The sequence below is a fragment of the Populus nigra genome, chromosome 3, assembly GCF_951802175.1.
Source record: "Populus nigra chromosome 3, ddPopNigr1.1, whole genome shotgun sequence".
Classification (NCBI taxonomy): Eukaryota; Viridiplantae; Streptophyta; class Magnoliopsida; order Malpighiales; family Salicaceae; genus Populus; species Populus nigra.
In genome coordinates this window covers 11,584,032-11,728,210 of record NC_084854.1, presented here as the reverse complement: position 1 = coordinate 11,728,210, position 144,179 = coordinate 11,584,032, and the positions used below count along the sequence as shown (strand labels likewise).

Sequence of the window (144,179 nt, the reverse complement as noted above, 5' to 3'; positions counted from 1 at the left end):
ACTTTCAGGTGATATAATGACCGTTATTCGTGAGGTAACAACTGTTGAGTACGGACTCGAATCTGAATCCTTGCAAATGACCGAGGGAGACTGCCCTAGACCAAATGCCGATGGGACACCGCTACTCAAAGATGTCAGGTGCATAATAAATGACACTAGCCGATTGTTTTCATTCACTAAGTATCAGATAGATGAAGCAAAATTTGTTATGAAGTATGGGAGGATTTTGCACCTATTGAATGTGTCAGTTTTGCCATCAGCTATAAAAGCCATGATATATTTTTGGGATCCCGATTACCGTCGTTTCACTTTCCGAAATGTCGACATGACACCTACCATTGAAGAGTACGGTGTGTTGACTGAGTTCCTCGAAGATGCCTACAAAGTGTACTTCCGTCAAAGAATTGCCGACACCATGGATGAGCTTGCCAAACTGCTAGGGATCCCTCAGCTAATACCGTATAGAGAGAAAGATAACTCTGGGGGTCTTAGATTTAACCGACTAGAGGAGTTGTTAATTGGTAAAAAAGTTAACCCAGGTGCTAAATTAGAGAAACATAGAATATTGGCTTTGGGAATATTTGGTTTAGTTCTATGTACCTCTACTACGGGAATTATCAGTTTGGAAGCTGCTAATTTGTTTGTGGAATATGAAAAGACAAAGATCAACCCGTGTGCCGCGATTTTGGTTGAAACCTTCCTATTAAGCATTTTTAACTGGAAAGCTCTTTGGATGAGGAATATGACAAGCTTGATGAGTTGTGGAGAAAAGCCTTGGGTACCATTAATTGGAGTAACGGGATACGTCAGTTACGCACTTGCTTTAGTTGCAAGGTAGCTTGGGGGCATACAATGTGTTCCTAGGACAATTGACATAGCTCAATTTACTGGTGTCTATAAATAGGCTGCCATGGAAATGTTAGAAAGCATTAAGCAGGATTGGAACACTTTGTTGCTGATAAAGAAGGAGAATTGATCAAGGAATCCCACAGTTAGTGAAAAATATCCCGAATGGTGTGACAAAAGAGTTTTCGACATGGTAAAAATTTTAGAATCCGTGGGCACCCGAAGAAAGAGGGTGTGTTGTGAAGAAGAACTGAGAGAGCAAGTAAAACGATTGCAAGCCGACCTTAAAACAAAGGAGGATTTGAGACTATCATTAGAGCATCAATTAGCCGAAGAAAAATCTATGAGGAATTGGCTGAGGAAGAAAGAAACTCGGTGGGTCGAGATCGGATGAATGCAATGAACGACTTAGAATCCCTAAAAGTCATCAATGAGGAGAAGACGCTTCAGGTGGAGAAGGCCCAGTATTGGGAGAAATTGGCCGTCAAAACTCAAGCTGTGTTAAGCAAGTGTTTAACAGATATAAAAGAACTCAAAAGCCAGTTAAAAGATGTTGAATTGGAGTTGGTTAAAACCAAGAAGATAGTCAAAGCCACTCAGAATGTGAGAACTGAACTCAATAGTGTTAAAATTGAAGCAAAAGCATTGAGGACAAAGTTGGCAAAGGGAGAAGCAAAGACCGAACAATTGCTAGAAAGTCAGAAAATGATGGAGAGTCACATTCAAATATTAGATACTGCTAATAATTCTCTATCCAGAAACAACTTGATCCATACTAAAAGAATAAGGGAATTTCAAGAGCAAATTGACCGAGCTGCGGCCAAGGCTCATTGGCTAAGAGTGGAGGCTCATCAGGTTGGAGGGGACATCGCGAAGTATCAAAGGAGCATGAATAACACCGATATGTTTCTAAAAGCTATAGCTAATAGAGGCAGTGCCTTTCCCCCTGTAATAGATTAAGATGAATCATTTGTTGTAATGAAAGTTTTTATGGGTTAAATAAAAAAAGGCGGAGACCTTTATTTATTATTCAAAATGTATATACAAGGCTGAAAGCTTAGATTGTAAAAGGTTAAACAGATCTCCTCTCGGCATTGCAATAAGTATCAGATGTAGATCTAACCACACATCCAAAGAATAACGGTTGTTATGTCACCCTCCCATGAAATAATCCATGCCCAATATGTTGCATTCACATTCATGCATTTTTGAAAATACACTTATGAACTGTCATAATGCTACACATCAGGTGAAATATAGGTCCCCTGTTAAAACATACTCATTGTTTGGTTGCGGGAAAAAATGGAAAATGAAGAAAGAACTCAATTGGATGCTCAACACTAAAAAGAGTTGAACGGTCTGAAGGAAGATGTCGCCAGGCTTACTATCTTACTCGAACAAGCCCTGAGATCTAAGTCAGGAGAAGGGACATCCTCCCAACCAACATTTACCACTCAGATACCACCGACGCCTCCGACATTCTTCAACCTACCAAACATGGAGGCAAGTGGATCTTCACATTAGCCCCAATATGCTACGCATTTCCTAGCTCAGCCTATCTACCCGATGAGGATTCCTCATGCTGATGAGTTAAACTTGGAGGGGTCTCATAAGAACAAAATGATAGGAGCTGAAGGTTTGGAGAAGTGGGCTGCCCTAGAGAAGAGGGTGAGGGCAGTTGAGGGAAATCATTCGTATGACTCGGTGAAAGCCGCCGAGATGTGTTTGGTACCTAACGTAGTCATTCCTAAGAAGTTTAGGGTACCAGAATTCATCAAATACACTGGAACTCAATGTCCAATAACCCACCTTAAGTCATATTGTAATAAGATGGCCGAAGTAGTGCAAGATGAGAAGTTGTTAATCCATTTCTTCCAGGATAGTTTGAGTGATGTCGCTCTCACTTGGTACATGCGTTTGGATAACACCAAGATAAGGGGATGGAAAGATCTAGTCGATGCCTTTATTAAGTAATATAAGTTCAATATAGACATAGCCCCTGATAGATCAAGCTTGCATTCATTGGAGAAAGGTCATAAAGAATCTGTAAGGGAGTATGCACAAAGGTGGCGCGAAACGGCAGCACAGGTTAATCCGCCATTATTGGAGAAAGAAATGATAGGTTTGTTCTCCAATACTTTTAAAGCACCATACTTTGAGTACTTGGTTGGAAGTTCTGCACAAAGCTTCTCTGATTTGGTTGTTATAGCTGAACGAATCGAACAAGTCATTCGAATGGGTAGGATCACAGACCCTAGTGAAAAAGGGGGTTTTGTTGGACGCAAGAGGAGGCTGACGTCCACAACGTCGAAGGTGAAGGTAAGGGAAGAAAGCATAATTTCAGGCCACTCATGACCATTCCTTCCACATTGACACGACCAAAAGATTGATGTCTTTCCCCAAGTGTAGGAGTGTCAAAGTAATAAATAACCCGGCAAGACCGGGGTCGAACCACAGGGAGGTTAATTGTATAAATTATAAACAACAATAATACAACAACAATAGTAACAACAATGACAATGACAATAATAATAGTAGTAGTAGTAGTAGTAGTAGTAGTAGTAGTAGTAGCAATAGTAGTAGTAGTAGTAATAGTAATACCAATAATACTATTAATAATGATAATAATAAAGATGATGAAGAAGAAGTTGATGAGAACTTTGAGATGGAAGATTAACGTAATGATTAAACAATGATAACAACGTTAGAGGATTCACTAATGGTATTTCAAACAAGTATAGTATAAACTTTTACTATTCAATTAGAAACCACACACAAGGAGATTCCAATCAGATTATAAATTGTTAACATGATTACATTAGCTACTTTATTCGAATAATGCTAATACTTGTAAATGTTGTCAGGCATTCATGATTATAATTTATGTTAACAACAAATCAAGTTCCTTTCATAGCTCAGGTGTCGGTTATACCATATAGTATGAGCTATGAAAGTGCCAAGTATTTGTTGTACCAAGTATAACAACATAAATCTAGATTAACCATTTAACAAGCAAAGTATTAAAAGTGAACAAGATAACAAATACAAAGCATATTAGTATCCAACATTAAGGTCCATGTTAAGTTTATATTATACTTATTCTTACACCATTAGTGTACCCTTTTCACCTTGAAATAATTAACTTAGCTACACAATGGAAAAAAAAAAACATAAACAAACAAGATAAGAACATAAATGAGAAAGAAGTTAACTAAGTAAAGAAAAGGAAATGAAAGCCATAAACAAGAGATTAATATAAATAAAACTTAAGTATTACAAAAGAGAGAGCAAGAGCATGATCTTGATCTGAACAACAAGATGCCTAAATACATGGCAAATGCCTCCTTTTATAGGCCAAAATTCAAAACTATTGATTTGTTGACTAATTGATGAATGGGTGGCCACATCTTGACTTCGTGACAATTCTTATCTTCTTGTCTGCCAAAAACGTCATTGATAACGTCATAATTTGAACAGACTTCAACCATGAAAGTTCTAGGAAATTGTCTCATCTTTCCAGGGTAAAAAATTGAGATCATTTGGGCTTGGGGAAAGATTCTAAAGCTGAGATCCTTAGCATGGCCGAAGATGAAGTACATCATAGGAGATGGAATGACAACCTCTCTATGGTTTGACAATTGGCATCCTCACAGCCCACTCGCGGATTCTTACGGGGAAAGATTCATCTATGATTCAGGTATGGCCAAGAACGCGAAGGTGAATGTGCTAATTCATAACTCAGAATGGAAAACTCCTACCACCCAAGCTATTGGCTGGCACCCCATTATAGAAGCTATTCCTTCCAATTCTAATCCTAAAATGGGGCAAAAGGATGAGATAGTTTGGTTGGATTCACCAAATCATAGATTCTCGATCAAAGTAGCTTGGGAACAACTAAGACGTCATCGTTAGATGGTTGAATGGCATGACATTGTGTGGTTCAAGAATGCTGTTCCAAGACATTCATTTCTTCTATGGATGGCTGTCCAACAGAAACTCACAACTCAAGATAAACTTCATCGGTTTGGTATACATGGTCCCAATAGATGCTCGCTCTGTCTCCGCAACAATGAGGATCACAACCACTTGTTCTTTGAATGCTCCTATACTAAAGCGATCTGGTGGGATGTTTGTGACAGATGCGACATTCCAAGAATGACAAAAGGCTGGGATGAATGGATTCGATGGGCCACTGTCTCTTGGCATGGCAAGAGTTTCGTCAATTTTTCTCGTAAACTGAGTTTTGCAGCTACAGTGTATCATGTATGGCAAGAACGGAATGCAAGGATCTTTGCTGGAATGTCTAGAACTTCGAATTTGGTCTTTAATCAAATCGAATGTATCATTCGTGATAAGCTTGATTTGATGAGGAATGTCGCACCAACAAATGAAAACAAAAGGATCCAACGAGCTTGGAGGGTGAATACCATAGATTCTTAATTTGTTAGTTAGCTGGTTGTATTGGTTTCCCTAACGAATCCAGTGAGGTTTCAGTGTTATGGTCGGTGGCTAGCTTGTAGCCATCTGTTGTTTTATGTTTCTGTTATCATTGTAAATCTGGGGTATGCCCCTTATAATGTTTGTATCTTCTTCTTTTAATACATACGTCAACTTACCAAAAAAAAAAAAAATTGAGATCATTTGGACTTCTAGAACTCGAGATATGGGCTGAACAATGTCTGGGCTACAGGACAGATTCGGACTTCTTCGTTGTTGCTACAATTTGGACTTGAAAACGGCCTTGTTAAATTTTGGGCTCCAATGAAAGTTGTAGGCCTATGTCTTACCTTTTCATCCATATAAAGTAGACTTAAATCCGAGATCTACAGCTCTAGATATGACCCGATTACCGAACAATGTTCCAGTTTGGACTTCACCAACATCTCTTTTCTAAGTTTGGCGATCTCTTTGTCCTTTCAATTTCAGTACTTCAACTCATCAATCAATTCTTTCATTTATGTGATAGGCCTGCATTTAAGATGAACATTTACCATAAATTAAAGGTATCTTATATTATTAGTATGTTATTATAAAACATGCTTTAGTTAAGGAGTTATTGATACTTCAAGGGCAAAATGATGATATAGAACCTTGATAAAAATGCACTTTTAAGTACTAATCACACATCCAACATAAATTTCACTTCACCTTATCTAAAAAACCAAACAAATACCCAAAATATCTCGTACTGTCAAAAAACAACATATTTCACCTACGCAGAAGCTTCCCTGCAAACCAAGAAGAACTGCCCCCACTTCCCATGCCTCTTAGTGAAATGTATCAAAGATTGTTTGGCATTGGCCAAGTAACACCTGTTCATTTAACACATTTACAACCACCTTTTCCTCAATGGTACCAACCAGACTAGAAATGTGAGTACCATGCTGGTATCACCGGCCATAATATTGACGGTTGTTTAGCTTTCAAAAGGAGAATCCTCCAACTCATCAAAGCGAGTTGGATCCTTTGCAACTTACCAAAAAAAAAAGGGTTGGATCCTTTGATGATTTTCCAAACATAAAATCCAACTCGTTACCGCACCATGCATCTGGGAGTGGAGGGGTGAATGCTTTGGAAGAAGAAGAGAGGGGTACTAATGTCTTAAGGTTGTCAATGAAAAGTTTGTACAAAATGTTGGAGCAAACGGGGTACCTCAAAACACCCATCAAAAAGCAAGCCATTGAGAATATTGTGAGTATCACTAGCATATGGGACATCATATAAACTCTTGTGAAGAGTTTTGGGTGAAAGTAGAAGACATGATGACATTGGGAGTATTGAGGATAGGGGTGTCCGAGGAAAACCTAGTAGGAACCATGACTGGTTTCGGCAAAAAAACTTGAAGTCTATAGATATCAATCAACGGAGGGAGGACCCCCACGAATGATTTTGGCTAGACCTACAAGCACAGTTAGTGGGAATTATAATACCATACCTTATAATTATGGTTATTTTTTTCATACCACGAGACCAGCTCCTACTTTTCATGCTAAAATTAGGGGGTTAACCAGAAGTGGAAGGTGCCATACTCCTGAAGAGCTAGAAGACCAAAGGAGGGCAAAAGGGAAGAATGTGGTAGAATTGGCCAAGATGGATGAGGTCAACAAACTAGTGAGTGATGAGGAGGCTAACGAGTTCTTGAAGCTAATGAAGCATAGTGAATATAGTGTGGTGGACCAATTGAAAAAGACCACCGCTAGGATCTCTCTATTGTCATTTGTTTTGAGTTCAGAGTTGCATAAGAACACTCTCCAGAAGATCCTTAACGAAGCATATGTTCCTCAAGATATCACACAGGATTCTATAGAACATTTGGTGGGAAGGATTCAAGCTACTAACTATCTCACAGACGATGAACTGGATCATGAAGGAACTGGTCACAATAAGCCATTATATATCACTGTGAAATGCAAGGATTGTGTGATCGCCAAGGTGCTGATAGATAATGGTTCCGCTTTGAATGTGTTGCCAAGACATGTGCTTGATAAAATGCCAGTTGATGTCTCTCATATGAAGCCAAGTACAATGATAGTTAGACATATGATGGTTCGCCAAGGCCGATTATGGGAAATATTGATGTTGAGCTTGTAATTGGCCCCCAACCATTCCAAGTAACTTTACAAGTGATGGATATTCATCCCACATATAGCATGTTGTTAGGAAGACCTTGGATCCACGCAGCACGAGCCGTCGCATCCTCATTACACCAACAGGTTAAGTTTATCATCAATGGGAACTTGGTGACAGTAAGGGTTGAAGAGGCTTTACCATGGTAAGAAACGTGTTGATTCCTTATATAGAGGCTGAAGAGAGTAAGGACGGAAACCTACATGCATTTAAGGTAGTAAATGGTGAATGGGTACCTGAGAATACAGTGCGAAGGAAACCAAAGGTTTCTCAGGCTGCAAGGATGGCTGCTAAATATTTTCTGAAGCACGGACTGCCATTCCAGTATAACCCTATCACAGGAATGCCCGAGAGGATCAACGTAATAAAGATGAAATGCGTTGATCAGAGGTTTGGTTTAGGTTTTAAACCTAGAAAGGAAGATTTCAAAAGAGCGGCCGAGTTTAAAAGAGAAAGGAGGTTGGCTCGAATCAAAGGAAGGGAACCTAATAAAGGCCGAATCCAGATCCCTCCAATCAACGTAACCTTCCCACGACCCGCACAAGTGATAAATGCTAGAGGTGAAATTGAGAGGATGAACAAAGAATTTAGCGGTGCTACCATCCACTATCTAGAAGAGATCAACAAACAAGAACCCCAAGGGGGTTTTGAAGACGAAGAAAGCCCCTATGAAGAGTTATCCCAACTGACTGTGAGTGCTCTAGAGGATGGTCTACCTGAGTTTGTGAGAAGATTAGTTGAAGGGGAAGAGTTGAACAATTGGGAAATTCAAAAAGTCCCCATTATCTTGAAAAAGTAAACATTTGTTGGTTGCTTGCTTTTTATTATTGCTGCATTTTGTTTGAATAAATTTGTGTTGCCAGTAATCGTGGCTCAAGATAGTGGCAACAAGATTTTGTTTTGAGCCCTTCCATCATTTCAAGTTTTAATGAGATCATGCTTTGTTTTTCCCTTCAGCATGCCTTCTAGTTTCACCTTTTCCATTATACACTCATAACAAAGGCACTTTCCGCTTTTAGGGAATCTGAAAGCAGGACAACGATAAACTTACAAACCCATTGCAATGAGAATAATTGGCCTAATTTTGATAAAACTATAACTTCAATGGATGAGGAAGAAGATGGTGAAGATGACATTGAGGAGTTCAAGAAGCTTATAAAACAATCCAAACATGTATGGGAGCCGGCAAAAGAGGAATTAGAATTAATAAACGTAATTACCGAGCAAGACAAAAAGGAGTTGAAAATAGGGATGTTGATCACTACAGATATGAGGAGTGAGTTGATCGCCCTCTTGCGGGAGTATGTGGATATTTTGCTTGGTTATATGCTGACATGCCCGGTTTGGATACTGAAATAGTAGTGCATAGGTTACCTTTGATTGAGGGTTGCCGATCAGTCAAACAGAAGCTAAGAAGGACAAGACCTGATGTATTGCTCAAGGTAAAAGAAAAGATAACAATACAGTGGGATGCAGGTTTCTTGGAGGTAGTAGAATATTCTGAATGGGTGTCAAACATTGTGGCGGTTCCCAAGAAAGACAACAAAATCAAGGTGTGCATGGATTTTCAGGATTTGAATAGAGCAAGCCCAAATGATGACTTCCCGTTACCTCATCATATAGACGTGTTGGTGGACAATGCTGCTAAGAGTTTGATTTACTCTTTCATGGATGGTTTCTCCGGTTATAATCATATTAAAATTGTTGAAGCAGATAAGAGAAAAACGACATTTATCACCCCATGGTGTACTTACTGTTATAAAGTAATGCCGTTCGGATTGAAGAATGCTGGAGCAAGATACCAAAGGGCAATGGTAGCACTTTTTCATGATATGATGCACAGGAAATTGAGGTCTACGTGGATGACATGATCGCAAAGTCCAAAGATGAAGAAAGCCATATCCCAGCTCTGAGGAAATTGTTCGAGAGGTTGAGAAAATATCAGTTGAAATTGAATCTTGCAATGTGTACATTCGGGGTGAAATCAGGCAAATTATTAGGATTTGTGGTAAGTAATAAAGGCATAGAAGTGGACCCCGAGAAAGTAAAAGCCATACAAGAAATGCCTGCTCCAAAGACCAAAAGAGAAGTTCGTGGCTTTTTAGGGCGTTTGTTTTATCTCACAACTTACAGTCACATGTGAACCGATTTTCTGATTACTCCGAAAGAAGAATCCTGGGACATGAGATGAAAATTGCCAAAAAGCTTTCGATAAGACCAAGTAGTACTTACAAAAACCACCATTGTTGGTACCACCCGTGCACGGAAGGCCACTCATCTTGTATTTAACTGTGACTGAATCAGCTATGGTTTGTGTGTTGGGGCAATAGAATGAGTCAGGAAGAAAGGAGCAAGCCATTTACTATTTAAGTAAGAAGTTCATCGAGTGTAAATCCCATTACAGTATGGTAGAGAAGTTATGTTGTAGTCTGGTGTGGAGTGCGAAGAGGTTGCGACAATATATGTTATACTACACTACCTAGATGATCTCAAGAAGTTCACCGAGTGTGAATCCCATTATAGTATGGTAGAGAAGTTATGTTGTAGTCTGGTGTGGAGTGCGAAGAGGTTGCGACAATATATGTTATACTACACTACCTGGTTGATCTTAAGAATGGACCCACTAAAGTATATCTTTGAAAAGCCATACATGTTGAGTAGAATAGCCAGATGGCAAGTACTGCTGGCTGAGTATGACATCATCTACATGACAAGAAAATCAGTAAAAGGAAGCGCAATTGCTGATCATTTAGCCGATAATGCTATTGAGGATTATGAGCCATTGAACTTTGACTTTCCTGATGAATATGTGCTAGTAACGGAAAAGGAAGAGAAGAGTGGTTGGCGGGCCATGTATTTTGATGGCGTAGTAAATGTATCGGGTAACGGGGCAGGTGCTGTGATAATTTCCCCAGAAGGAAAGCAATATCCTATCTCAGTAAAGCTGCACTTTAGTTGTACAAACAACACAGTTGAGTATAAAGCTTGCATCCATGGATTGGAAGCTGCATTAGAGATGAAAGTAGGGAAATTAGAAGTATATGGAGACTCAATGCTAATAATCTGTCAGGTAAAAGGTGAATGGCAGACAAAGGATGAAAAGTTGAGACCATACTAGGAATACCTCTCCAAATTGGCTGAAAGCTTTGATGAAATAGAATTTACTCATTTAGGGAGAGACAAAAATCAGTTTGCCGATGCGTTAGCTACCTTAGCTTCTATGGCTATAATTGATTGTGGTGCCAAAATTCAACCTGTAAGCATCGAGATCAGAAATTCTCCCTCTCATTATTGTTCAATAGAAGAAGAAACGGACAACGCCCCATGGTACACGGATATAAAAAGATTCATCCAGCATCAAGAGTTCCCGTCGGGAGCCTCGAAGATAGATAAAAAGACCTTGAGAAGAATGGCTATGGAATACTACATAGATGGGGAGATTTTGTATAAAAGGTCATTTGATGGGACTTTGCTGAGATGTCTGGGTGATCTGGAAGCCACAAGGCCCTACAAGAAGTGCATGGTGGAATTTGTGCTACCTATGCAAACGGACACACGATTGCTAGGCAATTGCAAAGAGCAGGTTAATTTTAGCTGACCATGGAGAAAGATTGAATAAATTTTATTCGAAGGTGCTATAAATGTCAAGTTTATAGCGACAAAATCAATGCGCCTCCTGCACCGTTATTTAACTTGGTGTCTCCTTGGCCCTTTGCAATGTGGGGAATAGATGTGATTGGGCCTACTAATCCAAAAGCCAGTAACGGACATCATTTTATCCTTGTAGCGATTGATTACTTTACCAAATGGGTAGAGGCCTGCTCATATGCCCATGTAACTCAGAAAGTGGTCAAACGGTTCATCGAGAAAGATCTAATATGTAGATACGGTGTATCCGAGAGAGTAGTGATTGATAATGCTCAAAACTTCAATAGAAAGATGATAGCGGAGTTATGCACAAAGTGGAAGATCAAGCATTCCAACTCGTCCCTTTACAGACCTAAGATGAACAGCGTTGTAGAAGCTGCTAATAAAAATATAAAGATGATTGTTCAGAAAATGGTGATTACTTACAAAGATTGGCATGAATGGCTTCCTTATGCTCTCCATACGTATCGAATAGCAGTGAGGACATCAACCGGGGCTACACCATACTCTTTAGTATATGGAATGGAGGCAGTGGTACCATTGGAAGTAGAAATTCCCTCTTTAAGGGTCCTCATGGAATCTGGACTCGAGGAGACTGATGGGGTCAAGATACGATACGAGCAGCTAAATATGATCAGCGAGAGAAGGTTAGCAGCAATTTGTCACCACCAGTTGTATCAAATAAGAATGACCAAGGCATATGATCGAAAAGTTCAGTCAAGGGAGTTCAAAGAAGGAGATTTAGTATTGAGGAAAGTTTTGTCACTACCAGGAGAAGATCGCAGTACATAGTGAAGAAGGCATTGATGCTAACCAGAATGGATGGGGAAGAAGTAGTTAGGCCTGTGAACTCTGATTCTGTAAAGAAATATTATCCATGATGTATAAGTCTTTATCAAATCAATAAATAAGATTAGGCCAATGATTTCTCTTTGCATATTTTTCATAAAAAGTGTCTGCAAAAAAAAAAAAAAAACCAAAGAACCCAAAAAAATATACCCTTACAATCTCGCATGATCTTATAGACACAATTCATCTCTTTTACCAAAATCAGTTTCCCTATTGGAATTTTGAAAATTTGATCTGGCGTTTTGATTTCAAAAATAAATTGATGTTCATTCAAAAATGATATTTTTGACATTCTACTTGTAGAATGACATGTGAATCAAGCAACTTCATCATTGAGGTGACCAAGAATAAACGCCCTTACCTTATGACTCTTGAATCATGTGTTTTTAAATGTATGAATAATGGTACGTAGTGAACTCGTTGCTCATGATTCATGAAATGCATCTTTGCAAAGACCAAAACATCATACTGGATGAGGTCAAAGTTTATTGATCTTAACTGCTTGTGCTTGAAATGAGGAAATACCATCTTTGTTATTCCTTTCACATTCTAAAATAAGTACATCCTTTGCTATCCTTTTTTGAGCCTGAATAATTTTTCTTTCATGAAAAAAAAATCCCGACTAGGATCACACCCCACATTGGGGGACAAGAGAAAATTTCAATGAAAAAGGAGAAAAAGCTGCAAGAAAGCCAAAAAAAGGCATAAAGAGCCCAAGAAACTCAAATGCTAGGGGGCATGCCCAAATCACAAGAGAAAGTGATAGCCAAAACAATGACAAAGGGCAAATCAAAGAAGAGCGGCAAAAGAAAATGTGAATGACGTCAAGAGACAAACTGTTGATAGTGATCCTCGGTCTTTGAAACCCTGAAACACTCTTTGAGCCTTATGAATCCTTTTCTTTCATAACCAAGAACCACAGCCTACGTTACGTCCCTATAGAAGTCCTTTCTAATCAAGCAAGCAAGCAACCTAGAACAATAAACAATGCTCTCAAAATGCAAAGAATACTTTTTCATAAGATTCATGACATCAAGAATAAGCAACCTAGAACAATAAACTAGAATAATTCATGCTGATAAAAATAAATGTTTAAAAAGAGACAAATTTTTCTCATACAAAACCTTGAGCTTTTTCTCGAGCCCTTCACTTTGAAACAAAAGGTCATCTCATGACGTATTTCTATCGAAGATCTCATTGCCAAACACAAGAGCAAATAATCTATTTTACAAAAAGAAAATAACCAAGGAGTTGCAAGATTTCAAAAGCAAATTATTTTAGACTCGCATGGAAACAATTTTTGTTTTCAAAATGCAAGATCAAGATTTCAAGATTTATTCTGGACCTATATTCCTTTACCAAAATGAACAAAAGAGAAATGAGATAATGGTCTTTTAAAACCATTATTTGTCTAAGTCGCTGGCAAAACACATTTGGGGGCAATGACCAGTACAAGAGGGCAACATTGTATTTTCTCTTCAAGAAAAAGAGAGGAATATTTCCTACAACAAGACATGGGGGCATTTTGGTTTATGAAAGACAATTTGATCCTTTCAGCAAGTGACACCGAATGTTTTTAGCAGTGAGATGAGGAGTAATGAATGATCCTCTCAAATTATTTGACGAGACAGAAAATCTCTAGTAAGCAAGTGGGTCACGATGGGCATCACAAAGGCTGAGTTGTGCAAACAAATCTAGAAATAGACTTACATGGGCCAACTCAAGTGAGCTAGAAACCAAGCGACAAAGAGACCTTTATTTCAAAACAGGTAAAGATACATGCATATCACAAAAACTTTGAGACATTGGACAATGAGTTTTGCAAATTTCATATGAGAAAAATTCCAACGGAATCCATCAAGTGGACGACCAACTTGAAATGGCCAAAGATCGAAATAGCTGTTGAAAATTTTTTATTTTAGAGAATTTATCAACCTGGGCAGGCCGCTCATGAGAAATAGGCAATCTGAAAAATCTATGTGTTTTTCCACCTCCTTTAAATGTGCCTTCGAGCCTTTGATCATCATTTTTAGGACGCTTTCAAGCCCTTATCTCCTTTTTAGGGTGCTTTCAAACCCTTATCTTTTCGAGCGCCTTTGAGCCCTTGCTTTCCTTTCGAGCGCGCCTTTGAGCCCTCGTTTCTCTTCGAGTATCTTTGAGCACTCGCTTTTCTCTTCGAGTGCCTTTGAGCCCTCGCTTTCCCCTTCAAGCACCTTTGAGCACTCGCTTTCCTCTTTGAGTGCCTTTGAGCCCTCGCTTCTCTTTGAGCGCCTTTGGGCACTCGCTTTCCTCTTTGAGCGCCTTTGAGCCCTCGCTTTCCTCTTTGAGCCCCTTTAAGCCCTTGCTTTCCTCTTCGAGCGCCTTTGAGCACTCGCTTTCCTCTTTGAGGGCCTTTGAGTGAAAATAGCCATTGTTTATCTCCACATGGTGTCGTTTTGAAGACGTTGTTCATCTTCTTCTCCTTTAAGCCAGTGACCATTTCTGCAGTAATGGAGGGAGGAACATTGCAACAGTAATCGTCGTCTGTTGGCTTCAGTTACGGGCGCCTAAATGGTGGCCGACCCTCAGCCTACCGCTCGTTATCAACCCACCGAGCCCTATATGAACCGAGCAACACTGAAGAGGAGGGGGGTTAGAGGGAGAGGAAAGAAAAAAAAGAAACCAGCAAGAAGAGAAACACAAGCAAAGCACGGAACTTCTAGGTTCATCTCCAAAACTCAAATAGGCTTCCCTCACCAATTCTGACTTAAGAAAAACAAGAGAGAAAATCAGCCGAGCGAGAGTTGAGACGGTGTGCTGAAAATAGAGTAAAGAAACGAAAAAAAAACAAGTTTAAATAAAGACTCAGGAAAGGAATGCAACGTGAGATACAAGCATAAGGAGTAAAAGGCAATTCAAAAACAGAAGCGTCATCTTCGGCAACCTCACGCAAATTCTCTGCAAAAGAACCAGGTAAGTCTTCTGCTCTGTTTTCCCCTGCGTTTCGTTAATTCATTTCCGCCGCCTGTTTTGAATTAATTAGCAAAGGCCAGGCACGCGTGATTTGGATCACGCGTGCCTCATGTGGCCCAGCCGGGTCATTGGCTTGGGCCACTGACCAGGCTGGGCTGGCTGGGTCGAGCCCAGCCCATGTGGGGTGAGCTGGCCCAGCCCTAAAAACATAAATAGAAAAATAAAAAAATAAAAAAATAGGAAAATACAAAAAATACAAAAAATACAAAAATCATAAAATATGTGTATGCATGAATAAGAATAATATAAATTTATGAGTTTATTTACCAACGCCAGAGTCGGGAATAAAATACTGGTTTAAATTTATATTAGTTTTATTCATTATATTTTATTTTATTTAGCAAAAAAATATATTTGCATGTATGAAAAATAAAATTTATTTATTTATTTATTTTATTGATTTATTCACTAACGCCAGAGTCGGGAATAAAAACACTGATTTAATTTATTATTATTATTATTTATCTATATAGAAAAATATGTGAATGCGTAATAAAATGAATTTAGTCTATTTGTTTATTCACTAGCATTAGAGTCAGGAATAAAAAATATTGATGTAAATTAATTTTATAGCTACGTAATAGTTACAAACGCCAGAGTTGGAATTATCCGTAGTTGAATATTCATTGATGCCAGAGTCAGGAATATTGTGAATAAACCATTAGAGCGTAAACAAGTAAAATTTAGCAATTTAAGACAAAAACAACAATGCAGTTTGCTTTAAGCAAAACGTTTAAGGGGTGCTAATATCTTCCCTTTTACGTAACCAGTCTCGAACCGTAGAATCTTTGTTGACCAGTTAGGGTTCTTAGTTACCATAATACTAGGTGGCGACTCCTCAAACAAGATATTTTTTCTTAAAGAACAAGATGCCAGAAATCTGTTCTTTTTCCATAAAGCAAGAATTATTTTTAGGGTCGCCGTGATATCGGGTGCGACAGGGACCACAAGGGATATAATCTTTAGAAAGTGAAGGGATAACAAAAATGACCTTTTCTCATTTCAAGCAAGGTCAGTTAGAACCGATAAATTTTGACCTCGTCCAGTGTAATGATTTTGACTTGTAAGAATCATGATTCACGAGTCCATAACTACCGAATCCACTACATGTCATTATGCATACTGTTAAAGTTTAGCTATATGATGTGTGGTTTGGTTTCATATGTGAGTTCAAAATTGTTTTGGTCACCTCATGTCATTTTCAAGCATCGAGTCATTTCTGCAATCAAAACTTTTAATCTTCAGGATTGATTAATTTTAATCACATGTTGGAGCTTGATCAAAATTATTTTGTCAAAATAACTTTTGAAAGAAACATCTCATGATTTCATAACAATAAAGAGACAAAGAAAAGACGTGTTTCATTAACAGATGAGATGTGATCCCAAAGCAAAATGCAAAATGGCAAAAATCCATAACAAAAATGATTGACAGTTTAACCCCTTCTTTGATCCGCTTCTCTGGCAATATCTGTGTTTTGCCAAGCAATTCCGATCAGTCGTCATTCTAAGGATGTTTTGGCGACAAAATGATTGATGACATCATCTTTCACACACTCAGCTCGATTCTTGAAACTCTTGAATCTGTTCAACTAAAATGGCTCCAGAACCCACCATGATATACATCTCTTGTTTGGATTGAACCACCTAGAAAACGGTGGTTGCATGGGATTTGTCGGAGTCAGGCAAAATTCTGGAATCTGGCAGATGCTGGTCGACAAACTTAAGTGGCAGAGGGATGTCAATCTTGGCAAAAATATTTAAGCAGTTGGTGTTATGGCAAGACCTGACTAGGCAAAATAACTGAGGTTTCTCAATTAAGAGTCATCTTCTTATTCAACTCTCTTCACAGTTCTGGAATCCACGGTAGAGCCTTCAATCTTTCCCATCTTGATAGCTAGCTCAATTCTTTTGGCAATCCACACAACTTCATGTAAATATTCCAATGTTGTTGTTGGTTGAGGGTTGTTGGAAACCTTTCAACAACTTGGTAATCTTGGCAGCGCCCAGAAACATGTAGCATCGCCATTACCGACGTGTGGAATCACACATTTTCAAAACTGGAAGAGAACCTGATGAATCTAAAACTCTTTGGCCTCATCTTCGATGGCTCACAAGCAGTGCAACAAACAAAAACCTTTAGAGGGAGTTCTGCTCTGTTGAAGTTTCAGTATTTTCATGTTTTTCAGCTCAGGTCTGTCTCTTCTCCCAACTTTTGCGTTTCAATGCCGACACTGGTGGGAGAAAATTGTAGATGATCTAAAACTACTGCATCCCTTCTTGGATTCCCCACTTGTAGAGCCACAAACAGATCTGCTATGTTGAAGTCCAATGTAAAGTCATGTTTTTCAAACCAGGATCCTGTGTTGCTGGACTGGAATGGAGTTCATAGCAGATGTGGCTAGAAAGAAGGCCTCTGCTCATGGCGTGAAAGGTTGATAGCTATTGGGTGCCGAAAGGTTGATAGCTATTGGGTGCCATTGAAAGATGTGGAGGCTATGTACAACTAATAGTGCAACTAACTAAGAACAAAAGTTGTCATTAGTTGATGACTGAAGGCATTGCTGTTGTTGTTTATGACTGAAAAGGGAGAGGTATAGCTTCAATTGGATGTGGATAAACAGTGTTCCCACAGAAGACTGTGCAAACATTCCCTTTCCATTTGATGCTCAACACTTGTTCAAGCATATCTGAGTCTAGCTACTTCACCTTTGATGCTCTCAACTCCCTTTTGACAATGAGCCTCTCTCTGACCCCTTTCTTTATTATCCATCCTTTTCAGTCCAGTGTAGTAAACCTCAGATGAGGGAACCTATTTTTCATCCCGGTACATGCATGATAAATGATGACATGTAATCTATATGATAAACTTGCCATTCGAGAAATGACATATGACCATAACTCTTGCATGATGAAACAAGAATTTTTATTCTTGCTCAAACTCTACAATAAAAATTTCTTGAGTGATGACCATTATATCCCCTGTAAGTCCTGAATTCAAGATGCTTCAAGAAAGGCTTGCTCAAATGCAAAACAATGCGTACGGAGCATACATCCTAAAGGCAGGTTCTAATCTTTTTATGTGAGACAAAGGGTAGGTTTACTACTTGGTCTCTAAAAAAGGTCTCTTGTTGTCCCAGTGATCACCTTCGTAAAGGCAATGTAGGGGCTCAGCAGATACTAGGATGGCACGTATACCACTTACTAACAGTCTAAGCACTTAACAAAGAGTCGGGGTTTACACAAACTTAAACAATGACTAAAAGTTGTAAGGTAAGCTGCTAGTCCCCTACCTAACCTGAAGCTTGTGTGTGCTTTCAAAAATTAAAACATGTGATGCATGAGACAATTCTATACAATGCATGAATAAAACAAAAATAAAACAAGACAAAAAGCAAAAAATTTAAACACATCCAAAATACAAAGCTTAGTCCAATAAAGTTGAAGACTAATTCCCTAGTGGAGTCGCCATTCTGTCGCACATCACCCGCGCGGCGATTCATGGTGATTTTCGTTTGTTTCATTTGCTTGATTTGGGAGTCGCCACCTAGTATTTCATTAAGGGTTACTAGGAAACTTGGATTTACTGGTCGTTGTCAGAGATTCGAAGGTAAGGAACTGGTTGTGGCTAGGAAAGGTATTAGCATCACTAGTGCACCCTACTTGAGATAAGCTGCTTTGCGATTTGATGTGATTTGAAAATTTGAAATATTAATGAAATTCTAAGGTTTTAATAAATCAATTATTAAATCCTAGAATATATGTAGAAACATGTTCTTACATTTTCATGGAAAATATAACATGATTTTATTTGTTCTTAAGATATTTAACCATATTCAAATTAAACACTTAATTCCTTATTTGTCTTTTTAATTTTTATAATTCAATAACATAAATAAAATAAATAAACACACACACTAACATTACTTTTTTACTATGCTCAACTCACACATCACTTTTACATATTACAAAATATCAAAAGTTCAAAATAAATCAAATACTAGTAATCTAAATATACACAAAACATTTGAAAATTACAAAATGCTTCGGGAACAGTGCTAGAAGGTTTCTGGGCATGAGAACAGTGGCGGTGCGTCTTCTCCACATCCACTACAACTGGCGGCGCCTGAACCCACGCGCCGCCGTGAAATCCATAGAGCGAGGGGAGATCTTCACCTTCCTGTTGGCTGTGAGCAACGTCGTTACCTGTAAATTACCACAAACGCAACAAACAAGTCTGTTTTAGTTTTATTTTCAGATTGGCTTCTCTTCCATCCCCTTTTTCAGATCTGCTTCTCTTTCTCTTCCTTCAAATCTGGAGCTGGGCGTTGCACACGCCACCAACAGTCCAGGCGTGTGGATGGCTGGATTAACAACTTCCCTCATCCTCCTTCATTTCTACACCGGCGATGTCGTCCACTACTCCATGGTTGGGAGACCGGCACCGTTGAAGTCTCAGTTTTCTGCTCCCTTCTACTGTTCTTTGGCCTCCCTTCTCATTTCCTCATCGTCTTTGTAATGAGCTGCTGGAGAAGGGATGCTGATGTTGGCCGGTTGATGGTGGTTGGCCTCAGTGATACTGGAGCTGACGGTGGCGTTGGGGTGTTGCTGTGGTGCTGTTGGCGCGGTGGGTCTAAGAGAAGACCAGGAAGAAAACAACGGGGGCTGTCGCCATGTTCGATTTGAGATGAGAGGAGCAACGGCCAGCCTCTGTCGGGTGGAGTTGGAGACCATGAGAAGGAAATGGGAGGCTTCTGTGCAGAGGGCAGGTCTTGGCTGCCACTGTTGGAGGTTGATGTGGGTGTGGCCTTGGTTGGTTTTTAGAGTTGAAGGCAAACCTGAGAAGGGAAGGGGTTTTGGCTTGTTGGGCCTTAAAGGAGAGTGGCGGCTTCGGAGAAAACAATTTAGGTTCAGGGTTTATTTCTCCGCCCCAAAATGTTCTCTCCCCCTTTTGGATTTCTCTGGTTTGCTTTTCAAAGATATAGGGGGAACTGGGGCGGCCTGTTGGTTTTGGGAGCAAAAAAAATCAAAGAAGATGGGGGCGGTGGCTCTTTGTAGATGAGTTTAGGTTAGGTTTTTTCTTTTGTTTCCCCACCATATTTTCTCCACCTCTCCCCCCCATAACTTTTCCTCCCCCCCCCCTAACTATTTCACTGTAGCATGGTATTTATAGAAGAAGTATTCCTAGGTTTCCAAACTAGTCCCTCAACTTTTCCTTTTCTTTTCTTTTCTCTTTTTTTTTTGTAATTTTGATTTTTCTTATTTTTTTTTGTATTTTTTAAAGTGAGCAATATCAACGTCAACTGAAAAAATCAGTGATTGTAAAATTAACGCGTTAAAAGTTGAACGCGTTCAAAATACCTTTGAAAATTTAAATTCTTCTAAGATGACGTTGAAAATGCTAAAAATGATACAAATAATCAAAATGCATTTTTTGGGGGTTTTTGTTTTTTTTTTTGCTATTTTTAATTTTTTCTGAAAATTTATCAAAAACATCGGTCAAAAATTGGGTAGCAACAAGGGGATTGCCATGTTTGGACTAACATATATTTAGTGTATGTTAGGATCCCAGATAAAGGGATCAATTATGTATTGGCTAACATACATTTAGTGTATATTAGGATCCCAGGTAAGGGGATCAAGATATATTGACTAGCATACAATTAGTGTATGCTAGGATCCTGGATAAGGGGATCAATCATGTATTGGCTAGGATCCCGGGTAAAGGGATCACCATGTATTGACTCGTATACATTTAGTGTATGTTAGGATCCCAGGTAAGTTACCAAAAAAAAAAAGGCTGCTGAAATTTTGGTTACACGAGTTTAAATAGTTCATGATAAATTAACCCTAATGAACCCCTTAGACTTATATGAGGTTCACTCAAAACTAACCCAAAACCCCAAACTAAAAAACCCATAACTTAATTCATATAAGCCTTGGATCCTAGTTGAAAACAAAGTACTAATTAAGCCCAAATAAGTCTTGTGTTGTAGCTAACAAAACAAAATAAAACCGTTAATATTAAATCCTTATTCTGTCATGAGAAGAAGAGAAGGAAGTAAAACATTACAAAACTGGTTCAATGCTTATTTATTGATGCGAACCTCGTGATCACATGGTCACGCAACCCACACACAAAGACACCAATTCCCAGAAAGAAAATGATGAGCCGCTACAACGAGAATTAATTTCTAGGATTGTTTTTCATGTTCTATAGGGAAATCCTATTCCTACAAGGAAAGAAGACTTTAACAATTAAATTCCTATTCCTATCAGATTTCATAGCAGCTGAAGGACTTTAAAAGTTGGCTAAGCAATCCTAGAGTATCTAGGAAGGTGAATCTCAGCCAAGGGTAATTTAAGGTAGGGAATTAAGATAATTTATCATTTTTTTTCTTTCTATTATATGCGGCACAAATAAGTTACTTCTAAGACTTCTTTTTTTTCATTATTATTTCTATATTTTTTTTTGGTAAGTTGACGTATGTATTAAAAGAAGAAGATACAAACATTATAAGGGGCATACCCCAGATTTACAATGATAACAGAGACATAAAACAACATATGGCTACAGGCTAGCCACCGACCATAAAACTGAAACCTCACTAGATTCGTTAGGGAAACCAATACAACCAGCTTACTAACAAATTAAGAATCTATGGTATTCACCCTCCAAGCTCGTTGGATCCTTTTGTTTTCATTTGTTGGTGCGACATTCCTCATCAAATCAAGCTTATCACGAATGATACATTCGATTTGATTAAAGACCAAATTCGAAGTTCTAGACATTCCAGCAAAGATCCTTGCATTCCGTTCTTGCCATACATGATACACTGTAGCTGCAAAACTCAGTTTACGAGAAAAATTAACGAAACTCTTGCCATGCCAAGAGCCAGTGGCCCATCGAACCCATTCATCCCAGCCTTTTGTCATTCTTGGAATGTCGCATCTGTCACAAACATCCCACCAGATCGCTTTAGTATAGGAGCATTCAAAGAACAAATGGTTGTGATCCTCATTGTTGCGGAGAAAGAGTGAGCATCTATTGGGACCATGTATACCAAACCGATGAAGTTTATCTTAAGTTGTGAGTTTCTGTTGGACAGCCATCCATAGAAGAAATGAATGTCTTGGAACAGCATTCTTGAACCACACAATGTCATGCCATTCAACCATCTGACGATGACGTCTTAGTTGTTCCCAAGCTACTTTGACCGAGAATTTATGATTTGGTGAATCCAACCAAACTATCTCATCCTGTTGCCCCATCTGAGGATTAGAATTGGAAGGAATAACTTCTATAATGGGGTGTCAGCCAATAGCTTGGGTGGTAGGAGTTTTCCATTCTGAGTTATGAATTAGCACATTCACCTTCGTGTTCTTGGCCATACCTGAATCATAGATGAATCTTTCCCCGTAAGAATCCGCGAGTGGGCTGTGAGGATGCTAATTGTCAAACCATAGAAAGGTTGTCATTCCATCTCCTATGATGTACTTCATCTTCGGCCATGCTAAGGATCTGAGCTTTAGAATCTTTCCCCAAGCCCAGGAGCAATTCTGTGGCGTCTTGATTGTCCAGAAATTCCTACCTCGCAACAGATTGGATCTGATCCAAGTAGACCATATTGAGCCATCTGAGTCATTGCACAGGTTCCAAATGTGTTTCAACAAAGCAATCTTGTTCCATTCTGTTATCCTTTTTATTCCTAGCCCCCCCTCCTTTTTTGGAAGACATACCTGATCCCAAGCCACTTTAGCCCCAATAGTTCTCATATCTGAACCCGACCAAAGAAAGGATTTCATAATTTGCTCCATATTTTTAATTACTTGCCCAGGTAAGAGAAAGAGAGATGCCCAATAGACTTGTATGGAAAATAAAACTGAATTAATTAGTTGTATCCGTCCTGCGTACGAGAGTGTTCTACAAGTCCAATGTCGAACTTTAGAGGTGATTCGATCCACGACGCCCTTACAATAAACAGCCTTTAGTCTAGACGAGAGAAGAGGTACTCCCAAATATTTCGTAGGGAGCTCCCCCTCTCTAAACCCAAGAATATGAATAATTTGATCCCTCTCAGCATTTAACACACCGCTCAAGAAGATGTCACTTTTGTTTGGATTTGGATACAGACCTGATAGGTCTTGAAACTTTGTGAGCACAGTTCTGATCATACGAATTGAGTTTACATCCCCGTTGCTAAAAATCATCAAGTCGTCAGCAAAACAAAGATGAGAAATTTTGTCCTTCTTGCATCTCCAGTGGAACTTGAATTCTTGGTTGGCACTCATCTTGCAGAATAGCCCCGAAAGGATTTCCATACATAGGACAAACAAATATGGGGACAATGGATCCCCTTGTCTCAGCCCTCTTCCCCCTTGAAAGTAACCTGCAAGCTCACCATTGACGTTGATAGAGAATTGACATGATGTAACACAAACCATGATCCAATCAATGACTGTTCTAGGGAATCCCATTTTTATTAACATAGCGTCAACAAAATCCCACCGGACCAAGTCATAGGCCTTCATCAGATCAACTTTCATAACACAACGAGCAGGTCCCGTAGATTTATGATAGCCTTTCATTAGTTCCTGAGACAAAAGAATGTTATCACTGATTCTCCGTCCTGAGATAAAAGCAGTCTGATATGGACCAACTAAGGATGGCGAAACAACTTTGATTCTCCCAGCTAGAATCTTAGCGATGCATTTGTACACTGTATTGCAGCAAGATATAGGACGAAAATCTGTCAACCTTGTAGGATTAGCAACTTTAGGAATAAGGGAAATGGATGTAGCATTCATTTCTTTAAGCATTCTACGAGTCCAAAAGAAGGATCTAACAGCGTTGATTACATCTTCCCCAACTATGTGCCACATTCTTTTGAAGAAACCTGCATTAAAGCCATCCGGACCAGGGGCTTTGTTGTTCTTCAAACTAAACATAGCATGCTTAATCTCCTCCCTTGTTACATCTTGTGCGAGTAGATGCTGTTGCGTTGAAGACAGTTTCAAGTTAATTGTCGATTCCATCACTTCCTCGTTCAGAACCCTAGGCATCTGATCCACTCCCAACACACGATGGAAGTATGCAATTACTTCTGATTTGACTGCCTCGTGTCCTTCGACAACCTCTCCATCCTCCCTTGTAAGTGATAGAAGCTTATTTCTATTCTGTCTTCCATTTACTGATTTGTGAAAGTAGCTAGTATTCTGATCCCCCAAGCTAAGCCATTGTATCCTTGCCTTCTGTTTGAAAAAACTCTCTTCAGCCCTGACGGTAGAAGCGTATTTACGAACAACATCCCTTTCTCGCATGCACAAAATTGGATTGTCATGCGCTGTATGCAGAGCCTGTTGAGCCTGATCCATTTCGTTTTTTGCATCTTTAACTCTATCTGAAATGTTGGAGAAGTGAGCCATATTGAAAAGTTTCAATTCCTGCTTTAGCTTTCTTAGTTTGCAACACAGCTGATACATTGGACAACCCCCCGAATTCTGATCCCATACCTTCTTCACCAAGGGCATGAACTCGTCATGATCCATCCACTTATCAAAGAATCTGAATGGTTTCTTTATGTTCTGATCATTGCCAATAACCTTTACCACCATAGGAGAATGGTCTGACATACCCGAAGGCAAAAATCTCGCTTCCGATAATGGAAAGTTCAGATTCCACTTCTCATTGACAAGCACTCTATCTAGTTTCCGCATAATTAGATTCTCAGGACATTAGTTCGACCAAGTATAATGCATACCTGAATACCGAAGATCATCTACTTTCGCTTCTCGAATACATGTATCCAATCTGTCCATAGTACCAGCCCACGTAGTAGACCCTCCTAACCTGTCCGACTGGTTGCGGATAGCATTAAAGTCACCCATAAGAATCCACGGAGTTGACTCCCATCCATCACTACGACTCACTATATCATACCATAATGCCTCACGTAAGGAAGCATTATTGTCTCCATAAATAATTGAAGTATTGAAACTGATATTGGTAGCTAAGATAGTGACAGAAACATGAATAGCCTGGTCTGACATTCCAACAACATCCACCTTCACCATATCAGCATTCCAACAAACTCAAATACGACCACGACAAGAGAAATCATAATTATACAAGAAGGACCAAGAACGCAGAAGAAGTTTAGAAACATTATCTTTATTCTTGTCTTTAACTCGAGTTTCAACCAAACCAAAAAAAGCTATCCTCTCTTGATGGATGAGTCGACGTAATTCTGAATGCTTTATAGGATCATTCAAACCTCTAATATTCCAACATCCAATAATCATAGGAAAATAGAGAGGAGTACAAACAGCAACACAAAGATTACCTTGACGTGCCTCCTGGAGAGGAGCCAGATTTCTGATTCTTCTTTGAAGAGGCTTTTGAACCCCTTTTCTTTTTCTCTAGAGAGTCTCTAGCCTTAATAGCTAACTGATTAACAGTTTCCCTTTCGGTGGAATTCAGGGTTTGAGGGGTTGTCAGGATCGTTGACGTTAACTCCTTATCGGTTTGTTCCCCATCTGTATCACCTCCCATTGCGTCCATATCTTGATCTAAAGCAGTACTTGCAGCCCCTTGCTCCTGTTTCATGTCTTCTCGTAAACTCTTCAAGACAAGAGGAGAGGAAGGATTGTCATCTTCATGACAACCAGCATTGCACACATCTAATGTCGCATGATCATTCATATTACAATCAGGCATATGTATACCAGATGTTGAACAACCATTCTCATTACAATTACCCACTTTAGATGCCAAGGGAGCATTCTCCCCACTCACAGAACCCTTGTTTCGTTTACCAACTACCTGCCACTGAAACTGATTCGGCTTGTTATCCGCAGATTTAGAGTTCATAGCTCCTAGATTCCTCTTACCCTCTGCCACCACTTTAAGATTATCAATGTTATTAGTAGCACATAGCGCTGTGGTGTGTCCAAAGACATTGCAATTACTGCACTTCAACGGTATCCATTCGTATTCAGTTGAAATTGTTATGAATAACCCATTTGGACAGCGAAGATCATATTCCTTAACCAACGTCTTCGAAGCATCTATCTCAACGCAAACTCTTGCGTAACTAAGCCTTTTACGCAACAATGTCGTATGATCCGCATGAAGGGGGACTCCAATAGCACTCGCTACACAGCTCAACCCCTTAATAGTCCAATACTCGAGAGGGATATTATACAGCCTAACCCATACCGGAACTCTTGCCAAATCATCTTTCAAAAATTGCATGTTCGGCTGCCAACGTTTAAGCACCAAAGGCTTGTTTGCCATGTGCCATGGGGCTCTTTCCAGCACATTAGTGGAATGATCCACAGAATCAAAGGTGAAGATGAAGAAACCATTATCCGAAGACAAAACTTCTGATAGACCGTAGGAGCTCCATATTCTTTTGGCAATAGAATTAACCACCGGATACGGTAATTTCTGCCCCACAAAATGACCAACTAGGGTGGATTTCCAAAATTCGCAGCCATCTTCAAACACATCAAGTGGAGGAGCTACTGTCACACGACCATCAGTCATAGTAGGGGGAGCAAAGTGCAGATTACGGACTGAACTAATGCCAAGGGTCTTGCTACCCTCATTGTCATCAACATCAGAACCCTTCAAAGCATTTAAAAAATTCAATTTGGGTCTAAGTTTTAGTTGTTCTTGTTGATGAGACCCTACCTTCACCTTATCAACTTTAGAACCCAACACATGGTTCATTTCTGGAACAACATTAGAAGCTTGGACAATAGAGTGTTTCTCTATACTAGCATCAGAATCAGCTTGAAACTGAGAAATCCTCATCCCATGGCTATTCAACATATCTTGCAGTTCTAATCTTAATGTATGTCCTGACTTAACTTGATTGTGTTGTTCAATGTTAGAGCTGACCATTGAAACATTTTCCACAGAAGAACATAGAGACATTATGGTAGCATACAAATACTAGAGAGAGCAAAATTCTAATAAGATAACCTGAGGCCAAGAAGCAACCTAAGCTCAGAAATAACAGCAACCTAACTCATAAACAACAAGATGCAGATTAGTTCATGAAGGAAGAAGAGAATTACAGAATTACGAGGCCAATATCTCCCAGCACACTGATTGTAACAATAATCCGTTCGGTCAAGATTTAGAGTAGGTTTTGAAGAACAACATACTCAAAAATGGTAACGATCCAACGATGAACAAAGGAGATCAAGCTACGACAAACCACTCTGAAACTAGCAAGAAAAATGAAACTTTTCCAAAGAACTATGATTTAATCTTCACATATGGCAAAGGCCTTCATGTCTATGACAGCCATAAGAGAAATCATAAAGAAAATCCATTCACTATGCTGCAACTTCACCACTTCTCCATAGTTCCAGAACTGAAAATGCAGAATAGTAGAAATATTGCGAGATCAATATCTCTTACCTCGTTGATTGGATAACAAATCTGTTCGGTCAATGTTGAGAGAAGGTTGGAAGGAACAACATAGTCAGAAATGAGAACAATCCAACGGTGGACGGAGTAGATGTAGCTCCGACAGCACCACACTCTCTCTCTTTCTCTCTTCTCTTTCTCTCTCTCTCTAGGGTTTGTAAGCCTTTTGTTGTTGATTTCTTTATGTTCTGATCTTAAACTTAACCCTCTTATTATTTCTATATTTGAGCTCAGTTAATACTTCTATATTTCTTTCTATTATATGCGACAATTCTATATTTGATGCATTTCTTATCGCAGACTTGTTCTTCAGGGAGATTGTATGTTTGCATGGCATTACGTGTTCCAAATGGTCCAATGATTCAGTCCAAGACAAAGGTATTGAATGCATTGGTTTTGAAGGTTTCGACCTAGTCAAAATTCAAAGGTCCATTGGAGTACCAAGAGGAGGCTCTAGTACATCTTATTAATGTGCAACAGGGGCTCAATACAACCTTATTTGGGCCATGAGGTGAGGACAACAAAGGAAACAAAAGAATCCTACTACAACTTGGAAACAACATGGGTGGTTATCTTTTCCTTTTATTTCTAGGATTAATGGGCTGCATGGAAGGCTATAAATAAGCCTTGAATCAATTTGTAATTGATGTGCCGTGATTGATTCGAAAATCGGCAACAATGAATCTGACGAAAATGGATGAAGAATGGGTCTGGTTGTGTTGTCTTTCTTTTGGTGTTTAAGCTGGATTATAGTGATTTCAAGGTAAATAAGATGGAGGATAAACTAGAATGATACTTTGATAAGTCGATCTGGACGCCACAAAGATCAATCTAGGATTTCGACGCCACACTCTTTGTGATTGAAGAGTGATAAGTCAGGTAAGGTTCTTCACAAAACCAATTTGGAAGAACAACTCTTAATTCTGTGAATTAAGTTTCAAATCTTGGCAAAAGTCCTTTATTACATATTCTGATACTATATTTATAATTGGAACATCCCTTCAAAGTTAGGAAAAATTCAACATGGCAGAAGTCAAGCCCAAAAATTAGACTTTGACAAACTAACCTAGACAAATTAACTAGGACACGTTTTTTTACCTTTCTAACATAAACAGACCAAATTTAAAACAACTATACCTTCTTACACAAAAGTCCAATGCAATCATGGTTAGACAATCTAGAAAGAACACGTTCTGAACTTGAAATCCACCTAGATTAGTCTTGTTTTCACATGCAATGGATGACTTCAAATTCGAGTTCAAATTCATTTGGTGTTCTGACCATAAACAACATCAATTCCTTCATTATTTGCATATCAACCCAAATTCAAGTAGCCCAGCATCAAAAGAACCATTAAGGGCTTTTCCCATCTCCAAATTCCAATTGTAAGCAAATAAACATCCTTGAACCAATTTCAAACTGATTGTTAATTTTTAACTCCGATGCAGCTTCAATCATTCCAATTTGACTCGTCAAGGCCCTTTGTAGTTGTTTCGCTCTCACTCTTGTCATTGGACCATCTGAATCCTCTTGCATATTAGATTTAGCTTTACAAGATGGATTATAATTCCCATGATGCACATCAGTAATATTTTATTCCTTCTCTTCTTTTTATGGTAGAATATGGATTTAATATTATGGGCTTTATTTTATTTTGTTAGCTACAACCTAAAGCTTGTTTAGGCTTAATCAATACTTTGTTTTCAGCTAGGATCCAACGGTTTTTTGAATCAAGTTATGGGCTTTTCAGTTTAGGGTTTTTTGGTCAGTTTCGAGTGGACCTCATATAAGTCTACATAAGTGGTCCATTAGGGTTAATTTTTCAAGAATTATTTAAACTCACGTAACCAAAATTTCGGCAGCCATTAATAAATATTACTTCTGAATTTTTCAGTTTTAACGTGTGAGAGTGATTCTTACAGTCTTCAGTTCTTGAACAAATTGAATCTGACTTATCGAAGATTAATTGGCTTCGTGGTGTCATTCTACTCATTCCAATAGTGTTGGGGCAGGTTTTTCATTGTGTCACACTCCTATCAAAACTATTTCAGCTTTTCGGGATTAGATTTCAATCTTGTGGGTTGCGTGACTACGTGATTACGAGGTATGCTTAAATATATGTTTGGGCCGCATAGGATTTAAAGTTGGTTGGACTAATTAAAATGTTGGGATCCTTTTCTTATAAGGATTATGAAAATATGCTCCTAAAATTGAAAGGGAAATTGGTTCATTATTGTCCCTACTATTTAGGAGAATATTTAAGAAACAAAGGATAAAGTTTCCTAGTCATGCAAGGAAACTAAATGCCCCTGTCAGATATGAATCTTAGACTTTGAAGTATTATTTAATGCTAAAGGTTTGATTCTCCTAGTCAAGGAAAGAAAATGATGAGCGGCTACAACGATAATTAATTTCTAGGATTGTTTTTCATGTTCTATAGGGAAATCCTAGTCCTACAAGGAAAGAAGACTTTAACAATTAAATTCCTATTCCTATTAGATTTCATAGCAGCTGAAGGACTTTAAAAGTTGGCTAAGCAATCCTAGAGTATCTAGGAAGGTGAATCTCAGCCAAGGGTAATTTAAGCTAGGGAATTAAGATATTTTATCTTTTTTTTTCTTTCTATTATATGTGGCATAAATAAGTTACTTCTAAGACTTCTTGTTTTCATTATTATTTCTATATTTGAGCTCAGTTAATACTTTGGAGTATGGTGAGTACAGTGTTAGTGCTACCTTTAATGTTGCTAATCTTATTTTGTTTAACATAGGTTTTGATTCGAGGTTAAATCCTTTTGAGGAGATAGGAGATGATATGGATCAGCCCACAAACACCAAAGACCCATTACATGTTGATGCGAACCTCGTGATCACGTGGTCACACAACCCACAATCAAGATTGAGATTTAATCTTGGAAAGCTGAAATAGGTCTGATGGGGGTGTGACACAATGAAAACCTGCCCCAAGGCACCAACACTATTGGATTGAGTAGAATGACACCACGAAGTCAATTAATCTTCGATAAGTTAGATTCAGTTCGTTCAAGAACTGAAGAATGCAAGAATCACTCACATATTAAAACTGAAAAATTCAGAAGTAATTATCATTAAAGCAGCAAATTTAGATTACATGTATTTAAATAGTTCTTAAAAGTAACCCTAATGGATCTACGCTTGTGGGCTGAACTGACCCATCTAAAGCTCATAACCTGATCCAAACAAACCTAGGATCCTAGCTCAAAACAAACTTCTAATTAAGCCAAAACATGAAAGAAAATAATAAAAATAACTAATTTGTCATTAAATACCACCAGCCTTTGTTTCCTTATGTAGCCAGGATGGATAAGAAATCATTATAAGAAAAGGATTCTGAAACATTGATGAATCCTTGCCACACTTAGAGATTATATTGCAGGTCATTAAAGATCCTTGTGGAACTAGGAAATTCCCAAAACAACCTCCCACATCCTTGTAGGAAAATGATCCTTGCCAAAAAGAAAGTCCACAAGTCAAAATGAAGTAAATAACAGAATTCGTATAGCCTATTTTGACCTATATCCCAAGTCCTTTCCGAAGATGGATTCACTTGAAAATGTACCCCAAGACAGACAAATACCTCTGGAATATTATGTTAAAGTTTCAGCTCGATCCAACAGTTGGATTTGAAGTTATGCTCAATAGCTTGAACGGTAGAAAATCTTATGCCAAAATCCGAATCTGACCTTGCTTGAGTCGTATCACAAGGCTGAACCGTATCAAATGTTCTAAAAAGGTCATCACAAGGTCTAAAGCAAAGACATTGAAAGAAGTATTGAATGGATTGGTTGTGCAAGTTTCAGCCAAGGCTAAACTTAAGGATCCTTTGAAGCATCAAGAGGAGGTCTTAGTATATTTAATCCATGTGCAAGAGGGATCTAATCCATCTTTATTGGAGCCATAAAGTTTCGACAACAAGGTTAGAATTTTTATATCAGTTTTGGCTAGCCTTTATTATTCAACCATGAATTTCTTATAAGGAGGCCTTCAATTTTGTGCTAGGGTTTGATGGGGAGGTCATTCAGCCAAGATTGGGTTTTTTCTTGGAATTTAACTTGTGTTCCATTCGACCGTGATGGGTTTTTGGCCTGGGATAGTTTTAGCTAGCCTTGGTTTGGTCCAATCTTATTTTTTTTTGGATAAAGTAAGTATATTAACCAAAAAAGAAACAAAACAACAACAAAGGGCAAGGCCAAACAAAATAAGGATAAGACGACAATCCCTCAAAGCTTAGTCATCAAACCCAATTAGAACCAAGTTAGAGAAACAAATGTCGCGGGGTGACGTCAAACGGCGTGCTAAATACCTCCTAAGAGGTATTGTTGGTTGGGTTTAATAATAAAATTATGATTATAAGGTTCAAGAGTCGCCACCTAGTATTATTGATGCGAACCTTATGATCATGTGGTCACGCAATCCACATGTAAAGACATCGATTCGTTGAAAGCCAAGTAAATTAAGTTTGATAGGAGTGCGACATAAAGATTAATTGTACCTAGGCACTAGCACTATTGGAACCACAAACCCCCACCTAACGAAAATTGATTCCGAACGAGAAGTATAAGGATGACATCACGAAGTCAATTGTTCTTCAATAAGTCATTTTTCAGTTCTTTAGAGAACTAGGGGAAATTATCCCACCAACACACAACAAGTGGGGTAAAAGAAGTTTATTGATTTGAAAATTGCGTACCCTTACATGTCTAGTTATGCCCTTATTTATACTGACTCCAAACTAAAATAAACTTTAATGGACCCCTTATATAGACTTATATGAGGTCCAATTACAATTAAACCCAAATATCACAAAAAACATAAAGAAATAAAAATAACATAAAGTCTGGTATTGTTTTGCCGTATATAACTTGAGAAAATAAAACCTTATTCATCTGATTTGGTTTCCTTGCTGCCGCGCCTTTCTTTTCCTCGATTAGCTTGGATTTCCTTTCCTTTATAACTTGGACAAATAACAAAGCAAATTTCTTTCTTTGTTGCTGATTTAATTACTTTCCTTCGTAGGATAAGTAGTAAATAATCCTTCCCTCTTTAAGAACAAGTGCTAGTCAACTTCCTTACTTAATTAGGAGAATAAATTGTTGGCTTTCTATCCTTGTAGCTTTAAGAAAAACAAGCCTAACAAGGTTGTTATGGGGCAGACCATCAACCCTTTATTCCTCCTTTTTCTCCCATTCTAAATGCATTTCAGGATTGATTTTACCTTGAAAGGAATGTATTTTCAATTTGATAGCATCAAAATCCCCTAACACTACGAAAATTTCCCCTTTGATAGAATTGGCCCCTAGTTCTATTCCCAAAATCCCTTCAGTTTCTAGGTTGCCTAAAACCTTCTCGATAGCCTCTGATCTCATCCCCATAACCACCATCACCAATATCATCAACATCCTCCTCAAAATCCTCATATCTTAGGTGCTTGTACTAGCCTCGTTACCACTTCTCTCCACCCTATTATCAAATCTGCCACACACGTTTCCCATCACAAAATTCAACCTCTCCATCATCTGTGTCATGGCTTGCATTTGGAACTTAAATTCTCCCTCGAGATGGGGTGGTGTGTTGTTTTCATCTGACATAATAGTACCTACAAAAATTGGTTAGTGGTTAAAAAAATCCTCACGTCGCTCGTCTTTTGCTCAAACACTCTTAATATCCTCATACGCTCATACATCTCATCTCATCTTCTTGCGGAACTGAAACCAACACCAAATAAAAACCTTGTGATCACAGGGTCATGCAACCCCCACGTAAAAACATCAATTCTTAGATAGCCTAGTAAATCAGTTTGATAGGAGTGTGACACAAAGATACCTTGTACCTAGGCACCAACACTATTGGAAACGGGAAACCTGGAACCCAACAAATATTGATTTGCGAACAAGAAGTATAAGGATGATACCACGAAGCCAGTTGTTCTTTGATAAGTCATTTTCAGTTCTTTAGAGAACCAAGAAAGGGAGATTATCCCACCAACACACAACAAATGCGGCAAAAAGAAGTTTATTGATCTGAAAATTGTGTAGCCTTATATGTCTGGTTATGCCCTTATTTATAGTGACTCCAAACTAAAATAAACCCTAATGGACCCTTTATGTGGACTTTTATGATTCCCACATACAATTAAACTCAAATAATATAAATAAACCCTAAACTAAGAAGAAATTAATAATAACAATAATAAATCCAAATTTAATATCCTAAATATGATAGGATCAGATTTGTTGCCTTTTAGAAGTCTCATATAAGCTAGGAGAATCGAATCTAAAGGTAGAATTAATTATGAAATCTTCTTTCCTTGTTGTAGGTAGGATGAATAAGGAATTTGATACGATCCAGAAAATGTCAAATTCGGATTTTGACGTAAAAAGTGCATCTATCCAGTTTTACGGCAACAATTATAATTCTCAATCCGACCGTTGGATCAAGCTGTAATTTTACATGAAGTCTCCTGACATGTTGTCCTACGTTGGGTTAGAATTTAGGTCAATTGGAGTTCGGGAAGGCATCAAAACACGAGTCAACAGAGGCGCATTAAAGATCCTTGTAGAGCTAGGAGATTTCCAAAACAAGATGTCATATCCTTGTAGAAAAAGAATCCTTGTCAAATAGGAAGTTCACAAGTCAATAGAAAGTAAATAACAAAATTCATGTAGCCTATGTTGACCAGTATTGTGATGCCTTCACGAACTTAGATTGACCTGAAATTTTAACCCAAGATAGGAAAACTTATCTGAAGACTCCATGTACAATTTCAGCCCAATCCAATAGTTGGATTAAGAATTATAACTATTGCCGTGAAACTGGACAATTGTGCATTTTACGGGAGAATCCAAATTTAATTGTTTTTTCATTACCCGGATTGTAACATAAGATGATTTAAGTAAATTATATGGTATGCAAAATTCGGATTTTGGCGTGAAATTTTCAACTGTCCAATTTTATAATATCGTATCTACCAATCCAATCATTGGATCAGGCTGCAATTTTATTTGGGGTCGTAAGACTTACTATTTTACCTTGTGTTATGATTGGAGATCAACTAGAGTTTGAAAAGGTCCTGAAAATGAAGACACAATATCAAGTCAGTGCAATAAACCAAAATTTAGTGTGGGGATAAGTTGGGGTATAATAGTAATTGACCCATAAAACCTAATGAAACTCTGCTTGATGCTACTGTTCACAATGGGCAATAGCTAAAAAGAGAGAAAGAGGCTTCTCTCTTGTCTCTCTTAAAAATTCATTTTAGAAATCCTTACAATTTGTGATATTGAAGCTTACAAATAGGTTTGTGAGAAGAGAAACTCATTTAGGCAGAAATTATGAAGCTTGGTTAGAGGGCAGACACTTGAGGGGTAAGTATGGGAGATGAAGAGGAAGAACAATTGAAGAAGAAATTGGAAAGAACTCTTCAATTTGAACTCGAAATTATTGATAAAAATACCTTGGTTTTACTATTTGATTTCATAGTTAGTAAAGGATAATTGAAAAACCCTTAATGTTGGGACACTACAAGTACTTATGAGGTACCAGGTAAGACTCAACCTCATACATTTAGTAGAGGTATGTACAACCTTAGAAAAGATCATGACCTCCAAGCCAAATTTGCATCTTTAGCTAGAAAAGTTGAAGCACTAGAATTAAAAAAGAGTGGTCAATTAAAATCTGTTCAAGACATTGTGTGTCAAATCTGTGAAATGAATGAACATGCAACCAATGACTGTCCAACTTTGCCTTCTTTCAAGGAATGCCTCCATGAACAAGCCCATGCTTTAAACAGTTTCCAAAGGCCTAATCATAACCCGTACTCACAAACATACAACCCTGGTTGGAGAAATCACCCAAATTTCAGTTGGAAGAATGGTAACAATAATGCATAAACTTCACAGCCACCATTTCAAGTAGACCATAATTTTCAAAATTCTCATGGATATGAACCTCCTTATGCTCCACCTCCTCATATAAATCTTGAGGAAACATTGCATTCATTCATTGAAAAATAGGAGACAATCAACACTCAAAATGCTCAAACCATGACAGATCTAAAAGATGCTCTTGCAAAATTCACATCTGCTCTCAGTTTTCAAGAAAAAGGTAAGTTTCCATCTCAACCACAGCAAAATCCCAAGGGGCAATACAATGTAAATGCAAGTAGTTCTGGAAGCCAACACATGGATCAAGTTAAATCAGTCATCACTCTTCGTAGTGGTAAGGTTATTGAAAAACCCACTCTTAAACCTTGTGAGAAAGATGAGTTAATCTCCGAGGGTAAGGAAAGGGTTGAATCTGAACATTGCAGAGAAAAGATTGATTCCCCCCCGCCAGCACTTCCATTTCCTCATGCCATAACCAAACAAGGAAAAGGCAATCACAACTCTGAAATCTTTGAAACTTTCAAACAGGTAAGGATCAATATACCTTTGTTAGATGCTATTAAACAGGTACCTTCTTATGCTAAATTTTTAAAAGATCTGTGCATTGTGAAGAGAAAAATGAATGTGAAAAAGAAAGCCTTTTTAGCCGAACAAGTGGCATTCTTCATAACAATAATGCTTTGAAATATAAAGACCCTGGTTGTCCTACAATTTCTTGCTTTATTGAAGAACATAAAATTAAAAGAGCTATACTTGATCTTGGAGCTAGTGTGAATTTACTTCCATATTCAGTCTTTTAGAGTCTCAATCTAGGTGAGTTAAAACCAACTTCTGTAACTCTTTTACTTGCCGATAGATCTGTAAAAGTGCCTAGAGGAATAGTTGAAGATATGTTAGTACAAGTTGACAAATTCATTTATCATGTGGATTTTATTGTCTTTGATACACAACCTGTTAAAACATGTAATTCAATTCCTGTTATTTTAGGACGTCCATTTCTTGCAACTTCTAATGCATTGATTAATTATAGAAATGGACTGATGAAGTTATCATTTGAAAACATGATATTGGAGATGAATATTTTCAACATTTGTAAGCAACCTGGAGATAATAATGATTTACAAGAAGTAGACTTTATTGAAAAATTAGTTCATGATCAATTTGAAACTATTTCCAATAAAATTGAGTTTAATGAATTTGAAAATTTGCAAATGGTTTATTTTCAGGAAGAATCAAAGGCAAGTAATTGGAGATCACAAATTGAAGAATTGCCACCACGATCAATTGAGTCTATACCTTCAAGTGTTCAACCACCAAAACCTGATTTGAAGGCGTTACCATTCAATCTCAAACTTGGGAGAAAATGAAACTTTTCCGGTAATAATCTCTTCCAAACTTAATGCACATCAAGAAGGTAAGTTATTACAAACTCTAAAAATACACAAAATGCATTAGGATGGATTGTAACTGATATAAAAGGAATTAGTCCATTGATTTGCACACACAGGATTTATTTGGAGGAAAATGCTAAACCCTCTAGAGAAATGCAACGAAGGCTTAATCCTAATATGAAAGAAGTAGTGAGGAATGAAGTCATAAAGCTTCTAAATAATGGAATCATTTATCCTATTTCTGACAGTAAATGGGTAAGTCCTACCCAAGTTGTACCCAAGAAGTCTGGAGTCACTGTGAAAACAAATGAGAAAAATGAGTTAATTCCAACTATGACTATTACTGGTTGGCGCATGTGCATTGACTATAGGAAACTTAATTCAATGACAAAAAAAGATCATTTCCCTTTACCTTTCATGGATCAAATCCTAGAAAGAGTTGCAGGTCATGAATTTTATTGTTTCGTAGATGGCTATTCAAGTTACAACCAAATTGAAATTGCATTGGAAGATCAAGAGAAGACTACTTTCACATGTCCATTTGGTACTTTTGCATATCGAAGAATGCCTTTTGGATTATGTAATGCACCAGCCACGTTTCAAAGATGCATGCTTAGCATATTCAATGATATGATTGAGCATATTCTTGAAATTTTTATGGATGATTTTTCTTTTTTTGGCGATTCATTTGATGAATGTTTGACTAACTTCGAAAAGGTTTTGAGTAGGTGTGAAGAGAAGAATTTTGTGTTGAATTGGGAAAAATATCATTTTATGGTAACAAACGATATTGTACCTGGTCACATTGTTTCATTGAAAAGAATTGAGGTTGACAAATCTAAAATTGAGTTAATTGTCAACTTGCCAACACCAAAATCTAAGATGTTAGATCATTCTTAGAACATGCTGGTTTTTATAGAAGGTTCATCAAAGATTTTAGTGTCATATCTAAGCCATTGTGTAACCTTCTAACAAAGGAGAATGTTTTTGAATGGACTGAACAATGTGAAAAAGTCTTTGTTAAACTTAAAAACTTGCTTACTTCTGCTCCTGTCACTCAACCTCCTAATTGGTCATTACCTTCTGAAATAATGTGTAATGCTAGTGGAGATATGCATCGTGCAATTTTTGATTTATGGCCACAATTCCATAAAGAACATGCTCGACATAGTCTTGGGAATCTGACTAAAAAAGACCCTGTTTGCCAGTTTTTAAGAAAACTGGATGGGAAGCCTATCCCCGACCCATAGAGGGCGTTTAAGCCGTTCTTGGACGTAAAACCAAGCGAAGTTGTGAGCCACAATCACAACTAAGTACTTGTACATACACATGTTTTTATAAAAATAAAGAAAAAGAGAGAGAGAGAAAGAAAAGAGAGAGCGACTCCAGCTGGCCTATATATAGGTGGTATGCTTGCATTTTCAATTTCTCATCTATAACATCCTCTCTTCTTTCCCTTCATTTCTACTCAACCCACACATTCAACAGATATCAAAATGTATAGAAATGGCAGGTTCCTCAAGTCCTCAAATAAGAAATATTTGTGTTTTCAGTGGATCCAGTCCTGGGAAAGAAAATGAGTTTTTAGAATCAGCAAATCATCTTGGTCAGGTATTAGCTGAGAGAAAGATTCATTTAGTGTATGGTGGAGGCAGCCTTGGGTTAATCCCTATGTGTCAATAGCTGCATTTTTAAGAGGTAATCCAGTTTTGGGGGTCATCCCCAAAGCTTTAGCAAAAGAGGACCTTCTTGGAAAAACAATTGGAGAGGAACTACAAGTCTCTACAATGACTGATCGACTAAATTAAATGTTTAAATACGCTGATGCCTTCATTGCCTTACCAGGTGGTCTGGGCACATTCGAAGAGATCTTTCATATTTCCTCTTGGGGCCAACTGCCCATTCACCATAAACCTATAGGTTTGCTAAATGTTAATGGTTTTTATGATAAATTGTTGATGCGGATCAGCCCAACACCAAGCGTAATCATGCTAACGACCCATTGGAGGTGCCAATTGGGCCAATCACAAGAGCTAGGGCAAAGAAGCATTGAATGAGCTTGTTCAGAACTTATGGAGCAAGATGGACCTAGAGGGGCTTGGGACATTTAAGGAGCATGATGGATGCAATTTTCAAATCAATAAACTTCTTTGCTGCACTTATTGTGTGTTGGTGGGATAATCTCCCTTCCTTCGTTCTCTAAAGAACTGAAAATGACTTATCGAAGAACAACTGGCTTCGTGACGTCATCCTTATACTTCTCGTTCGCGTATCAATATTTGTTGGGTGGGGGTTTCCCTTTTCAATAGTGCTGGTGCCTAGGTACAAGTTATCTTTGTGTCACACTTCTATCAAACCTGATTTACTTGGCTTTTCGGGAATTGATGTCTTTGCATGTGGGTTGCGTGACCACGTGATCACGAGGTTCGCATCATTTGGTATCAGAGCTTGGCTCCATTAATCAGATTATATCCTTCTGAAATTTTTGTTTCTTGTTGATTCCGCAAAAAAATTCCTTAATATCCAATTTCTTCTTCTCCTTGAATTTGCGGCATATAAAAAAATTGTTATTTCATTCTGTTATTGTTCAAAATATATCAGTAGCATCAAAAGCAAAAAAAAAAAGAGAAAAGAGAAAAGCAAAAAAAAAAGTTTGTTCAAAAAAAGATGTTTAATGGATTCTGCAGCAGAAAACTAAACAAGAGAAAGTTGGACCAAATCAACTTAGAATTAGCTCAACTTTGATACTCTATTACACTGGGGTCCTATTCGCACCACATATCAAATTTGGGGTCAATTGGATATCGTTTGCTTTGGGTTTCAAATTCGGGTCTAATCAGGTCTCATTCTTATCGTTTTTGCGTCAGTATATCAAACCTTATCATAAATTGCTCAAACTTCATATTCTGTCTATTTGGATTGATATCACACTATATCTGAAGTTTTAACTCAATTGGACATCATTTACTTTAGGTTCCAGATTTGGACTTAACTCGTCGTAAACGAGTCTGTTTTGCGTCAACTTTTGAAATTCGCTTGCTTTCTATTGTTTTCGTTCATTGTAGTTTATTTTCATCATTTTGCATATTTGTTTTTTCTATTTTTATTCGAGTCTTCAGTTTCGTTCATATTTCGGATAGACTCACTTGCTACTCGCGAGACTATCATCGCAGTTTCGTTTTGCTTGTTTTCTAGGTTTTATTGCTTCTTGAGTCATCATATATATATTTGGATTGCGCTGCCAAGTTGGTTTTATTTGGTGTTGGTTTCAGTTTCGCAAGAACCGCAAGAAGGTGAGATGAGAGGTGTGAGCGTGTGAGGATATTAAGAGTGTTTGAGTGAAACACGAGGACGTGAGGATAATTTTTTTTTACCACTAACCAATTTTTGCAGGTACTATCATGTCAGACTAAAACAACATACCATCCCATCCCGAGGGAGAACTTACGTTCCAAATGCAAGCCATGACGCAGATGATGGAGAGGATGAATTTTGTGATGGGAAATGTGTGTGACGGGCTTGATAGGGTGGAGAAACGTGGTAACGAGGCTGGTACAAGCACCGAAAATGTGAGGAAGCTTGGGGCTGAATCGAAAGCAAACAATGGCAGTAGGGCCGAAAGGCCAAGGTGGGCTGATTATGAGGATTTTAAGGAGGCTGTTGATGATATTGGTGATGGTGGTTTTGAGGATGAGGCCATAGGCCATCGGGAAGGTTTTCGGTAGCCTAGAAATCGAAGGAATTATGGGAATAGAACTAGGGGCCAATTCGGCCAAAGGGAAAATTTCTGTAGTGTTGGGGGACATGCATCATTAGATGGTGATTTGGATGCTATCAAACTGAAAATACCTTCTTTCCAAGGTAAAAACAATCCCGAGGCATATTTGGAGTGAGAGAAAAAGGTGGATTGGATTTTTGATTGCCATAACTATTCGGAGACGAAGAAAGTGAAATTAGTAGTCATCAAATTCACGGATTATGCACTGATTTGGTGGGATCAGAATGTTATTAGTAGAAGGAGGAGTGGAGAGAGGCCGGTAGTGTCGTGGGAGGAGATGAAAGTGTTGATGAGAAGGTGATTTGTGCCTAACCACTATTATAGAGATTTGTATATGAAATTGCAGGGTTTGAATCAGGGTTCTAGGTCCGTGGATGAGTATTTCAAGGAGATGGAGATGGCCATGATTCGGGCCAATGCGATTGAGGATCGGGAACCTACTATGGCTAGATTTCTAAATGGGCTAAATAAAGACATTGCTAATGTTGTAGAATTACAACATTGTGTGGAATTGGAGGACATGGTCCATATGGCAACGAAAGTGGAGAGGCAAATCAAGAGAAGGGGTAGTACACGTTTTCAGACCAATTCAGCTTCATCTTCCTCAATATGGAGGCCGAATATGAAGAGAGAGGGGGTTGTCCAACCAAAGCCTTATGCAAAGGTCAAACTACCCAAACGATACTCATACGGATGGGAAAGGTAAATCTGAATCTCAACCTACTCGTGATACAGATATTAAATGCTTTAAGTGTTTAGGGAAGGGGCACATTGCATCTCAATGTCCAAACCGAAGAGTTATGCTTACAAGAGACAATGGGGAGGTTGAATCTGAAAGTGAAAAATCTGAAAGTGAAGAGATGCCACCTTTGGTAGATTGTAGTGATGAGAAGATTGCATATCCTGTTGAGGGAGAGGCCTTGGTTATAAGGCGTGCGCTGAACATGCAAATCAAGGAAGATGATATAGATCAGCAACGGGAAAATATATTTCACACTCGATGTCACATCCAAAACAAGGTATGTAGCATTATAATTGATAGAGGTAATTGTGCTAATGTTGCTACCCCTTTGTGAGGAAATTGAATCTGAGTTGTATTAAGCATCCTAGGCGTTATAGATTGCAATGGTTGAATGAATGTGGTGAAGTGAGGGTTACTAAGCAGGTTTTGATTGCGTTTGCTATTGGGAAGTATTCTGATGAGATTTTATGTGATGTAGTCCCAATGCATGCTAGTCACTTACTTTTAGGGCGTCCATGACAGTTTGGTCGGAAAGCGATTCATGATGGGTTTAGAAATAGGTTTACTATTGTAAAGGATGGTAAAACCATCACTCTTGTACCTCGTTCTCCAAAACAAGTGTATGATGATCAAATGAAATTAAAAAAAGAATGTGAGGACACGAAGAGTGAAAATTCACGTGAGGACAATGGTGAGAGGAAACCATCAGATTCGGCTAAACCTAAATCATTAATTAAACCGATTGAGAGTGGAGGTAAAAACAGAGGAGTGAAGAAAGTAAGCTCGTGTGATGATAGTAGTGTGGAAAAATTAAAGAAACAACCTACTTTTTATGCAAAAGGATCTCAAATCGATTTGCATTTTTCACTAATAAGCCAATGATCTTACTTGTGTATAAGGAGGCTTATTTTAACACTAACGATCTTGATCCTGTTATTCCTAGTATGGCTGTTTCTTTGATGCAGGAGTTTGATCATGTATTCCCTGAAGACATCCCTAATGGATTACCACCATTAAGAGGGATTGAACATCAAATTGACCTTATGCCCGGAGCTTCGATTCCTAACCATCCAACGTATAGAAGCAACCTCGAGGAGACAAAGGATCTTTAAAGGCAAGTAAATGAGTTGATGATGAAGAGGCACATTCTTGAGAGTATGAGTCCTTGTGCTGTGCCAGTGCTACTTGTGCCTAAAAAGGATGGAACATGGAGGATGTGTGTTGATTGTCATGCCGTCAATAACATAACGGTAAAGTATCGACATCCTATTCCTAGGCTTGATGACATGCTAGATGAGTTACATGGATCATGTATTTTCTCTAAGATTGACCTAAAAAGTGGGTACCATCAGATTAGGATGAAAAAGGGTGATGAGTGGAAAATTGCATTTAAGACTAAGCATGGTTTGTATGAATGGTTAGTCATGCCGTTTGGAGTTACAAATGCGCCTAGCACGTTTATGTGTTTAATGAATCATGTATTGTGTGCGTTTATAGGTAAGTTTGTTGTTGTGTATTTTGATGACATTTTGATCTATAACAAGAACTTAAATGAGCATCTTGATCATTTGCGTAATGAACTTAGTGTGTTGCGTAGTGAGCAATTATATGCTAATCTTAAGAAGTGTACCTTTTGTATGGAAAAAATTGTGTTTCTTGGCTATATCGTAACTGCGCAGGGTATCGAGATGGATAATGAGAAATTTAAGGCCATCGGGATTGGCCTACACCAAAATAGGTAACTGAGGTAAGGAGTTTTCATGGACTTGCTAGTTTTTATAGAAGATTTGTGAAGGATTTTAGTACTATTGTTGCAGCTTTAACTGAAATTGTGAAAAAGTCTGTTGGATTGAAATAGAATGATGAACAAGATAAGGCTTTTAATTTGTTGAAAGATAAACTTTGTTTGGCGCCTGTTTTAGCTTTGCCAGACTTTATAAGACCTTTTGAAGTTGAATGTGATGCGTCAGGTATTGGTATAGGAGCTGTGTTAATGCAGGATTGGAGGCCCATTGCGTATTTCAGCGAAAAACTTAATGAGGCAGCTTTGAATTACCCTACATATGACAAGGAGCTCTATGGCTTGGTAAGAACTCTAGAGACGTGGCAGCATTACCTGCGGCCTAAGGAGTTTGTGATACATTCTGATCATGAATCATTGAAGCACTTGAAAGGGCAAGGTAAGTTGAGTAGGAGACATGCCAAATGGGTGGAATTTATTGAAACCTTTCCGTATGTGATCAAGTATAAGCAAGGAAAAGAAAACATTGTGGCTGATGCACTTTCGTGCAGGTATGTTCTTTTATCTATGACACGACCAAAAGATTGATGTCTTTTCCCAAGTGCAGGAGTGTCGAAGTAATAAATAACCCGGCAAGACCGGGGTCGAACCACAGGGAGGTTACTTGTATAAATTATAAGCAACAATAATACTACAACAATAGTAACAACAACAACAACAACAATAGTGATAATAATAATAGTGAAGAAGAAGAGGAAGAAGTTGATGAGAACTTTGAGATGAAAGATTAACGTAAGGATTAAACAATGATAACAACAAATGTCAAGGTTAGAGGATCCACTAATGGTACTTCAAACAAGTATAGTATAAACCCTTATTATTCAATTGGAAACCACACACAAGGAGGTTCCAATCAGATTATAAATTGTTAACATGATTACATTAGCTATCTTATTCGAATAATGCTAATACTTGTAAATGTTGTCAGGCATTTATGATTATAACTTATGTTAACAACAAATCAAGTTCCTTTCATAGCTCAGGTGTCGGTTATACCATACAGTATGGGCTATGAAAGTGCCAAGTATTTGTTGTACCAAGTGTTATACAACATAAATCTAGATTAACCATTTAACAAGCAAAGTATTAAAAGTGAACAAGATAACAAATATAAGGCATGTTAGTATCCAACATTAAGGTCCATGTTAAGTTTATATTATACTTATTCTTACACCATTAGTGTACCCTTTTCACCTTGACATAATTAACTTAGCTAGACATAATGAAAGAAAGAAACATAAATAAACAAGGAAAGGAAATGAAAAGCATAAGCAAGAAATTAATATAAGCAAAACTTAAGCATTACAAAATATAAAGAGAGAGCAAGAGCATGATCTTGATCTGAACACCAAGATGCCTAAATACATGGCAAATGCCTCCTTTTATAGGCCAAAATTCGGAACTATTGATTTGTTGACTAATTGATGAGTGGGTGGCCACATCTTGACTTGGTGACAATTCTTATCTTCTTGTCTGCCAAAAACGTCATTGATGACGTCATAATTTGAACAAACTTGAATCATGAAAGTTCTAGGAAATTGTCTCATCTTTCCAGGGTAAAAATTTGAGATCATTTGGACTTCTAGAACTCGAGATATGGGCTGAACACTGAACAGTGTCTGGGCTGCAGGACAGATTCGGACTTCTTCGTTGTTGCTACAATTTGGACTTGAAAACGGCCTTTTTAAATCTTGGGCTCCACATGAAAGTTGTAGGCCTATGTCTTATCTTTCCATCCATATAAAATGGACCTAAAGCCAAGATCTACAGCTCCAGATATGACCCAATTACCGAACAGTGTTCCGGTTTGGACTGCACCAGCATCTCTTTTCTAAGTTTGGCCATCTCTTTGTCCTTTCAATTTCAGTACTTCAACTCATCAATCAATTCTTTTATTTATGTGATAGGCCTGCATTTAAGATGAACATTTACCATAAATTAAAGGTATCTTATATAATTAGATATGTTATTATAAAACATGCTTTAGTTAAGGAGTTATTGATACTTTAAGTGCAAAATGATGATATAAAACCTTGATAAAAATGCACTTTTAAGTACTAATCAATCTACTTTGGATGCTAGATTTCTAGGATTTGAACACATAAAAGAATTGTACAAGGATGATAGTGATTTTGATAATGTTTACAATGCTTGCGAAACTTCGGCTTTTAGAAGGTTTTATAGACTTGATGGATATTTGTTTAAAGAGAGTCGATTGTGTGTTCCATTAAGTTCTATGTGTGAATTGCTTGTACGTGAAGCACAAGGGGGCGGGTTAATGGGGCATTTTGGTGTTGTTAAGACTTTGGATGTGTTGCATAAGCATTTTTATTGGCCTAAAATGAAAAAAGATGTGCAATGCATATGTGATAAATGCATAACTTGTAGGAAAGCAAAGTCTAGGACTCAACCATATGGCTTGTATACCCCTTTGCCTGTACCTAAGGAACCATGGGTAGACATTTCGATGGATTTCGTCTTAGGTTTACCTAGGTCAAAACGGCGTAAGGATTCGATCTTTGTAGTTGTTGATAGGTTTTCAAAGATGGCACACTTTATTCCATGTCATAAAACCGATGATGCCACTGACATTGCTGATTTGTTCTTTAGGGAGATAGTACGACTTCAAGGGGTCCCAAAGAGCATTGTTCTGATAGAGACGTTAAGTTCCTTAGCTATTTTTGGAAGGTCTTATGGGGAAAATTGGGTACTAAACTATTGTTTTCAACTACTTGTCACCCTCAAACAGATGGACAAACTGAAGTAGTTAATAAGACCTTAACACAACTTCTGCGTGCTGTCATTCAAAAGAATTTAAAGAATTGGAAAGATTGTTTGCCATTTATAGAGTTTGCATATAATCGTAGTGTGCAGTCTACTACTGAATTTTCACCATTTGAAATTGTGTATGGATTTAACCCTTTAACTCCAATGGATTTGATTCCTTTGCCTATTGATGAAAGGGTTAGTTTGGATGGTAATCGTAAAGCACAGGTGGTGAAGACATTCCATGAGAGTGTGCGGCAACAGATTGAAAAGAGAAATCGTGTGTATGCGACCAAAGCCAATAAAGGGCACAAACATGTTGTCTTTCAGCCCGGCGATTGGGTTTGGGTGCACATGCGCAAGGAGAGATTTCCGGCCCATAGCAAATCAAAGCTACAACCACGAGGAGATAGGCCATTTCAGATACTTGAGAGGATCAATGACAATGCTTATAAAGTTGATTTGCCTGGTGAGTATGGTGTCAGTGCTACCTTTAATGTTTCTGATCTTACTTTGTTTGATGTAGGCGATGATTTGAGGTCGAATCCTTTTGAAGAGAGAGGGGATGATGCAGATCAGCCCAACACCAAGCGTAATCATGCGAACGACCCATTGGAGGTGCCAATTGGGCCAATCACAAGAGCTAGGGCAAAGAAGCTTAAAGAAGCATTGAATGCGCTTGTTCAGAACTTATGGAGCAAGATGGACCTAGAGGGGCTTGGGACATTTAAGGAGCATGATGGATGCAATTTGCAAATCAATAAACTTCTTTGCTGCACTTATTGTGTGTTGGTGGGATAATCTCCCTTCCTTGGTTCTCTAAAGAACTGAAAACGACTTATCGAAGAACAACTGGCTTCGTGGCGTCTCGTTCGCGAATCAATATTCATTGGGTGGGGGTTTCCGTTTCCAATAGTGCTGGTGCCTAGGTACAAGTTATCTTTGTGTCACACTTCTATCAAACCTGATTTACTTGGCTTTTCAGGAATTGGTGTCTTTGCATGTGGGTTACATGACCACGTGATCACGAGGTTTGCATCAATTGTTGTCTTTTCTTGATCAAGCTATGGAACAAAAATTTCTCACATTTTCAGCACGACAAATCATAATCTCTGCTGCTACTGCTGAACAATTGATTGACCAACTACAATCTTTCATCCCTATCATTGATCCCTCCATGAGTCGCACACATTGGTTAACTAAGGAAAGCCGTAAAAGCTTAGATTGGATTTGAGCCTTCGTTTGTGTTTGTTTTATTATTTTGTTTTGTTATTTCTTATACTTTTTTAAGTGTGTTTCAGGTTTATTAGTGTTCGTTGTTTCAGGTGATGTCTTCTATACTCTATCTTTCTACCTTAGGACATTGAGGACAATGTCTCGTTTTGGTTAGGGGGAAAGGGTAGTCGATATCTAAATTTTTTTTTTAACTAATTGTGTTTTCTATTTTCAAAACCGTTGTTACTAAGATGGCAGAGTCAAGGAGTTCTTTTGTTAAAGTGACTATTAAGACGCATCTTAGTAAACATTCTTAACAAGGTCTATCATAATACTTCTTAAAATATTCAGGTTTACAAACTCTCGCATTATTACCAATTGATTCTGCTTATATACTAATTTAACAAGTATTTTTAAACTTTTATTTTCACACATACACTTTAACATATGATTGTGGGTCACACATTGGATTATTACATTATTTATGTTCTTTTGTTAAATGTAAGAACTAAGGGAAATGGAAAGTATATAATTTGCAAAAAACAAAAAAACAAGAAAAACAATAATAAAAACATAAATAAGTTTGGTTTCGTAGTCTCCCTAATCTAAGTAATTAAGCCTGAAGGAGTATTTTAACACTTAATACCATAAAGTCAATTGACTTAGGAGATATTGGCCCAACACTTGTTACATGGGTTAAGGAGAAAAGTTTAAGGGAATCAAACATTGCACGATCTTTGTATCAGTATCTGCAACCCGAGTTATTAAGCTCAAAGGGGTATCTCAACACCTAATGCCCTAAGACCAACTGGTTTGGGAGTCATTAGCCGAAAGCTCGCTACATGGGTTAAAGAAGAATTGTGTTTTAAGTTATATATATATATATATATATATATATATATATATATATATAAAGAAAAAAAAGAAAATAATCCCAACCCGAGGAAGTTAACCTTAAACATTAGAACAAAATATTGTTTTCTTCCAATAAAAACCCCCATCATCTATGTTTTCATACATTGAGCACATAAAAAAGAAGGTTTATTAATATTTTGTTTAATATTTTACTTCCAAAAAAGGAGGGGGGGCTAGGAATAAAAAGGATAACAGAATGGAACAAGATTGCTTTGTTGAAACACATTTGGAACCTGTGCAATGACTCAGATGGCTCAATATGGTCTAGTTGGATCAGATCCAATCTGTTGCGAGGTAGGAATTTCTGGACAATCAAGACGCCACAAAATTGCTACTGGGTTTGGGGAAAGATTCTAAAGCTCAGATCCTTAGCATGGCCGAAGATGAAGTACATCATAGGAGATGGAATGACAACCTCTCTATGGTTTGACAATTAGCATCCTCACAGCCCACTCGCGGATTCTTACGGGGAAAGATTCATCTATGATTCAGGTATGGCCAAGAACGCGAAGGTGAATGTGCTAATTCGTAACTCATAATGGAAAACTCCTACCACCCAAGCTATTGGCTGGCACCCCATTATAGAAGCTATTCCTTCCAATTCTAATCCTAAGATGGGGCAAAAAGATGAGATAGTTTGGTTGGATTCGCCAAATCACAGATTCTCGATCAAAGTAGCTTGGGAACAACTAAGACGTCATCGTCAGATGGTTGAATGGCATGACATTGTGTGGTTCAAGAATGTTGTTCTAAGACATTCATTTCTTTTATGGATGGTTGTCCAACAGAAACTCACAACTCAAGATAAACTTCATCGGTTTGGTATACATGGTCCCAATAGATGCTCACTCTGTCTCCGCAACAATGAGGATCACAACCACTTGTTCTTTGAATGCTCCTATACTAAAGCGATCTGGTGGGATGTTTGTGACAGATGCGACATTCCAAGAATGACAAAAGGCTGCGATGAATGGATTCGATGGGCCACTGTCTCTTGGCATGGCAAGAGTTTCATAAATTTTTCTCGTAAACTGAGTTTTGCAGCTACAGTGTATTATGTATGGCAAGATCGGAATGCAAGGATCTTTGCTGGAATGTCTAGAACTTCGAATTTGATCTTTAATCAAATCGAATGTATCATTGTGAGAAGCTTGATTTGATGAGGAATGTCGCATCAACAAATAAAAACAAAAGGATCCAACGAGCTTGGAGGGTGAATACCATAAATTCTTAATTTGTTAGTTAGCTAGTTGTATTGGTTTCCCTAACGAATCTAGTGAGGTTTCAGTTTTATGGTCGGTGGCTAGCCTGTAGCCATCTATTGTTTTATGTTTCTGTTATCATTGTAAATCTGGGATATGCTCCTTATAATGTTTGTATCTTCTTCTTTTAATACATATGTCAACTTACCAAAAAAAAAATTTTGTTTAAGAGGTATTAAGCAGATATATATAAATTTAATGAGTTTGTTTACTTGGATAGCTTAATGGAAGTTAAATGATGAATGCCTTGCTTTGTGGAACTTGCAAATTATTTTTCTATTTTAACGCTTTGATTACTAAGGACTAGTAATAAGCTGGTTGGGGGATGTGATTAGTACTTAAAAGTGTATTTTTATCAAGGTTTTATATCATTATTTTGCACTTGAAGTATCAACAACTCCTTAACTAGAGCATGTTTTATAATAACAAGTCTGATAATATAAGATAGCTTTAATTTATGGTAAATGCTCATTTAAATGCAGGCATATCTCACAATTCAAAGGATTGATTGATGCGATTAACTATTGAAAGTGAAAGGATGAAGAAAAGGCTAAGCTTAGAAAGGAGATGCCGATTCAATTCAAATTGGAACACTGTTTAGTTATTGGGTCATATCTGGAGCTGTAGATCTTGGATTTTAGTTTGATTTATATGGATAGAAAGCTAAGAAATAGGCCTACAATGTTTATGAATAGTGTAAGACCTAAATCTGCTGTTTTCAAATTCAAAGTTTGGCCACAAAAGAGAAGTCAGAATCTATCCTACAATCTAGCCCAAACACTGCTCAGAATTTTACCCATATCTGGAGTTCTAGAACACAAAATGATGTGAAATTTGGTGAATGGAAGAAAAAGACAATTTCCAACAACTTGCATGAAGAAGATGTGCTTAAATTCTGTAACAATGACATTTCATCCAAACAAGAGCTTGAGGGCTATCCACCACGTCCACCTGCAGCACTACTCAGTATTTTAGCTATATCTCGAGCTCCAGTGATCCAAATGCTCCGAAATTTTATGGGTGGAAAGATAAGATGATTGCCAACAACTGTCATGGGGAACACTTTGCCAAATTCTGATTGCATCAATGTCATTTTATCCAGCCAAAATGCTTGAGTATTGTTGTCCACCAAGTCTACTAAATCAATAGTTGGCCACTACATCAATAATCAATTATCAAATGAATAGTTCTGAATTTTAGCCTATAAAAGAAGGCATTTGTCATTCATTAGGAATCTTGGTTCTTAAATCAAGATCATGTTTTGCTCTCTCTTTATATTTTTGTAATGCTTAAGTTTTGCTTTCATTAATCTCTTGTCCATTCTTTTCATTTCCTTTACTATACTTAGTTAACTTATATCATGTTTATGTTCTTATATTGTTTATTTATGTTTTTCTTCTTCATAATGTCTAGCTAAGTTAATTATGTCAAGGTGAAAAGGTTTCACTAATGGTGTTATATATAATATAAACTCAACATGGACTTTAATGTTTATATCCAAGAAAGTTTGCTATTAACATGTCTTATTATTTTTATCTTATTAACTCTTAATATCTTGCTTGTTAAATGGTTAGTCTAGATTTGTGTTGTATAACATTTAGTACATCAAATACTTGATCCTTCATAGTCTTCGGCTGACATCGTTGTTATGAGAGGAACTTGATTTATTATCAACATAAGTTAGCATCATGAATACCTGATAAAATTTATAAGTATGGTCTTACGTAAATAAGATAATTAATATGATCATGTTGATAATTTATAAAGAGTTTATACTTTACTTATCTCTAATACTATTAGTGGATCCTCTAACATTGACATTTGTTTTTATCATTGTTTAATCTTTACATTTATCTTACATCTCAAACTCCTCTTTGACTTATCATCATCACCATCATGATCGTTGCTGCTGTTGTTGTTGCTATTATTATTATTATTATTATTATTATTATTATTATTATTATATAATTCACCTCCCTGTGATTCGACCCCGGTCTTACCGGGTTATTTATTACTTTGACACTCCTGTATTTGGGATAAGACATCAACTCTTTGATCGTGTCACCTAACTTAGGAAGGGATGTAATTAAATCAGCAACAAAGGAGGAAATTTGTTTTTTTATTTTTCTATGTTAAACAAGGAAATCCAAGCTAATCAAGGACATCAAAGGGGCAGCAACAAAAGTTTTCAAATCAAATTTTTCCTAGTTTATTTAGGACTTCTTAAGGGTGAAAAATCTGATTCTAGCATATTTAAAATGATTATTTTTTTATTTTTTTTTTATTTTCTTCTTAATTTTTGGGTTTTATTACTGGGTCAATTTTAAGTGTGCTTCATATAAGTCCACCTAGGGGGGGTCCATTAGGGTTTCTTTAGTCTTGAGTCAGTATAAATAAAGGCACAACCAAACATGTAAGGTTACGCAATTTTCACATCAATAAACTTCTTTGCCGCACTTGTTGTGTGTAGGTGAGATAATCTCCCTTCCTTAGTTCTCTAAAGAACTGAAAACAACTTATCGAAGAACAACTGTCTTCGTGGCGTCATCCTTATACTTCTCGTTCACGAATCAATATTTATTGGGTGGAGGTCTCAGTTTCCAATTGTGCTAGTGCCTGGGTACAAGTTATCTTTGTGTCACCCTCCTATCAAACCTGAGTGTCTTTGCGTGTGGGTTGAGTGACCACGTAATCACGAGGTTCACATCATTTGGTATCAGAGCTTGGCTCCATTAATCAGGTTATATCCTTCAGAAATTTTCATTTCTTGTTAATTCCGCAAAAATTCCTTAGTATCCAATTTCTTCTTCTCCTTGAATTTGCAACACATAAAAAAAATATTATTTCATTCTGTTATTGTTTAAAGTATATTAGTAGCATAAAAAAAGAGAAAAGCAAAAAAAATCGTTCAAAAAGACATTTATTGGTTTCTGACGCAGAAAACTAAACAAGAGAAAATTGGATCCAATCAACTCGGAATTAGCTAAAATTTGATACTATAATTACTGAGGTCCTAATTGCACCACATATAAATGTTGGGGTCAATTGGATATCGTTTGCTTTGGTTTTTAATTTCAGGTCTAATCAGGTCTGATTCATAATGTTTTTGCGTCCGTATATCAAACCTTATCGTAAATTGGTCAAACTTTATATTCTTTTTATTTGGATTGATATCGCACGATATCTGAAATTGGAGCTCAATTACATATCATTTACATTAGGTTCCAAATTCGGACTTGTCGTAAACGAGTCTGTTTTACGTCTACTTTTGAAACTCGCTTTCTTTCTGTTATTTTCATTTCTTGCTGTATATCTTCAACATATCCAACATATTTGGATGTTGTTTCATAATGTTTTGCATATTTTATTTCTGTTTTTATTCGAGTCTTCAGTTTTGTTCGTATTTCAGATAGATTCACTAGTTACTCGCGAGACTATCATCGCAGTTTTGTTTTTGCTTTTTTTCTGGTTTTTATTGCTTCTTAAGTCATATATACATATTTGGATTGTGTTGCTAAGATTGGTTCTATTTGGTGTTGGTTTAAGTTATGCGAGAACCACAAGAAGGTGAGACGAGAGGTGTGAGCGTGTAAGGATATTAAGAATGTTTGAGTGAAACACGAGCGACGTGAGGATATTTCTTTTTACCACTAACCAATTTTTGCAGGTACTATCATGTCATATCAAAACAACACACCACCTCATCTCGAGGGCACTTAAGTTTCTAATGCAAGCCATGAAGCAGATGATGAAGAGGATGAATTATGTGATTGCGTTTGCTATTGGGAAGTATTATGATGAGATTTTGTGTGATGTAGTCCTAATGCATGCTAGTCACTTACTTTTGAGGCGTCCATGGCAGTTTGATCGGAAAGCGATTCATGATGGGTTTAGAATAGGTTCGTTATTGTAAAGGATGGTAGAACTATCACTCTTGTACCTTTTTCTCCAAACAAGTGTATGATGATCAAATGAAATTAAAAAAGAAATGTGAGGATGGGAAAATGAAAATTCACATGAGGACAATGGTGAGAGAAAACCATAAGATTCGGCTAAACCTAAATCATTAATTAAACCGGTTGAAAGTGGAGGTAAAATCAGAGGAGGGAAGAAAGTAAGGTTGTGTGATGATAATAGTGTGGAAAAATTAAAGAAACAACCTAATTTTTATGCAAAAGGAGCTCAAATCAGATCTGTGTTTTTCAGTAATAAGCTGATGATCTTACTTGCTTATTCCTAGTGTGGCTGTATCTTTGATGCAGGAGTTTGATGATGTATTACCTGAAAACATCCTTATTGGATTACTAACCGTCCAACCTATAGAAACAACCCCAAGGAGATGAAAGAGCTTCAAAGGCAAGTAGATGAGTTAATGATGAAGGGGTACTTGTGCCTAAAAAGAATGGAACATGGAGGATGTGTGTCGACTATCGTGTCGTCAATAACATAACGGTAAAGTATCGACATCCTATTCCTAGGCTTGATGACATGCTAGATGAGTTACATGGATCATTTATTTTCTCTAGGATTGACTTAAAAAGTGGGTATCATCAGATTAGGATGAAAGAGGGTGATGAGTGGAAAAGATGGGGCAAAACAATGAGATTGTTTGGTTGGATTTGCCAAATCAGAGATTCTCAGTCAAAGTAGCTTGGGAGCAACTAAGAATTCATAATCAGATGGTTGAATGGCATGGCAAAAGGTTGAGATGAATGGATTCAATGGGCCACTGTCACCTGGCATGGCAAAAGTTTCGTCAATGTTTCTCGTAAACTAGGTTTCTGATGTAACCATATTATTCGATAGTTTCACCCACATTTATCTAGTGTTTTGCCTATGTTATTTATATAAAATGCCTTGATATTCTTTGTTTCATGTTTTGAAGGCATTTTTAGATGAAATATGCAAAAAGAAGTAAATTAGAGGTAATTGGCAGATTTGACTCTCAGTCGATGTTTTGTGCAGAGCATGAAGTCTAAAAGTCGAAACGAAGCGATTCCAGTGGCATTAGAAAGCTAACATCCATACCTTTCTAGAAATCTAAGTCAAGAAAAATAAAATAAGAAAGAGCATGGAAATCACATCGTTCAAAGTCAAAACTCGCATTCTGCCAATATTGACCTTTTCCCATTCAAAATTCAATATCTGGAGCTGTAGATATCCCCAATTGATGCAAACCCAATTGTTTTGGATTCCTGACTCAAAGGTCTATAAACGCTCCAAATTTCAGCCAAAAAAGATGTCATATGAGGGAGAGATGAGTTTTCAAAGATGACAACTGAATTCTGCCAGCAAACAGGTTTCGTAAAGAAACAAATCCAAATTACATCCCGAAGCATCCAAACCGACATCCAAGTTTTAATTTCAGCAATTTAGCTCCTCTAGTAAATCAATCCAGAAGGTCAAGGAAGGCAGCCACCACCCTCAAGACTGGTACCTCAAATCACCAACCACAAACCAGCTGCCAGCCGCCTTCACACTACCACCATCTCTTGATGTTCACACTTGAACTTTGATTTTTCTTTCTTACAATTTGTGTATAAATAGGCAGCTAAGTTTATGCTATTAAGAGAGCCAAGAGAGAGGGAGAGAGAGTGCAGTAGAATCAAAGAAAGAAGGGTGCAAGCCATAAAAGAAGAAACACGAACTCTCCCCTCTACAAATCAGAAATCATGTATTCTTCCATCTTTAGAAGTAGTTGTTCAATAGATATGCAAGGCTAAGCTCATTTTCTTGGTTGCAAGGACGCAAAAATCTTCAGATTTCAAGAACTGTGAGATTTATTCTTCCATTTATTTTCAGTTTGTATTATGAATGAGTATGTTTGTTTTCCTATGCATATTTCCTATGATTGTTTATCTTAATTGCTAGAGCGGACTCTAAGTTATTATTGTGAACAATCTATTGCTAAGTTTGATATCAAAACCGGAGTTATGGTATATAAAATTGTGAAGCAACTAAGCTTGATAATTTTAGCAGAACTACGTTATTAAACTTAGAGAGAACATTCGATCAAAGCAACACAAGCAAACAACTTGGTTGTTAAGATTAATGAATTTATCTAGATCTTAAGGCTGCCATTGGATTAAATCATTAGTGCGGACACTGTGATTGTTTGTTGGTTAGGGTTAGTTATACGGCAAATTCGTTAATCAACCAACATTAAGAAAAGATAAAAAATTCAGAATATAAACTGAAGTTTCGTTTCAAGGATCGGTTTTGATTTCTGTAGGTGGATGTGTGCTTGCAACCAAGGTTTGTTTTCTTGATATATTTCAGTTTCAATTGATTTTGTTTGTTAGTTTAATTGCTGCCATAGTTTAGATAATCACAAACCAAATCCCCCTAATTGCATAACGTACAACATAAAAATCTAACTTGAAACTTCCTCGTGGGATCGACCCCTTGCTTGCTCTATACTATGTTGTGCGTTTTAAACTAGAGTAATTAATTTGTGCGACCACGACATGCAACAAATTTTGGCGTTGTTACCGGGGAAGTAATTTTAGTTGATTCTTGTGCTTATACTGTTATTTTTATTTACTGTGATTGTTATTTATTTTTTCTAAAAAAAGAGATCAAATTTTTGCTTGCGGCGGTACTGTTCACTTACGGCAGCGGTAGTGTTCAAAACAGAGGTATCGACCTTTTGTTTCCTAAAGGGAAACAACATTCTAAATAGAACTAGTGGTAAAACCACTAACCCCACCCTATCGAGGCCAAATTTCGTTATTTTCTAGTGTTTTTAGGTAGTTTTAGTTTTCTATAGTAGAATTTTTGTACAATTTGCATTGTTTTCAATCTCTTGTTTGATTAGTTTGATTTTTCTAGAGTTTTCTTGAAGATTTATGCCTGTAACCTATTATACTAATCAAATTCAAGTGCAGTTAGATCTTGAAATAGAAAACACTTTACACAGGTTACGAAAGGAAGCTCACCACAACACCATGGTTGTTACATGACAACAAACACTCAAGGAGCAATAATGTAAACTTTGAGCTCAAATCTGGTTTTATACATTTGCTACTAACATTCAATGGTTTTGTAGGAGATGATCCTCATACTCATCTCAAGGAGTTCCATATGGTTTGCATTGGCATGAAACCAAATGGAATTGACGAAGAACAGGTTAAGTTGAAAGCTTTCCCTTTCTCTTTAAAAGGGGTAGCAAAGGCATGGCTTTTCTCTATTCTCCCAGGTTCCATTGGAACTTGGAATGACATGAAAAAGATCTTCCTTGAAAAATATTTCCCAGCATCTCGAGTAGCCAACATAAGGAAAGAAATATGTGGGATTCGACAATCGCATGGAGAGACACTCTCCGAATATTGGGAAATATTTGAGCAACTCTGCATTCATTGTCCTCATCATCAAATACCCGATCAATTGTTCATTCAATATTTCTATGAAGGATTGATGTCTACTGACTGTAGTATCATTGATGCTGCATGTGGAGGGGCATTGGTAGATAAGACACCAGAGGTTGCACGCCAATTGATCTCAAACATGGCAGCCAATTCAAAACAGTTTGGCACTCGTGGAGACTTCTCAAACAAATGAGTAAATGAGGTAAGTCTTTCTAACCTTGAAAATAAAGTTAATGATCTTACTTCTCTTGTGCGTTCTTTGGCTGGTGGAAATGTATAGCAGGTAAAAGTTTGTAGCATATGTTCTTTACAAGGACATGCCTCAGATATGTGTCCAACAATGCAAGAAGATTACATTAAACAGGCTAATGCAGTTGATGGAGCATTCAATGGACAACCCCAATATAAATATGATCCCTTTTCCAACACGTACAATCCTGAATGGAGAGATCATCCCAACTTACGATATGGGAACCCACCTCAACAAAGCAATCGAGGCCGACAGTTCCATCCCCATGGATTTCAATCCCAACAGAATTATCAAGCAAGACAATCCCCTTCTCCATTCACAAAATCCAATTTTATGGGGTCGTCATCCAATGATAATCTTCGTGAGATGATGAAAACTTTGGCTTCTAACATTGTGACCTTACAACAAAATGTCATGTCTTTTCAATATGCCTTTGAAGCAAAAGGACCCAGGTGCGTTTACTATCCCATGTGTTATTGGTAATGCTAGTTTTAAAAGGGCCTTGTGCGATTTAGGTGCATCCATTAGTGTTATGCCTAAACATGTTCATGATTCTCTTAGTCTTGAACCTTTGAATAAAACTAACATTGTAATACAACTTGGGGATCGTAGTTTTGTTTACCCACTTGGTGTGATAGAAGATGTCCTAGTCAAGACTGATAGTTTTGTTATTCCATGCGACTTTTATATTCTTGATATGAAACATGATTCTTGTGATTCATCAAACAACAATCCTATATTGTTTGGGAGACCATTCTTGAAAACTGCCAATACAAAGATTGATTGTGGTAAGGATACTTTGTCTATGGAGGTAGGAGATGAAAAAATAGCATTTATTTTTCATGATGCAATGACATATCCTTATAGCAATGTTTATTCTATCACATGTTATGACCAAGTTGATAAGTGTGTGCAACAATTTTATGATTTTGATAGTAAGGATGGATTAAGCGTAGCTTTGAGCTATGACTATGATTTTACCAAGATAAAAGAGATGGAGAGGCATATATGTGTTCCACAAAACGTGCATGAATCAGCATTGGCTTTGCAAGCTTTGCAAACTGTTCTCTATGATGCAGGAGTCATTCTCCCCATCACGGACAATGAATGGGTGGCGTTTATCCTTTTGGTACCCAAAAGATTGGAACCACGTTAGAAAAGATACAAAACGATGCTTATGAGAATACAAGGATTTACAAAGAAAAGACCAAAAATCTTCATGACCGAATAATTACAAGAAAAGAGTTTCATGTTGAAGACAAAGTCCTTCTTTATCATTCGCGTTTGAAACTTTTTTCTAGAAAGTTACGCTCTCGTTGGATTGGACCATTTGTTGTTTCTAATATTTTTCCTTATGGTGCAGTTGAAATTACAAGTTTAGAAACCAATAAAGTACTCAAGGTCAATGGGCATCGCTTGAAACCTTTTTATGACAATTGGACGGGAGAACTCATCGCTTTTGTAGAGTTAGCTGAACCAATCTATGAAGAATGCAACATGTCAAGCCAATAACATAAAAACAAAAGCGCTTACTGGGAGGCAACCCAGCACAAAAAAAAATCTGATTTGCTTTTTTTTTTCCCTTATCTTTTTTTTTTCGTATTTTACTTTTTTTTTGTCATTCTCCTATATTCCTTTTCTTTTATTTCAACATTGAGGACAATGTTGTGTTATAAGTGTGGGGTTATTAAGATAATTTTGGTTTGTGTGGGGTTATTAAGATAAGTTTGGTTTTCTTTGTTATTTTTCAAAAAATAAAATAAAATTATGTTTGATCTTTTGAACTCCCATTAGTTTTTGAGAATATAAGTATTATGTATGAGAATTAGTTGAGATAGATGAAGATATAAATCAAATGAATATGTGTGCATGCCAATTTTAAGATTTAATTGATTTAGGGATTGACTTTGAGAATATGCCATGTTGACTTTACAGTGTTATACCAATACAAGCTTTTGAGCCTTCAACATTATATTCTTTGATTGTGCATTCTTTCAATGATATGTATCTCTAGAACTTGCTTCATATCTTGTTGAGATTACATTCACATTACATATGTACATGAAGATGATAAAGGCATTAGAAATTTTAACCACTCGAGCCAAAAAGCCAACCTAAAGCATATTATCCTTAGTGAGCCCGTTTTGAGCTTGTTTATCTTTTCTTTGCTTTATCCATGTTTTAAGATAGGGTAATTAATTTGTGCGACCACGACATCGCAATAGTTTCGCAGCTACAATGTATAGAACATAATGCAAGGATCTTTGCAGGAATGTCTAGAACTTTGAATTTGGTCTTCGATCAAATCAAATGTATCATTCGCGATAAGCTTGATTTGACGAGGAACGTTCTACCAACCGAGGAAAACATACTAATCCAAAGAGCTTGGAGGGTCGATAACAATTCTCTTAATTTAATATTATGTTTGTATTAGTGTCCCAAACAATTTCTAGTTAGGTCTTAGTATTCTATTTGGTGGCTAGCTTGTAGCCATGTGTTGTTTTACGTTTCTGTTCACAATGTAAATCTGGGGAATGCCCCTTATAATCTTTGTATCTTCTTCTTTTAATACATACGTCAACTTACCAAAAAAAAGGGTGATGAGTGGAAAACTACATTTAAGACTAAGCATGGTTTGTATGAATGGATAGTCATGCCGTTTGGACTTATAAATGCGCCTAAGACGTTTATGCGTTTAATGAATCATGTATTGCGTGCGTTTATAGGTAAGTTTGTTGTTGTGTATTTTGATGACATTTTGATCTATAGCAAGAACCTGAATGAGCATCTTAATCATTTGCGTCATGTACTTAGTGTATTGCGTAGTGAGCAATTTGTATGCTAATCTTAAGAAGTGTACCTTTTGCATGGAGAAAATTGTGTTTCTCGACTATGTCGTAACTACACAGGGTATCAAGATGGACGAGGAGAAAGTTAAGGCCATTCGGGATTGCCTACACCAAAATCAGTAAGTGAGGTAAGGAGTTTTCATGGACTTGCTAGTTTTTATAGAAGATTTGTAAAGGATTTTAGTACTATTGCTGCACCTTTAATTGAAATTGTGAAAAAGTCTGTTGGATTCAAATGGAATGATGAATAGGATAAGGCTTTTAATTTGTTGAAAGATAAATTTTGTTTGGCGCCTGTTTTAGCTTTGATAGGCTTTACGAGAGCTTTTGAAGTTGAATGTGATGCGTCAGGTATTGGTATAGGAGCTGTGTTAATGCAGGATAGGAGGCCTATTGTGTATTTCAGCGAAAAACTTAATGGGCAGCTCTGAATTACCCTACATATGACAAGGAGCTTTATGCCTTGGTAGAACTTTAGAGACATGGCAGCATCACCTGTGGCCTAAGGAGATTGTGATACATTCTGATCATGAAACATTGAAGCACTTGAAAAGACAAGGTAAGTTGAGTAGGAGACATGCTAAATGGGTGGAATTTATCGAAACCTTTTTGTATGTGATCAAGTATAAGTAAGGAAAAGAAAACATTGTGGATGATGCACTTTCGCGCAGGTATGCTCTTTTATCTACTTTGGATGCTAGATTTCTAGGATTTGAACACATAAAAGAATTGTACAAGGATGACAGTGATTTCACTAATGTTTACAATGCTTGCGAAACTTCGGCTTTTGGAAAGTTCTATAAACTTGAAGGATATTTGTTTAAAGAGAGTCGTTTGTGTGTTGGACATTAAGTTCTATGCATAAATTGCTTGTACCTGAAGCACATGGAGGCGGGTTGATGGGGCATTTTGGTGTTGTTAAGACTTTGGAGGTGTTGCATGAGCATTTTTGTTGGCCTAAAATGAAAAAAGATGTGCGACACATATGTGATAAATCATAACTTGTAGGAAAGCAAAGTCTAGGTGTAACATCCCCCATTTCTGGGATAAACAACAATCTCATGTCAATAGAAAAACAGAGTAGTTAATTTTTTTTTGTATATATATTCATGGTCTTCGTATTAACATCTACTGGAATTTTGACGGGGTCCTCCTTATACCGGAAGGTCCCAAGTTATTGACATGTAACCTGTTTACACTTCTAACAGTTCACATCTCATGACTTAATTCCCGACCCAATCATCCTGGGTTTCAATTCCACGATTATACTCACACCTATCACCCATAATATTTATGATATGCATTATATAACAAAATATCATTATGGATGGATAATCAAATAAATATAAATACATAGACATGAAATATAGTTATGTGAACTACAACGTTAAATTCATCCAATCAAGTTTAAACATTTATTATACAAATTAAGTTATACAAACATTTTCATGTTTACAAAATACAAGGGTATACTCCCTAGAACCTAGATTTCAAGAAGGGAACATAAGCTAGGATCTACTCCTGTCGTGCATGCGATGATCCTGAAACAAAATATATATTATTGCAAGGTGAATATCACAATAAATATAATAATATGAATATCTAATAATTTCAACAGGGTAACATGCGTTCATATTTCATTTATTTCTCCCTTCTAGTTTTTTTTTTTAATTTAAAATCTCTTCCTTATTCAAACTATTAATAACTATTCCCTTAGCCACTATCAACCTTCATTCCAGACCTTATAAGATCAACGTGATTACTTTTTTTTTATCACATTACCGATACCAATTTCATTGGTATCATCATCACCACCTCATAGGAGTCGATGTAAGGCGATCCCTTTACTCGGGATCCTAACATACACTAAATGTATGCTGGCCAATACATGGTGATCCTCTTACCCGGGATCCTAACATACACTGAATGTATGGTAGCCAATACGTGGAGATCCCCTTACCCGGGATTCTAACATACATTGAATGTATGCTAGTCCATTCGTGGCGATCCCCTTACCCGGGATCCTAACATACACTAAATGTATGCTAGCCAATACATGGTGATCCCCTCACCCGGGATCCTAACATACACTAAATGTATGCTAGTTTATGCCTCAAATCACACTTCTCATATTTCCTTTATCAGTGATAATTTCATCACTTGGCAATTCACATAACAACTTTTCACCTTGAAGACACATACATTTAGTAATTCACATTTCACATCAATAATATATTAAATCATGGAATTTAATTAAAAAGCATAGGTGTGAATCACCTACCTGCAATATAAGCTCTACTCGTGCTCCCTTGCTGCTGCTGTTGCACCACGTATGTGGTCCCTCCTGCAAATCACAGGTTTATCTCATAAATTTTCCTCACTCAAGGATATGTTTTATAATAACCACATCAACAACCACCAAGTCTTTCTTTCAGTCATTTCTTAGTACTTTATGTTTTTCTCATTTCACTCATTATTACTGTCGTTCTTTGTCCAATCCTAGTTATCATTCCTTTCTTTATATTTGGACTATCACTGTCCAACTGTCACTGCCTCATTTTTGAACTGTTACTGTCTGACCTCTCCTCAGATTTTTAACTATATCTGGAGTTATAGAACTCCGATTCATGCGAAATTTATGGCGCTGGAAAGGGAAGACATGAGGCTACAAGTTCTATGTTTTGGGAAGAACCCATTTCTGCCTCTAAGATAGTCAAAATTGCTCATCAACAAACACTTGGACCGTTACTGTCCAACTGTTACTGTCCATTTTTGAACTATTACTGTCTGACCTCTCCTCATATTTTTAACTATATCTGGAGTTATAAACTCTGATTCAAGCAAATTTTATGGCGTTGGAAAGGTAAGACTCACAAGTTATATGTTTTGGTAAGAACCCATTTCTGCCTCTAAGATAGTCAAAATCGCTCATCAACAAACACTTGGACCGTTACTGTCCAACTGTTACTGTCCATTTTTGAATTGTTACTGTCTGACCTCTCCTCAGATTTTTAACTATATTTGGAGTTATAGAACTCCGATTCAATCGAAATTTGTGGCGTTGGAAAGGTAAGACATGAGGCTACAAGTTCTATGTTTTGGGAAGAACCCAGTTCTGCCTCTAAGATAGTCAACATCACTCATCAATAAACACTTGGACTGTTACCGTCCATTTTTGAACTGTTACTGTCTTGTTTTTGAACCGTTACTGTCTAGACATTGAACTGTTACTGCCTAGACATTGAACTATTACTGTCTTGTTTTTGAACCGTTACTATCTAGATATTGAACTGTTACTGTCCAACTGTTACTTTCTAGACATCGAACTGTTACTGTCTTGTTTTTGAATTGTTACTGTCTGACCTCTCCTTAGATTTTTAACTATATCTAGAGTTATAGAACTCCAATTCAAGCAAAATTAGTGGCGTTGGAAAGGTAAGACATGAGGCTACAAGTTTTTTGTTTTAGGAAGAACCCAGCTATGCCTATAAGACAGTCAAAATTGCTCATCAATGAACCAGACCTACTACCTTATAGGGTCTGGCATGACCCAGTCTCGGTTGGTGACCCATGACTGGAGTTCTATGAATCCAAATTGAGCAAGACCAATTTCATTACTTAGTAAACATCCAAAACTACAATTTCTATGAAGGAACTTGATCCTAATTCCTTCATTCTCCTACCCAAAATCTCTTTGAAGGTCAAGAGATGAAACTGTCTAGATTCATCAACCTTTCCATTTACACACAACACATGAAGTTCTTTACTTTAACAACTCATGCTTTTTCCTCAATTCAAGTCTAAGAACTCAATATATAAATTAACATCCAGGCATCAATTTATAATCGACTTGAAATGACTCATAAGACCAGGTTTAGAATATCTTACCTGGTGCGAATCTTTTTTTTTTTGGTAAGTTGACGTATTTATTAAAAGAAGAAGATACAAACATTATAAGGGGCATACCCCAGATTTACAATGATAACAGAAACATAAAACAACAAATGGCTACAGGCTAGCCACCGACCATAAAACTGAAACCTCACTAGATTCGTTAGGGAAACCAATACAACCAGCTAACTAACAAATTAAGAATCTATGGTATTCACCTCCAAGCTCGTTGGATCCTTTTGTTTTCATTTGTTGGTACGACATTCCTCATCAAATCAAGCTTATCACAAATGATACATTCAATTTGATTAAAGACCAAATTCGAAGTTCTAGACATTCCAGCAAAGATCCTTGCATTCCGTTCTTGCCATACATGATACACTGTACCTGGTGTGAATCAAGGCTTCGATCCCACCTTTTCTTTCTAATGACAGCCGACCCTCCCCTCTTCTCTTCTTGTTCAATTTTTTTCTTGTTAATCCCTTTCCCACCAAGGTTTATTTTACCTATAACCCTCAATCTGGGATGGGTTCTTGAAATTTTGGTGTTTCTCTTTTGATTTCTAAAAATAGATATAAAAACTCCCTCTTTTCTTTCTTTACGTAGCTGCAGATCTGTTTTTGGTGAGAATAGGAGTATTTATGCTCTATAATTATTCTTATTTGCATTTAGGCCCCATTTTCTTTAAGTGTATTGGTTCTTGCCCCCACTTCTTTTTAGTTTAGTTTATCTTCTTTAATTTAATCCAGCCTTGGTTTTTCTTGGGATTTACACTAGGACTCAACCACATGACTTGTATATCCCTTTGCCTGTACTTAAGAAACTATGGGTAGACATTACGATGGATTTCTTCTTAGGTTTACCTAGGTCAAAATGGGGTTGGGATTTAATTTTTGTAGTTGTTAATAGGTTTTCAAAGATGGTACACTTTCTTCCACGTCATAAAACCGATGACACCACTAACATTGCTGATTTTTTCTTTAAGGAGATAATACACCTTCACGGGGTCCTTAAGAGCATTGTTTCTGATAGAGATCTTAAGTTTCTTAGCTATTTTTGGAAGGTGTTATGGGGAAAATTAGGTACTAAACTGTTGTTTTCAACTACTTGTCACCCCCAAACAGATGGACAAACTGAAGTAGTTAATATGACCTTAACACAACTTCTGCATGCTGTCATTCAAAAGAACTTAAAGAATTGGGAAGTTTGTTTGCCATTTATAGAGTTTGCATATAATCGTAGTGTGCACTCTACTACTGAATTTTCACCATTTGAAATTGTGTATGGATTTAACCTTTTAACTCCAATGAATTTGATTCCTTTGCCTATTAATGAAAGGGTTAGTTTGGATGGTAATTGTAAAGCACAAGTGGTGAAGACACTCTATGAGAGTGTGTGGCAACACATTGAAAAGAGGAATCGTGTGTATGCGACTAAAGCCAATAAGGGGCGCAAATATGTTGTCTTTCAGCCCGGCGATTGGGTTTGGGTGCATATGCGCAAGGAGAGATTTCCAGCCTATAGGAAATCAAAGCTACAACCACGAGGAGATGGGCCATTTCAGATCCTTGAGAGGATCAATGACAAGGCTTATAAAGTTGATGTGCCAGGTGAGTATGGTGTTAGTGCTAACTTTAATGTTTATGATCTTACTCTGTTTGATGTAGGTAATGATTCGAGAACGAAATCCTTTTGAAGAGAGAGGGGATGATGTGGATCAGCTCAACACCAAGCGTAATCATGCCAACAACCCATTGGAGGTGCCAATTGGGCCAATCAAGAGTGCTAGAGCAAGAAGCTTAAAAAAGCATTGAATGGGCTTGTTCAGAACATATAGAGTAAAATGGACCTACAGGGGCTTGGGACATTTAAGAAGCATGAAGGACAACCTTTAATTCATCTAGTTCAGGTCCAAGAAAAACCCAATTTGTGTGGAACAAGGGGTTGATGTGTTTGGCCCAATAATAGCCTTGTTAGGCTTGTGTTTTTTCCAAATGCTACAAGGATAAAAAGTTGGCAATTTATTCTCCTAATTAAGTAAGAAAGTTGGTCATATCTTATTCCTAAAGAGAGGAGGACTATGTAATGTTTTTCCTAACTTAGAAAAGAAAGTAATTAAATCAACAACAAAGGAGAAAATTTGTTTTCTTATTTGTCAAAGTTAAATAAGGAAATCCAAGTTAATCAAGGACATCAAAGGGGGTAGCAACACAAATTTTCCAAATCAGATTTTTCCTAGATTATTTAGGACTTCTTAAGGGTGACAAATCTGATTCTAGCATATTTATAATGGTAATTTCGGATTTTTATTATTTTCTTCTTAGTTTTTGGGTTATTATTACTTATTTGGGTCAACTGTAAGTAGGTTTCATATAAGTCCACCTAAGGGAGGTCCATTAGGGTTTCTTTAAGTCTTGAGTCAGTATAAGTAAAGGCATAACCAAACATGTAAGGTTACGCAATTTCAAATCAATAAACTTCTTTGCCGCACTTGTTGTGTGTTGGTGGGATAATCTCCCTTTCTTAGTTCTCTAAAGGACTGAAAACTTATCAAATAACAACTGTCTTCGTGGCATCATCCTTATACTTCTCGTTCGTGAATCAATATTCGTTGGGTGGGGGTCTCTGTTTTCAATAGTGTTAGTGCCTAGGTGTAAATTATCTTTGTGTCACACTCCTATCAAACTTGATTTACTTGGCTTTCTGGGAATTGGTGTCTTTACGTGTGAGTTGCGTGACCACTTGATCACAAGGTTCGCAACAAAATAAGAGTTTCTTTGAACATAAAGTAAGGATAATGAATATCATGATGCATGAAAACATAAAGTAAGGATCAAATCTCAATCTTAATTGTGGGATGTGTGACCATGTTTTGACGAGATTCACATCAGTTGGTATCAGAACCTGGTTCCGAGAACATATCATATCTTTCGAAATTTTTGTTTTACTAGTGTTTCATTAAGTTTTCGATATTTGCATCAATCTTCTTCTTCTTTGTGTCTGCAGGATAGTAAAAAAATGAAAAAAAATCAGTATTTTATTTTGTTATTGTCTCTAACATATCAGTAGCATAAAAGTAAAAAAAAAAAGTTATTCAAAGCTTGTTGCAATTCTGCCGTTAAAAAACAACTCTTAGAGAACCTTAAGCAAACCACCTCAGAATTAATTTAAATTTCATATGTTTATTACTTGGGGTGAGATCGCACTATATATTAATTTTGGGCTTATTTCAATATTATTTTCTTAAGGTTTCAATTTAGGGTTTAAATCTACTACAAACTAATCATACATGGGTTTTTATATCTAGACATAAGTTAATGACCTATAAACTGAGCTCTGTAGTGTTTTGGGAATCAGGATACTACATATTTAATTTGAGAGCATTTTGATATTGTTAGGTCTTAGTTTGAATTATGGTGCTTTAAAATTACGTAACAGGCCAGAATTACATCAAGTTCTAAAACATAACATCTTTTGTTTGTTCTGAGAAAATCAGTTTGTTTAAGTTATATTTGAGGTTATTTAGGTGTCAAATAAGTGTCTTCATTAATTTTCATTTCTGTTTTATTTCGCATCTTCATTTTGTTCACAATGCGTACGAATTTGCATTACTAGCAAAATCATAATCTTAGTTTTGTTTTGCTTGTTTTCAATATATTTATTTATTCATAAATTGAATGCATTGTAAAAGCCTCTGACTTTTATTGGTTGGATTTTCAGTTTTGAAAGAACCAAAAGAAAGTGATTTGCGTAGTGAGTTTATTAGAGTGAAAAACCTAATTTTGAGTGAAACATGCGCGGCATGAGGAAAGTTGTTTTTATACCACTAACCACTTTTTACAAGTATAATAATGTCAAATCAGATTAACACACCACCCCCTCTTGAGGGTGATGTAAAGTTCCAAATTCAAGCCTTGATGAAGATGATGGAGAGGGTGAATTTTGTGACGGAGAACGTGTGTGACAAACTTGAAAAGGTGGAGAAAAGTGGTAATGAAGCTAGTACAAATACCTCGTGATCACATGGTCACACAACCCAAAATCAAGATTAAGATCTAATCTCGGAAAGCAGAAATAGGTGTGATAGGAGTGTGACACAATGAAAACCTGTCTCAAGGCACCAACACTATTGTAATGAAGTAGAATGACACCATGAAACTAGTTAATTTTTTATTAGTCAGATACAGTTCGTTCAAGATTTGTCAACCCTACGAAGTCCCAAATAAACTAGGAAATCTGATCTAAATGTGGAATTCATTCTGAAGTCTTCTGGCCTTGTTGTGCTTGGTTTTCTTATTTTGTATGGACAATTAATGAAGAAAATCTCCCTCCTTTATACAGGTTAATTTGGTTTCCTTCCTAGCTTATGAAATCAGATCTGGCAACCCTTTAATCCATGCAAATTGACCTTTATTGGACTTGTATTAAATGAATTAAAGGTTGTTCTTCATGCTTCCTTGGCATCCTAAGCTCCTCTAAGTCCATCTTGCTCCATATATTTTGACATGATTAAACTTAGTGTTAGGCTGATCCTCATCAATGTTGATGATTTTGGTAATGGTGGTTTCAAGGATGAGTTCATAGGCCATAAGGGAGGTTTTTGGTAGCCTAGAAACCGAAGAACATGATGATGTGGATTGCTTGACCGCTTTTTATGTTCGGCTTGTTTTAACTCGCAAGTGCACGAGTGTGCGATGTAGCAATTAACTCGGTAAGATCGAGGTCATATCCACAGAGAGCTAGATCTGGAAATTAAGCTAGGTAACAAAACAAAACTCAAGAGAAATTAAATTAACAATAACTTGGTTGAAAATGATTGATGGATTTGTTTTCAAAGATGAAAAAGTGTAAATAGATTTTAAATGACAAGAAAAAGTAAGTCTTGGTCCAAATCAATTTTAATGGTGATGTATTGGTGATTCCTTCAACATATATAAGATAACTCAACCTAATATCAACGATGGTGATATTAGATCGGAAGATATTACAATGAAGTTTAAAAAGACGAAGATTGATTATTGCTTAAGAATGAACAAGTATTTTCATATTAAGTAAGACATTGAACCAAGCAATCTCTATACCAAAACTAAGGTTTGTGCATAAAAATTCAAGATTATAACATTACCTAAATGATTTCTAAAATTTCTTTGCAATAATAAACATTCATGAAGAAAATGAAAAGATAGACATTAAGATTCATTCATATCTTAAAGAACTCACCTCAACCACCATCATCCTTGATTTGGATCCAAGAAGAAGATTAGCCAACCATGATTATATATAATAACACTTTAATAAACATAAAATGACTTGAATCAAACTGAAATAATGAGTTTTACAAGCTAAAGAACCGAAATCTATAAAGAAGAACACAACACAATTTCAGTAAAAATTCGGACACAAATCTGACTCTAACTTTGGACAGCAATTCGACCCTTTTAGAAGCCTCTTCTGGAGATGGCTATTAGAGACATATTTATAGGCCATTATGTTAGCTTTCCAGATCATTAAAGAACAGCTCATTTGGACATCTGAGTCAAAAGTTATGGACAAAACACCGAAAGGTGTTCTGGAAAATCAACCCAGGCCAGCTTGGAGAACACTTTGGTGCACGTTTTTCTTCCTCCTTTATGAGCTGTCTCTTTCTTCTTTTGACCCAAAATAATGTCACAATGTCCCCTCCAGCTTTCCATCCATGTGCTTGCCCTCTTGGATCAATGAATTACCCAAATAAATCAAATGTTATTTATTGTGTGAACATGTAGGATCATGGATTGTGTTTGGGCTGATTTGGAGGGTGATTTGGGGCTGATTTGGGGCTGATTTGGGGCTGAATTTAAGCATCAAATAAGGATACAAATGTACCTATTATTTGGGCTAAGATTGACATTGAAACCTTGAGTGTTTGATGGTTGAAGTTTGCTTACAACATAAGGCATGTTTGGGCTTGAAATAGATCATATGATATTCTTTTCTAGAATTGGACTAGAATTGATTTTTGGGGCAAATTTGGAGCACTTATTTGAACCAAGATTTGCTTCAATCTTCAACTAAATTTCTCTTCAATTCTTTGTTCCGAATTCCGACGTTGAATTTTCTGAAATAATTCATTTAAGCTCCAAAAACCTATCGAGACATTAAAAGAAACTTCATTACTAAAAAGCACATCAATTATTATAAAAAACCCAAATAAAAATAATAAATACATATGTAAAATAAGAGACTTAATGATACTTTTGATGCACAATCACACCCCCCAACTTAGATTTTGCTAGTCCTCAAGCAAAACAAAACATAAAACCTTTGAAATAAAAAGAATAATAATAACATAATTAGGCTTGACTCATCACACTTAAAGGACCTATCATGCAAACATTGGTATCTTTAACTTAGTGTACACAATAGCAAATAAAGAAAAATAAGCATACTCACATTCTCTAAATCAAACATCCATACAAAATTCCAAATTCAATCGTATTTATCATGCAACCAACATAATTAATTCACGCGAAAACTCAACTTGTAATCTTCCCTTCTCACTACTACAAACAAGGTAGCAAACTAGAGAAGTATCTATATTTTTTTTCTTTTCTTTTTCTTTTTCTTTTTTTATGATATTATTCATTCTTTTTTTCTTTAAGTGGTCACTTCCCTTTTGACGCGAATACAAACATTTGTGATGAATGCACCCGGTTACTCACAAAGTCACAAACTTAAAGTGCTTTGCATACTCATATTTCAAGCTGCCGTTTGACGTAAAGATAAACATTTGTGATGAATACCCCTAGTTACTGAGCAACTCAAAACATTGGAGTAGATAGAACTTTGTACACATTTGTGTAATAATGATTACTCTATTTACTTAAACCTTGTTTAGGACTAGATGAAAAGGGATGATCACAAGTAAAGCATCACACTCATCTTTCATGCATAATCACACAACTCACACAACTTTTACAAGGAAAGATGTACTTCAATAATCTTAAGAAAAAAGTATGCTATATCTTGCTTTATAAGATATTATCTATCCCAAATTAAAGCATGCAATGTTCAACACAATAATGAATCCAAAAATGTAATGTTGATCTTAAACAAGTCTCATTCACATACGAATGCAAGTTTTTTTTTTTTAACAAGCATGGTTATCTCAAGCATTCAACATAATCAAATATCTAAAATTAAGTTTTTCATTATCCTCAATATAAAAAAGAAAGAGAAGAAAAGTATAAAGATTAGAAAACTGTTACTCCCCTTTTGTTCTCAAGGATGAACGTCTGATTGAATTGGACATGAGCTGACTTCTTGCTTGATTTTTTTTTTTACCTGCATATCACAACTAAAAGAAAACATTGATGTTTTTTTTTTTTTTTTTTTTTTTTTGAAAATAAAGAACCTCACACCCCCCAACTTAAAATAATGCATTGTCCCTAATGCATGAACAAGAAAATATAAGAGATGGAAGAAAGAGAAAAAAAATAAAAATAAAAATGAAAAAAATAAAAATAAAAACTCATTACTTCTGATACTACAATGGTATTGGATCTTCAAGATCCAATGTCTCAACTTCAGCCACAAAGTTTTCAAGATAAGGTTTCAATCGATGACCATTTACTTTGAAAACATTTTCATTCTTAGGATTTTCTACCTCAAATGCACCATGCTCAGATATGGATTTAATCACAAATGGACCAATCCATTTTGTCCTCAACTTCCCAGGAAAAAGATGTAATCGTGAATTATACAAGAGAACCTTTTGACCAACATGAAAGGATTTTCTAAGAATATGTTTATCATGCAAGGCTTTCATCTTATGTTTTGAAATTTTTGCATTTTCAAATGCATCATTTCTCAGCTCCTCTAATTCATCCAATTGAAGCTTTCTATTTTTGCCAACCTCATTTTCATTGTCATTGAATTGCCGGATGGCCCAATATGCACGGTGTTCAATCTCAACAGGGAGATGACAAGGCTTTCCATAAACTAGCCTATAAGGAGACATTCCTAAAGAGGTCTTGTAAGCAGTGCGATATGCCCACAAAGCATCAACTAGTCGTAGGGACCAATCTTTACGGTTTGGATTGACTGTTTTCTCTAGAATGTTCTTGATCTCCCTATTTGCCAACTCAGCTTGGGCACTAGTTTGTGGATGATAGGGGGTACTGACCTTGTGAATTACACCATATTTTCTCATCAAAATCCCAACAGGCTTGTTACAAAAATGCTTACCCCCATCACTAATCATAGCCCGGGGCATGCCAAAACGAGAGAAAATGTTTTCTTTCAAGAATTTGACCACAACTCGATGGTCATTAGTTCGAGATGCAATGGCCTCCACCCATTTAGACACATAATCAACAGCTACAAGGATGAATTGGTAACCAAATGAACTTGGAAAAGGTCCCATGAAATCAATCCCCCAACAATCAAATATTTCCAAAACAAGAATGGGGTTTAGGGGCATCATGTTACGCCTAGTAAGGTTACCTAGTCGTTGGCATCGGTCACATGCAACACAGAAGGCATGGACATCTTTGAACATGGTGGGCCAATAAAAACCACACTGCAAGATCTTGGCAGTGGTTTTCTTGGAAGAGAAATGCCCACCACAGGCTAATGCATGACAAAAATTAATGACACTTGGAATTTCATGATCAGGGATGCACCGCCTAACAATTTGGTCAGGGCAGTATTTAAATAGGTAGGGGTCATCCCAAAAAAAGGTACGCACGTTGCGCAAGAATTTTTGTTTGTCAAGTTTAGACCAATGAGAAGGAATCTGACTTGTGGCTAGGTAATTTGCTATGTCAGCATACCATGGAGAGCCAATGTAGGAAACAGTACCTGCACAAAATAAATTTTCATCAGCAAAGAATTCATTTATTGGAGATTTATCAATTGTGGTCTCATAGCTTGAAAGACGGGACAAATGATCAGCCACTACATTCTCTACTCCCTTTTTATCTCGAATTTCAAGGTTAAACTCTTGGAGTAGGAGGATCCATCGAATCAAACGTGGCTTGGCGTCTTGTTTTGTGAGCAAGTATTTCAATGCTGCATGATCAGTGAAAACAATAACAAGAGATCCAACCAAATAAGACCTAAACTTGTCCAATGCAAATACTACAGCTAAAAGTTCTTTTTCAGTTGTAGTGTAATTCAATTGAGCATCATTCAAAGTCTTGCTAGCATAATAAATGACATGAGGCTTCTTATCTTTTCTTTGTCCTAAAACAGCCCCTACCGCAAAATCACTAGCATCACACATCAGTTCAAATGGTAAAGACCAATCAGGAGCTTGCATGATTGGTGAAGTGGTCAACAACCCTTTAAGCTTTTCAAAAGCTTCTTGACATTTTGATGTCCAATCAAATTGAACATCTTGTGACAACAAGTTACACAATGGTTTGGCAATGGTACTAAAAGAATGAATGAATCTTCGGTAGAAACCAGCGTGTCCTAAAAAGGATCTCACATCTTTCACAGTCCTAGGGGTAGGTAATTTTTGAATGACTTCAACCTTTGACTTATCTACCTCTATCCCTTTTGAAGAGACAATGTGACCTAAGACAATGCCATGTGTCACCATAAAATGACACTTCTCCCAATTGAGTACAAGATTGCTCTCTTCACACCTTTCAAGAACTTTTTCTAAATGCATTAGACACAACTCATAAGAATCCCCGTAAACTGAAAAATCATCCATGAAAACTTCCAAAAAATTTTCCACCATGTCACTAAAGATACTCATCATACACCTTTGAAAAGTGGCTGGTGCATTACACAAGCCAAAAGGCATTCTTCTATAAGCATAGGTACCAAAAGGACAAGTGAAAGTGGTTTTTTCTTGGTCTTCTAAAGAAACCTCAATTTGGTTGTAACCTGAGTATCCATCAAGAAAACAATAGAAAGCTCTTCCGGCTACTCTTTCAAGCACTTGGTCTAAAAATGGAAGTGGAAAATGGTCCTTCCTAGTCACCATGTTCAACTTACGATAATCAATGCACATACGCCATCCAGTTTGGATTCTAGTTGGTACTAGCTCATTATTTTCATTTTTCACTACCGTGACTCCAGATTTTTTTGGGACAACTTGGGTTGGACTAACCCATTTTGAGTTTGCAATGGGGTAAATGATACCCGCATCAAGTAGCTTAAGCACTTCACATCTTACTACTTCCTTCATGTTTGGGTTCAATCGTCTTTGCATTTGCCTCACAGTTTTAGCCTCTTCTTCAAGATAGATTCTATGTGTACATAAAAGAGGGCTAATTCCTTTCAAGTCAGTAATAGTCCACCCAATTGCTTTTTTGTGTTTTCTCACCACTCTCAAAAGTTCTTGTTCCTGCTCTATGCTAAGTTTTGATGAAATCACAATAGGATATGATTCATCTTCCCCTAGAAATGCATACTTAAGATCACTCGGTAAAGGCTTCCTTTCTGGTTTATAAGGTTGGACAAGAGATGCCTCAGCTTTCACTTGGGGTGAAATCAAAGGCTCAAACGATGGGGTCCATTGACCTATTGACATAAGAGGCATTGGATCTAGATAAGTCTCGAGTTCTCTTACTTCCTCATCAACACATTCCAAAGAATAAAATCTTTCATCATGAATTAAAGTTCTCTCCAATGGATCCTTGATCCACTCTCTCTCAAAGTGTTCTTGACAAACTGTTTGGATCAAATCTACCTCTCTAATGTCCTCATGTTCACCAATTTGTTTAGAGACATTGAATATGTTCATCTCCACAGTCATGTTCCCAAAAGACAATTTCATCACCCCATTCCTACAGTTGATTAAAGCATTGGATGTAGCTAGGAAAGGTCTACCTAAGATGACTGGGATGGGAGCATTAGAACCTTGAATTGGTGCGGTGTCTAACACTACAAAATCAACAGGAAAGTAGAATTTATCTACTTGGACCAACACATCCTCAACAATACCCCTGGGAATCTTGATTGACCTATCAGCTAATTGAAGGGTGATTCGAGTAGGCTTGATTTCTCCTAAACCTAATTGTTCGTAAACAGTGTAGGGTATCAAATTCACACTTGCTCCTAAATCCAACAAAGCTTGGTCTATCTTATGATTTCCAATAATGCATGAAATGGTAGGACAACCAGGATCTTTGTATTTGGGAGGGGTCTTAAACTGGATGATGGCACTAGCATGTTCAGTTAGAAAGGCTCTTTCTTTCACATTCAATCTCCTTTTGACTGTGCATAAGTCCTTGAGGAACTTTGCATAAGATGGGACTTGTTTAATTGCATCAAGGAGTGGAATGTTGACTTTCACTTGTTTGAACAATTCATAGATTTCTGAGTTCATAAGATCATGTTTAGGTTTCCCTAACCTTTGTGGAAATGGTGCTCTAGGAACAAATTCTAAATCACTCACTTTGACTCCAATTTTGCTTGAATCATCTCCTTTCTCACTCATCTCTTTCTCATTTATCTCACCTTCTTTGTCACTCAAGCTCTCATTTGTCACTTGTGTTTTGATTTCCTCTTCACTTTCCCTAGATTCCTCCTCCACAATACTTCTAGGAATCCCAAAACCTATAGCTTTGTCAACAATCTTTCCACTTCTTAGGGTAGTGATGGCTTGGACTTGTTCATGGTTTGAAGGTTCACTAGATGAGGATTCACTCATGTGTACCTGACCTCTAGGATTTGGCATTGGTTGAGCTGGGATCTTTCCCTTCTCTTGAATGCTTAGTGATTGAGTCAACTTGGTTAGTTGACTTCGAATGTCATCTAAGGTCCTATTGGTCTGGTCTTGAAATTTGTAAGCTTGGTTGTTGATTCCTCCTTGTGTTTGTATGAATTGTTGAAGAGTATCCTCTAGGGATCTCTTATGAGGTGGTTGGTATGTGTTATGTGTGGGAGCATGAAATGGTTGGGGTGGAGGTTGAAATGTTTGAGGTACTGAAGGGCCCTCATTTCTCCATCCAAAATTTGGGTGGTTCCTCCATCCAGGATTGTAGGTCTCAGAGTAGGGATTGCCTACTTGGTTTGAAAATGGCTTTCTAGCATTACTTGAATCAGAAGTTTGGCCATATAGCACTTCCTTGAAGGCTGGAATGGTAGGACACTCAGTTGTCCTATGCCCTTTGCTCTCACAAACAACACAACTTTCCTCTTGTTGTTCACTCATGACATGCACTTTTTTAATCTCAAGAGACTCTACTTTCCTAGCCAATGAGGCTAATCTAGCATTGAGGTCATCAGTCTCTTTCAATTGGAACTTCCCACTTGAATGAGAAATGGTGTTTCTAGACTCAACATGAAGTGGGAGAGAAGTCTCTCATTGCTTTGTGTTTTCAGCCAATTGATCAAAGAAATCAAAGGCTTCACTTGGTTGTTTGTCATAAAACTCACCATTACACATGGTTGACACTAGCTTTTTAAAATCTGCGGTAAGAGAGTCGTAGAAGAAACTCACTAACCTCCACATCTCAAAACCATGGTGGGGGCATGCATTTAACAAGTCTTTGAACCTTTCCCAAGCTTGGTGAAATGACTCATTTGGACTACAAGAAAAATTCATCATTTGACGTTGTAAGGCTGCCGTCCTATGAGTGGGGAAGTATTTTTTCAAAAATTCAGCTTGCATTTCTCTCCATGTACCTATAGACCTAGGACGCAAGGAGTTTAGCCAAAGCTTGGCTTTATCCTTTAGAGAGAATGGGAACAATTTAAGACGAATAGTTTCCTCGGTGCATGTTCTATCAATAAAAGTATTACATACCTCTTCAAAGTCCTTAATGTGTATGTATGGATTTTCAGAATCCATACCGTGAAATGTGGGAAGAAGTTGAATCATGCCCGGTTTCAAATTGAAAGCTTGTTGGTTAAGAGGTAAGATAATACACGAAGGTGTACTTTGTCTAGCCGGGTGAAGATACTCTCTAAGAGTTCGAAAATTAGGTTGATCATTGAATTGTGGAGGTCCATTACCTTGAACACTCCCTTCACCCTCTACATCTTCAACATTAGCCATGATAAAAAAAACAATAATATAACAATTATATGAATACGAAAGGAAAGGAAAAGAAAAAGAAAAAGAAAAAAAAAGATTGCAAATAAAAGTAAATGAAACGTAAAAGATAAAGTAATAGCTCAAAAATAAAAATACAACAAATTAAGAAATTCACTCTCTAACTAATAAGCAATAGTAACAACAATAAACATTAAAAGATAATTATAACAAGCATGAATAAAAGGCGGTAATACCGGCCAAGCACTTCAAACAATAAATATAAGAAAAATAACAACAATAAACAACAAAATAAAATAAAATAAACAAAAGGCGGTAGTACCGAGCAAGCACTTCAGACAATAAATATAAGAAAAATAACAACAATAAACAACAAAATAAAATAAAATGAACAAAAGGCGGTAGTACCAGCCAAGCACTTCAGACAATAAATATAAGAAAAATAACAACAATAAACAACAAAATAAAATAAAATAAAATAAAAGGCGGTAATACCGGCCAAGCACTTCAAACAATAAATATAAGAAAAATAACAACAATAAACAACAAAATAAAATAAAATAAACAAAAGGCGGTAGTACCGAGCAAGCACTTCAGACAATAAATATAAGAAAAATAACAACAATAAACAACAAAATAAAATAAAATAAACAAGAGGCGGTACAACCAGCCTTATAATATAAACAATCAATATTATAAACTAATTAGAATAGACAATAAAAGAAAAATGGTTGAACCAACAAAAATCCAACAATTAATAGTCCAGTCCACAGTCCAATATCCGAAAAGTTGAGGTCAAATTTTATTTTTTTTAGGCGGTAAAACCAGCCATTTGATTTTTTATTTTTATGTATTTTTTTTTTGTTTTCCAATAATCAAATAGAAATTTGTTACCTTTGCTTGCTAGCTCCCCGGCAACGGCGCCAAAATTGCTTGACCGCTTTTTATGTTCGGCTTGTTTTAACTCGCAAGTGCACGAGTGTGCGATGTAGCAATTAACTCGGTAAGATCGAGGTCATATCCACAGAGAGCTAGATCTGGAAATTAAGCTAGGTAACAAAACAAAACTCAAGAGAAATTAAATTAACAATAACTTGGTTGAAAATGATTGATGGATTTGTTTTCAAAGATGAAAAAGTGTAAATAGATTTTAAATGACAAGAAAAAGTAAGTCTTGGTCCAAATCAATTTTAATGGTGATGTATTGGTGATTCCTTCAACATATATAAGATAACTCAACCTAATATCAACGATGGTGATATTAGATCGGAAGATATTACAATGAAGTTTAAAAAGACGAAGATTGATTATTGCTTAAGAATGAACAAGTATTTTCATATTAAGTAAGACATTGAACCAAGCAATCTCTATACCAAAACTAAGGTTTGTGCATAAAAATTCAAGATTATAACATTACCTAAATGATTTCTAAAATTTCTTTGCAATAATAAACATTCATGAAGAAAATGAAAAGATAGACATTAAGATTCATTCATATCTTAAAGAACTCACCTCAACCACCATCATCCTTGATTTGGATCCAAGAAGAAGATTAGCCAACCATGATTATATATAATAACACTTTAATAAACATAAAATGACTTGAATCAAACTGAAATAATGAGTTTTACAAGCTAAAGAACCGAAATCTATAAAGAAGAACACAACACAATTTCAGTAAAAATTCGGACACAAATCTGACTCTAACTTTGGACAGCAATTCGACCCTTTTAGAAGCCTCTTCTGGAGATGGCTATTAGAGACATATTTATAGGCCATTATGTTAGCTTTCCAGATCATTAAAGAACAGCTCATTTGGACATCTGAGTCAAAAGTTATGGACAAAACACCGAAAGGTGTTCTGGAAAATCAACCCAGGCCAGCTTGGAGAACACTTTGGTGCACGTTTTTCTTCCTCCTTTATGAGCTGTCTCTTTCTTCTTTTGACCCAAAATAATGTCACAATGTCCCCTCCAGCTTTCCATCCATGTGCTTGCCCTCTTGGATCAATGAATTACCCAAATAAATCAAATGTTATTTATTGTGTGAACATGTAGGATCATGGATTGTGTTTGGGCTGATTTGGAGGGTGATTTGGGGCTGATTTGGGGCTGATTTGGGGCTGAATTTAAGCATCAAATAAGGATACAAATGTACCTATTATTTGGGCTAAGATTGACATTGAAACCTTGAGTGTTTGATGGTTGAAGTTTGCTTACAACATAAGGCATGTTTGGGCTTGAAATAGATCATATGATATTCTTTTCTAGAATTGGACTAGAATTGATTTTTGGGGCAAATTTGGAGCACTTATTTGAACCAAGATTTGCTTCAATCTTCAACTAAATTTCTCTTCAATTCTTTGTTCCGAATTCCGACGTTGAATTTTCTGAAATAATTCATTTAAGCTCCAAAAACCTATCGAGACATTAAAAGAAACTTCATTACTAAAAAGCACATCAATTATTATAAAAAACCCAAATAAAAATAATAAATACATATGTAAAATAAGAGACTTAATGATACTTTTGATGCACAATCACACCCCCCAACTTAGATTTTGCTAGTCCTCAAGCAAAACAAAACATAAAACCTTTGAAATAAAAAGAATAATAATAACATAATTAGGCTTGACTCATCACACTTAAAGGACCTATCATGCAAACATTGGTATCTTTAACTTAGTGTACACAATAGCAAATAAAGAAAAATAAGCATACTCACATTCTCTAAATCAAACATCCATACAAAATTCCAAATTCAATCGTATTTATCATGCAACCAACATAATTAATTCACGCGAAAACTCAACTTGTAATCTTCCCTTCTCACTACTACAAACAAGGTAGCAAACTAGAGAAGTATCTATATTTTTTTTCTTTTCTTTTTCTTTTTCTTTTTTTATGATATTATTCATTCTTTTTTTCTTTAAGTGGTCACTTCCCTTTTGACGCGAATACAAACATTTGTGATGAATGCACCCGGTTACTCACAAAGTCACAAACTTAAAGTGCTTTGCATACTCATATTTCAAGCTGCCGTTTGACGTAAAGATAAACATTTGTGATGAATACCCCTAGTTACTGAGCAACTCAAAACATTGGAGTAGATAGAACTTTGTACACATTTGTGTAATAATGATTACTCTATTTACTTAAACCTTGTTTAGGACTAGATGAAAAGGGATGATCACAAGTAAAGCATCACACTCATCTTTCATGCATAATCACACAACTCACACAACTTTTACAAGGAAAGATGTACTTCAATAATCTTAAGAAAAAAGTATGCTATATCTTGCTTTATAAGATATTATCTATCCCAAATTAAAGCATGCAATGTTCAACACAATAATGAATCCAAAAATGTAATGTTGATCTTAAACAAGTCTCATTCACATACGAATGCAAGTTTTTTTTTTTTAACAAGCATGGTTATCTCAAGCATTCAACATAATCAAATATCTAAAATTAAGTTTTTCATTATCCTCAATATAAAAAAGAAAGAGAAGAAAAGTATAAAGATTAGAAAACTGTTACTCCCCTTTTGTTCTCAAGGATGAACGTCTGATTGAATTGGACATGAGCTGACTTCTTGCTTGATTTTTTTTTTTACCTGCATATCACAACTAAAAGAAAACATTGATGTTTTTTTTTTTTTTTTTTTTTTTTTGAAAATAAAGAACCTCACACCCCCCAACTTAAAATAATGCATTGTCCCTAATGCATGAACAAGAAAATATAAGAGATGGAAGAAAGAGAAAAAAAATAAAAATAAAAATGAAAAAAATAAAAATAAAAACTCATTACTTCTGATACTACAATGGTATTGGATCTTCAAGATCCAATGTCTCAACTTCAGCCACAAAGTTTTCAAGATAAGGTTTCAATCGATGACCATTTACTTTGAAAACATTTTCATTCTTAGGATTTTCTACCTCAAATGCACCATGCTCAGATATGGATTTAATCACAAATGGACCAATCCATTTTGTCCTCAACTTCCCAGGAAAAAGATGTAATCGTGAATTATACAAGAGAACCTTTTGACCAACATGAAAGGATTTTCTAAGAATATGTTTATCATGCAAGGCTTTCATCTTATGTTTTGAAATTTTTGCATTTTCAAATGCATCATTTCTCAGCTCCTCTAATTCATCCAATTGAAGCTTTCTATTTTTGCCAACCTCATTTTCATTGTCATTGAATTGCCGGATGGCCCAATATGCACGGTGTTCAATCTCAACAGGGAGATGACAAGGCTTTCCATAAACTAGCCTATAAGGAGACATTCCTAAAGAGGTCTTGTAAGCAGTGCGATATGCCCACAAAGCATCAACTAGTCGTAGGGACCAATCTTTACGGTTTGGATTGACTGTTTTCTCTAGAATGTTCTTGATCTCCCTATTTGCCAACTCAGCTTGGCCACTAGTTTGTGGATGATAGGGGGTACTGACCTTGTGAATTACACCATATTTTCTCATCAAAATCCCAACAGGCTTGTTACAAAAATGCTTACCCCCATCACTAATCATAGCCCGGGGCATGCCAAAACGAGAGAAAATGTTTTCTTTCAAGAATTTGACCACAACTCGATGGTCATTAGTTCGAGATGCAATGGCCTCCACCCATTTAGACACATAATCAACAGCTACAAGGATGAATTGGTAACCAAATGAACTTGGAAAAGGTCCCATGAAATCAATCCCCCAACAATCAAATATTTCCAAAACAAGAATGGGGTTTAGGGGCATCATGTTACGCCTAGTAAGGTTACCTAGTCGTTGGCATCGGTCACATGCAACACAGAAGGCATGGACATCTTTGAACATGGTGGGCCAATAAAAACCACACTGCAAGATCTTGGCAGTGGTTTTCTTGGAAGAGAAATGCCCACCACAGGCTAATGCATGACAAAAATTAATGACACTTGGAATTTCATGATCAGGGATGCACCGCCTAACAATTTGGTCAGGGCAGTATTTAAATAGGTAGGGGTCATCCCAAAAAAAGGTACGCACGTTGCGCAAGAATTTTTGTTTGTCAAGTTTAGACCAATGAGAAGGAATCTGACTTGTGGCTAGGTAATTTGCTATGTCAGCATACCATGGAGAGCCAATGTAGGAAACAGTACCTGCACAAAATAAATTTTCATCAGCAAAGAATTCATTTATTGGAGATTTATCAATTGTGGTCTCATAGCTTGAAAGACGGGACAAATGATCAGCCACTACATTCTCTACTCCCTTTTTATCTCGAATTTCAAGGTTAAACTCTTGGAGTAGGAGGATCCATCGAATCAAACGTGGCTTGGCGTCTTGTTTTGTGAGCAAGTATTTCAATGCTGCATGATCAGTGAAAACAATAACAAGAGATCCAACCAAATAAGACCTAAACTTGTCCAATGCAAATACTACAGCTAAAAGTTCTTTTTCAGTTGTAGTGTAATTCAATTGAGCATCATTCAAAGTCTTGCTAGCATAATAAATGACATGAGGCTTCTTATCTTTTCTTTGTCCTAAAACAGCCCCTACCGCAAAATCACTAGCATCACACATCAGTTCAAATGGTAAAGACCAATCAGGAGCTTGCATGATTGGTGAAGTGGTCAACAACCCTTTAAGCTTTTCAAAAGCTTCTTGACATTTTGATGTCCAATCAAATTGAACATCTTGTGACAACAAGTTACACAATGGTTTGGCAATGGTACTAAAAGAATGAATGAATCTTCGGTAGAAACCAGCGTGTCCTAAAAAGGATCTCACATCTTTCACAGTCCTAGGGGTAGGTAATTTTTGAATGACTTCAACCTTTGACTTATCTACCTCTATCCCTTTTGAAGAGACAATGTGACCTAAGACAATGCCATGTGTCACCATAAAATGACACTTCTCCCAATTGAGTACAAGATTGCTCTCTTCACACCTTTCAAGAACTTTTTCTAAATGCATTAGACACAACTCATAAGAATCCCCGTAAACTGAAAAATCATCCATGAAAACTTCCAAAAAATTTTCCACCATGTCACTAAAGATACTCATCATACACCTTTGAAAAGTGGCTGGTGCATTACACAAGCCAAAAGGCATTCTTCTATAAGCATAGGTACCAAAAGGACAAGTGAAAGTGGTTTTTTCTTGGTCTTCTAAAGAAACCTCAATTTGGTTGTAACCTGAGTATCCATCAAGAAAACAATAGAAAGCTCTTCCGGCTACTCTTTCAAGCACTTGGTCTAAAAATGGAAGTGGAAAATGGTCCTTCCTAGTCACCATGTTCAACTTACGATAATCAATGCACATACGCCATCCAGTTTGGATTCTAGTTGGTACTAGCTCATTATTTTCATTTTTCACTACCGTGACTCCAGATTTTTTTGGGACAACTTGGGTTGGACTAACCCATTTTGAGTTTGCAATGGGGTAAATGATACCCGCATCAAGTAGCTTAAGCACTTCACATCTTACTACTTCCTTCATGTTTGGGTTCAATCGTCTTTGCATTTGCCTCACAGTTTTAGCCTCTTCTTCAAGATAGATTCTATGTGTACATAAAAGAGGGCTAATTCCTTTCAAGTCAGTAATAGTCCACCCAATTGCTTTTTTGTGTTTTCTCACCACTCTCAAAAGTTCTTGTTCCTGCTCTATGCTAAGTTTTGATGAAATCACAATAGGATATGATTCATCTTCCCCTAGAAATGCATACTTAAGATCACTCGGTAAAGGCTTCCTTTCTGGTTTATAAGGTTGGACAAGAGATGCCTCAGCTTTCACTTGGGGTGAAATCAAAGGCTCAAACGATGGGGTCCATTGACCTATTGACATAAGAGGCATTGGATCTAGATAAGTCTCGAGTTCTCTTACTTCCTCATCAACACATTCCAAAGAATAAAATCTTTCATCATGAATTAAAGTTCTCTCCAATGGATCCTTGATCCACTCTCTCTCAAAGTGTTCTTGACAAACTGTTTGGATCAAATCTACCTCTCTAATGTCCTCATGTTCACCAATTTGTTTAGAGACATTGAATATGTTCATCTCCACAGTCATGTTCCCAAAAGACAATTTCATCACCCCATTCCTACAGTTGATTAAAGCATTGGATGTAGCTAGGAAAGGTCTACCTAAGATGACTGGGATGGGAGCATTAGAACCTTGAATTGGTGCGGTGTCTAACACTACAAAATCAACAGGAAAGTAGAATTTATCTACTTGGACCAACACATCCTCAACAATACCCCTGGGAATCTTGATTGACCTATCAGCTAATTGAAGGGTGATTCGAGTAGGCTTGATTTCTCCTAAACCTAATTGTTCGTAAACAGTGTAGGGTATCAAATTCACACTTGCTCCTAAATCCAACAAAGCTTGGTCTATCTTATGATTTCCAATAATGCATGAAATGGTAGGACAACCAGGATCTTTGTATTTGGGAGGGGTCTTAAACTGGATGATGGCACTAGCATGTTCAGTTAGAAAGGCTCTTTCTTTCACATTCAATCTCCTTTTGACTGTGCATAAGTCCTTGAGGAACTTTGCATAAGATGGGACTTGTTTAATTGCATCAAGGAGTGGAATGTTGACTTTCACTTGTTTGAACAATTCATAGATTTCTGAGTTCATAAGATCATGTTTAGGTTTCCCTAACCTTTGTGGAAATGGTGCTCTAGGAACAAATTCTAAATCACTCACTTTGACTCCAATTTTGCTTGAATCATCTCCTTTCTCACTCATCTCTTTCTCATTTATCTCACCTTCTTTGTCACTCAAGCTCTCATTTGTCACTTGTGTTTTGATTTCCTCTTCACTTTCCCTAGATTCCTCCTCCACAATACTTCTAGGAATCCCAAAACCTATAGCTTTGTCAACAATCTTTCCACTTCTTAGGGTAGTGATGGCTTGGACTTGTTCATGGTTTGAAGGTTCACTAGATGAGGATTCACTCATGTGTACCTGACCTCTAGGATTTGGCATTGGTTGAGCTGGGATCTTTCCCTTCTCTTGAATGCTTAGTGATTGAGTCAACTTGGTTAGTTGACTTCGAATGTCATCTAAGGTCCTATTGGTCTGGTCTTGAAATTTGTAAGCTTGGTTGTTGATTCCTCCTTGTGTTTGTATGAATTGTTGAAGAGTATCCTCTAGGGATCTCTTATGAGGTGGTTGGTATGTGTTATGTGTGGGAGCATGAAATGGTTGGGGTGGAGGTTGAAATGTTTGAGGTACTGAAGGGCCCTCATTTCTCCATCCAAAATTTGGGTGGTTCCTCCATCCAGGATTGTAGGTCTCAGAGTAGGGATTGCCTACTTGGTTTGAAAATGGCTTTCTAGCATTACTTGAATCAGAAGTTTGGCCATATAGCACTTCCTTGAAGGCTGGAATGGTAGGACACTCAGTTGTCCTATGCCCTTTGCTCTCACAAACAACACAACTTTCCTCTTGTTGTTCACTCATGACATGCACTTTTTTAATCTCAAGAGACTCTACTTTCCTAGCCAATGAGGCTAATCTAGCATTGAGGTCATCAGTCTCTTTCAATTGGAACTTCCCACTTGAATGAGAAATGGTGTTTCTAGACTCAACATGAAGTGGGAGAGAAGTCTCCCATTGCTTTGTGTTTTCAGCCAATTGATCAAAGAAATCAAAGGCTTCACTTGGTTCTTTGTCATAAAACTCACCATTACACATGGTTGACACTAGCTTTTTAAAATCTGCGGTAAGAGAGTCGTAGAAGAAACTCACTAACCTCCACATCTCAAAACCATGGTGGGGGCATGCATTTAACAAGTCTTTGAACCTTTCCCAAGCTTGGTGAAATGACTCATTTGGACTACAAGAAAAATTCATCATTTGACGTTGTAAGGCTGCCGTCCTATGAGTGGGGAAGTATTTTTTCAAAAATTCAGCTTGCATTTCTCTCCATGTACCTATAGACCTAGGACGCAAGGAGTTTAGCCAAAGCTTGGCTTTATCCTTTAGAGAGAATGGGAACAATTTAAGACGAATAGTTTCCTCGGTGCATGTTCTATCAATAAAAGTATTACATACCTCTTCAAAGTCCTTAATGTGTATGTATGGATTTTCAGAATCCATACCGTGAAATGTGGGAAGAAGTTGAATCATGCCCGGTTTCAAATTGAAAGCTTGTTGGTTAAGAGGTAAGATAATACACGAAGGTGTACTTTGTCTAGCCGGGTGAAGATACTCTCTAAGAGTTCGAAAATTAGGTTGATCATTGAATTGTGGAGGTCCATTACCTTGAACACTCCCTTCACCCTCTACATCTTCAACATTAGCCATGATAAAAAAAACAATAATATAACAATTATATGAATACGAAAGGAAAGGAAAAGAAAAAGAAAAAGAAAAAAAAAGATTGCAAATAAAAGTAAATGAAACGTAAAAGATAAAGTAATAGCTCAAAAATAAAAATACAACAAATTAAGAAATTCACTCTCTAACTAATAAGCAATAGTAACAACAATAAACATTAAAATATAATTATAACAAGCATGAATAAAAGGCGGTAATACCGGCCAAGCACTTCAAACAATAAATATAAGAAAAATAACAACAATAAACAACAAAATAAAATAAAATAAACAAAAGGCGGTAGTACCGAGCAAGCACTTCAGACAATAAATATAAGAAAAATAACAACAATAAACAACAAAATAAAATAAAATGAACAAAAGGCGGTAGTACCAGCCAAGCACTTCAGACAATAAATATAAGAAAAATAACAACAATAAACAACAAAATAAAATAAAATAAAATAAAAGGCGGTAATACCGGCCAAGCACTTCAAACAATAAATATAAGAAAAATAACAACAATAAACAACAAAATAAAATAAAATAAACAAAAGGCGGTAGTACCGAGCAAGCACTTCAGACAATAAATATAAGAAAAATAACAACAATAAACAACAAAATAAAATAAAATGAACAAAAGGCGGTAGTACCAGCCAAGCACTTCAGACAATAAATATAAGAAAAATAACAACAATAAACAACAAAATAAAATAAAATAAAATAAAAGGCGGTAATACCGGCCAAGCACTTCAAACAATAAATATAAGAAAAATAACAACAATAAACAACAAAATAAAATAAAATAAACAAAAGGCGGTAGTACCGAGCAAGCACTTCAGACAATAAATATAAGAAAAATAACAACAATAAACAACAAAATAAAATAAAATAAACAAGAGGCGGTACAACCAGCCTTATAATATAAACAATCAATATTATAAACTAATTAGAATAGACAATAAAAGAAAAATGGTTGAACCAACAAAAATCCAACAATTAATAGTCCAGTCCACAGTCCAATATCCGAAAAGTTGAGGTCAAATTTTATTTTTTTTAGGCGGTAAAACCAGCCATTTGATTTTTTATTTTTATGTATTTTTTTTTTGTTTTCCAATAATCAAATAGAAATTTGTTACCTTTGCTTGCTAGCTCCCCGGCAACGGCGCCAAAATTGCTTGACCGCTTTTTATGTTCGGCTTGTTTTAACTCGCAAGTGCACGAGTGTGCGATGTAGCAATTAACTCGGTAAGATCGAGGTCATATCCACAGAGAGCTAGATCTGGAAATTAAGCTAGGTAACAAAACAAAACTCAAGAGAAATTAAATTAACAATAACTTGGTTGAAAATGATTGATGGATTTGTTTTCAAAGATGAAAAAGTGTAAATAGATTTTAAATGACAAGAAAAAGTAAGTCTTGGTCCAAATCAATTTTAATGGTGATGTATTGGTGATTCCTTCAACATATATAAGATAACTCAACCTAATATCAACGATGGTGATATTAGATCGGAAGATATTACAATGAAGTTTAAAAAGACGAAGATTGATTATTGCTTAAGAATGAACAAGTATTTTCATATTAAGTAAGACATTGAACCAAGCAATCTCTATACCAAAACTAAGGTTTGTGCATAAAAATTCAAGATTATAACATTACCTAAATGATTTCTAAAATTTCTTTGCAATAATAAACATTCATGAAGAAAATGAAAAGATAGACATTAAGATTCATTCATATCTTAAAGAACTCACCTCAACCACCATCATCCTTGATTTGGATCCAAGAAGAAGATTAGCCAACCATGATTATATATAATAACACTTTAATAAACATAAAATGACTTGAATCAAACTGAAATAATGAGTTTTACAAGCTAAAGAACCGAAATCTATAAAGAAGAACACAACACAATTTCAGTAAAAATTCGGACACAAATCTGACTCTAACTTTGGACAGCAATTCGACCCTTTTAGAAGCCTCTTCTGGAGATGGCTATTAGAGACATATTTATAGGCCATTATGTTAGCTTTCCAGATCATTAAAGAACAGCTCATTTGGACATCTGAGTCAAAAGTTATGGACAAAACACCGAAAGGTGTTCTGGAAAATCAACCCAGGCCAGCTTGGAGAACACTTTGGTGCACGTTTTTCTTCCTCCTTTATGAGTTGTCTCTTTCTTCTTTTGACCCAAAATAATGTCACAATGTCCCCTCCAGCTTTCCATCCATGTGCTTGCCCTCTTGGATCAATGAATTACCCAAATAAATCAAATGTTATTTATTGTGTGAACATGTAGGATCATGGATTGTGTTTGGGCTGATTTGGAGGGTGATTTGGGGCTGATTTGGGGCTGATTTGGGGCTGAATTTAAGCATCAAATAAGGATACAAATGTACCTATTATTTGGGCTAAGATTGACATTGAAACCTTGAGTGTTTGATGGTTGAAGTTTGCTTACAACATAAGGCATGTTTGGGCTTGAAATAGATCATATGATATTCTTTTCTAGAATTGGACTAGAATTGATTTTTGGGGCAAATTTGGAGCACTTATTTGAACCAAGATTTGCTTCAATCTTCAACTAAATTTCTCTTCAATTCTTTGTTCCGAATTCCGACGTTGAATTTTCTGAAATAATTCATTTAAGCTCCAAAAACCTATCGAGACATTAAAAGAAACTTCATTACTAAAAAGCACATCAATTATTATAAAAAACCCAAATAAAAATAATAAATACATATGTAAAATAAGAGACTTAATGATACTTTTGATGCACAATCATGGATGGTGATTTGGATGCTATCAAACTGAAAATACCTCCTTTTTCGAGGTAAAAACGATCCTGAGGCATATTTGGAATGAGAGAAAAAGGTGGATTGGATTTTTTATTGTCGTAGCTTTTCGAAGGCGAGGAAGGTGGGATTGGTAGTTATTGAAATTAGAGATTACACATTGATTTGGTGAGATCAGAATGTGATTGGTAGGAGGAGGAATGGAGGAAGGCCAATGGTGTCGTGGGAGGAGATGAAAGTGTTGATGAGGAGGTGATTTGTGCCTAACTATTATTATAGGGATTTGTATATGAAATTACAAAGTCTGAATCAGGGTTCTAAGTCAGTTAATGAGTATTATAAGGAAATGGAGATCATGATGATCTGGACCAACATTATTAAGGATAGGGAAGCCACGAAGGCTAGCTTTCTTAATAGGCCGGATATGGAGATTGCGAATGTGGTGGAATTACAACATTATATGGAGTTGGAGGATATGGTCCATATGATGACGAATAGGGAAAGGCAAATACAGGAAGGGGCGGCACATATTTCTAGACTAATTCGGCTTCATCTTCATCAGCATGGAGGCCAAATTAGAGGAGAGAAGGGGCTGCTCAACCAAAGCCTTTTGTCCGTACTAAAGTCGAACCACCTAAAGCTAAGGTTGAAACCTCTAGGGGTCTCAAAGGTAAATCTGACTCTCAACCAAAATTTACTTGAGATGTTAATGTTTCGAGTGTTAGGGGCTTGGACATTACACTTCAGAATGTCCAAATAAGAGGATAATGGTGATGAAAGACAATGGTGATTTGGAATCTAAGAGTGAAAAATCAAATTGTGAAGACATGCCACCATTGAAGGATTGTACTAAGGATGAATTACCATTACCTGTTGAGGAGTCCTTGGTTATAAGGCGTATACTTCAGGTTCAGGTCAAGGAAGATGATAGTGATCAACAAAAGAAAAATATCTTCCATATGTGATGTTATGTACAAAACAAGGTGTGCAACTTGATTATTGATAGTGGAAGTTGTACTAATATGGTTAGCACTGCCCTTATTAGTAAAATGAATTTGTGTATTGTTAAACATACTAGACCATATAGGTTGCAATGTTTGAATGGTAGTGAGGAAGTGAAAGTGACTAAATAGGCTACGGTACTGTTTTTGATTGGGATATTGATGAAGCTCTGTGTGATATGGTACTAATACAAGCGAGTTACATCTTATTGGGGAGGACATGGTATTATAATAGGAAGGCAAGTCATGATGGGGGTTAAAAATTGGTATACCATTGTAAAGGATGGTAAAATCATCACTTACACTCAAATAGGTGTATGGTGATCAAATAAAACTAAAAGGTGAGCATGAGGATATGGGGAAAGAAAATCAAGGTAAGGAACAAGGGGAGAGAAACCATCAGTGTTGGTCAGAACCCAAAACACTACTGCAACCCATTCAGCCACCCATCCAAACACAAACAAAACAGTTGGCCAACACCCCAAACAAATCAGACCATTTGTCCACTACCCAAAACACCTAAAATTGGCCGAGAGTGGAGACAAGAAGAGTGAAGAAAGTCAGGAAGTATGATGGGAATTGTATGGAAAAACTAAAGAAACAAATCATTTTCTATGCTAGAGAGGGTGAGGTCAATTTTGCATTTTTCACTAACAAGCTGATGATTTTACTTGTGTTAAAAAAGGCGTGCTTTAATACTAATGATCTTGATCATGTTATGCCTAGTGTTGCTATTTCTTTGTTGTAAGACTTTGAAGATTTGTTTCTTGAAGATATCCTTAGCGAATTACCAACCTCGAGGGAAATAGAACATCAGATTAATCTTGTACCTGAGGCTGTGATTCCTAATTGACCAGCCTATAGAAGTAATCATGAGGAGAGAAATGAGCTTCAAAGGCAAGTTGATGAGCTGATGGACAAGGGGTACATTCGTAAGAGCATGAGCCCATGTGTTGTGCCAGTCTCATTGGTGTCTAAGGATGGAACATGGAGGATGAGTGTTGATTGCCAAGCCATCAACAATATAATGGTAAAGTATAGACATCCTATTTTTAGGCTTGATGGCATGTTAGATAAGTTACATGGATCATGTAATTTCTTTAAGATTGATCTAAAAAGTGGGTACCCTGATTAGAATTGTCGTAACTCAATTTTGGACAACATAAATGAAAAAAATGAAATGAATGAAAAATTGAGGTTTTGACTCAAGATAACACAAATTGAAAGCTTTGAGAGGTTAATTGGAAGTTAGTTTTGAAAGAAATTGAAAGAATTAATTGGTATGGGGTTCAGTTAAACTTTGAGTGGATTTAATTAATGATATCAGGAATTTGATTGAAGAATGGATAAGTTTGAGGACTTAATTAGACTTAGAATTAGTTAATTAATGAAATCAGGGGCATAATTGAATTAATATTAAATTTCTGAATTAACTAAGGATAAAATTACAAGTGATTAAGGTCTAGGGATCATTTTGTAAAAGGGGCCGAAATTTTGTCTAGCGGCCCAATTAAAAAATGTTGAAACTTGGAGGACCAAATTGAGAGATTGCCATTTCCAGCCAAAACGACACCATTCGTCAATTACTGTTCACTGTCTTCTTCCTCAAAAAAACAGAGGAAAGCTCCCTGTAAAAATGAAAAAAACCAGTCACCAAACACATGGCAATACCCACGACTTCCGTCATCAGCCCATCAACTCAACCTCATGTCCATCGTCGCCCTCGTGTCCATCGTCACCACGAGGTACCAACAACGTGGAGGAGATCACCACCAACAACCTAGTCGGGGCAGGACTGTGGTGTCCCAGTCCACCCAAAGCACGATGTTTCAAGAATATCCCCGCATGAAGATAAACACCAAGGAAGATAAGGATTGAATCACATATCCAAGTCCCCATAGGACTTATCCTTTGCCAAGGAAAGAAGAGGCGTACTAGGGAACAACCAGTGGATTCTGGCCCCTATAAAAGGGCATTGGGTCGCCAAGGGAGAGGGACCGAAAAGAAAAGAGGAGAAAACAGAGAGTAACCTATTAATAAACAAATAAAAAGCAGAGGGAGGGAAGACCGAACAGAAAAGAAAAAAGAGAAGTCGAAAGGAGAAGGAAGAAGAGAGAATTCTCTAGGAGTGCTCGAACTATTACTATCACCTTCGTCTTTGTCATCGCCAGGTAAGGCCTTCCTTTTCTCCTTGTTTTTACACATTTCATTATAAAAGAAGAAAACAGGGTGAAGGTAATTTAATTACCTTTGCCTTGTGCAGCGCATGTGTGGTTTGAACCACGCGTGCATGCTGCCCAGCCGGGTCACTGGCTTGGGCCAGTAACCGAGCTGGGCCGCCTGAGTCTAACCCAGCTCATGTGGGCTGGGCTAGACTCAGCTCCTAAAAAAGGAATGGGTCGGGTCTGGGCTTTAAGCCTAGTCGACCTAAAGTTTGTTTGGCAAAACACACCCTTATGCCTTGACCATAATTTTTATGCCTATTTTAGTTTGATATATGACCAAACAAGCTCCTTTTTTATATCAGAAAATTTCAAAAAAAATTGGGGATCTTTGTTTATTTATTTGTGGGCCCCTGACACTTTGATTTATTTTTTTTCTTTGCATTTTATATTTTTTTAAGTTATGTGCTCAATCTGTGGCCTATTATTTTTAAATGCAAATATGTAATGCAATGTTTTTTTTTTATTATTTCCATCTGAAAAGGGTCAATAAAAATAAAGGATAAACAAGAAAAAATGGCATAGAAAATTTTTTCTTCAAATTTATTCTTTTGCGAAAATATTCACTAACGCTAGAGTTAGGAGTATCGTATTTTTTGGATACCAACGCCAGAGTTGGAAATATAGGTAGGAATTGTTCACTGACGCCAGAGTCAAGAACATAGAAGGAAGGATAAAAAGGGAAAAAGGAAACAAATTCTTAGCAATTGTAGACAAAAACCAGCAATGCAGCCTGCTTTAAGGAGGATGCTTAAAGGGTGGTAACATCTTCCCTTTTGCGTAACCAGTCCCGTACTATGAAATCTCTGTTGACCAATTTAGGGTTCCTAGTGACCATAATACTAGGTGGCGAGTCCTTGAGCAAGATATTTTCCCCTAAAAAGAACAAGATGCTAGATATTTGTTTCTTTCTCCAATCGAGTGATTAATTTTTAATAGGTCGCCGCGATGTCCGGGTGTGACAAAATGGCGGCTCCACTGGGGACTTCTAGGACTAAGCTTTACCATTTGTCTTTTTATTGCTAAACCATATTTGTCGTACTGTTTTCTTTATTGTTGCTATGTTGTGTTTATCAAGTTTTTATTTTTTTATTTTTTTATTTTTTGCCCTTTTTACTGTTTTAGCACACATAATTATTCATGTCTATCTTGCATATATATTAGAGGTCTTCACGCAGTGCTCATCTCATTTTTAAAATTATATGGGTATCAACTTTAAGATAAGTGGAGGAGTAACGGCACCCCAATGGCTTTAGCCTGGGTAAGGCTCGCGAAATTATCCAACTCTCGCATGATTGTTTGCTCGACAGTTGTCGATGTGCCAAACTGATATTACTCAGGGTCTCTATCTTCACGCTGCTTGTAAACCTCATATCGACCTTTCAAGGACGATCATTGAGTATTTGTAAGACCTTTGAGACTAGATAGCAAAACTACCCTGATGCATTTAAAGATTAGAACCTATCCTTTAGGTAAATCCCTACATAAATTCACTGAGATAAGCTTAACATGTAAGCATCCTTATTACAAGGCTTTCGGGTGATATAATGGTCGCTATTTGTGAGGTAACAACTGTAGAGTATGGACTCGAATATGAATCCTTGCAAATGTAGCCTGCCTTAGGTAGGATGCTTAAGGGGTGATAGCATCTTCCCTTTTGCATAACCAGTCCCGTACTATAGAATCTCTGTTGACTAGTTTAGGGTTCCTAGTGACCATAATACTAGGTGGCGACTCCTTGAACAAGACATTTTCCCCTAAAAAGAAAATTGCATTTAAGACTAAGTATGGTTTGTATGAATGGTTAATCACGTTGTTTGGACTTACAAATGCACCTAGTACGTTTATGCATTTAATGAATCATGTATTACATGTGTTTATAAGTTAGTTTATGGTTGTGTATTTTGATGACATTCTAATCTATTAGTAAGAACTTAAATGAGCATCTTGATCATTTACGTAGTATACTTAATGTGTTGTGTAGTGAGAAATTGTATATCAATCTTAAGAAGTGTTCTTTTTGCATGGAGAAAATTGTGTTTCTTGGTTATTTTGTAGCTGCATAGGGTATCGAGATGGATAAGGAGAAGGTTACGGCCAAGGTTGTTAAAATCACGATTCAACTCGTAAAATCGTACATTCAACTCATAAAATCGTACGATTTTACGAGTCAATATAGGTTAAATGTGCTAAATCGTTCACGAAACTCGGAAATGGGTAAAATCGTTAAAATCGTTAAAATCAGGTGAAATCATGCAAAAACACGATTTCACCACCGATTTTACACGTTCGGCTCAAAACAGCGATTGTGAGCCACTGTTCCCTCCAGCTCCAGGTGTCAAGCAAGTATTGGCCTATTGGCTATTACACAGTACACACTACACACAATCACACACAGAACGAAAGCAAACAGTTAACACGTTCTTTCTTCAATCTTCATCTTTCTTCATCGACTTTCACACAACACAGCACAAGAAAAAATCAAAATCCCTAAGTCACGAAATCCTTATTCTCCTTCTCTCAACCATTCAAGTTCCAACAATCAACCACCGGTCCACCACCAACAACCTTTTTTTTTCACCAGCCACCATGAGATCCAGATTTCAGACAACAATAGCGGCGACTCTCTAGTCTTCACCAGCCATCGTAAGTTATTCTATTTATCTTTTTTCACTTTCTACAAATAACATCACGATTTAGAGTCTAGAGTAATTTATTTGTAAAATTACAGACATGCCCATGTCCCCTGTGTCATAGGTCTCTCACCGAATCCCAGTCACGGTGAATTTACAGAGAACTGTGACTTTTACAATTTACACAACTGTTTGAATTTTTATTTTTTGATGGGCTAGGTTTCGATAACAAAAAACAAGTCTGTGAATTTGATGGGTTAAGTTTCGAAAACAAGTTTGTGACTTTTTTGATAACAGTGTTTGCTAACCGTTTGGAAATACTTGAGTTGAGTACGTTTGACTGCTGTTTAGCAGTGTTTTGTTTTATTAAATTTGTCTTTGAATTTGTTTTGATAACAGTATTTTGATAACAAAGTCTGTTAAACAAGTCTGTGCATTTGTTTTGATAACAGTGTTTCGATAACTAAAAAATGTTCATTGACTCCCAAATCTTTAAGATGCCATTAGAATATTATACGTGCACACTATTTCATTTCTTGTTAGTTCCACCATCTTTTGGGGTTGCTGACCCTTTAATTTTCTGGGTTTGATGTGGAAGACATTGAGGATGAATTTTCTTCTTCCAGAAGGCATGGGGATAGAAACAACTGAAATTGTCTTGAGGCTTTGTGATTCTGTTTTTTATGTGCTCGGTTTGTCCTACGCAAATTTATTCTCTCATCAGTTGGTTTAGGTGTTTCAAGTTTTTCCCTTTTCACTTGCCTTTTCTTTCCTGATTCTGATTTTGAAAATGGTTTCACTTGCCTTTTCTTTCTTGGGTTCTGATTTTGACTGTTTATTTTTCAGAGCTTACGGGACAAGAAGGAAAACACTACAAACAACAAATAAATCATTTGGAGAAAAACGTAAGTCATGAGTTATAATGTTATATTCTGTCATTCTGTGTTTTGGATTTAGTGTTTTACTTCTCAAAATTGTTAACTAAGTTACTGATTTTAATTAGTTTTTGAATTCAGTATTATGGTAATTCTTTTTTGAAAGCTGGATGTTTAATATCTAAATGTTTCTGAATATAGTATTAGTTTCTGAATTTAGTATTAGTTTTTTTAATAGCTGGATGATTAATATCAAAATTAATTACAATCATAAAATGTTTAAATTGATTACAGGGTTGATTTGAGTTGATCCTTGAATTGTTAAACTTATGGCATCTAGAAAAAATGCTTATGGTAATAGGCTTGATGTGGGATGGTAGCATGGTATAGATGTTGATAAGAATTCTAGAAAAGTTTCGCACTCGTAAGGATGTTGAGCCATGTCAGTAAGTATCAGAAAATGTTAAGCAGATGATTTTAGGTGTTTTAGCAAGGTTGTCAATTTCATTTCGGTAGGTGTTTCATTTTTTCAATTGGAATGGAATGTTTCAGTTTCGAAGTGTTTCGGCGTGCCGTTTCGAGGTTGTACTGTTCATATATATATATATATTCAACAAACATAATTTAAATTCAAAATAAATTAATTATAAATTATGCAATACAAACACAATGCCAAACAAATATAATTTTTAAATTTAAAATATTTCTAAATAGTCAAGATTAAATAGATCTTTAACTTAAAGTAATTCAACTTAAACAAAATATCAAAATATTATGAAAGTAAAATGTTTTAACACAAATATTTTAAATATAAAGTTAGGTTAATGTTATCAAGGCTAATGGAATCTAAAGCATCCTTTGTTTTGCTCAAATTCCTACATAGTATAAACATGAAAAAAAACAACATGAATATAAACCACATATATTAGTGATAAATCTAATTTTAAAAAATTAATATCATTGTTAATGAAAATAGTAATAATAATTTTCAATATTATTATCAATATCATTGTTATTGAAAATTGTAATGAAAAGGAACTTTTTATAATTGGGTGGTTTAATTAATTAAATTGAACAAGGTTCAATTTGATTCAATGGCTTTTCAAGAGCGAAACGGAACATGTGGAATGAAACAGGAACGTTCCGGGTGGAATTTAGCCGAAAAATCTAGAACGGACCGAGATTTAAAATGAGATGAAATTTGTTCCGTTTTGTTCCGTTTTTTGAATTGGTATGGAACATTTCGGCCATTCAGGGCGAAATGGAACGGAATTGACAACCTTGTGTTTTAGTGAAAAATCTAGAAGCAACTGAAAAGAAAAGAAAGGCCCATCAATATAGCGGAAATGATAATGATGATGATGAAATAAAAGAAATTAGCTCCAAGGACAAAGGAAAGAGAGTAGCTAGTGGGAGTGTAAGTACACAAACAACTCTAAATCAATTGAGAGAACAAGCATGTCGACAAATTGCTAGGTTTTTCTACACTAGTGCAATTCCATTTAATTCGTGTAAAAAACCCTGAGTTTATTAAGGCACTTGAAATGATTGCAAAGAATGCGCCAGGTTTCAAGCCTCCATTCTACCATGATATTAGAGAGAAGTATTTGAAGCAAGAAATGGATCGAACAATGAAATTGCTTGAGTACAAGCTAGAATGGAAAAAAACAGGTTGTTCAATAATGTCTGATGGATGGACAAATAAAAAAGATGTTGTATTTGTAACTTTTTGGTTAATAGTCCTAAAGGGACAATTTTTTTTGTCATCAGTGGATACTTCTAATATGTCCAAGACAGCTGATAAGGTATTTGAGATGTTAGATGTCATTGTGGAGAGGATTGGGGAGGAAAATGTTGTCCAAGTAGTCACTGATAATGCTGAAAATTATAAGGCAACGGGATAATTATTGATGGAAAAAAGAGAGAGTTTGTTTTGGACACCATGTGCTGCCCATTATATTGACTTGATATTAGAAGATTTTGAGAAGAAATTAGAGGTTCATCAAGTAACTATTGCTAAGGGGAGGAGAATCACCTCATATATTTATTCAAGAACCATTCTTATTTCCATGCTAAGGCACTTTACGAAAGGAAGGGATTTGATTAGGTCTGCTGCCTCTCAGTTTGCTACTACATATTTGACTCTAGGATGTTTGAATGATCATAAAATACAACTGATGACTATGTTTACTTCCAAACGAGTTCATGTAGGTTTGCAGGAATAGAAGAAGGGAAACGAATTCAAAATTGTGTTTTAGACAACAAGTTTTAACATGATGTCACTATATGTATTAAGGCAGCTTATTATTTGAATCCTCATTATCATTATAATCCTAATTTTAAGGTCAATGGAAACATTAAAATTAGATTATATCAATGCTTAGAAAGGATGGTGCTTGATGCAATTGACAGGTGCAAAATTGACTTACAACTTGAATCATTCAAGGATGTAAAAGAGTTGTTTGGCATTGACGCTACCAAGACAACAAGAGATAAAAAAAAACTCCAGCTCAATGGTGGGATTCTTATGGGGATGAATGTCCAGAATTACAAAGGTTTGCAATCCGAGTTATAAGCTTAACTTGTACTTCATCTGGATGTGAGCGTAATTGGAGTGCATTTGAAATGGTGAGTTTTTTTATTTTTTTATTTTAAATGTTGAAATATTTGATAAAAATCTTATAAATTTGAATTGTTTATTTAGGTTCATACAAAACGAAGAAATCGTTTGCACCTGAAAAAAATGAAGACTTGGTATTTGTAATGTGTAATATGAAATTGAATGATAACCAAGTCAAAAGGAGAGCTGATGATTTTAGTGTAGAAGATGATCTTTTATCTGATAATGATTGGACAACCGAGGGAGAAAAACATTCAAACTTTGATTTGCTTGGTGCTATTGACAATGCAACACGAAGACAAAATGGTAATGAAGATGAAAGTGATGAAGAAGAAATTCCTAATGATGCTGAAATGGAGAGTCATGGTACTGAAGATGATTTGGAGATTCAAATTGATGATATTGGTGTTGATACTAGTAGTAACACTAATGTTCATAGTATTGGTGTTGGTACTAGTAGTATTGGTGTTGGTACTACTAGTAGTAGTAGCACTCTTGATGCTAATGATATTGATGAATGCCTGAGGAATAATGAGGAAGATAAAGGCAATGAAGGTAGTTTTAGTTTACATGACACACCAGCAGATTGTTTGTTTTAAGTTTGTTAATTATTAGTTAATGAAAAGTTATTTAAATTATATATGAATTTTTATTTGAACCATGTTTTAAGATGTTTGAACTATGTATGAATTTTTATTTGAAGGCTTGAACTATGTATGAATTTTTATTTGGAGCATGAATTTTGTTTTAATGTATTTTAAAATTCCTTATGATTTTACGATCCGTTTTTACGATCCAAATTTGTTTTGCATTTTCCGTACCATGTTAAAATCACGATTTTAACAACCTTGGTTACGGCCATGTGGATTGGCCTACACCAAAATCAGTAAGTGAGGTAAGGAGTTTTCTAGTTTGTATAAGCGTTTTATGAAAGATTTCAGTACATTAGATGCACCATTGAATGAAGTTGTTAAGAAATCGGTGGGGTTTAAATGTGGAGGGGGGGATAAGAATTGGCTTTTGCCATTTTGAAAAAAAAATATGTTCTACACCTGTTTTAACTTTACCCGATTTCACGAAAGCATTTGAAATTGAATGTGATGCTTTTGGAATAAGAATATGAGTTGTGTTAATGTAGGATCGAAGACCCATTGCTTATTTTAGTAAGAAGTTAAGTGGAGCAACATTCAACTATCCCACTTATGACAAAGAACTATATGTTTTGGTAAGAGCACTTGAGACATGACAACATTACTTGTGGCCAAAGGAGTTCGTAATCCATTCAGATCTTAAATCCTCGAAATATTTGAAAGAACAAGGTAAGTTGAATAGGAGACATGAAAAATAAGTTGAATTCATTGAGATTTTTCCTTACGTAATCAAGTATAAAAAAGGCAAAGAAAACATAGTGGCTGATGCTTTTTTGCAAGTATGTTCTTCTAAACACTATGAGTACTAGAATGCTAGGCTTTGAATATGTGAAAGGCATTGGATGCTGATGATTCTGACTTTTCCAAAATATATAATGTATATGGGCATTCAGCTTTTGGTAAGTTTTATTTGATGGATGGTTACTTGTTTAAAGAAAATTGATTGTGTGTTCCTTCCAGTTCTTTACATGAATTGCTTTTTCATGAAGCACATGGGGGTGGTTTAATTAATGGGTCATTTTCGAGTTGCAAAAACTTTGGATGTATTGCATGAACATTTCTATTGGCCAAAGATGAAAAGAGATATGCAACGAATATGTGAATAGTGCATTGTTTTTAGAGTACAATCGCATGGATTGTATACACCATTACCTATGCCTACTAAACCTTGGGTAAATATCTCTATAGATTTTGTTTTAGGTTTGCCTAAGTCAAAGAAAGGTAGAGACTCTATTCTTGTTGTGATTGATAGGTTTTTTATAATGCCATAAGACTGATGATGCATCTTATATCCCAGACTTGTTCTGTAGGGAGATTGTTTGTTTGATTAATAGGTTTTTTAGAAAGGTATAGTGTCATATTGTAATGTTAAGTTTCTTAGCTACTTTTGGAAGACTTTATGGAGAAAGTTGAGAACTAAACTCCTATTTTTGACAACTTGTCATCATCAAACAGACTGACAAACTGAGGTAGTAAATAAAACTTTATCCCAACTTTTGTGTGTTGTTATTCAAAAGAATTTGAAAAGTTAGGAAGAATGTTTGCCTTTGTTGAGTTTGCTTATAATAGAACTATGCACAAATTATTTTCCAACCCAGTGATTGGGTTTCAGTGCACATACATAAGGAACGGTTTCCTAACTAGAGGAAATCAAAGTTATACCCTCATGGTTATAGTCCATTCCAAGTTTTAGAGAGGAATAATGATAACACCTACAAAACTTGATCTTTCAGGTGAGTATGGTGTTAGTACTACCTTTAATGTTTATTTTTGGATAAGGTAAGTATATCACTAAAAAAACCAGAAAAATGCAAAGGGACAAAACCCCACTAAGAATGGGAAAGCGGACAAAACCCGCTAACCCCAAAACAACAAAACAAAAGAACCAAGGGTATACACTTAATAAAATCAAATAGAACAAGCTAAAAAATAGAAGAAGACATCATCAGAAAATCTCAAAGTAATATGAAGCCTTCTATTAGTATCCGTATTGGCCATATTACGAAGGAGATTAACTTTAGATACAATACAGTTAACAATAATCGTGCAAATCATAATAGAGTTGCGAGGAGTCTTTCTGTAGAGCCGAGCATTCCTCTTTTTCTAAATGTAGTAAACTGTTATGGCTACTAGCATCAATCTAATAATCACAGATGTAAGGGAATGATCGCTATCCAAATTAGAGAGCCATGAGATGGTGTTGTTTCATAATTGACTCCCAAATGGGATGAAGCATATGGAACAAAGATAATACCAGATGCAGCGGGAGAAAGTGCAATAAAAAATAAGTGGTCAATATCCTCTTAATGATGTGAACCTCGTGATCACGTGGTCACGCAACCCACATGCAAAGACACCAATTCCTAAAAAGTCAAGTAAATCAGGTTTGATAGGAGTATGACACAAAGATAACTTGTACCTAGGCACCAGCACTATTGGAAACGGAAACCCCCACCCAACGAATATTGATTTACGAATGAGAAGTATAAGGATGATGCCACGAAGATAGTTGTTCTTCGATAAGTCATTTTTCAGTTCATTAGAGAACTATGGAAGCAAGATTATCTCACCAACACACACACATAAAGTGCGGCAAATAAGAAGTTTTATTAATCTGAATTGTCTAACTTACATGTCTGGTTATGCCTTTATTTATACTAACTCTAGACTTAAATAAACCCTAATGGACCCCCCTTAGGTGAACTTATATTAAGCTCACTTACAATTGACCCAAATAAGTAATAATAACCCAAACACTAAAAAGAAAATAATAGAAATAATAAAAATCCAAAAATTACCATCCTAAATATGCTAGAATCAGATTTATCACCAAGAAGTCACAAAATAGACTAGGAAATCTGATGTGAATGTAGAATTTATTCTGAAGTCTTCTTTCCTTTTTGTAGCTAGGATGAATAAGGAATCCTTGTAAGAAAAGGATTTTAAAACATTTATGAATCCTTGCCACACTTGAAAACTATGTTGTAGCCCATTAAAGATCTTTATAGAATTAGGAGATTCCCAAAATAAGCTGCCACATCCTTTTAGGAAAAGAATCCTAGCCAAATAGGAAGTCCACAAGTCAAAAGGAAGTAAATAACAAAATTCGTACAGCCTCTGTTGATCCGTGTTTCGATGCCTTTCCGAACTCCGATTGACTTGAAAGTTTAGCCCAAGGTAGGAAACTATGTCAGGAGACTCCACGTAAACGTTTAGCCCGATCCAATGGTCGGATTGAAAATTATAATTGTTGTCGTAAAACTGGATAGATGTACTTTTTTACGTCAAAATCCGAATTTGACCTTTCCTGAATCGTATCATTCGCTCTCTCTTCAAGATGATTCGTCCTCGAATCACCAACAAGTTGAATGGAAAATTCCTTACCTTTTTTTCGAAGCCTTTGGAGTTCTTTTCTTGCCAACAATTGTCGCCAACAACTTTGGATGAAAGTTGCAGCCGTTCTATTTTGTATATCATCATTGTAACATTTTTCCTCCTCTCTTTCTGAAGCTTGTTGGGCATTGATTGATGTCGTTAACACATCAAGTTCTTGCTTCATCTCCCATAGAATACAAGATAAACTCTTGGATTCTGTTTTTAGAACACTAATCTCTTTATTTCGCTCCCTTTGATACCACCTCTCCTTTTGAATCTGCCTTTTCTTTCGCCATAGCACCTCATCAAAATACATGAAATCACTTCGGTTTCTAGGCTGCCAAAAACCTTCCTGATAGCCTATGGTCTCATCCTTAAAACCACCATCACCAATATCATCAATGTCCTCCTCATAATTAGCCCACCTTGGCCTTTCGGCCCCACTGCCATTGTTTGATTTCGGCACAACCCCAACCTTTCTCATGTCTTGGGTACATGTTCCAGCCATGTTTCCATGTTCTCCCACCTTCTCAAGTCTGTCACACACATTCCCCATCATGAAATTCATGCTTTCCATCATCTTCGTCATGGCTTGCATTTAGAATTGAAGTTCTACATCGGGAAGGGGTGGTGTGTTATTTTGAACTGACATGATAATACCTACAAAAATTGGTTAGTGGAAAAAAAATCCTCACATCGCTCGTGTTTCACTCAAACACTCTTAATATCCTCACAATCTCACACTTCTCGTCTCACCTTCTTGTTGTTCTTGCGAAACTGAAACCAACACCAAATAAAACCAACTTGATAGCGTAATCCAAATATATATGACTCAAGAAGCAATAAAAACCAGAAAACAAGCAAAACGAAACTGCAATGATAGTCTCCCGAGTAGCAAGCGAGTCTATCTGAAATATGAACGAAACTGAAGACTCGAATAAAAAACAAAAACAAAATATGAAAAACAATGAAACAACACCCAGATATGTTAGATATGATGAAAATAAACTGCAAGAAATGAAAACAACAGAAAGAATCTGAATTTTAAAAGTTGACGCAAAACAGACTCGTTTACAACGAGTTAAGTCGGAATCTGGAACCTAAAGTAAATGATGTCCAATTGAGTTAAAATTTCAGATATAGTGCGATATCAATCCAAATAGACAAAATATAAAATTTGATCAATTTACGATAAGGTTTGATATACTGACGTAAAAACGTTATGAATCAGACCTAATTAGACCTGAATTTGAAACTTACAGAAAACGATGTCTAATTGACCCAAAATTCAATATATGGTGTGATTAGGACCCCAGTAATCAGATTCTCAAATTTGAGCTAATTCTGAGTTGATTTAATCCAATTTTCCCTTGTTTAGTTTTCTGCGGCATAATCCAATAAACGTCTTTTTGTATGATTTTTTTGCTTCTCTTTTTTTTTTATGCTACTAATATATTTTGAACAATAATAGAATAAAATAGCTAATTTTTATTTTTATTTTTTTGATATGCTGCAAAATCAAGGAGAAGAAGAAATTGGACACTAAGGAATTTTTGCCGAAACAACAAGAAACGAAAATTTTAGAAGGATAAATAACCTGATTAATGGAGCCAAGCTCTGATACCAAATGATGCGAACCTCGTGATCACGCAACCCACACGCAAAGACACCAATTCCCGGGAAGCCAAGTAAATCAGGTTTGATAGGAGTGTGACATAAAGATAACTTGTACCTAGGCACCAGCACTATTGGAAACGGAGACCCAATGATGTGAATCTCATGATCACGTGGTCACGCAACCCATATGCAAAGACACCAATTCTCGGAAAGCCAAGTAAATCAGGTTTGATAGGAGTGACACAAAGATAACTTGTACCTAGGCACCAGCACTATTGAAAACGGAAACCCCTACCCAATGAATATTGATTCGCGAACGAGAAGTATAAGGATGACGCCACAAAGCCAGTTGTTCTTCGATAAGTCGTTTTCAGTTCTTTAGAGAACCAAGGAAGGGAGATTAGCCCACCAACACACACACACACAAAGTGCGGCAAACAAGAAGTTTTATTAATCTGAATTGTCTAACTTATATGTCTGGTTATGCCTTTATTTATACTAACTCTAGACTTAAATAAACCCTAATGGACCCCCCTTAGGTGGACTTATATGAAGCCCACTTACAATTGACCCAAATAAGTAATAATAACCCAAACACTAAGAAGAAAATAATATAAATAATAAAAATCCAAAAATTACCATCCTAAATATGCTAGAATTAGATTTATCACCATTAAGAAGTTAAAAAATAGACTAGGAAATCTAATCTGAAAATAGAATTTATTCTGAGGTCTTCTTTCCTTTTTGTAACTAGGATGAATAAGGAATCCTTGTAAGAAAAGGATTCTAAAACATTTACGAATCCACCACACTTGGAAACTATATTGCAGCCCATTAAAGATCTTAATAGAATTAGGAGATTCCCAAAATAAGCTGCCACATCCTTTTAGAAAAAGAATCCTAGCCAAATAGGAAGTCCACAAGTCAAAAGGAAGTAAATAACAAAATTCATACACCCTCTGTTGACCCGTGTTTCGATGCCTTTCTAAACTCTAATTGACTTGAAATTTTAGCCCAAGGTAGGAAACCAGGTCAGGAGACTCCACGTAAAATTTCAGCCCGATCTAATGGCCGAATTGAGAATTATGACTGTTGCTGTAAAACTGGATAGATACACTTTTTATGTCAAAATCCGAATTTGACCTTTCCTGAATCGTATCAGTTAATTTTTCAGAACTATTTAAACACATGTAAGCTTAAATTTTGGGAACCATTATTGAATAACACTTTTGAATTTTTTATTTTTAACATGTGAGAGAGATTATTGCATTCTTTAATTTTTAAACAAACTGAATCTGACTTGTTGAAGATTAATTAGCTTCGTAGCGTCATTTGACTTCATTCCAATAGTGCTAGTGTTTTAGGACATCTTTTCATTGTGTAACACTCCTATTAGACCTCTTTCGGCTTTCAAAATCAAATCTTAATCTTAATTATGGATTGCATAACAACGTAATCACGAGGTTTACATCTTTTTTTCTGGTAAGTTGACGTATGTATTAATAGATGAAGATACAAACATTATAAGGGGCATACCCCAGATTTACAATGATAACATAAACATAAAACAACAGATGGCTACATGCTAGCCACCGACCATAAAACTGAAACCTCACTAGATTCGTTAGGGAAACCAATACAACCAGCTAACTAACAAATTAAGAATCTATGTTATTCACCCTCCAAGCTAGTTGGATCCTTTTGTTTTCATTTGTTGGTACGACATTCCTTATCAAATCAAGCTTATCACGAATGATACATTCGATTTGATTAAAGACTAAAGTCGAAATTCTAGACATTCCAGCAAAGATCCTTGCATTCTGTTCTTGCCATACATGGTATACTGTAGCTGCGAAACTCAGTTTACGAGAAAAATTGATGAAACTCTTGCCATGCCAAGAGACTGTGGCTTATCTAATCCATTCATCCCAGCCTTTTATCATTCTTGGAATGTCGCATCTGTCACAAACATCCCACCAGATTGCTTTAGTATAGGAGCATTCAAAGAACAAGTGGTTGTGATCCTCATTGTTGCGGAGACAGAGTGAGCATCTATTGGGACTATGTATACCAAACCGATGAAGTTTATCTTGAGTTGTGAGTTTCTGTTGGACAGCCATCCATAGAAGAAATGAATGTCTTGGAACAGCATTCTTGAACCACACAATGTCATGCCATTCAACCATCTGACGATGACGTCTTAGTTGTTCCCAAGCTACTTTGACCGAGAATTTATGATTTGGTGAATCCAACCAAACTATCTCATCCTGTTGCCCCATCTGAGGATTAGAATTGGAAGGAATAACTTCTATAATGGGGTGCCAACCAATAGCTTGGGTGGTAGGAGTTTTCCATTCTGAGTTATGAATTAGCACATTCACCTTCGCGTTCTTGGCCATACCTGAATCATAGATGAATCTTTCCCCGTAAGAATCCGCGAGTGGGCTGTGAGGATGCTAATTGTCAAACCATAGAGAGGTTGTCATTCCATCTCCTATGATGTACTTCATCTTCGGCCATGCTAAGGATCTGAGCTTTAGAATCTTTCCCCAAGCCCAGGAGCAATTTTGTGGCGTCTTGATTGTCTAGAAATTCCTACCTCGCAACAGATTGGATCTGATCCAAGTAGACCATATTGAGCCATCTGAGTCATTACACAGGTTCCAAATGTGTTTCAACAAAGCTATCTTGTTCCATTTTGTTATCCTTTTTATTCCTAGCCCCCCTCCTTTTTTGGAAGACATACCTGATCCCAAGCCACTTTAGCCCCAGTAGTTCTCATATCTGAACCTGACCAAAGAAAGGATTTTATAATTTGCTCCATATTTTTAATTACTTACCCAGGTAATAAAAAGAGAGATGCCCAATAGACCTGTATGGAAAATAAGACAGAATTAATCAGTTGTACCCGTCCTGCATACGAGAGTGTTCTACAAGTCCAATGTCGAACTTTAGAGGTGATTCGATCCACGAGGCCCTTACAATAAACAACCTTTAGTCTGGACGAGAGAAGAGGTACTCCCAAATATTTCATAGGGAGCTCCCCCTCTCTAAACCCAAGAATATGAATAATTTGTTCCCTCTCAGCATTTAACACACTGCTCAAAAAGATGTCACTTTTGTTTGGATTTGGATACAGACCTGATAGATCTTGAAACTTTGTGAGCATAGTTCTGATCATACGAATTAAGTTTACATCCCCGTTGCTAAAAATCATCAAGTCGTCAGCAAAACAAAGATGAGAAATGTTGTCCTTCTTGCATCTCCAGTGGAACTTGAATTCTTGGTTGGCACTCATCTTGCAAAATAGCCCCGAAAGGATTTCCATACATAGAACAAACAAATATGGGGACAATGGATCCCCTTGTCTCAGCCCTCTTCCCCCTTGAAAGTAACCTGCAAGCTCACCATTAACGTTGATAGAGAATTGACATGATGTAACACAAACCATGATCCAATCAATGACTGTTCTAGGGAATCCCTTTTTTATTAACATAAAGTCAACGAAATCCCACTGCACCGAGTCATAAGCCTTCATCAGATCAACTTTCATAGCACAACGAGCAGGTCCCGTAGATTTATGATAGCCTTTCATTAGTTCCTGAGACAAAAGAATGTTATCATTGATTCTCCGTCCTGAGATAAAAGCAGATTCATATGGACCAACTAAAGATGGCAAAACAACTTTGATTCTCCCAGCTAGAATCTTAGCGATGCATTTGTACACTGTATTGCAGCAAGATATAGGACGAAAATCTGTCAACCTTATAGGATTAGCAACTTTAGGAATAAGGGAAATGGATGTAGCATTCATTTCTTTAAGCATTCTACGAGTCTGAAAGAAGGATCTAACAGCGTTGATTACATCTTCCCCAACTATGTGCCACATTCTTTTGAAGAAACCTGCGTTAAAGCCATCCGGACCAGGGGCTTTGTTGTTCTTCAAACTAAACATAGCATGCTTAATCTCCTCCCTTGTTACATCTTGTGCGAGTACTTGCTGTTGCGTTGAGGACAGTTTTAAGTTAATTGCTGATTCCATCACTTCCTCGTTCAGAACCCTAGGCATCTGATCCACTCCTAACATACGATGGAAGTATGCAATTACTTCTGATTTGACTGCCTCGTGTCCTTCGACAACCTCTCCATCCTCCCTTGTAAGTGATAGAAGCTTATTTCTATTATGTCTTCCATTTACTGATTTGTGAAAGTAGCTAGTATTCTGATCCCCCAAGCTAAGCCATTGTATCCTTGCCTTCTGTTTGAAAAAACTCTCTTCAGCCCTGATGGTAGAAGCGTATTTACGAACAACATCCCTTTCTCGCATACACAAAATTGGATTCTCATGCGCTGTATGCAGAGCCTGTTGAGCCTTATCCATTTCGTTTTTTGCATCTTTAACTCTGTCTGAAATGTTGGAGAAGTGAGTCATATTGAAAAGTTTCAATTCCTGCTTTAGCTTTCTTAGTTTGCAACACAGCTGATACATTGGACAACCCCTCGAATTCTGATCCCATACCTTCTTCACCAAAGGCATGAACTCGTCATAATCCATCCACATATCGAAGAATCTGAATGGTTTCTTTATGTTCTGATCATTGCCAATAACCCTTACCACCATAGGAGAATGGTCTGACATACCCGAAGGCAAAAATCTCGCTTCCGATAATAGGAAATTCAGATTCCACTGCTCATTGACAAGCACTCTATCTAGTTTCCGCAAAATCAGATTCTCAGGACATTGGTTCGACCAAGTATAATGCATACCTGAATACCGAAGATCATCTACTTTCGCTTCTCGAATACATGTATCCAATCTGTCCATAGTACCAGCCCACGTAGTAGACCCTCCTAACCTGTCCGACTGGTTGTGGATAGCATTAAAGTCACCCATAAGAATCCACGGGGTTGACTCCCATCCATCACTACGACTCACTATATCAGACCATAATGCCTCACGTAAGGAAGCATTATTGTCTCCATAAATAATTGAAGTATTGAAACTGATATTGGTAGCTAATATAGTGACAGAAACATGAATAGCCTGGTCTGACATTCCGAAAACATCCACCTTCACCGTATCAGCATTCCAACAAACCCAAATACGACAACGACAAGAGAAATCATAATTATACAAGAAGGACCAAGAACACAGAAGAAGTTGAGAAACATTATCTTTATTCTTGTCTTTAACTCAAGTTTCAACCAGACCAAAAAGAGATATCCTCTCTTGATGGATGAGCCGACGCAATTCTGAATGCTTTATAGGATCATTCAAACCTCTAATATTCCAACATCCAATAATCATAGGAAAATAGAGAGGAGTACAAATAGCAACACAAAGATTACCTTGACGTGCCTCCTGGAGAAGAGCTAGATTTCTTATTCTTCTTTGAAGAGGCTTTTGAACCCATTTTCTTTTTCTCTAGAGAGTCTCTAGCCTTAATAGCTAACTGATTAATAGTTTCCCTTTCGGTGGAATTCAGGGTTTGAGGGGTTGTCAAGATCGTTGACGTTAACTCCTTATCGGTTCGTTCCCCATCTGTATCACCTCCCATTGCGTCCATATCTTGATCTAAAGCAGTACTTGCAGCCCCTTGCTCATGTTTCATGTCTTCTCGTAAACTCTTCAAGACAAGAGGAGAGGAAGGATTTTCATTTTCATGACAAGCAGCATTGCGCACATCTGATGTCGCATGATCATTCATATTATAATCAGACATATGTATACCAGATGTTGAACAACCATTCTCATTACAATTACCCACTTTAGATGCCAAGGGAGCATTCTCCCCACTCACAGAACCCTTGTTTCGTTTACCAACTACCTGCCACTGAAACTGATTCTGCTTGTTATCCGCAGATTTAGAGTTTATAGCTCCTAGATTCCTCTTACCCTTTGCCACCACTTTAAGATTATCAATGTTATTAGTAGCACATAGCGTTGTGGTGTGTCTAAAGACATTGCAATTACTGCACTTCGACGGTATCCATTCGTACTCAGCTGAAATTGTTATGAATAACCCATTTGGACAGCGAAGATCATATTCCTTAACCAATATCTTCGAAGCATCTATCTCAATGCAAACTCTTGCGTAACTAAGCCTTTTTCGCAACAATGTAGTATGATCCGCATGAAGGGGGACTCCAATCACGAGGTTTACATCATTTAATCTTTGTTATTAAAGTTTGTTCAAAATTTTATAAAATTTCATTTATCAAAGCTTTTATTCGAGTTTGTTACAGCGAAAAAAAAAAACTCGAAGTTGAGAGTTGGCATATCTTTAACAATAATGAAGCTTTATTGTAGCTCGGCCATGTTTTTTTTAAAAAATATTTTTTATTTTATTTTTTTAAATCATTTTAACATAATAATATAAAAAGTAAATTTTAAAATATTTTAAAATCAAATATTACTATAATACCAAAACACCACCAAAAAGTGACGCGTTGTTACCGGTTTACGTGGTCAAATATCATCCATGACGACATCCTTTTCGTTTATCTTCTTCCTCTTAACCAACAATCCAACAGGAAAAGAAAAGAAAATCTCTGATCTAGCACCCAAAACCTTCAAAATATAAAATCAATCCAAAAAGATTAAAAAATCATAATGACCAAGCTTTTCTTTCTCATCTCTCTCATCCTCCTACCAATCACCTTTACCTCTCAATCAGAAAAACAGAAACCCCCAACTGCCGCCCACACCGAGCTCACAAACTACGGCTTCCCAATCGGGCTCCTCCCTTCCTCCGTAAAAAACTACACTTTCAACCAGACTTCTGGCAAATTCTCCGTCGATCTTGGTGGCGCGTGTAAGATAACGCTCCCTCCTGACAATTACTTAGCCACGTACTCCAAAAGGGTTAGTGGGAAGATTGTTGAGGGTCGGATCGCGGAACTGGATGGGATCCGGGTTCGGGCTTTTTTTAAATGGTGGTCGATAACGGGAATTAGTTCTAGTGGAGACAATTTGGTTTTTGAAGTTGGGATGATTACTGCTAAATATCCTTCCAAGAATTTTGATGAGAGTCCTCAGTGTGAGGGCAAACACTCTTCTTCTTAAAAAAGGTTTTCCCTTTACATTGTTTTTCATTTTTTTTTTTTTTAGTTTAATCGATATTCCTTTAATCACTTCTGCCTGGATTAAATTATAATTTAATATTTGTAATCGGGTATATTAATTTCCAGTTGAGGAAAATTGAAAAGAAACTATAAATTATGGGATTAGTCATATTCTATATTATGTACATGATTAAATATTTTAAGTTCAAGCAAATGAGTTCTGCAATTATTCGTTCAAGTTGTAGCTGACATATTAAAAGGTAGATTAAATTTATTCAGGTAAATTAGCTTGAATTTTTGGCTAGGCCTTCTTTTCTTTTTCTGGAGAATGCTGCTAGGCCGTTTATTGAAGGGCTTGTTGAATTTTGATGAAGTTTTAAAACATGTATGTTTGGACTTCTGAACTCAATCTTGAATTATTGATCTATCATATCCAAAGTCTCGTTTGTTCTATGCAGAATTCGGTTAACAAACCCTGTCTTTTTTAAGTCCATTTGAGCTGGAAGCTAAACAAGGATAAATTATGTACTGAAGCCGGTCTTGGGTGTCAATTTTTCCTGCTTTGTGAACATCACTACAACAACGTGCACCTTTAAGACAAATACCAATGTTCTTCCATCATTTTTTTTCTGATAAATGAGAGGGAGTATTGTTAATAAAAGAAAGTCAGTCATATAGATTATGACTAACTAAGATTAAGTACAAGGGTTGAAGCTAAAAATCAGACCATAGTAACATGTGCTTCTTAGCAGGTTTGGTCCACAATTTAATACCGTATGATCCTTTAGTCAAAGCATACACTGTATATGTGAAACTCTCTTGTATGGCTTGAATCCAAGCTGAAATTCTATACAACCGAATTGAGAAGGAGATGCTCAATTCGGTTGCACGCCATTGAACAAGAGATTATTTTTTGCCAGTCCACAAGGTTGCAGAGAAAACTAACCTCCCTGAGTTGTATAGCCATTGACGGTACAAATCTTTAAGAGATTCTGGTTGAAACTTCGTACCGTTGAATTGCTCTAGACCAAAAATACCAGGAGCAATGACAGTGGAGGAGAAGGTTTAATGTTGATTCAGTAAAATCTACTGTAGAAAGGACATCTTGTTGCACCCATACTGATGAGATTTCTTCGGGCTAGAAATCCCCTTTCACCAAGTTGGGAGCCATGCTTGTCCATATATTAGTTTTCTAGTTACTGTCACTTGGGAATAGAATTCTATCAAATATCAATTATTCGCCTTGCATGATTTGTCTTCAGATATTCTTGTGTTGTGGCAGAGTTGCAGAAAACAGTGAACTGATGTGTTGTTTTTGTTGGGCAGATTCTTAGGTGTTTCGTTTTCCTTCTCTCTCAAGGTGGGTTGCACATTGCTAATTGAAGTGCTTCCTTTTTCTCCTTCGCACGGTTCCATTTAACACGTTATGTGGTATTTTTACTTTATGGGCTGGAGGCACTCAGCAAATCCCATAAATTATGAGGCACTTGTATTCTAGAGTCTAGACTACAAGGATTGAAACCGTTTGTGTTGATTCAATGTTTGTATCTGTTTATATGCCCACGGATTTGAATGCTAAGCTCCTATTTGCAGTCAATTCTCAAGACTGTAGTCTGTCATATAGCAACTCTCTTTTGAAATTACTATTTTCTGTATCTACTATGTAGTTGAAATTCTGATTTGTACCTTTGCTCTCATGCTCACATCTTGAAATGTTATTTCGTTTCACCTACTTGATAGGAATACCTGGTGACATTGTGACCATGATTGAGTAATGGGGAGGAAAGTTTGAAGAATGAAGGAGTTAAATATTAAAATTTTAGAAGGAAAAACCCTTGTATATTAAGGTTGTCTCTATTATTAAATCAAGCAAATGTAACCCTAGTTGAGTAATAAAAACCTTAAGTAAATATGTGAACTTTAATTTAATGATCAAGTTGATAACTTTAAATGTTTTATTTTTTTCAATTGCAATATGTATCAAAGTGTGTTATTTCATAAAAAAAAAAATTCTTCTATTCGGCCAATATTTTTTTTATCAAATGGTGTTCCTAAATGAAAATACCCTTTCAAATGGCGTTGTTGGTGAGTCCGATCAAAAGATATTAGAGCCTCTGTGGTCGTGTCCGGACTTCCGATGTAAGTATTAGTGTGATTATGAAAGATTGATGGTGATTATGAAAGATTGATGGAGGAAAAGAGTTGTCAGTGAAGTTCATGCATGATCCCTGCAGATGACCATTGCGGGAAAAAATAGATTGGTAGTCCAAGATGGGGTACAGAGCCATTACTGCTAGACCATCCCTAAGCTAACGACTGATAAATGATAGGCTCTCCTCTGGTCCGGATAAATAGCAAGCTCTCCGTACCGATGTCTCATTTGGAAATTGGAACTAATATATACTGGTTGAATTGAGTTCCTTTGTGATGGCCCCCTTCCTACACGTGAGCTTATAAATTAAGAACATCAATGAGCGTCATTGAAGAGCATTACAACTCATGGCAGCTGGGGAAGACAACATGTACTTATTCCATTTCTGGGTTGGTTAATTTGGTCCATAAAAGTTAGGTGTGGAGTGGCAATAAGGAGTTGTTACCACCAACATTGCATAGATAAGAGCCTTTTTTTAACAAATGATTAACTAGGAGCATAAAAGCATTATTCCTGCTGCAATCATGCACAGTGCGGACAGCAATGAAAATATTAAGAAAAATTATGGACCAGCAGGCGTGTTTGGTTCCACATATAAAAATAAACCACTATTAACAGTAAGCGCAGTTGTGAGCATTTAATGTATCTAAAAAGTCCATTTGAAATGTGAGATCATGAATTAATTGGGTTGACAATCGTGGGATATTTGAACTTTTGTCTTGTGTTATTATTATTATTATTATTATTATAACATGGGAGTGTTTGAAATTGCAATTGAATAAATTTTTAAATTTTTAGCTTTAAATAAATTTTAAAAAATAATAATAAAATATTACTTTAATACATTTCCCAACAAAAAATACTTTGAAAAACAATATTTACTACTCTTAAAGAGGCACCTAGTCTTAATTTCAACTTTATGTTTTTATTTGGGTTATTTACTTATATTAGTGAAAACTAAGTAATTGTGTTAAATATCATCTATAAATCAATAAAATCATAACACGTCTTAAACATTAAAAAAATAAATAATAGTAAATATCAAAATAAAATAACAAAACAAAAGTGCTTGTCTAGAAAAATATATGTCAAATTTGTATGTCATGCAGCAAATTGAAGGATTGCACATGACATTGAATATATATATATATATATATATATAAGCAATTTTATTTTCAATAATCATTTGATATAGTAAAGATGAAGCTATTGGGATCAAAATATTTTTTATAAAAAGTTAAATTTATAATTATGAGAATTATTATTGCATTAAAGTATTGTCCTTAAATGTTCTTAGTTAATATTATATTAAGATTAGATTTAATCACAACTATTAAAATTGATACATATTATGTTCTTTTTTATAGAAGAAAAAAGTTATTTTCATATGTTGAGGTATAAGATATACATAGAGCTAATATATAATTACTTATTTAATGACAAGTACATTAAACTAGCATGCATAAGGATCTTTTATAGAGAGATTATTTATGTCTATGAAAAGACACTTGTGACAGTTATGAAAGTTATTCTTAGTATAAGCCCCGATAAATAATAATAATAATAATAATAATAATAACAAAGTTTCATGTTAATAGATTAGCTTTAGAATTAATATAAATAAAAATCAAAGTGGGGTTAAATTGTAATATTTAATTTTTTAGAAATAACTAAAAAAGGAATAAGAGAGGGGGGTAATAATATAAAAAGTCAACCTCACCCTTTTATTTATAAGGGAGGCTGACAATCAGCTGTGTAGAAAGGGGGTTTTCTTCAAAATCTTCTTGTTTTTTCTTTGAAATTATGAGAAGATTTAGGGTTTAAGAGTTAATGAAATTTGTTTATGAAGGAGAGAAACACCTAAACTCCAAATTAAAAGGGATTCAAGAGAGGGAAAATGAGCATAGTAAAAGAAAGCAAAGGAAGAAGGAGGAGAGCAAAAATTTTGATTGGTTGTATTTTGAAGTTCAAATTATTGATAAGTCTTCTTAGAACCTAACTATACATGTTAGAATAGAATTTTAGGGGAAAAAATGGATTAAGGTTCTTGGGAAAGAATTAGGGGAAAATGCAATTATATGTGGAATTGGGTTAATTGGGGTATTATGGGTTGTAATGGGTGTGAAAATATGGAAAAACTTCGAAAAAATCATGGTGGCATGGGTTATACGTGGCTAGCCAAAATAAAAAGATAATAAAAAATATCTTTGAATTAAATTAATGATATAAATTGCATCTTAATAAAGTCATGGTAGTATAAGAGGTGATTTCATAATGGCTTGATAATTTATTCCAAAGAAGTATTAAATTCAACCTAAAAAAAATGGCACTAAGTAAAAATAGTTATAGAAATTTAATAAATCATTAATGAAATCTAGAATGAATGTATGTGTTATGAAATGGTGAAATGGTTATGTGATTAAGATGATTGAAATATTATCTTTGATTTAAAAAGGTGTGTTGTTGATTATGAATGATTAATAGGCAATGTGAAATTAAATGGAATTTCAAAAATGAATTATGTTTCTTTTTTATATGTTTCAACCAACATTAAGGAAAAGAAGATGAGTTTTGTTGATTTTAATGATGTGTTTAATGTGTTGTTAAAGCATTTAGTGTATGGATAAATGATGAAAGTTGCATAACAACTGAAGAAAAATATTTAGTTCATGATGTGGAATGTGTCATGGGGAAAATTGTAATGCAGTGGAACTTAGACATAGTTCCTAAATTTACAAAAAAAAATTGATTGTAATGAGTTGGTCCTATATTGATAAGGGACATTTTGGAACTTAGACTACACAATAGAGTTGGTGTTGGGATATCTCACACATAGAAGTAGGTGTCTCACACCTATATTTTATAATTTTTGCACCAATACAATTGTTAGATTTACTTTCTTATGTTCTTAGTATTAGTATGGAAAATCAACAAGTGGAAAAAAGAAAGGAAATGAATGGAAAACTTGATGAACTTCTTTTGATATGGAGGCTAATTATGTCAGGTAGGTTCTTTGACATCGGTATTACCAAATGATAAGTTAAAGTGTCATAAGGGACTTGATTAGCCATTATAAGATTTAGAAAGCTAACATTATCAATAGGTTACATTGATATCAACATTTACTTGAACTTGATTAGTCGATCCTGGTAAGGAAAACTAATGATGTTGATGAGGTTCTATAGCATCAACATAACCCCCCAAGGGATGGGAAAATGAATTTGATTAACTATTCTTAGAAAATAAGGAAATCTAATGGTGTCAAGGTGGATACGTGATCACGTGGTCACGCAACCCACACGCAAAGACACCAATTCCCGGAAAGCCAAGTAAATCAGGTTTGATAGGAGTGTGACACAAAGATAACTTGTACCTAGGCACCAGCACTATTAGAAATGGAAACCCCCACCCAACGAATATTGATTCGCGAACGAAAAGTATAAGGATGATGCCACGAAGCTAGTTGTTCTTCGATAAGTCGTTTTCAGTTCTTTAGAGAACTAAGGAAGGGAGATTATCCCACCAACACACAACAAGTGCAGCAAAGAAGTTTATTGATCTAAAAAATGTGTAACCTTACATGTTTGGTTATGCCTTTATTTATACTGAGTCTAGACTTAAAGAAACCCTAATGAACTCCCCTTAGGTGGACTTATATGAAGCCCACTTACAATTGACCCAAATAAGTAATAATAACCCAAAAACTAAGAAGAAAATAATAAAAATAATAAAAATCCAAAAATTATCATCCTAAATATGCTAGAATCAGATTTGTTACCCTTAAGAAGTCCTACATAACTAGGAAAAATCTGATTTGGAAAATTTGTGTTGCTGCCCCCTTTCCTTTGATGTCCTTGATTAACTTGGATTTCCTTGTTTACCTTGGACAAATAAGAAAATAAATTTTCTCCTTTGTTGTTGATTTAATTACTTTCCTTTCTATTTTAGAAAAATCATTAAATAGTCTTCCCCTCTTTAGGAATAAGATATGGCCAACCTCCTTACTTAATTAGGAGAATATATTGCTGACTTTTTATCCTTGTAGCATTAGGGAAAAAAACAAGCTTAACAAGGTTGATATTGGGCCGGACATATCAACCCCTTGTTCCACACGAATTGGGCTCTCCTTGGACTTGAACTAGATGAATTAAAGGCTGTCCACCATGCTCCTTAAATGTCCCAAGCCCCTCTAGGTCCATCTTGCTCCATAAGTTCTGAACAAGCCTATTCAATGCTTCTTTAAGCTTCTTTGCCCTAGCTCTTGTGATTGGCTCAATTGGCACCTCCAATGGGTCGTTGGCATGATTACGCTTGGTGTTGGGCTGATCCGCATCATCCCCTCTCTCTTCAAAAGTATTCGACCTCGAATCATCGTCTACATCAAACAGAGTAAGATCAGAAACATTAAAGGTAGTCCTAACACCATACTCACCTGGCAAATCAACTTTATAAGCATCGTCATTGATCCTCTCAAGTATTTGAAATGGCCCATCTCCTCGTGGTTGTAGCTTTGATTTCCTATGGGCCGGAAATATCTCCTTGTGCATATGCACCCAAACCTAATCGCCGGGCTGAAAGACAACATATTTGTGCCCCTTAATGGCTTTGGTTGCATACACACGATTCCTCTTTTCAATCTGTTGCCGCACACTCTTATAGAGTGTCTTCACCACCTGTGCTTTACAATTACCATCCAAACTAACCCTTTCATCAATAGGCAAAGGAATCAAATCCATTGGAGTTAAAGGGTTAAATCCATACACAATTTCAAATGGTGAAAATTTAGTAGTAGAGTGCACACTACGATTATATGCAAACTCTATAAATGGCAAACAATCTTCCCAATTCTTTAAGTTCTTTTGAATGACAGCACGCAGAAGTTGTGTTAAGGTTCTATTAACTACTTCGGTTTGTCCATCTATTTGGGGGTGACAAGTAGTTGAAAACAACAGTTTAGTACCCAATTTTCCCCATAACACCTTCCAAAAATAGCTAAGGAACTCAACATTTCTATCAGAAACAATGCTCTTAGGGACCTCGTGAAGTCGTCCTATCTCCCTAAAGAACAAATCAACAATGTTAGTGGCATCATTGGTTTTATGACATGGAATAAAGTGTGCCATCTTTGAAAACCTATCAACAACTACAAAGATTGAATCCCTACCCCGTTTTGACCTAGGTAAACCTAAGACGAAATCCATCGAGATATCTATCCATGGTTCCTTAGGTACAGGTAAAGGGGTATACAAGCTATGTGGTTGAGTCCTAGACTTTGCTTTCCTACAAGTTATGCATTTATCATATATGATTGCACATCTTTTTTCATTTTAGACCAATAAAAATGCTTATGAAACACATCAAAAGTCTTAACAACACCAAAATGCCCTATCAACCCGCCCTCATGTGCTTCACGTACAAGCAATTCATGCATAGAACTTAATGGAACACACAATCGACTGTCTTTAAACAAATATCCATCAAGTCTATAAAACTTTCCAAAAGCTGAAGTTCCGCAAGCATTGTAAACATTAGCAAAATCACTATCATCCTTGTACAATTCTTTTATGTGTTCAAATCCTAGAAATCTAGCATCCAAAGTAGAAAAAAGAACATACAAGCGTGAAAGTGCATCAGCCACAATGTTTTCTTTTCTTTGCTTATACCTGATCATATACGGAAAGGTTTCAATAAATTCCACCCATTTGGCATATCTCCTACTCAACTTACCTTGCCCTTTCAAGTGCTTCAATGATTCATGATCAGAATGTATCACAAACTCCTTGGGCCACAGGTAATGCTGCCACGTCTCTAGAGTTCTTACCAAGGCATAGAGCTCCTTGTCATATGTAGGGTAATTCAAAGCTGCCCCATTAAGTTTTTTGCTGAAATACGCAATGGGCCTCTTATCCTGCATTAACACAGCTCTCATATCAATACCTGACGCATCACATTCAACTTCAAAAGCTCTCGTAAAGTCTGGCAAAGCTAAAACAGGCACTGAACAAAGTTTATATTTCAACAAATTAAAAGCCTTATCCTGTTCATTATTCCATTTGAATCCAACAAAATTTTTCACAATTTCAGTTAAAGGTGCAGCAATAGTACTAAAATCCTTCACAAACCTTCTATAAAAACTAGCAAGTCCATGAAAACTCCTTACCTCACTTACTGATTTTGGTGTAGGCCAATCCCGGATGGCCTTAACTTTCTCCTTGTCCATCTCGATACCCTGTGCAGTTACGATATAGCCAAGAAACACAATTTTTTCCATACAAAAGGTACACTTCTTAAGATTAGCATATAATTGCTCACTACACAACACACTAAGTACATTACGCAAATGATTAAGATGCTCATTTAAGTTCTTGCTATAGATCAAAATGTCATCAAAATACACAACAACAAACTTACCTATAAACGCACACAATACATGATTCATTAAACGCATAAACGTGCTAGGCACATTTGTAAGTCCAAACGGCATGACTAACCATTTATACAAACCATGCTTAGTCTTGAATGCAATTTTCCACTCATCACCCTCTTTGATCCTAATCTGATGGTACCCACTTTTTTAGAGAAAATACATGATTCATGTAACCCATCTAGCATGTCATCAAGCCTAGGAATAGGATTCGATACTTTACCGTTATGTTATTGACGGCACGACAATCAGCACACATCCTCCATGTTCCATCCTTTTTAGGCACAAGTAGCATTGGCACAACATAAGGACTCATACTCTCATGAATGTACTCCTTCATCATCAACTCATCTACTTGCCTTTGAAGCTCCTTTGTCTCCTTGGGGTTGCTTCTACAGGCTAGACGGTTAAGAATCGAAGCTCCGGGCACAAGGTCAATTTGATGTTCAATCCCCCTTAATGATGGTAATCCATTAGGGATGTCTTCAGGGAATACATCATCAAACTCCTGCATCAAAGAAACAGCTACACTAGGAATAGCAGAATCAAGATCGTTAGTGTTAAAATAAGCCTCCTTGTACACAAGTAAGATCATTGGCTTATTAGTGAAAAATGCAGATCTGATTTGAGATCTTTTTGTATAAAAATTAGGTCGTTTCTTTAGTTTTTCCACACTACTATCATCACATGAGCTTACTTTCTTCACTCGATTTTTACCTCCACTCTCAAACGGTTTAATTAATGATTTAGGTTTAGCCGAATCTAATGGTTTTCTCTCACCATTCTTTTTTTAATTTGATTTGATCATCATACACTTGTTTTGGAGAAAGAGGTACAAGAGTGATGGTTTTACCATCCTTTACAATAGTGAACCTATTTCTAAACCCATCATGAATCTCTTTCCGATCAAACTACCATGGACGCCCCAAAAGTAAGTGACTAGCATGTATTGGGACTACATCACATAAAATCTCATCAGAATACTTCCCAATAGCAAAGGCAATCAAAACCTGCTTAGTAGCCCTCACTTCACCACATTCATTCAACCATTGCAATCTATAAGGCCTAGAATGCTTAATACAACTCAGATTCAATTTCTTCACAAGGGTATCACTAGCAACATTAGCACAACTACCTCCATCAATTATCATGCTACATACCTTGTTTTGGATGTGACATCGAGTGTGAAATATATTTTCCCGTTGCTGATCTACATCATCTTCGTTGATTTGCATGTTCAGCGCACACCTTATAACCAAGGCCTCTCCCTCAACAGGATATGCAATCTCCTCATCACTGCAACCCACCAAAGGTGGCATCTCTTTACTTTCAGATTTATCACTTTCAGATTCAACCTCCCAGTTGTCTCTTGTAAGCATAACTCTTTGGTTTGGACACTGAGATGCAATGTGCCCCTTCCCTAAACACTTAAAACATTTAATATCTCTATCACGAGTAGGTTGAGATTCAAATTTACCTTTCCCATCCGTATGAGTATCCTTTTTGGCCTTAGATGGTTCAGCCTTTGCATAAGGCTTTGGTTGGACAACCCGTTTTCTCTTCAAATTCAGCCTCCATATTAAGGAAGATGAAGCCGAATTGGTCTGAAAACATGTACTGCCCCTTCTCTTTATTTGTCTCTCCACCTTCGTTGCCATATGGACCATGTCCTCCAATTCCACACAATGTTGTAATTCTACAACATTCGCAATGTCCCTATTCAGCCCATTTAGAAATCTAGACGTAGTAGCTTCCCGATCCTCAATCATATTGGCCCGAATCATGGCGATCTCCATCTCCTTGAAATACTCATCCACGGACCTAGAACCCTGATTCAAACTCGCAATTTCAGATACAAATCTCTATAATAGTGGTTAGGCACAAATCGCCTTCTCATCAACACTTTCATCTCCTCCGGTGCTACCGGCCTCTCTCCACTCCTTCTACTAATAACATTCTGATCCCACCAAATCAGTGCAAAATCCATGAATTCGATGACTACTAATTTCACTTTCTTCGCCTCCAAATAGTTATGGCAATCCAAAATCCAATCCACCTTTTTCTCCCACTCCAAATATGCCTCGGGATTGTTTTTACCTTGAAAAGAAGGTATTTTCAGTTTGATAGCATCCAAATCACCATCTAAATCAGCATGTCCCCCAATACTATGGAAATTTTCCCTTTGGCCAAATTGGCCCCCAGTTCTATTTCCATAATCCCTTTAGTTTCTAGGCTGCCGAAAACCTTCCCGATGGCCTATGGCCTCATCCTCAAAACCACCATCACCAATATCATCAACGGCCTCCTCAAAATCCTCATAATCAACCCACCTTGGCCTTTCGGCCCTACTGCCATTGTTTGCTTTCGGTTCAGCCCCAAGCTTCCTTACATTTTGGGTGCTTGTACTAGCCTCGTTACCACGTTTCTCCATCCTATCAAGTCTGTCACACACGTTTCCCATCACAAAATTCATCATCTACATCATGGCTTGCATTTGGAACGTAAGTTCTCCCTCGGGATGGGGTGGTGTGTTGTTTTGATCTGACATGATAGTACCTGCAAAAATTGGTTAGTGTTAAAAAAAATTATCCTCACGTCGCTCGTGTTTCACTCAAACACTTTTAATATCCTCACACACTCACACCTCTCGTCTCACCTTCTTGCGGTTCTTACGAAACTGAAACCAACACCAAATAGAACCAACTAGGCAGCGCAATCCAAGTATATATATATATATGACTCAAGAAGCAATAAAAACTAGAAAACAAGCAAAATGAAACTGTGATGATAGTCTCGCGAGTAGCAAGCGAGTCTATCCGAAATATGAATGAAACTGAAGACTTGAATAAAAAACAGAAACAAAAATATGCAAAATGATGAATCAACACCCAAATATGTTGGATATGATGAAAATAAACTACAACAAATGAAAACAACAGGAAGCAAGCGAATTTCAAAAGTTGAAGCAAAACAGACTCGTTTACGACGAGTTAAGTCTGAATCTGGATCCTAAAGTAAATGGTGTCCAATTGAGTTACAATTTCAGATATACTACGATATCAACCCAAATAGACAGAATATAAAGTTTGAGCAATTTACGATAAGGTTTGATATACTAACACAAAAACTTATGAATCAGACCTGATTAGACCTGAATTTAAAACCCAAAGCAAATGATATCCAATTGACCCCAAATTTTATATGTGGTGCGATTAGGGACCCAGTAATAACAAAATCAAATTTGAGCTCATTCTGAGTTGATTTGGTCAAATTTTCCTTTGTTTAATTTTCTGCAGCAGCAACAAAAAAAAATGCCTTTTTGAACGACTTTTCTTTTTCTTTTTCTTTTTCTTCTCTTTTTTTTTATGGCACTGATATATTTTGGTCAGGAACCAAAGGAAATAACTATATATATATATATATATATATATATATATATATATATATATATATTTGATATGCTGCAAAATGAAGAGAAGAAGAAATTGGACACTGAGGAATTTTATTTTTTTTGCGGAAACAACGACAAATGAAAATTTCAGAAGGATATAAACTGATCAATGGAGCTAAGCTCTGATACCAAATGATGCGAACCTCATGATCACGTGGTCACGCAACCCACACGCAAAGACACCAATTCCCGGAAAGCCAAGTAAATCAGGTTTGATAGGAGTGTGGCACAAAGATAACTTGTACCTAGGCACCAGCACTATTGGAAACAGAAACCCCCACCCAACGAATATTGATTCACGAACGAGAAGTATAAGGATGACGCCACGAAGCTAGTTGTTCTTCGATAAGTCGTTTTCAGTTCTTTAGAGAACTAAGGAAGGGAGATTATCCCACCAACATACAACAAGTGCAGCAAAGAAGTTTATTGATCTAAAAATTATGTAACCATACATGTTTGGTTATGCCTTTATTTATACTGACTCTAGACTTAAAGAAACCCTAATGGACCCCCCTTAGGTGGATTTATATGAAGCCCACTTACAATTGACCGAAATAAGTAATAATAACCCAAAAACTAAGAAGAAAATCAAAAAATCAAAAAATGATCATCCTAAATATGCTAGAATCAGATTTGTTACCCTTAAAAAGTCCTACATAACTAGGAAAAATCTGATTTGGAAAATTTGTGTTGCTGCCCCCTTTCCTTTGATGTCCTTGATTAGCTTGGATTTCCTTATTTACCTTGGACAAATAAGAAAACTGACATGACCAAAAGATTGATGTCTTTTCCCAAGTGCAAGAGTGTCGAAGTAATAAATAACCCGGCAAGACCGGAGTCGAACCACAAGGAGGTTAATTGTATAAATTATAAGCAACAATGATACAACAACAATAACAATAACAATAACAGTAACAGTAATAATAATAATAATAATAATAATAATAGTAGTAGTAGTAGTAGTAGTAGTAGTAGTAATACTAATACTAGTAATAGTAATAATAGTAGAATAATAATAATAATACCAATAATACTATTAATAATGATAAAAATAAAGATGAAGAAGAAGAAGAAGTTAATGAGAACTTTGAAATGGAAGATTAACGTAAGGATTAAACAATGATAACAACAAATGTCAAGGTTAGAGGATCCACTAATGGTATTTCAAACAAGTATAGTATAAACTCTTATTATTCAAGTGGAAACCACACACAAAGGAGGTTCCAATCAGATTATAAATTGTTAACAAGATTACATTAGTTATCCTATTCGAATAATGCTAATACTTGTAAATGTTGTCAGGCATTCATGATTATAACTTATGTTAACAACAAATCAAGTTCCTTTCATAGCTCAGGTGTCGGTTATACCATATAATATGGGCTATGAAAGTGCCAGGTATTTGTTGTACCAAGAGTTAAACAACATAAATCTAGATTAACCATTTAACAAGCAAAGTATTAAAAGTAAACAAGATAACAAATATATAGCATGTTAGTATTAAACATTAAGGTTCATGTTAAGTTTATATTATACTTATTTTTACACCATTAGTGTACCCTTTTCACCTTGACATAATTAACTTAGATACACAAATGAAAGAAAGAAACATAAACAAACAAGATAAGAACATAAATGAGAAATAAGTTAACTAAGTAAAGAAAAGGAAATGAAAGGCATAAATAAGAGATTAATATAAACAAAACTTAAGTATTACAAAAGAGAGAGCAAGAGCATGATCTTGATCTGAACACCAATATGCCTAAATACATGGCAAATGCCTTCTTTTGTAGGCCAAAATTCAGAACTATTGATTTGTTGACTAATTGATGAATGGGTGACCACATCTTGACTTAGTGGCAATTCTTATCTTCTTGTCTACCAAAAACGTCATTGATAACGTCATAATTTGAACAGACTTCAATCATGAAAGTTCTAGGAAATTGTCTCATGTTTCCAGGGTAAAAATGTGAGATCATTTGGACTTCTAGAACTCGAGATATGGGTGAAACACTGAACAGTGTCCGGGCTACAGGACAGATTCGGACTTCTTCGTTGTTGCTACAATTTGGACTTGAAAATGGCCTTGTTAAATCTTGGGCTCTCATGAAAGTTGTAGGCCTATGTCTTACCTTTCCATCCATATAAAGTAGACCTAAATCTGAGATCTACAACTCCAGATATGACCCGATTACCGAACAATGTTCCAATTTGGACTGCACCAACATCTCTTTTCTATGTTTGGCTATCTCTTTGTCCTTTCAATTTCAGTACTTCAACTCATCAATCAATTCTTTTATTTATGTGATAGGCCTGCATTTAAGATGAACATTTACCATAAATTAAAGGTATCTTATATTATTAGATATGTTATTATAAAACATGCTTTAGTTAAGGAGTTATTGATACTTCAAGTGCAAAATGATGATATAAAACCTTGATAAAAATGCACTTTTAAGTACTAATCAAAAACAAATTTCCTCATTTGTTGCTGATTTAATTACTTTGTTTCCTATGTTAGGAAAATCATTAAATAGTCGTCCCCTCTTTAGGAATAAGATATGGCCAACCTCCTCACTTAATTAGGAGAATAAATTGCTGACTTTTTATTGTTGTAGCATTAGGAAAAAAAACAAGCCTAACAAGGCTGATATTGGGCCGGACATATCAACCCCTTGTTCCACACGAATTGGGCTCTTCTTGGACCTGAACTAGATGAATTAAAGGTTGTCCATCATGCTCCTTAAATGTCTCAAGCCCCTCTAGGTCCATCTTGCTCCATAAGTTCTGAACAAGCCCATTCAATGCTTCTTTAAGCTTCTTTGCCCTAGCTTTTGTGATTGGCCCAATTGGCACCTCCAATGGGTCGTTGGCATGATTATGCTTGGTGTTGGGCTGATCCGCATCACAAGTTATAAAAATATCATCAGATAATCCCCATAGAATACAAAGACTGCTATTAATATTTGTAATGGTCATATTGCGAAAGAGATGAACTTTACAAACTATACACATAACAATATCTTTGTAGGAGCCTCACCATACAGTCGAGCATTCCTTTCCTTTCAAATGGACTATCACTGATTGAAGAGAGTAATACGATCCAACCAATGTCAGATTCAAAATTTGGCATAAAATTTCCTACCATCCAATTTTACGTTATTGAGCATAACTTAAAATCCAACTGTTGGATCGAGCTAAAACTTTACCAGAAGATTTCAGAGGTATTTTTCTATGTAGGGGAAACTTTCAGATGAATTGGAGTTCGGGAAGGACTTGCGATATAGGAAACAAATTTTTTTATTTTCTTTTTGACTTGTGGGCTTCCTATTTGGCGAGGATCCCTTTTCCTACAAGGATGTGAGAGCTTGTTTTCGGAATCTCCTAGTTTTACAAGGATCTTTAATGGGCTGCAACATAGTTTTCAAGTGTGGTCAAGATTCATTAATGGTTTAGAATCTTTTTTTATAAGTATTCCTTATTCGTCCTAGCTACACAAGAAAATAATGGTTGGTGGTTTTTAATGACATATTGATTTATAGGATCATTAGGCAAATAAAGACTTATGAGCTTTATGTTTATTTTTGTTAACTCCAACCCAAGGCTTGTTTAGACTTAATTAATACTTTGGTTTCAGTTAGGAACCAAGGCTTGTTTGAATCAGGTTATGGGTTTATCAATTTAGGATTTTTGGGCTAGTTTTATATGTGGATCAGTTCAGCCTACAAGGGTAGATTCATTAGTTTTAATTTTTCAGAACTATTTAAACACATGTAATCTAAATTTCGACAGCCATTGATGAATATTACTTCTGAATGTTTTTAGTTTTAAATTTGTGAGAGTGATTCTTGTATTCTTCAGTTCTTAAATAACTGAATCTGACTTATTGAAGATTAAGTGGCTTCGTGGAATCATTCTACTTCATTCCAAAACTGGCTCGTGATCACGTGGTAATGGAACCCATAATCAAGATTGAGATCTGATTCTAGAAAGCCAAAAAAAGGTCTGATAGGAGTGTGACACAATGAAAACCTGTTCCAAGACACCAACACTATTGGAATGAAGTAGAATGACGTCACGAAATTAGTTAATCTTCAATAAGTTAGATTCAGTTCGTTCAAGAACTGAAGACTGCAAGAATCACTCTCACATAAAAACTAAAAAATTTAGAAGTAATATTCATTAATGGCTGCCGAAATTTTGGTTACATGTGTTTAAATAGTTCTTGAAAAATTAACCCTAATGGATCTACCCTTGTGGGCTAAACTGACCCGCATACAAAATTGACCAAACAAACCTTGGATCTTAGCTCAAAACAAAGTTTTAATTAATCCCAAACATGAAAGAAAATAATAAAAATAATTTATTTTTCATTAAGTAACATCAACCCTTCTTTCATTGTGTAGCTAGAATGAATAAGGAATCCTTATAAGAAAGGATTTTGGAACATTAATGAATCATTAACACTCTTGGAAATTATATTTCAGCTCATTAAAGATTCTTCTGGAATTAGAAAATTCTCAAAACAAGCCACGACATCCTTTTAGAAAAATGATCCTTACTAAATTGGAAGTAAATAACAAAATTTGTATAGCCTGTTCTAACCTATATCGCAAGTTCTTTCTGAAATTTGATTCACTTGAAAATTCACCCCCTACATAGACAAATACCTCTGGAATCTTCTGGTAACATTTCGGCTCGATCCAACAGTTGGATTTGGAGTTATGCTCAATAGCATAAAACTGGACAGTAGAAAATTTTATGCCAAAATCCGAATCTGACCTTGCTTGGGTTGTATCACAAGGCTGAATCGTATCATTCTCTCCCTCTTCAAGAAGATTCACCCTCGAATCTTAAATAAGATTAGTAGCCACTTCATTAGCCTCTTGTTTAAGCCTTCTAAATTCCCTTATTGCTAACATCTTTCTTGTATAGAAGCAGTGACTGACAAGAATTTTAGATAAGCGCACCGTACTAACCACTTGTGTATATACTTTTGACTTTTGTTTGGAAGAAGTTATCGAAAACAAACAAATGTGAAAGTCATAAAATGGCTCAAACAACAACCAAATATCCCAAATATGATGATAATATACTGCTAGGAACAAAATCAACGGATACAAAACAAGTTTTAAAAGATAACGCAAAATAGACTTGATTCTGGAACCTAAAGAAAACGCTATCCAAATGTCCTTTAATTTAATATACAGTATTTAAATAACCCCAAATTTAATATACGGTTCTATCTCACCCCCAATACAGATAATATAAATTTTCAATTTATTCTAATGTGGTTTGCTTATGGTTCACTAAGAGTAGTGTTTCTACGGCAAAATTGAACCTCGAATTAAAACCTCAAGCAAACGATATCAAAATAAGTTCAAATTTTATATATGTTGCGATATCGCTCCCAATAGATATAATATGAAATTTCAATTGATACTGAGGTTATTTTCATATAATTCACTTAAAGTTGTATTTTTACGGCAGAATTGAACCTCGAATTAAAAGCTTGAGCAAAATATATCAGAATAACCCAAAATTTGATATATGACGTGATCGTACACCCAATAGATAAAATATGAATTTTAAATTGATTTTGATGTGGTTTGCTTATGGTTAACTAAGAGTTGTGTTTCTACGACTAAATTGAATCATCCTTCAAATTTCATCTAATCTCTCATTTATATATATATATATATATATATATATATATATATATTATTAACAAGATGATATATAACCCTTTTTTTCTTCAATGACGCGGACACAAAGAACATGAAGATGAATGACGCAAACACTGAAAAACTTAAATGAACACTACAAAAAATGAAAATAACAGAAGGATATGAACTTGTTTTTTAGCCTAGCTTTGATACCAACTTATGTGAACCTCGTGATCACGTGGTAACGCAACCCACAATCAAGATTGAGATCTGATCTCAAAAAGTTGTATAAAGTTTGATAGGAGTGTGACACAATAAAAACCTGGCCCAAGGCACCAACACTATTGGAATGAAATAGAATGATGCCACAAAGCTAGTTAATATTTGATAAGTCAGATTTAGTTCGTTCAAGAACTGAAGAATGCAAGAATCACTCTCACATGTTAAAACTGAAAAAATCGTAAGTAATTTTCATCAATGGCTGCTGAAATTTTTGTTACATGAGTTTAAATAGTTCTTGAAAAATTAAGTCTAATGGATCTACCATTGTGGGCTAAACTGACTCACATACAAAACTGACCCAAAACCCTAAACTGAAAAGCCCAAACCTAATCCAAACAAGCCTTGGATCCTTGCTCAAAACAAAGTTTTAATTAAGCCTATACATGAAAAAAAAATAACAAAATAACTAATTTGTCATTAAATAGTATCAGCTCTTCTTTTCTTATGTAGCTAAGATGAATAAGGAATCTTTATAAGAAAGGGATTCTGAAACATTAATAAATTGTTGCCACCCATAGAAATTATGTTTCAGCTCATTAAATATTTTTGTGGAATTAGAAAATTCTCAAAACAAGCTGCCTCTTCCTTTCAGAAAAAGTCCAAATAGGAAGTCCACAGGTCAAAAGGACAGAATAACAAAATTCATATAGCCTATTCTGACCTATATTACAAGTCCTTTTTGACCTCCGATTCCCTTGGAAATGTACCCCAATATAGACAAATACCTTTGGAATGTTCTGATAAAGTTTCAGCTTGATCCAACGGTTGGATTTGGAGTTATGCTCAATAGCGTAAAACTGGACAGTAGAAAATTTTACACCAAAATGTTAATTTGACCTTGCTTGGGTTGTATCACAAGGCCGAACTATATCATTTTCCTTAAAGAACAAATCATAAATGTTAGTTACATCATCGGTTTTATGACATGAAATGAAGTGTGTCATCTTTGAAAACCTATCAACAACAACAAATCCCTATCCCGTTTTGACCTAGGCATACCTAAGACGAAGTCCATTGAAATGTCTATTCATGGTTCTTTAGGTACTGGGAAAGGGATATACAAGCCATGTGGTTGAGTTCTAAACTTTACTTTCCTACAAGTACAGGCAAATCACTATCATCCTTGTACAATTCTTTTATATGTTCAAATCCTAGAAATCTAGCATATAAAGTAGATAAAATAACATACCTACATGACAGTGCATCAAACACAATGTTTTCTTTACCTTACTTCTACTTGATCATATACTGAAAGGTTTCAATAAATACAACTCATTTGACATGTCTCCGAGTCAACTTACTTTTACCCTTTCAAGTGCTTTAATGATTCATGATCTAAATGTATCACAAACTTCTTGGGCCACAGGTAATGTTGCCATGTCTCTAAAGTGGTTACCAAGGCATAGATCTCCTTGTCATATGTAAGGTAATTCAAGGCTGCCCCATTAAGTTTCTCACTAAAATATGCAATGGGTCTCCTATCCTGCATTAACACAGCTCCTATACATAACCTGAAGCATCACAATCAACTTTAAAAGCTTTTGTAAAATCTAGTGAAGCTAAAACAAGGGTCGAATAAAGTTTTTCCTTCAATAAATTAAAAGCTTTATCCTATTCATCATTTAAATCCAACATATTTTTTCTTAAATTCAATTCAAAGGTGCTGCAATAGTACTAAAGTCCTTTACAAACCTTTTATAAAAGGTAGTAAGACCATGAAAACTCCTTACCCCAGTTACAGACCTTGGAGCTTCAGATATAACTCTTTGTAATAGTGATTTGGCACAAATCGTCTCCTCATTAAGACTTTCATCTCCCCCCAAGTCTGAACAGGTTGCTCCCCATTCCTTCTCCAACTGATTACAATTTGATCACACCAAATCAATGCATACTCCGTAAACTCAATTATCACTAATTTCACCTTCTTTTGTTCAGAATAGCTATGGCAATCAAAAATCCAATCTACCTTTTTCTCCCACTCGAAATAAGCCTCGGGATCGTCGGGCTGAAAGACAACATCTCCTCGTGGTTGTAGCTTTGATTTCTATGGGCCGGAAATCTCTACTTGCGCATATGCACCTAAACCCAATTGTCGGGTTGAAAGAAAACATATTCGCGTCCCTGCTTTGGTCGCATACACACGATTTCTCTTTTCAATCTGTTGCCGCACACTCTCATTGAGTGTGTTCACCACCTGTGCTTTACAATTACCATCCAAACTAACCCTTTCATCAACAAGCAAAGGAATCAAATCCATTGGAGTTAAAGGGTTAAATCCATACACAATTTCAAATGGTGAAAATTCAGTAGTAGTGTTGCGATGTCGCGGTCGCACAAATTAATTACCCTAGCTTCAAACACAACACACAAGATAGTATAGAGCAAGCAAGGGGTCGATCCCACGAGGAAGATTCAAGTCAGATTTTTATGCTAGATGATATGCAATTTGGGGGGGGGGGGTTGGACGTTATCTAGGCTAAAGCAAAAGAAAACAGAAAACTATCAAACTAAATTTAATAAAATCAGAAAATTATCAAGAGAACAAACCTTGGTCACAAGCACACATCCACCTACAGAAATCAGAACTGATCATGGAAACGAAACATCAATTTATATTCTGAATATTTATCTCTTCTTAACATTGGTTAGTTAACGGATCCGCTGTATAACTAGCCCTAACCATCAAACAACCACAGTGTCCGCACTAGTAATTTAATTCAATGGCAGCCTTAAGAACTAGATAAGTTGATTAATCAAGAAAACATAACTGTCCGCAGTCTATGTTTGATTTGATTGAATGTTCTCCCTAAGATTAATAACGTAGATCCGCCACAATTATTAAACTCAGTTGCTTCACAAGTTCATATACCACAACTCCGGTTTTGATATCAAACTTAACAATAGATTGTCTACAATAATAACTTAGAGTCCGCTCTAGCAATTAAAATAAACAATCATAGGAAAAATAAGCATAGGAGAACAAACATATTCATCATATAAACTGAAAAGAAAAGGTAAAATAAATCTCACCGTTCTTGAAATCCGAAGGTTTCCGTGTCCTTGCAACCAAGAAAAAGTGTTTAGCCTTGCATGTTTGTTGAACAACTAATCAAAAAGAAGAAAGAATGCATAATTTAGGGTTTCTTAGAGGAAGGGGGCGTTTTTCTCTCCTTGGCTGGCTGCTCCCCTTCTCTTCTCTCATTCTTTTTATATCCTAGGAAACCCTAGGTCTCTATTTTACAAAATAGTCCTCCATTAAGTAGACTGTTTACATTTAAGTACTTCAATAACTATTTTCCTAAAAAGGAGAAATAGCCTTGCATGAAATCTTCAAGCTTTTATTTAGAGGAGCTAAATTGCTGAAATAAAAACTTGGATATCGGTTTAAATGCTTCGGAATGTCATTTGGACTCGTTTCTTCACGAAACCTGTTTGCTGGCAGAATTTAGATGTCATCTTTGAAAAATCATATCTCCCTCATATGACATCTTTTTTGGCTGAAATTTTGAGAGTTTATATAACTTTGAGTCATGAATCCAACAAAATTGAGTTTGCATCAATTGGACTTCTGTAGCTCCAGATATTGAAGTTGGAATGGCCAAAGGTCAACACTGGCAGATTGCGAGATTTGACTTTGAAGGCTGCGATTTCCATGCTCTTCCTTATTTTATTTTCTTGCCTTAGATGTCCAGAAAGGTATGGATGTTACCTTTTTAATTCCACTGGAATCACTTCATTTCAACCTCTAGAGCTCACGCTCTGCACAAAACATCGACTGAAGGTCAAATCTGCCAATTATCTCCAATTTACTCCTTTTTGCATCTTTCATCCAAAAGTGCCTTCAAAACATAAAACAAAGAATATCAAGGCATTTTATATATAAAACATAGGCAAAACACTAGTTAAATGTGGGTGAAACTATTGAATAATATGGTTGCATCAAATACCCCCACACTTACCTCTTGCTCGTCCTCGAGAAAGGATAGGTAAAACCAAATTGAAGTTAAATTAAATGAAATCACTATGACTAATCTTCTAATCTCCCATCAATATCCAAGAATATATGCATTATAAACAAGAACACAATGAAGAAGGATAAAGAGTATAAATTTTCATGAATTTATTTACATGCAAACTTCAAAACTTAATTAATCGTCGGGATTTAAATGAAATCTATGCCATGCCAAAGTGATAGGTCCTCTCATTGATATACACTCCAACACTCACGTGTTTAGGGCTTATGTGTTTAAATCTCTCAAATTCAATCAATGAATATGTTCTACTATAAGCTTGCTCTTCAATCTCATCTCCATTAATAACATATTACAAACAATGCATGAATCAAAAGGTCTTATTTTCTGGTTGTAATGGGGCTAAGGTAAAGGTGAGGTAAAAGAGAGTAAAAGAAAAAGGTTCAAACCAAAGAAAGTAGAGCATTCTGAAAAATGATATTTCAAACAAGATATTCCATCGAAGCACATAAATTTTCCATCTTTAATCACCAATGCTTAACTTCTTTTGATTTCAAGCTTTTTCAATATAAAATCTTAAGAACATAAAGGAACACTTTTTTCTTTTTCTTTTTCTTTTTTCTGTTTTTTTTTTTTTTTTTTTTTTTACCTTTGGCAACTTTGCCCATCTTTTCATCAAACATCACTTCTTCTTTCTTTTCACATAATTTCCAACCATAATTCCATGAAATATCACTAGTATATGCTCTACTAATCCTTGGCCAAGGGAAAAGGAAAACATATATAAAGTTAAGGCTTATACATGGATAAAGTAAAGAAAAGATAAACAAGCTCAAAAGGGGTTTACTAAGGATAATATGCTTCAGGTTGGCTTTTTGGCTCAAATGGTTAAAATTCCTAATGCCTTTATCATCTTCATGTATGTATGTAATATGAATGTAATCTCAACAAGATATGAAGCAAGTTCTAAAGATACATATCATTGAAAGAAGGCACAATCAAAGAATATAATGTTGAAGGCTCAAAAGCTTGCATTGGTATAACACTATAAAGTCAACATGACATATTCTCAAAGTCAATCCCTAAACCAATTAAACCTTAAAACTTGCATGCACACTCCTTCATTCGATTTATATCTTCATCTATCTCAACTAATTCTCATACATAATACTCATATTCTCAAAAACCAATGGGAGTTCAAAAGATCAAACATAATTTTTTTTTTTTTTGAAAAATAACAAAGAAAACCAAAATTAGAAAACCAACATTCTCCCAATACCCCCACACTTAAAACATAACATTGTCCTCAATGTTAAAATAAAAGAAAAGGAATATTGGAGAATGACAAAAATAAAGTAAAATGCGAAAAATAAAAGACAAGGGAAAAAGAAAGCAAATCTGTTTTTTTTTTTGTGCTGGGTTGCCTCCCAGTAAGCGCTTTTGTTTTATGTCATTGGCTAGACATGTTGCATGCTTATTCTTCATAGATTGGTTCAGCTAACTCCGCAGAAGCGGTGAGTTTTGTCGTCCAACCTTCATAGAAAGGTTTCAAGCGATGCCCATTGACCTTGAGTACTTTGTTGGTTTCTAAACTTGTAATTTCAACTGCACCATAAGAAAAAACATTAGAAACAACAAATGGTCCAATCCAACGAGAGCGTAACTTTCCAGGAAAAAGTTTCAAACGCGAATGATAAAGAAGGACTTTGTCTCCAACATTAAACTCTTTTCTTGTAATCATTCGGTCATGGAGACTCTTAGTCTTTTCTTTATAAATCCTTGCATTCTCGTAAGCATCATTTCGAATCTCTTCCAACTCTTGCAATTGCAACTTTCTTGCAATCCCAGCAGCATCATAATCCATGTTACATTTTTTAATGGCCCAAAAAGCTTTGTGTTCAAGCTCCACCGGTAGATGACATGCTTTTCCATAAATCATCCTATAAGGTGACATTCCTTTAGGTGATTTGTAAGCAGTCCGATAAGCCCAAAGTGCATCACCAAGTCGTAGACTTCAATCTCGCCGGTTAGGTTGCACTGTCTTCTCCAAAATGGACTTGATTTCTCGATTTGAAATTTCAGCTTGGCCATTCGTTTGAGGATGGTATGCTGTGGAAGTTCGATGAGTCACATGATATTTGCGTAACAATGCTTCCATTGAACGATTGCAAAAATGAGTGCCACGATCACTAATGATAGCTTTAGGGATTCCAAACCTGTCAACTATGTGAGTCTTGACAAAATCTAAAACAACCTTAGCATCGTTAGTTCGTGTGGCTTTCGCCTCAATCCATTTGGACACATAATCAACAGCAAGAAGGATATAAAGATTGCCAAAAGAAGAAGGAAATGGACCCATAAAATCAATACCCCAAACATCAAAAATTTCACTCACAAGAATATTTGTTAAAGGCATTTGATTCTTGTGAGTGATATTACCTGTTTTTTGGCATTTTTCACATGATTTGCAAAAATGATATGCATCCTTAAAAATAGAAGGCCAATAAAAACCACTTTCAAGTACCTTGTGGGCCGTTCTTTTTGCTCCAAAATGCCCACCACAAGAATGAGAATGACAAAAGGTAAGAATGGAATGAAATTCATCTTGTGGTACACATCTCCTAACTACTTGATCCACACAAAATTTCCACAGATAAGGAGTATCCCAAAAATAATATTTAGCATCAGCTCGTAACTTGTCTTTTTGGAATGTAGACAAACCTGGAGGGAATTCTTTGGTGACTAAATAGTTCACCAAATCAGCATACCATGGTCTTGTAGAGGAATGTAACACATACAACTGCTCATCGGGGAATGTCTCTCTTATTATTTCGGTTTGTATATCCTCAGTCCTTAGTCGGCTCAAGTGATCAGCCACATGATTTTCGGCACCTTTTTTGTCTTTGATCTCAAGATCAAATTCTTGTAAAAGCAAGATCCACCTAATCAATCTTGGTTTGGACTCCTTTTTCTTCAAAAGATACCTTAAAGCTGCATGATCAGTAAAAACAATGACTTTTGTACCAAGTAGATATGACCTAAATTTTTCAAGAGCAAACACCACTGCAAAAAGTTCCTTCTCAGTTGTATGGTAATTGCATTGTGCACCGTCCAACATGCGGGAAGCATAGGCGAGATAACATGCAAATTCTTCCCAATTCTTTGCCCAAGGACAGCCCCTACCGCATAGTCACTTGCATCACACATTATCTCAAAAGGCTCATCCCAATTTGGTGGTTGGATGATAGGGGCAGATGTGACACGCCTCTTAAGCTCATTATGGGCATCTTTACATGCTTGATCAAACACAAAATCCACTTCTTTGGCTAATAGTTTGCACAAGGGTGCTGTAATCTTTGAGAAATCTTTAATAAAGCGTCGATAGAAACCTGCATGGCCAAGAAAAGAACGAATTTCCCTCATGCAGGAGGGGTAAGGCAATGATGAAATAACGTCTATTTTAGCTTTATCAACCTCTAATCCACGTGAAGACACAACATGCCCAAGAACTATTCCTTGTTCTAGCATAAAATAACACTTCTCATAGTTTAAGACAAGGTTAGTTTCAATGCACCTTTTCAAGATCAAAGATAAATTTTCTAGACAGTTATCAAAAGAATCACCATACACCGTGAAATCATCCATGAAAACCTCAATTATTCTTTCAACATAGTCAGAAAAAATACTCATCACGCATCTTTGAAAAGTTGCAGGTGCATTACAGAGACCAAAGGGCATTCTCCTATATGCATATGTACCAAATGGACATGTAAATGTAGTCTTTTCTTGATCCTCAGGATTAATAACAATCTGATTGTATCCACTATATCCATCAAGAAAGCAATAAAAAGACTTACATGCTAGGCGTTCAAGCATTTGATCCATGAATGGTAATGGAAAATGATCTTTGCGTGTAGCAAGATTTAGCTTTCTGTAATCAACACACATTCTCCATCCACTCGAGATGCGAGTAGGAATGAGCTCATCATTTTTGTTTTTCACCAACGTGATTCCGGTCTTTTTAGGCACCACATGGATTGGCGCAACCCATTTACTGTCCGTGATGGGATAAATGACTCCTGCATCTAACAGTTTTAAAATTTCAGCTTTCACTACCTCCATCATAGGCGGGTTCAACCTCCTTTGCATTTCCCTTGTTGGTTTCACATTGTCCTCCAATAGTATGTGATGCATACACATTGAGGGACTAATGCCCTTGATGTCAGCTAAAGTCCATCCAATGGCCGTCTTGTGATCACATAACAATTTCACAAGTTTTTCCTCTTGCGTATTTGTCAAACCTGATGCTATAATAATGGGAAGTGTATTGTTGTCGCCAATGAATACATACTTCAAATTATCGGGCAAAGGTTTCAATTCTAACTCGGGTGCCTGTAAAATAGATGGCAAAAGCTTTTTATGTAAGAGTACTAAATCAACAAAGACATTACCATGGGGAACAGTTTGCAATGATTGCAAAGCCAATGCTGATTCGTGCACGTTTTGGGGAACACATATGTGCCTCTCCATCTCTTCTATCTCGGTAAAATCATAGCCATAGCTCAAAGCTACGCTTAATCCATCCTCACAATCAAAATCAAAAACTTGCTGCACACACTTATCAACTTGGTCATAGCATGTGATAGAATAAACATTGCTATAAGGATATTTCATTGCATCATGAAAATTAAATTCAATCTTTTCATCTCCTACTTCCATAGACAAAGTATCCTTACCACAATGTATCCTTGTATTGGCAGTTTTCAAGAATGGTCTCCCAAACAATATAGGAGTGCTGTTTGATGAATCACAAGAATCATGTTCCATATCAAGAATATAAAAGTCGCATGGAATGACCAAACTATCAATCTTAACTAGGACATCTTCTATCACACCAAGTGGGTAAACAAAACTACGATCCGCAAGTTGTATTACAATGCTAGTTTTATTCAAAGGCTCAAGACTAAGAGAATCATAAACATGTTTGGGCATAACACTAATGGATGCACCTAAATCGCATAAAGCTCTTTTAAAACTAGCATTACCAATAACACATGGGATAGTAAACGCACCTGGGTCTTTTTGTTTCAAAGGCAGATTCTTTTGAACAACGGCAGATACAACTTCACCCATACTTACTGTTTCATGACCTTTCAGTTTGAAAGCTCTCTTAGTAGTACACAACTCCTTCAAGAATTTTGCATACTTGGGAATTTGCTTGATAGCATCAAGCAAAGGAATGTTGAGTTCTACTTTCTTGAAAACCTCTAAAATCTCTTTTTCTTTGTCCTCTTTCTTTGACCTAGAAGAACTCACAGGAAAGGGTGGAATTGTTTTAAAACTGGAAGTCATTGATTGAGGACTTACCTTTAGAGTGTTGGTCGTGGTTTCAATTTGTGAAGGAGAAGGATGTTTCTTTTTTGTACTCAATTCAGTTTCTATCTCTTCTTCTTCCTCCATCTCAATTTGTTTCGACCTTTTCTCTTCAAGTTCTTTCCCACTTCGCAGCATGATCGCACTAACATTCTCTTTTGGATTCAATGCTTGGGAGGGCAATTTTCCATTCATTTGTGCTTCCAATTTCCCCACACTTGAAGCTACTTGCCCCATTTGCTTCTCCAAGTTGTGAATACTTGACCTTGTTTCCTGTTGAAAAGACATGACATTTTGTTGCAAGGTCACAGTGTTAGAAGCCAAAGTTTTCATCATCTCACGAAGATCATCACTAGATGACGACCCCATAACATTGGAGTTTGTGAATGAAGGGGGTTGTCTTGCTTGATAATTCTGTTGGGGCTGAAATCCATGGGGATGGAATTGTCGGCCTTGATTGCCTTGTTGAGGCTGGTTCCCATACCGTAGGTTGGGATGATCTCTCCATCCAGGATTGTACATGTGGGAAAAAGGATCATACTTACGCTGAGGTTGTCCATTGAATGCTCCATCAACTGCATTAGCTTGTTCAATGTAATCTTCTTGCATTGTTGGGCACATATCTGAAGCATGTCCTTGTAAGGAGCATATGCTACAAACTTTCACCTGCTGTACATTGCCACAAGCCAAAGAACGCACAAGAGAAGTAAGATCATTAACTTTATTCTCAAGGTTAGAAATACTTATCTCATTTACTCGTTTATTTGCAAAGTCTCCACGAGTGCCAAATTGTTTCGAGTTGGCTGCCATGTTTGAGATCAATTGGCGTGCAGCCTCGGGTGTCTTATCTACCAATGCCCCTCCACTTGCAGCATCAATGATACTACGGTCAGTAGGCATCAATCCTTCATAGAAATATTGAATGAGCAGCTGATCGGGTATTTGATGATGAGGGCATTGAATGCACAGTTGCTCAAATCTTTCCCAATACTCGGAAAGTGTCTCTCCATGAGATTGTCGAATCCCACATATTTCTTTCCTTATGTTGGCAACTCGAGATGCTGGGAAATACTTCTCAAGGAAGATCTTCTTCATGCCATTCCACGTTCCAATTGAACCTGGGAGAATGGAGAAAAGCCATACCTTTGCTGCCCCTTTTAAAGAGAAAGGGAAAGCTTTCAACTTAACCTGTTCTTCATCAACTCCATTCGGTTTCATGCCAACGCAAACCATATGGAATTCCTTGAGATGAGTATGAGGATCTTCTCCTGCAAGACCATTGAAAGTTGGTAGCAAATGTATAAAACCAGATTTGAGCTCAAAGTTTACATTATTGTCGATGTTTATGCACAATGGCTGATTTTCCACGTTAGGAGCAGCAAGCTCCTTGAGTGTTGGTTGTCGTGCAACAGCCATGGTGTTAAGGCGAGCTTCTTTTCGTAACCTGCGTAAAGTTTTTTCTATTTCGAGATCCAAATGAACTTGAATTTGATTAGTAGAACGGGTTATTGGCATAAATCATCAAGAAAATTCAAAATAAACCAACCACACAAGAGATCGAAAACAATGCAAATTGTATGAAAATCCTACGGTAGAAAACAAAAACTGCCTAAAAACCCTAGAAAACAGCGGAATTTGGCCTCGGTAGGGTGGGGCTAGTGGTTTACCACTAGTCCTGTTTAGAACGTCGTTTCCCTTCAGGAAACAAATGGCCGATACCTAATTCCACCAAAAAATCTGTTTTGAACAGTACCGCTGCCGTAATGAACAGTACCGCAGCAAACAAAAATTCTGTTTTTTTTTTTTTTTTCAGAAAAAGAAATAACAATCACAGCAAATAAAAATAATAGCACAAGAATCAACTAAAATTACTTCCCCGGCAACGGCGCCAAAATTTGTTGCGATGTCGCGGTCGCACAAATTAATTACCCTAGCTTCAAACACAACACACAAGATAGTATAGAGCAAGCAAGGGGTCGATCCCACGAGGAAGATTCAAGTCAGATTTTTATGCTAGATGATATGCAATTTGGGGGGGGGGGGTTGGACGTTATCCGCCGTATAACTAGCCCTAACCATCAAACAACCACAGTGTCCGCACTAGTAATTTAATTCAATGGCAGCCTTAAGAACTAGATAAGTTGATTAATCAAGAAAACATAACTGTCCGCAGTCTATGTTTGATTTGATTGAATGTTCTCCCTAAGATTAATAACGTAGATCCGCCACAATTATTAAACTCAGTTGCTTCACAAGTTCATATACCACAACTCCGGTTTTGATATCAAACTTAACAATAGATTGTCTACAATAATAACTTAGAGTCCGCTCTAGCAATTAAAATAAACAATCATAGGAAAAATAAGCATAGGAGAACAAACATATTCATCATATAAACTGAAAAGAAAAGGTAAAATAAATCTCACAGTTCTTGAAATCCGAAGGTTTCCGTATCCTTGCAACCAAGAAAAAGTGTTTAGCCTTGCATGTTTGTTGAACAACTAATCAAAAAGAAGAAAGAATGCATAATTTAGGGTTTCTTAGAGGAAGGGGGCGTTTTTCTCTCCTTGGCTGGCTGCTCCCCTTCTCTTCTCTCATTCTTTTTATATCCTAGGAAACCCTAGGTCTCTATTTTACAAAATAGTCCTCCATTAAGTAGACTGTTTACATTTAAGTACTTCAATAACTATTTTCCTAAAAAGGAGAAATAGCCTTGCATGAAATCTTCAAGCTTTTATTTAGAGGAGCTAAATTGCTGAAATAAGAACTTGGATATCGGTTTAAATGCTTCGGAATGTCATTTGGACTCGTTTCTTCACGAAACCTGTTTGCTGGCAGAATTTAGATGTCATCTTTGAAAAATCATATCTCCCTCATATGACATCTTTTTTGGCTGAAATTTTGAGCGTTTATATAACTTTGAGTCATGAATCCAACAAAATTGAGTTTGCATCAATTGGACTTCTGTAGCTCCAGATATTGAAGTTGGAATGGCCAAAGGTCAACACTGGCAGATTGCGAGATTTGACTTTGAAGGCTGCGATTTCCATGCTCTTCCTTATTTTATTTTCTTGCCTTAGATGTCCAGAAAGGTATGGATGTTACCTTTTTAATTCCACTGGAATCACTTCATTTCAACCTCTAGAGCTCACGCTCTGCACAAAACATCGACTGAAGGTCAAATCTGCCAATTATCTCCAATTTACTCCTTTTTGCATCTTTCATCCAAAAGTGCCTTCAAAACATAAAACAAAGAATATCAAGGCATTTTATATATAAAACATAGGCAAAACACTAGTTAAATGTGGGTGAAACTATTGAATAATATGGTTGCATCAAGTAGAGTGCATACTATGATTATATGCAAACTCTATAAATGGCAAACAATCTTCCCAATTCTTTAAGTTTTGAATGAGAGCACGCAGAAGTTGTGTTAAGGTCCTATTAACTACTTCGGTTTGTCCATCTGTTTGAGGTGAAAAGTAGTTGAAAACAACAGTTTAGTACCCAATTTTCCCCATGACACCTTCCAAAAATAGCTAAGAAACTTAACATCTCTATCAGAAACAATGCTCTTAGGAACCTCGTGAAGTCGTACTATTTTCTTAAAGAACAAATCAGCAATGTTAATGGCATCATCGGTTTTATGACATGGAATAAAGTGTGCCATCTTTGAAAACCTATCAACAACTACAAAGATCGAATCCCTACCCCGTTTTGACCTAGGTAAACCTAAGTGAAATCCATCGAAATGTCTACCCATGGTTCCTTAGGTACAAGCAAAGAGGTATACAAGCCATGTGGTTGAGTCCTAGACTTTGCTTTCCTATAAGTTATGCATTTATCATGTATGCGTGGCACATCCTTTTTCATTTTAGGCCAATAAAAATGTTAAAGCAACACATCCAAAGTCTTAACAACACCAAAATTGATACAATCCAGGAAAGATCAAATTCATATTTTGATGTAAAACGTGCAACTATCCAGTTTTACAGCAACAGTCATAATTCTCAATCCAACCATTGGATCAGGTTGAAAATTTACATGGAGTCTCTTGACATGTTGTCTTACCTTGGGTTAAAAGTTTAGATCAATCGGAGTTCAGAAAGGCATCGCAATACGAGTCAACAAAAGCTGTACAAATTTTGTTATTTACTTTCTTTTTTACTTGTGGACCTCCTATTTGGCTAGGATTCTTTTCCTAAAAGGATGTGGCAGCTTATTTGGGAATCTCCTATTTCTCCAAAGATCTTTATTGGGCTGCAACATAGTTTCCATGATGCGAACCTCGTGATCACATGGTCACGCAAACCACATGCGAAGACACCAATTCTCGGAAAGCTAAAAGCCAAGTAAATCAGGTTTGATAGGAGTGTGACACAAAGATAACTTGTACCCAGGCACCAGCACTATTAGAAACGAAAACCCCCACCCAACGAATATTGATTCGCGAACGAGAAGTATAAGGATGACGCCATGAAGCCAGTTCTTCTTCGATAAGTCGTTTTCAGTTCTTTAGAGAACCAAGAAAGGGAGATTATCCCACCAACACACAACAAGTGCAGCAAATAAGTTTATTGATTTGAAAATTGCGTAACCTTACATGTTTGATTATGACTAACCATTCATACAAACCATGCTTAGTCTTAAATGCAGTTTTCCATTCATCACCCTCTTTCATCCTAATTTGATGGTACCCACTTTTTAGGTCAATCTTAGAGAAAATACATGATCCATGTAACTCATCTAGCATGTCATCAAGCCTAGGAATAGGATGTCGATACTTTACCGTTATGTTATTGACGGCACGACAATCAACACACATCCTCCATCTAGTAAGTGACTTACTAGCATGCATTGGGACTACATCACACAAAATCTCATCAAAATACTTCCCAATAGCAAACGCAATAAAAACCTGCTTAGTAACCCTCACTTCACCAAAATTTTTTTGGTAAGTCTCACTTCACCAAATTCATTCGACCATTGCAATCTATAAGGCCTAGGATGCTTAATACAACTCAGATTCAATTTCTTCACAAGGATATCACTAGCAACATTAGCACAACTACCTCCATCAATTATCATGCTACATACCTTGTTTTGGATGTGACATCGAGTGTGAAATATATTTTCCCGTTGCTGATCTACATCATCTTCTTTGATTTGCATGTTCAGCGCACGCCTTATAACCAAGGCCTCTCCCTCAACAGGATATGCAATCTCCTCATCACTACAACCCACCAAAGGTGGCATCTTTTCACTTTTGAATTTGTCACTTTCAGATTCAATCTCCCCATTATCTCTTGTAAGCATAACTCTTCGGTTTGGACACTGAGATGCAATGTGCCCCTTCCCTAAATACTTAAAGCATTTAATATCTCTGTCACGAGTAGGTTGAGATTTAGATTTACCTTTCCCATCCGTATGAGTATCCTTTTTGGCCATAGGTGGTTCGGCCTTTGCATAAAGCTTTAGTTGGATAGCCCCCTCTCTCTTCAAATTCAACCTCCATATTGAGGAAGATGAAGCAGAATTGGTCTGAAAACGCATACTGCCCCTTCTCTTTATTTGCCTCTCCACCTTCGTTGCCATATGGACCATGTCCTCCAATTCCACACAATGTTGTAATTCTATAACATTCGCAATGTTCCTATTCTGCCAATTTAGAAATCTAGCCATAGTAGCTTCCCGATCCTTAATCACATTAGCCCGAATCATGGCCATCTCCATCTCCTTGAAATACTCATCCACGAACCTAGAACCCTGATTCAAACCCTGCAATTTCAGATACAAATCTCTATAGTGGTTAGGCATAAATCGCCTTCTCATCAACATTTTCATCTCCTCCCACGACGCTACCGGCCTCTCTCCACTCCTCCTCCTACTAATAACATTCTGATCCCACCAAATTAGTGCATAATCCGTGAATTCAATGACTACTAATTTCACTTTCTTCGCCTCCGAATAGTTATGGCAATCAAAAATCCAATCCACCTTTTTCTCCTACTCCAAATATGCCTTGGGATCATTTTTACATTGAGAAGGTATTTTCAGTTTGATAGCATCCAAATCACCATCTAAATCAGCATGTCCCCCAACACTACGGAAATTTTTCCTTTGGCCGAATTGG

General features: G+C 36.4%; 1 protein-coding gene and 2 pseudogenes across 1 annotated transcript; 2 read left to right on the top strand and 1 right to left on the bottom strand.

Annotated features, from left to right (window-relative positions):
- Positions 1–40,220: 40,220 nt before the first annotated feature.
- LOC133689410 (uncharacterized) lies at positions 40,221–97,304 on the top strand (annotated as a pseudogene).
- A 12,840-nt stretch (positions 97,305–110,144) lies between these two features.
- On the top strand, positions 110,145–112,459 carry LOC133690128 (uncharacterized protein At5g01610). Its single transcript, XM_062110324.1, has 2 exons — positions 110,145–110,733; positions 112,054–112,459. Exon 1 carries the CDS (start codon positions 110,276–110,278, stop codon positions 110,726–110,728), a length of 453 nt encoding a protein of 150 aa, XP_061966308.1. The 5' UTR covers positions 110,145–110,275; the 3' UTR covers positions 110,729–110,733; positions 112,054–112,459.
- A 4,514-nt stretch (positions 112,460–116,973) lies between these two features.
- On the bottom strand, positions 116,974–143,599 carry LOC133689409 (uncharacterized; annotated as a pseudogene).
- Between the last annotated feature and the right edge of the window lie 580 nt (positions 143,600–144,179).

Bases quoted from the DNA above. Each gene is read 5' to 3' on its own strand.
- LOC133690128 (XM_062110324.1), top strand. From the start codon at position 110,276: ATGACCAAGCTTTTCTTTCTCATCTCTCTCATCCTCCTACCAATCACC.